Source organism: Pristiophorus japonicus, unplaced genomic scaffold, assembly GCF_044704955.1.
Source record: "Pristiophorus japonicus isolate sPriJap1 unplaced genomic scaffold, sPriJap1.hap1 HAP1_SCAFFOLD_411, whole genome shotgun sequence".
Lineage (NCBI taxonomy): Eukaryota > Metazoa > Chordata > Chondrichthyes > Pristiophoridae > Pristiophorus > Pristiophorus japonicus.
Window position 1 is genome coordinate 475,351 of NW_027253992.1, and position 119,172 is coordinate 594,522.

General features: G+C 54.2%; 2 protein-coding genes across 4 annotated transcripts; both read right to left on the reverse strand.

Moving 5' to 3' along the window:
* Positions 1 to 302: 302 nt before the first annotated feature.
* LOC139250690 (hematopoietic SH2 domain-containing protein homolog) lies at positions 303 to 64,173 on the reverse strand. 2 transcript variants are annotated; one of them, XM_070873066.1, is made up of 6 exons: positions 64,055 to 64,173; positions 51,317 to 51,468; positions 40,139 to 40,228; positions 32,676 to 32,841; positions 3,922 to 4,299; positions 303 to 1,162 (listed from the first exon to the last, which is right to left on the reverse strand). In XM_070873066.1, exons 2-6 carry the CDS (start codon positions 51,439 to 51,441, stop codon positions 710 to 712), a joined length of 1,212 nt encoding a protein of 403 aa, XP_070729167.1. In that variant the 5' UTR covers positions 51,442 to 51,468; positions 64,055 to 64,173; the 3' UTR covers positions 303 to 709. The 2 variants fall into 2 exon arrangements, with proteins under 2 accessions (XP_070729167.1, XP_070729168.1); XM_070873067.1 differs by lacking the exon at positions 64,055 to 64,173 and adding an exon at positions 63,818 to 63,838.
* A 40,790-nt stretch (positions 64,174 to 104,963) lies between these two features.
* rab8a (RAB8A, member RAS oncogene family) lies at positions 104,964 to 118,353 on the reverse strand. Of its 2 annotated transcripts, none has more exons than XM_070873064.1 (8): positions 118,223 to 118,353; positions 117,065 to 117,125; positions 113,605 to 113,665; positions 111,341 to 111,418; positions 110,175 to 110,264; positions 109,733 to 109,798; positions 107,815 to 107,865; positions 104,964 to 106,180 (listed from the first exon to the last, which is right to left on the reverse strand). In XM_070873064.1, exons 1-8 carry the CDS (start codon positions 118,344 to 118,346, stop codon positions 106,088 to 106,090), a joined length of 624 nt encoding a protein of 207 aa, XP_070729165.1. In that variant the 5' UTR covers positions 118,347 to 118,353; the 3' UTR covers positions 104,964 to 106,087. The 2 variants fall into 2 exon arrangements, with proteins under 2 accessions (XP_070729165.1, XP_070729166.1); XM_070873065.1 differs by lacking the exon at positions 118,223 to 118,353 and adding an exon at positions 118,136 to 118,184.
* Between the last annotated feature and the right edge of the window lie 819 nt (positions 118,354 to 119,172).

The following is a 119,172-nucleotide window of genomic DNA, read 5'->3' on the forward strand; positions in this document are numbered from 1 at the left end:
GACTCTCGGGGAATCGAGGGATATGGGGATCGGGCGGGAAAGTGGAGTTGAGGTCGATGATCAGCCATGATCTTATTAAATGGCGGAGCAGGCTCGAAGGGCCGAATGGCCGACTCCTGCTCCTGTTTCTTATGGTCTTACATTCAAACTGCCCAGTTTAAGAGGGGAGACTTAATCTACAACAAAGACTATTGTCAGAGCTTAAAGAACAAGTATTTTTGCTTTTGAAAAGGTTTGATTTTCTTTTGTAACGAAGGCAGCGACACGGGTAACAATTGTTCTCAGTAAATCAGGAGCCTGAGTTCGGTGGAGGCAAAATAATAACTTTATTTTTAAATGAGAAGATTGAGTTGTTAGATTTATCACCATGTTTGGAACTGAAAGCCCAGCATTTGGTTTAGGTTGGACACATGTCCGTTTGAGATTCAAACCCCAACCAGCAGGACATTCACCCACTCCAACTCACCCCCAGCCCTTCCACTTCATCACACCCTATCCCACAGTCATGAAATGATAATCATTGTGTCATTGAATTGAAGCCTGCTTAAATTTCACCAGCCAGAGGGGTAGACCTGTGCCATCAGCTCCTCTTAAAGAGGCATAGCGACCAGGTGTGGTGCTGTGTTTGGGGGAGAGATGGCTTGCTGCACGAATCCATTCTTTGTTTTGGGGACAGACGCAGTTAAATAACGATAAAAGCAGACACACATTATCTCTGGCTGGGCTGGTACCCAGGAGCATACGGAGGGGGGGTCAAATACTCGGTAGGGAGATCGACTCTGCCACTCTCGTGTTCCCTTGGCTCTCCCTCAGCGCAGTCAGTCAGAGGCTGATACCCAGATACAGGCTTGGGGTGCAGAGCGGGGTGGTGCGATACAGCCTGGCTGTGGGCCACCCTGGGAGGAACTGGGGAGAGCTGGGGACAGGCACCCCCTGTACATTTCCGAGCCAAGCTGTTTGTATCTGTCGTGTGCTCTGCGGCCTGCCCCTGGGCAGGTGCGGGTTCGGGGTGTCTGCTGTAGACATTACCAACTGGATTTGCTTTCTGCTTCAGCTCAGATTTTGAATGAGAAACACTGTTGTGTGGATCCCGGATTGCTGATCCTGCACTGCTGGGCTGGTATCTTGGAAGGAGCACACTGTGGGGACCAGAAACAATCGCCTGCAATGAAAATATGGGCAAGTTATTTACTCCGACATTTACTGAACAAAGATTTCTTCCAGTGCAGCTCAGGCCGATAGCCAATGAGAAAGCAGCTCAGTTGGCAATCTATGAGGTTATGTCGGCACGACCTGCATCGATACATTGCACGTGGCCAAATCCTCACACTTTCAGACTTTGATTCTGTTGTTTGGGCACCGGGTTTCACTTTGGCTCTCAGGCCTTGCGATTCTATAGCGCCTTTCACAACCACAGCACGTCCCAAAGTGCTTCAAAGCCAATGAAGTATTTCTGAAGTGTAGTAGGAAATGCGGCAGCCAATGTGCACAAAGCAAGCTCCCACAAAGACATAATGACCAGATAATCTATTTTACTGATGCTAGTTGAGGGATAAATATTGGCCAGGCCACGGAGGATAACTCCCCTGCTCTTCTTCAAAATAGTGCCATGGGATCTTTGACATCCACCTGAGAGAGCAGACGGGGCCTCGGTTTAACGTCTCATCCGACAGTGCAGCGTTCCCTCTGTACTGCCCCTCCGACAGTGCAGCGTTCCCTCTGTACTGCCCCTCCGACAGTGCGGGGCTCCCTCAGTACTGCCCCTCCGACAGTGCGGCGCTCCCTCAGTACTGTCCCTCCAACAGTGCGCTGCTCCCTCAGTACTGCCCCTCCGACAGTGCGGTGCTCCCTCAGTACTGCCCCTCCAACAGTGCAGCGTTCCCTCAGTACTGTTCCTCCGACAGTGCGGGGCTCCCTCAGTACTGCCCCTCCGACAGTGCGGCACTCTCTCAGTACTGCCCCTCCAACAGTGCAGCGTTCCCTCTGTACTGCCCCTCCGACAGTGCGGGGCTCCCTCAGTACTGCCCCTCCAACAGTGCGGCACTCCCTCAGTACTGTCCCTCCAACAGTGCGCCGCTCCCTCAGTACTGCCCCTCCGACAGTGCGGTGCTCCCTCAGTACTGCCCCTCCAACAGTGCGGCGCTCCCTCAGTATCGCCCCTCCGACAGTGCAGCGCTCCCTCAGTACTGCCCCTCCAACAGTGCGGCGCTCCCTCAGTACTCCCCTTCCGACAGTGCGGCACTCTCTCAGTACTGCCCCTCCAACAGTGCAGCGTTCCCTCTGTACTGCCCCTCCGACAGTGCGGGGCTCCCTCAGTACTGCCCCTCCAACAGTGCGGCGCTCCCTCAGTACTGTCCCTCCAACAGTGCGCCGCTCCCTCAGTACTGCCCCTCCGACAGTGCGGTGCTCCCTCAGTACTGCCCCTCCAACAGTGCAGCGTTCCCTCAGTACTGTTCCTCCGACAGTGCGGGGCTCCCTCAGTACTGCCCCTCCGACAGTGCGGCGCTCCCTCAGTACTGTCCCTCCAACAGTGCGCCGCTCCCTCAGTACTGCCCCTCCGACAGTGCGGTGCTCCCTCAGTACTGCCCCTCCAACAGTGCAGCGTTCCCTCAGTACTGTTCCTCTGACAGTGCGGCACTCCCTCAGTACTACCCCTTCAACAGTGCGGCGCTCCCTCAGTACTCCCCCTCCGACAGTGCGGCGTTCCCTCAGTACTGTTCCTCTGACAGTGCGGCACTCCCTCAGTACTGCACTGGAGCAGCCTAGGATTTTGTGCTCAAGTCTCTTGAACTCATGACCTTGTGACTCGGGAGGAGCGAGTGACACCTGTGTCTATTTAGTTATTGATGATGACCTAGAGTTAAAGGTGTGAGTTTGGGTTTGTTTATTCGGGTGCTGTGGTTGGGTTGTGTTGCTGAGACAGTTCAGGGTGGGGTTTATTGCGTCAGCTTTACTTTGGAGTGCCATTTGTTTGAGTGGCCGAGGTTAGGGTGGGTTTGTCATGCTGTGGTTTAGGGTGAGGGATTAGAGTAGAGTTTGCCGTATAGGGTTTACAGGCTCATGGTTGGGTTTGTTGTATACTTTCAGTTCGATGTGTTTCATGGGATGGGATGTGATTTGAAGGGATGAATTACATTTAATTGAGGTCATGTTTGGATATTTTTGCCGACTTAGCCTGGAAGGAATGTGGGTTAATTTATAGATTGCTGGGGTTGGAATCCGATTTGATGGGGTATGAATAATATTGGATTTGGTGAGATGGGAAACAGCCCCTCGGATATTTTGAGTGCTCCGATGATTAATACTCCTCAATGACTCGCCTGTGTCGGCAACCGATCAAGAAAAACTGGTGTAGCACTTTGCAAGGTTTTTTTATTGACCAAAACAGCCTGTGTAACTATTTAGGCAAATCTTCTTTGCTCCCAGTGAACCCCCATTGCCTGGGATCAAGTTCAGGAACAAAGATGTGAACCTTTTTCCCACTCCCTTTCCTCTGTCCCAGAATTCCTGGGGCTTCCTCCCAAGACACAAGACCTGCAAGTAACGCCCCCCACAGCTCACTGAACGTATTCATTGGAGGGGGCATTACTGGCCCTCGAGTCTCAGGCTGTCTGTAACTCTTACAGTGGGGACTTGCACTGGGTCCGTCCTCAGATACGAAGGCCCGAGGGGCTCGGAAGCAAGCTGTGGTCCGGCCGGAAGGTAAAGTGGTATTGTATGGAATCTACATGTCAATCTTCAGGCCCACAGGACACCTGGCAGCTGTTGTCCAACAGGAAGCTGTTGAGGTCTGTGGGCAGGACCCCTCACACCGCCCCAAGTCCCAGGGGAAATAACTGCTCCACACATCTGAAGTGACTGCTCAAGCTCCAATCCAGAATGGTACCAGAAGTGCTAGAATACATTTCAAACAATACTTACTCCTGTAGTGGGTTGCTGCTGCATCGATATTGCTATCGCCTCCATTCTAAGTGATGGGTACAGTCTTTTCACAAGCACTCGACCTGACAACAAGGGAGGTTCATCAGTCATTGCTTTAGGCTTTGGGACTGGTTTCAAGTTGGTTACTCCTCGACGTGGCAGGGTAGGAGGAGACACACTGCTCCATTGTCCTTTCAATGGTATTGGAGGGCAAATGGCCACTTGTTTTGGTAGAGCAGAAGTCGAATTATTAGAAGCAGAGTGTGAAGTGGTTGGACAGGAGTTCCCAGCTGAGGGATATGAATGAGGAGTTGGTGAGTTCTTCCGCGTGGGGACAAAGATACACAACTCTTCATATTCTGCATTCGCCTGAGTCACCTGCAAAAGATCATAAGATTGTAGTCCTTAGAGGAGAACCTCTGCTAATCTCAGATCTACACCATGCACTTTAGACCCTTAGTATGAACTGACAACCGGATAATCAGAGTATTGCACCATTTGGGCCATGCAACGCTGACCCGACCTGGGCGACCACTGGCAGCTGCGGATTAAAAGGAGCCCCCCCCCCAGGGAGGCCCCCCCCCCCCGGCCCCAGGACCTGCGCACCGCAGGGAGCACCCCTCCCCGGGCATTGCAGGGAGTTTCCAGTTCCCCCCCCCAAGGACGCGGGCACCGCAGGGAGCCCCCCCCACCGGGCACCGCGGGGAGCAGTGCGAGACGACCAAAGAGGGGGCCAAAATCAAGGTATGACGTCATCGGAAACCAGATAGCTGATTGGCTGTGTAATTTGCAGTGAGGTCGGGACCCAGGAGCAGAGTGGAGCCGAGCGAGTATGGAAGGTTGGGACCCAGGAGCAGAGTGGAGCCGAGCGAGTATGGAAGGTTGGGACCCAGGAGCGGAGCGAGGTCGCAGGAATATATATAGCTCCATCCATGGACTACTGTGGCATTGCAGCCATTGCCATTTACAATAAAGAGGGAACAAGTCACATGACTGGTTCCTGAAGTGATCAACCATCTTAAGCCTGTGCGTTTGTGAGGTCATACCGAACATATAACATTGGCGATGAGGATGGGATAATCGGATAACCTAGCTGGAATTTTTGTTGGTGGATGATTCAGCCATCTGACAGAGAGCCTTTGAGAGCTTCTCTATTTTGATTAACAGCTAAACATCCAAGGTAAATTACAAGCACACTTGGCTGAACTACCAGAGTCCAGCTGGCCGCATCTATGGAAATAATAGGGCGCTTGCGGGAGTTTCAACACGACCGTGAAAGCTTCGGAGCATATGTGGAGCGGCTAGAAATGTTTTTCACCACAAATAGTATCATCGAAGTCCTCGATGATGAAAACCATAACCAGGCGGTGTTGGAAAGACAACGGGCAATTTTCTTAACTGAAGCAGGACCCGAGGTGTATGAAACCCTGAAAAATTTGCTTGTGCCTGTCAAGCCAAAGGACACATCACTTAAGCAGATTCTAACAGCACTACAGTCCTGAGGCCCTGGAAATTGCTGAAAGTTATCATTTCGGAATACAACATCGGTTAACTGACGGAAGTATCAGTGAGTACATTGTAGCATTAAAAAAGCTATCTATTCACTGTAATTTCGGAAACTTTCAGGACCGAGCATTGCATTTGTTTGTGGGATGAAAAATGATGCGATCAGAAGAAAGTTATTGACAACTCCTAACTTGACTTTTGATTTAGCTTGTCAATGGACATGGCCGACCAATATTCCCGAGAATTTCGTACCATTTCCAGTCGTCAGACAACCGCGGTGAATCGCCTGCAAGTTAAAAGTAAATGGCAGTTGGGCCCCAAGGTCTCAGCAACTGACCAAAGTAAGAGAGCATTGAAGTCATGCTATTGGTGCCTGGGACAACACATTACTCAAAGTTGTCCTTAATGTGAAGGCAGAGTGTTTCTTCTGCAGGAAAACTGGGCATCTTACGAAGGCATGCCGACTGAAGGGTAAACCAACTTTCAAAGCTATGAGTAGAAATCCCCAGAGACTACATAGCATGGAAGAAAAAGAACAGGACGAGGAGGTTTTAGAGCTACACATCATGAGTATCAAACAGCGATTCGAAAAGTATCATCCACGAAGATGTTGTAGGAACCAAGATACCCATGAAAATCGACACTGGTGCATCCGCGAGCATAGGACGGGAATCGCTATACCTCGACAGATTGCGTGATTTCTTACTGGAGAAACTCGAGAGCCGCGAGGCTACTCGGGAGAGAATATTCTTGTGGTAGGTCGCATCACCGTACCGGTGAAATGCAAGGATCAATTTCAGAGCTTGCCTCTCTTAGTAGTGGCAGGAGACAAGTCTGCCTTACTAGGAGGAAATTGGTTGGGATCACTGAAGCTGGATTGGAGTGAGATTTTTTGTGTTGAAACGAGATTTGCATCAAAGGATGAGGTCATCAAGAATTATCCAAAGGTTTTCTGCGAAACAGGCAGTTCGATCCTAGGATTCAAGGTGAGTGTCAGGGTACAGAACGACACTAGGCCAGTTTACTGTAAGCCACGTCTTGTACCATATGCACTCAACAAAGTTGAACAAGAACTCAAAAGACTAGAGACTGAGAACATTATCTCTATGTAATTGGGCTACACCCATTGTTGTTGTACCTAAATCCGATTGTAAGGTAAGGTAAGGTTGTGTGGTGATTATAAAGTAACCGTAAACCAGGTTCTAGAGGGTAATCTCTCCAATACATTGCCAAATGTAGAAGAATTGTTCACAACACTGACAGAAACATAGAAACATAGAAAATAGGTGCAGGAGTAGGCCATTCGGCCCTTCGAGCCTGCACCACCATTCAGTATGATCATGGCTGATCATTCACCTTAGTACTCCTTTCCTGCTTTCTCTCCATACCCCTTGATCCCTTTAGCCGTAAGGGCCATATTTAACTCCCTCTTAAATATATCCAACGAACTGACATCAACACTCTGCGGCAGGGAATTCCACAGGTTAACAACTCTCTGAGTGAAGAAGTTTCTCCTCATCTCAATCCTAAATGGCTTACCACTTATCCTTAGATTTTGTCCCCTGGTTCTGGACTTCCCCAACATCGGGAACATTCTTCCTGCATCTAACCTGGCCAGTCCTGTCAGAATTTTATATGTTTCTATGAGATCCCCTCTCATCCTTCTAAACTCCAGTAAATACAGGCCCAGTAGATCCAGTCTCTCCTCATATGTCAGCCCAGCCATCCCTGGAATCAGTCTGGTGAACCTTCGCTGCACTCCCTCAATAGCAAGAACGTCCTTCCTCAGATCAGGAGACCAAACTGAACACAATATTCCAGGTGAGGCCTCACCAAGGCCCTGTACAACTGCAGTAAGATCTCCCTGCTCCTATACTCAAATCCCCTAGCTTTGAAGGCCAACATACCATTTGCCTTCTTCACTGCCTGTTGTACCTGCATGCCAACTTTCAATGACTGATGTACCATGACACCCAGGTCTCATTGTACTTCCCCTTTTCCCAATCTGCCGCCATTCAGATAATGTTCTGCCATCGTGTTTTTGCCACCAAAGTGGATAACCTCACATTTATCCACATTATACTGCATCTGCCATGCATTTTCCCACTCACCTAACTTGTCCAAGTCACTCTGCAGCCTCTTAGCATCCTCCTCACAGCTCACACAGGTGGTCAGATGTTCTCAAAGTTGCATCTTACGAATGCCTACTTACAACTTGAACTAGATGAGGAGTCCAAGTCATGCTTGACTATAAACACTCATCTAGGCCTATATCAATGTAATAGGCTACCGTTTCGAGTGTCTTCCACCCCTGCCATAATCCAAGGGGTAACGCACCAGATTTTGCAAGGTATTGAAGGGGTAGTATGTTATTGAGATGACATACTAATTTCAGCACCAAACCGGCAAATTCATAACAACATATTGAATGAAGTCCTCAAACAGCTAGAGAAGCACAGAGTACGAGTGACTGCTCGCAAGTGTGAGTTATTTCAAAACTCAGTGGAGTACTTAGGGCACAAAGAAGACAAAGATGGTTTACATCCAACCAAGGGAAAGCTGGATGCAATCAGAAATGCACCCACTCCCAAGAATGTCACGGAACTTCGATCATTTTTGGGTTTTGAACTATTATGGGAAGTTCCTACCAAATTTGACTACAGTGCTACATCCACTGAATGAATTATTGAAAAAACAGGTCCATTGGAAGTGGTCAGAAGAATGCGATACAGCATTCAAGGAGTGTAAAAGCAAATTGGTAGAGAGCACCATGTTAGTTCACTGAGGTATCTCAGGAGATCTGCCGTATCTAAACATGGAGTTGGGGCAGTGATCTCTCATATATTACGTAGTGGGGAGGAGAGACCAATTGATTTTGCTTCACGCACTCTCAAGTGCCAGTGAGAGTAATTATGCGCAAATTGAAAGAGAAGCTTTGGCATTAATTTTTGGGGTCAAGAAGTTCCACAAATACTTGTATGGTCATAAGTTTACCATCGTTACGGACCATAAGCCCCTGACAGCAATACTCCATCCAAAGTCCCCAGTTCCAACATTAGCTGCAGTCCGAATGCAGAGATGGGCTTTGATTTTGTCAGCATAACATATGATATTGAATACAGATGATCAGCTGATCACAGTAATGCTGATGCAATGTCTAGATTGACAGCCCCATCACAAGTTACACCCAATAGGGAAGAAGTGTTCTATTTTTCATAAGTTGATGAACTGCCAGTCACAGCTGAAGAGATTGGTAGAGCAACCAAACGTGACCCAGTTATGACAAAGTTGTATGATTATATTGTGTATATGGACATTCTAAACGTCTTTCGATTGGAGCGTGGGCAGGTACAGCAGGAGTGGTGAAGTCGGGGCGAAGGAGCGGTGAGAGATTGTAGAGGGATGTGATTGGGACCCGGGACCTGGGAGAGGCGTGGGTTCGGGGTCAGATGAGGCAAGGACCATGGGGCAGCACGAGCCAGCCCACACTGCGATATATGCGCATTAGGTCTGTGCAGCAGAGCTGGTCTCCAGTCATCTTGGTTAATCCTTGTCACTGGACCAAGACCTAGCTCTGTCAAGCCCGTGTGGCTGGTGTGCAACGGTCACCACACGTTAAAAAAAATTCCACGCACAGGTATCTTCCACCCTTCAGGATGTAGTTCGGGATTCGGAATATTAGGTCCTTCATTGAAACACCTGTGAACTCATCCTTTTTTGGCGTGGAAGCAAGTCATCCTCGATACAAGGGAGCGCCTATGATGATGATGATTATTATATTGCAAATGGCTGGCCAAACCAGGTACTAGACAAAGATATTTACCATTCTTCATCTGTAGGAATGAATTATCAGTCAATAAAGATTGTATTATGTGGGGTTATTTGGTTATATCAAATAAATTCAGGTCCAAATTATTAGGAGACCTCCATGACCAGCATCTGGGAATGTGCTTGACCAAGAGTTTTGTACGCAGTTACTTACGGTGGCCAGGTCTAGATAAAGATATAGAGTACATCATCAGTCACTGTACGACATGTCAATCGGTAAGCAAGCAATTACCATCAGCCATGGAAATGGCCTCCCAGGGTGTGGCAAAGGCTACATATTGATTTTGCTGAGCTAGAAGGACAACAATTGTTCATTGTGATTGATAGCCATTCGAAGTGGGTCGAGGTGTTTCCAATGCAGAAAATAACAACAAGTAAAACATTAGAGATTTTACGAAGGTAATTTTCTTCATTTGGCCTCCCAGAAGAAATTGTTTCTGATAATGGACCACAATTTTGTTCAGAAGAATTTGCACAGTTCAGAGCAAAGATGGTGTGAAACATACCAAGGTTCCACCTGCTTCAAATGGTGCAGCAGAGTGCACTGTACAAATTGTAAAACGTGCCTTCATCAAACAAATGTTGACTCCAAATCCACAGAAACGATAGTTGTCATTGGACCACAAATTGGCTAACTTTCTAATTACATATCATAATACTTCTCACACAACTACTGGTAGAACATCAGCAGAGTTGTTTCTCAAATGACAGCCACGAACCAGATTCTCGTTGTTAAAACCAAACTTGGCACAGTCCGTAAAAGAGAAACAATTAAGACAGAAAGAGAATCATGATAGAGGTAGAGTAAAAGAGAAAAGTGTGAAATTATATCAGAAGGTGAGAGTGAAGAACCATCACCATAAATGGATAAAGTGGTTACCAGGAAGAGTGGTGAAGATATGTGGTCCTCGCACATATTTGATCAAGATGTTTGATAATGGACAGGTTAGGTTTGTTCACTTTACCCACAGATGTGGAAGGAGTTGAAGGTGGGAATAATTCAATTATTTCTGACTCATCAGATAGTTTTGATATAAGTAAAGTACCAGTAGCATATCCTACATCAAATGTACTGGAAACAAGTCCGAGAGAAAGTCAGAATTTAAGTCTCAGTCCGAGTCAGGCAGACAAACAGTCTGAAGTTGTAGAGAGTTCAACTGTAAGTCAAGGGCATCCCTTGGAGGAAAACTTTCCTCAGGATCAGCCTAGAATGAGTCTAAGTTTGACACCATGTTTGGAAGGTTCTGTTCGAGAGCGAAGGTATCCTCTTTGAAACAGAAAACAAGTGGTTAAGCTTGATTTGTAAATATGGCAAAATAAGTCCATATCTTTTGTTATGTAAAACCATACAAGTTATGTATGATGATTGTTTGTTATAATTACTTCTTCATTAAGGAGGGAGATGTATAATATATATAGCTCCATCCAGTGGACTACTGTGGCACTGCAGCCATTGCTGTCTACAACAATAAAGAGGGAACAGGTCACGTAACCGCTCCCTGAAGTGATCAGCCATCTTACAGCCTGTGTGTTTGTGATGTCCTAACAAAAGACATAACAGTCGGGACCCAGGAACGGAGCGAGGTCGGGATCCGGGAGTGAGGTCGGGACCTGGGAATGGAGCGAAGTCAAGACCCAGGAGCGAGGCGAAGTCAAGACCCAGGAGCGAGGTGAGGTCGGGACCCAGGAGCGAGGCGAGGTCGGGACCCAGGAGCGAGGTGAGGTCAAGACCCTGGAGTGGGGTGAGGTCGGGACCCAGGAGTGGGGCGAAGTCGAGACCCAGGAGCGAGGTGAGGTCGGGACCCAGGAGTGGGGTGAGGTCGGGACCCAGGAGAGGGGCGAAGTCGAGACCCAGGAGCGAGGTGAGGTCGGGACCCAGGAGTGGGGTGAGGTCGGGACCCAGGAGTGAGGTGAGGTCGGGACCCAGGAGCGAGGTGAGGTCAAGACCCTGGAGTGAGGTGAGGTCGGGACCCAGGAGCGAGGTGAGGTCGGGACCCAGGAGCGAGGTGAGGTCAAGACCCTGGAGCGAGGTGAGGTCGGGACCCAGGAGCGAGGTGAGGTCGGGACCCAGGAGCGAGGTGAGGTCGGGACCCAGGAGCGAGGTGAGGTCGGGACCCAGGAGTGAGGTGAGGTCGGGACCCAGGAGCGAGGTGAGGTCGGGACCCAGGAGCGAGGTGAGGTCGGGACCCAGGAGTGGGGTGAGGTCGGGACCCAGGAGTGGGGCGAAGTCGGGACCCAGGAGCGAGGTGAGGTCGGGACCCAGGAGCGAGGTGAGGTCGGGACCCAGGAGCGAGGTGAGGTCGGGACCCAGGAGCGAGGTGAGGTCGGGACCCAGGAGTGGGGTGAGGTCGGGACCCAGGAGTGGGGCGAAGTCGGGACCCAGGAGCGAGGTGAGGTCGGGACCCAGGAGTGGGGTGAGGTCGGGACCCAGGAGCGAGGTGAGGTCGGGACCCAGGAGCGAGGTGAGGTCGGGACCCAGGAGCGGGGTGAGTTCGGGACCCAGGAGCGAGGTGAGGTCAAGACCCAGGAGCGAGGTGAGGTCGGGACCCAGGAGCGAGGTGAGGTCGGGACCCAGGAGTGGGGTGAGGTCGGGACCCAGGAGTGGGGTGAGGTCAGGACCCAGGAGTGAGGTGAGGTCAAGACCCAGGAGCGAGGCGAGGTCGGGACCCAGGAGTGGGGTGAGGTCAGGACCCAGTAGTGAGGTGAGGTCGGGACCCAGGAGCGGGGTGAGGTCAGGACCCAGGAGTGGGGCGAAGTCGGGACCCAGGAGTGAGGTGAGGTCGGGACCCAGGAGCGAGGTGAGGTCGGGACCCAGGAGCGGGGTGAGGTCAGGACCCAGGAGCGAGGCGAGGTCGGGACCCAGGAGCGAGGCGAGGTCAAGACCCAGGAGCGAGGCGAGGTCGGGACCCAGGAGCGGGGTGAGGTCAGGACCCAGGAGCGAGGTGAGGTCGGGACCCAGGAGTGGGGTGAGGTCAAGACCCTGGAGCGAGGTGAGGTCGGGACACAGGAGCGAGGTGAGGTCGGGACCCAGGAGCGAGGTGAGGTCGGGACCCAGGAGTGGGGTGAGGTCAGGACCCAGGAGTGAGGTGAGGTCAAGACCCAGGAGCGAGGCGAGGTCGGGACCCAGGAGTGGGGTGAGGTCAAGACCCAGGAGCGAGGCGAGGTCGGGACCCAGGAGCGGGGTGAGGTCAGGACCCAGGAGCGAGGCGAGGTCGGGACCCAGGAGTGGGGTGAGGTCAAGACCCAGGAGCGAGGTGAGGTCGGGACCCAGGAGCGAGGTGAGGTCGGGACCCAGGAGCGAGGTGAGGTCGGGACCCAGGAGTGGGGTGAGGTCAAGACCCAGGAGCGAGGTGAGGTCGGGACCCAGGAGCGAGGTGAGGTCGGGACCCAGGAGTGAGGTGAGGTCGGGACCCAGGAGCGGGGCGAAGTCGGGACCCAGGAGCGAGGTGAGGTCGGGACCCAGGAGCGAGGTGAGGTCAAGACCCTGGAGCGAGGTGAGGTCGGGACCCTGGAGCGAGGTGAGGTCGGGACCCAGGAGTGGGGCGAAGTCGGGACCCAGGAGCGAGGTGAGGTCAAGACCCTGGAGCGAGGTGAGGTCGGGACCCAGGAGCGAGGTGAGGTCGGGACCCAGGAGAGGGGTGAGGTCAAGACCCAGGAGCGAGGTGAGGTCGGGACCCAGGAGCGAGGTGAGGTCGGGACCCAGGAGCGAGGTGAGGTCGGGACCCAGGAGCGAGGTGAGGTCGGGACCCAGGAGCGAGGTGAGGTCGGGACCCAGGAGCGAGGTGAGGTCGGGACCCAGGAGCGGGGTGAGGTCGGGACCCTGGAGCGAGGTGAGGTCGGGACCCAGGAGCGGGGCGAAGTCGGGACCCAGGAGCGAGGTGAGGTCGGGACCCAGGAGCGAGGTGAGGTCGGGACCCAGGAGCGAGGTGAGGTCGGGACCCAGGAGCGAGGTGAGGTCGGGACCCAGGAGTGGGGTGAGGTCGGGACCCAGGAGCGGGGCGAAGTCGGGACCCAGGAGCGAGGTGAGGTCGGGACCCAGGAGTGGGGTGAGGTCGGGACCCAGGAGCGAGGTGAGGTCGGGACCCAGGAGCGAGGTGAGGTCAGGACCCAGGAGCGAGGTGAGGTCGGGACCCAGGAGTGGGGTGAGGTCGGGACCCAGGAGTGGGGCGAAGTCGGGACCCAGGAGCGAGGTGAGGTCGGGACCCAGGAGTGGGGTGAGGTCGGGACCCAGGAGCGAGGTGAGGTCGGGACCCAGGAGCGAGGTGAGGTCGGGACCCAGGAGCGGGGTGAGTTCGGGACCCAGGAGCGAGGTGAGGTCAAGACCCAGGAGCGAGGTGAGGTCGGGACCCAGGAGCGAGGTGAGGTCGGGACCCAGGAGTGGGGTGAGGTCGGGACCCAGGAGTGGGGTGAGGTCAGGACCCAGGAGTGAGGTGAGGTCAAGACCCAGGAGCGAGGTGAGGTCGGGACCCAGGAGTGGGGTGAGGTCAAGACCCTGGAGCGAGGTGAGGTCGGGACCCAGGAGCGAGGTGAGGTCAGGACCCAGGAGCGAGGTGAGGTCGGGACCCAGGAGCGAGGTGAGGTCAGGACCCAGGAGCGAGGTGAGGTCGGGACCCAGGAGTGGGGTGAGGTCAGGACCCAGGAGTGAGGTGAGGTCAAGACCCAGGAGCGAGGCGAGGTCGGGACCCAGGAGTGGGGTGAGGTCAAGACCCAGGAGCGAGGCGAGGTCGGGACCCAGGAGCGGGGTGAGGTCAAGACCCAGGAGCGAGGCGAGGTCGGGACCCAGGAGTGGGGTGAGGTCAAGACCCAGGAGCGAGGTGAGGTCGGGACCCAGGAGCGAGGTGAGGTCGGGACCCAGGAGCGAGGTGAGGTCGGGACCCAGGAGTGGGGTGAGGTCAAGACCCAGGAGCGAGGTGAGGTCGGGACCCAGGAGCGAGGTGAGGTCGGGACCCAGGAGCGGGGTGAGGTCAGGACCCAGGAGCGGGGCGAAGTCGGGACCCAGGAGGGAGGTGAGGTCGGGACCCAGGAGCGAGGTGAGGTCAAGACCCTGGAGCGAGGTGAGGTCGGGACCCTGGAGCGAGGTGAGGTCGGGACCCAGGAGTGGGGCGAAGTCGGGACCCAGGAGCGAGGTGAGGTCAAGACCCTGGAGCGAGGTGAGGTCGGGACCCAGGAGCGAGGTGAGGTCGGGACCCAGGAGTGGGGCGAAGTCGGGACCCAGGAGCGAGGTGAGGTCAAGACCCTGGAGCGAGGTGAGGTCGGGACCCAGGAGCGAGGTGAGGTCGGGACCCAGGAGAGGGGTGAGGTCAAGACCCAGGAGCGAGGTGAGGTCGGGACCCAGGAGCGAGATGAGGTCGGGACCCAGGAGCGAGGTGAGGTCGAGACCCAGGAGCGAGGTGAGGTCGGGACCCAGGAGCGGGGTGAGGTCGAGACCCAGGAGCGAGGTGAGGTCGGGACCCAGGAGTGGGGCGAAGTCGGGACCCAGGAGCGAGGTGAGGTCGGGACCCAGGAGAGGGGTGAGGTCGGGACCCAGGAGCGAGGTGAGGTCGGGACCCAGGAGCGAGGTGAGGTCGGGACCCAGGAGCGGGGTGAGGTCGAGACCCAGGAGCGAGGTGAGGTCGGGACCCAGGAGAGAGGTGAGGTCAGGACCCAGGAGCGAGGTGAGGTCGGGACCCAGGAGCGAGGTGAGGTCGGGACCCAGGAGCGGGGTGAGGTCGAGACCCAGGAGCGAGGTGAGGTCGGGACCCAGGAGCGAGGTGAGGTCGGGACCCAGGAGCGAGGTGAGGTCGGGACCCAGGAGCGAGGTGAGGTCGGGTCCCAGGAGCGAGGTGAGGTCGGGACCCAGGAGCGAGGTGAGGTCGGGACCCAGGAGCGGGGTGAGGTCGGGACCCAGGAGCGAGGTGAGGTCGGGACCCAGGAGCGGGGTGAGGTCGGGACCCAGGAGCGAGGTGAGGTCGGGACCCAGGAGCGAGGTGAGGTCGGGACCCAGGAGCGAGGTGAGGTCGGGACCCAGGAGCGAGGCGAGGTCGGGACCCAGGAGCGAGGTGAGGTCGGGACCCAGGAGCGAGGTGAGGTCGGGACCCAGGAGCGAGGTGAGGTCGGGACCCAGGAGCGAGGTGAGGTCGGGACCCAGGAGCGAGGCGAGGTCGGGACCCAGGAGAGGGGCGAGGTCGGGACCCAGGAGCGGGGCGAGGTCGGGACCCAGGAGCGAGGTGAGGTCGGGACCCAGGAGCGAGGCGAGGTCGGGACCCAGGAGTGGGGCGAGGTCGGGACCCAGGAGTGGGGCGAGGTCAGGACCCAGGAGTGGGGTGAGGTCGGGACCCAGGAATGGGGTGAGGTCGGGACCCAGGAGCGAGGCGAGGTCGGGACCCAGGAGTGGGGTGAGGTCGGGACCCAGGAGTGGGGCGAAGTCGGGATCCAGGAGTGGGGTGAGGTCAGGACCCAGGAGTGAGGTGAGGTCAAGACCCAGGAGCGAGGCGAGGTCGGGACCCAGGAGTGGGGTGAGGTCAGGACCCAGTAGTGAGGTGAGGTCGGGACCCAGGAGCGGGGTGAGGTCAGGACCCAGGAGTGGGGCGAAGTCGGGACCCAGGAGTGAGGTGAGGTCGGGACCCAGGAGCGAGGTGAGGTCGGGACCCAGGAGCGGGGTGAGGTCAGGACCCAGGAGCGAGGCGAGGTCGGGACCCAGGAGCGAGGCGAGGTCAAGACCCTGGAGCGAGGTGAGGTCGGGACCCAGGAGCGAGGTGAGGTCGGGACCCAGGAGCGAGGTGAGGTCGGGACCCAGGAGTGGGGTGAGGTCAAGACCCTGGAGCGAGGTGAGGTCGGGACCCTGGAGCGAGGTGAGGTCGGGACCCAGGAGTGGGGCGAAGTCGGGACCCAGGAGCGAGGTGAGGTCAAGACCCTGGAGCGAGGTGAGGTCGGGACCCTGGAGCGAGGTGAGGTCGGGACCCAGGAGAGGGGCGAAGTCGGGACCCAGGAGCGAGGTGAGGTCGGGACCCAGGAGCGAGGTGAGGTCGGGACCCAGGAGCGAGGTGAGGTCGGGACCCAGGAGCGGAGTGAGGTCGGGACCCTGGAGCGAGGTGAGGTCGGGACCCAGGAGCGGGGTGAATTCGGGACCCAGGAGCGAGGTGAGGTCGGGACCCAGGAGCGAGGTGAGGTCGGGACACAGGAGCGAGGTGAGGTCGGGACCCAGGAGCGAGGTGAGGTCGGGACCCAGGAGCGAGGTGAGGTCAGGACCCAGGAGCGAGGTGAGGTCGGGACCCAGGAGCGAGGTGAGGTCGGGACCCAGGAGCGAGGTGAGGTCGGGACCCAGGAGCGAGGTGAGGTCAAGAACCTGGAGCGAGGTGAGGTCAAGACCCTGGAGCGAGGTGAGGTCGGGATCCAGGAGCGAGGTGAGGTCGGGACCCAGGAGAGGGGTGAGGTCGGGACCCAGGAGCGAGGTGAGGTCAGGACCCAGGAGCGAGGTGAGGTCGGGACCCAGGAGCGGGGTGAGGTCGAGACCCAGGAGCGAGGTGAGGTCGGGACCCAGGAGCGGGGTGAGGTCGGGACCCAGGAGCGAGGTGAGGTCAAGACCCTGGAGCGAGGTGAGGTCGGGACCCTGGAGCGAGGTGAGGTCGGGACCCAGGAGTGGGGCGAAGTCGGGACCCAGGAGCGAGGTGAGGTCAAGACCCTGGAGCGAGGTGAGGTCGGGACCCAGGAGCGAGGTGAGGTCGGGACCCAGGAGAGGGGTGAGGTCAAGACCCAGGAGCGAGGTGAGGTCGGGACCCTGGAGCGAGGTGAGGTCGGGACCCAGGAGTGGGGCGAAGTCGGGACCCAGGAGCGAGGTGAGGTCAAGACCCTGGAGCGAGGTGAGGTCGGGACCCTGGAGCGAGGTGAGGTCGGGACCCAGGAGAGGGGCGAAGTCGGGACCCAGGAGCGAGGTGAGGTCGGGACCCAGGAGCGAGGTGAGGTCGGGACCCAGGAGCGAGGTGAGGTCGGGACCCAGGAGCGGAGTGAGGTCGGGACCCTGGAGCGAGGTGAGGTCGGGACCCAGGAGCGGGGTGAATTCGGGACCCAGGAGCGAGGTGAGGTCGGGACCCAGGAGCGAGGTGAGGTCGGGACACAGGAGCGAGGTGAGGTCGGGACCCAGGAGCGAGGTGAGGTCGGGACCCAGGAGCGAGGTGAGGTCAGGACCCAGGAGCGAGGTGAGGTCGGGACCCAGGAGCGAGGTGAGGTCGGGACCCAGGAGCGAGGTGAGGTCGGGACCCAGGAGCGAGGTGAGGTCAAGACCCTGGAGCGAGGTGAGGTCAAGACCCTGGAGCGAGGTGAGGTCGGGATCCAGGAGCGAGGTGAGGTCGGGACCCAGGAGAGGGGTGAGGTCGGGACCCAGGAGCGAGGTGAGGTCAGGACCCAGGAGCGAGGTGAGGTCGGGACCCAGGAGCGGGGTGAGGTCGAGACCCAGGAGCGAGGTGAGGTCGGGACCCAGGAGCGGGGTGAGGTCGGGACCCAGGAGCGAGGTGAGGTCAAGACCCTGGAGCGAGGTGAGGTCGGGACCCTGGAGCGAGGTGAGGTCGGGACCCAGGAGCGGGGCGAAGTCGGGACCCAGGAGCGAGGTGAGGTCAAGACCCTGGAGCGAGGTGAGGTCGGGACCCAGGAGCGAGGTGAGGTCGGGACCCAGGAGAGGGGTGAGGTCAAGACCCAGGAGCGAGGTGAGGTCGGGACCCAGGAGCGAGGTGAGGTCGGGACCCAGGAGCGAGGTGAGGTCGGGACCCAGGAGCGAGGTGAGGTCGGGACCCAGGAGCGAGGTGAGGTCGGGACCCAGGAGCGAGGTGAGGTCGGGACCCAGGAGCGGGGTGAGGTCGGGACCCTGGAGCGAGGTGAGGTCGGGACCCAGGAGCGGGGCGAAGTCGGGACCCAGGAGCGAGGTGAGGTCGGGACCCAGGAGCGAGGTGAGGTCGGGACCCAGGAGCGAGGTGAGGTCGGGACCCAGGAGCGAGGTGAGGTCGGGACCCAGGAGTGGGGTGAGGTCGGGACCCAGGAGTGGGGCGAAGTCGGGACCCAGGAGCGAGGTGAGGTCGGGACCCAGGAGTGGGGTGAGGTCGGGACCCAGGAGCGAGGTGAGGTCGGGACCCAGGAGCGAGGTGAGGTCAGGACCCAGGAGCGAGGTGAGGTCGGGACCCAGGAGTGGGGTGAGGTCGGGACCCAGGAGTGGGGCGAAGTCGGGACCCAGGAGCGAGGTGAGGTCGGGACCCAGGAGTGGGGTGAGGTCGGGACCCAGGAGCGAGGTGAGGTCGGGACCCAGGAGCGAGGTGAGGTCGGGACCCAGGAGCGGGGTGAGTTCGGGACCCAGGAGCGAGGTGAGGTCAAGACCCAGGAGCGAGGTGAGGTCGGGACCCAGGAGCGAGGTGAGGTCGGGACCCAGGAGTGGGGTGAGGTCGGGACCCAGGAGTGGGGTGAGGTCAGGACCCAGGAGTGAGGTGAGGTCAAGACCCAGGAGCGAGGTGAGGTCGGGACCCAGGAGTGGGGTGAGGTCAAGACCCTGGAGCGAGGTGAGGTCGGGACCCAGGAGCGAGGTGAGGTCAGGACCCAGGAGCGAGGTGAGGTCGGGACCCAGGAGCGAGGTGAGGTCAGGACCCAGGAGCGAGGTGAGGTCGGGACCCAGGAGTGGGGTGAGGTCAGGACCCAGGAGTGAGGTGAGGTCAAGACCCAGGAGCGAGGCGAGGTCGGGACCCAGGAGTGGGGTGAGGTCAAGACCCAGGAGCGAGGCGAGGTCGGGACCCAGGAGCGGGGTGAGGTCAAGACCCAGGAGCGAGGCGAGGTCGGGACCCAGGAGTGGGGTGAGGTCAAGACCCAGGAGCGAGGTGAGGTCGGGACCCAGGAGCGAGGTGAGGTCGGGACCCAGGAGCGAGGTGAGGTCGGGACCCAGGAGTGGGGTGAGGTCAAGACCCAGGAGCGAGGTGAGGTCGGGACCCAGGAGCGAGGTGAGGTCGGGACCCAGGAGCGGGGTGAGGTCAGGACCCAGGAGCGGGGTGAGGTCAAGACCCAGGAGCGAGGTGAGGTCGGGACCCAGGAGCGAGGTGAGGTCGGGACCCAGGAGCGAGGTGAGGTCAAGACCCTGGAGCGAGGTGAGGTCGGGACCCTGGAGCGAGGTGAGGTCGGGACCCAGGAGTGGGGCGAAGTCGGGACCCAGGAGCGAGGTGAGGTCAAGACCCTGGAGCGAGGTGAGGTCGGGACCCAGGAGCGAGGTGAGGTCGGGACCCAGGAGAGGGGTGAGGTCAAGACCCAGGAGCGAGGTGAGGTCGGGACCCAGGAGCGAGATGAGGTCGGGACCCAGGAGCGAGGTGAGGTCGGGACCCAGGAGCGAGGCGAGGTCGGGACCCAGGAGTGGGGTGAGGTCAAGACCCAGGAGCGAGGTGAGGTCGGGACCCAGGAGCGAGGTGAGGTCAAGACCCAGGAGCGAGGTGAGGTCGGGACCCAGGAGCGAGGTGAGGTCGGGACCCAGGAGTGAGGTGAGGTCGGGACCCAGGAGCGGGGCGAGGTCGGGACCCTGGAGCGAGGTGAGGTCGGGACCCAGGAGCGGGGCGAAGTCGGGACCCAGGAGCGAGGTGAGGTCGGGACCCAGGAGCGAGGTGAGGTCGGGACCCAGGAGCGAGGTGAGGTCGGGACCCAGGAGCGAGGTGAGGTCGGGACCCAGGAGCGAGGTGAGGTCAGGACCCAGGAGCGAGGTGAGGTCGGGACCCAGGAGCGAGGTGAGGTCAGGACCCAGGAGCGAGGTGAGGTCGGGACCCAGGAGCGAGGTGAGGTCGGGACCCAGGAGCGAGGTGAGGTCAAGACCCTGGAGCGAGGTGAGGTCAAGACCCTGGAGCGAGGTGAGGTCGGGATCCAGGAGCGAGGTGAGGTCGGGACCCAGGAGTGGGGTGAGGTCGGGACCCAGGAGCGAGGTGAGGTCAGGACCCAGGAGCGAGGTGAGGTCGGGACCCAGGAGCGGGGTGAGGTCGAGACCCAGGAGCGAGGTGAGGTCGGGACCCAGGAGCGGGGTGAGGTCGAGACCCAGGAGCGAGGTGAGGTCGGGACCCAGGAGTGGGGCGAAGTCGGGACCCAGGAGCGAGGTGAGGTCGGGACCCAGGAGAGGGGTGAGGTCGGGACCCAGGAGCGAGGTGAGGTCGGGACCCAGGAGCGAGGTGAGGTCGGGACCCAGGAGCGGGGTGAGGTCGAGACCCAGGAGCGAGGTGAGGTCGGGACCCAGGAGAGAGGTGAGGTCAGGACCCAGGAGCGAGGTGAGGTCGGGACCCAGGAGCGAGGTGAGGTCGGGACCCAGGAGCGGGGTGAGGTCGAGACCCAGGAGCGAGGTGAGGTCGGGACCCAGGAGCGAGGTGAGGTCGGGACCCAGGAGCGAGGTGAGGTCGGGACCCAGGAGCGAGGTGAGGTCGGGACCCAGGAGCGAGGTGAGGTCAGGACCCAGGAGCGAGGTGAGGTCGGGACCCAGGAGCGAGGTGAGGTCAGGACCCAGGAGCGAGGTGAGGTCGGGACCCAGGAGCGAGGTGAGGTCGGGACCCAGGAGCGAGGTGAGGTCAAGACCCTGGAGCGAGGTGAGGTCAAGACCCTGGAGCGAGGTGAGGTCGGGATCCAGGAGCGAGGTGAGGTCGGGACCCAGGAGTGGGGTGAGGTCGGGACCCAGGAGCGAGGTGAGGTCAGGACCCAGGAGCGAGGTGAGGTCGGGACCCAGGAGCGGGGTGAGGTCGAGACCCAGGAGCGAGGTGAGGTCGGGACCCAGGAGCGGGGTGAGGTCGAGACCCAGGAGCAAGGTGAGGTCGGGACCCAGGAGTGGGGCGAAGTCGGGACCCAGGAGCGAGGTGAGGTCGGGACCCAGGAGAGGGGTGAGGTCGGGACCCAGGAGCGAGGTGAGGTCGGGACCCAGGAGCGGGGTGAGGTCGAGACCCAGGAGCGAGGTGAGGTCGGGACCCAGGAGAGAGGTGAGGTCAGGACCCAGGAGCGAGGTGAGGTCGGGACCCAGGAGCGAGGTGAGGTCGGGACCCAGGAGCGGGGTGAGGTCGAGACCCAGGAGCGAGGTGAGGTCGGGACCCAGGAGCGAGGTGAGGTCGGGACCCAGGAGCGAGGTGAGGTCGGGACCCAGGAGCGAGGTGAGGTCGGGACCCAGGAGCGAGGTGAGGTCGGGACCCAGGAGCGAGGTGAGGTCGGGACCCAGGAGCGGGGTGAGGTCGGGACCCAGGAGCGAGGTGAGGTCGGGACCCAGGAGCGGGGTGAGGTCGGGACCCAGGAGCGAGGTGAGGTCGGGACCCAGGAGCGAGGTGAGGTCGGGACCCAGGAGCGAGGTGAGGTCGGGACCCAGGAGCGAGGCGAGGTCGGGACCCAGGAGCGAGGTGAGGTCGGGACCCAGGAGCGAGGTGAGGTCGGGACCCAGGAGCGAGGTGAGGTCGGGACCCAGGAGCGAGGTGAGGTCGGGACCCAGGAGCGAGGCGAGGTCGGGACCCAGGAGCGAGGTGAGGTCAGGACCCAGGAGCGAGGTGAGGTCGGGACCCAGGAGCGAGGTGAGGTCAGGACCCAGGAGCGAGGTGAGGTCGGGACCCAGGAGCGAGGTGAGGTCGGGACCCAGGAGCGAGGTGAGGTCAAGACCCTGGAGCGAGGTGAGGTCAAGACCCTGGAGCGAGGTGAGGTCGGGATCCAGGAGCGAGGTGAGGTCGGGACCCAGGAGTGGGGTGAGGTCGGGACCCAGGAGCGAGGTGAGGTCAGGACCCAGGAGCGAGGTGAGGTCGGGACCCAGGAGCGGGGTGAGGTCGAGACCCAGGAGCGAGGTGAGGTCGGGACCCAGGAGCGGGGTGAGGTCGAGACCCAGGAGCGAGGTGAGGTCGGGACCCAGGAGTGGGGCGAAGTCGGGACCCAGGAGCGAGGTGAGGTCGGGACCCAGGAGAGGGGTGAGGTCGGGACCCAGGAGCGAGGTGAGGTCGGGACCCAGGAGCGAGGTGAGGTCGGGACCCAGGAGCGGGGTGAGGTCGAGACCCAGGAGCGAGGTGAGGTCGGGACCCAGGAGAGAGGTGAGGTCAGGACCCAGGAGCGAGGTGAGGTCGGGACCCAGGAGCGAGGTGAGGTCGGGACCCAGGAGCGGGGTGAGGTCGAGACCCAGGAGCGAGGTGAGGTCGGGACCCAGGAGCGAGGTGAGGTCGGGACCCAGGAGCGAGGTGAGGTCGGGACCCAGGAGCGAGGTGAGGTCGGGACCCAGGAGCGAGGTGAGGTCGGGACCCAGGAGCGGGGTGAGGTCGGGACCCAGGAGCAAGGTGAGGTCGGGACCCAGGAGCGGGGTGAGGTCGGGACCCAGGAGCGAGGTGAGGTCGGGACCCAGGAGCGAGGTGAGGTCGGGACCCAGGAGCGAGGTGAGGTCGGGACCCAGGAGCGAGGCGAGGTCGGGACCCAGGAGTGAGGTGAGGTCGGGACCCAGGAGCGAGGTGAGGTCGGGACCCAGGAGCGAGGTGAGGTCGGGACCCAGGAGCGAGGTGAGGTCGGGACCCAGGAGCGAGGCGAGGTCGGGACCCAGGAGAGGGGCGAGGTCGGGACCCAGGAGCGGGGCGAGGTCGGGACCCAGGAGCGAGGTGAGGTCGGGACCCAGGAGCGAGGCGAGGTCGGGACCCAGGAGTGGGGCGAGGTCGGGACCCAGGAGTGGGGCGAGGTCAGGACCCAGGAGTGGGGTGAGGTCGGGACCCAGGAATGGGGTGAGGTCGGGACCCAGGAGCGAGGCGAGGTCGGGACCCAGGAGTGGGGTGAGGTCGGGACCCAGGAGTGGGGCGAAGTCGGGATCCAGGAGTGGGGTGAGGTCAGGACCCAGGAGTGAGGTGAGGTCAAGACCCAGGAGCGAGGCGAGGTCGGGACCCAGGAGTGGGGTGAGGTCAGGACCCAGTAGTGAGGTGAGGTCGGGACCCAGGAGCGGGGTGAGGTCAGGACCCAGGAGTGGGGCGAAGTCGGGACCCAGGAGCGAGGTGAGGTCGGGACCCAGGAGCGAGGTGAGGTCGGGACCCAGGAGCGGGGTGAGGTCAGGACCCAGGAGCGAGGCGAGGTCGGGACCCAGGAGCGAGGCGAGGTCAAGACCCTGGAGCGAGGTGAGGTCGGGACCCAGGAGCGAGGTGAGGTCGGGACCCAGGAGCGAGGTGAGGTCGGGACCCAGGAGTGGGGTGAGGTCAAGACCCTGGAGCGAGGTGAGGTCGGGACCCTGGAGCGAGGTGAGGTCGGGACCCAGGAGTGGGGCGAAGTCGGGACCCAGGAGCGAGGTGAGGTCAAGACCCTGGAGCGAGGTGAGGTCGGGACCCTGGAGCGAGGTGAGGTCGGGACCCAGGAGAGGGGCGAAGTCGGGACCCAGGAGCGAGGTGAGGTCGGGACCCAGGAGCGAGGTGAGGTCGGGACCCAGGAGCGAGGTGAGGTCGGGACCCAGGAGCGGGGTGAGGTCGGGACCCTGGAGCGAGGTGAGGTCGGGACCCAGGAGCGGGGTGAAGTCGGGACCCAGGAGCGAGGTGAGGTCGGGACCCAGGAGCGAGGTGAGGTCGGGACCCAGGAGCGAGGTGAGGTCGGGACCCAGGAGCGAGGTGAGGTCGGGACCCAGGAGCGAGGTGAGGTCAGGACCCAGGAGCGAGGTGAGGTCGGGACCCAGGAGCGAGGTGAGGTCGGGACCCAGGAGCGAGGTGAGGTCGGGACCCAGGAGCGAGGTGAGGTCAAGACCCTGGAGCGAGGTGAGGTCAAGACCCTGGAGCGAGGTGAGGTCGGGATCCAGGAGCGAGGTGAGGTCGGGACCCAGGAGAGGGGTGAGGTCGGGACCCAGGAGCGAGGTGAGGTCAGGACCCAGGAGCGAGGTGAGGTCAGGACCCAGGAGCGGGGTGAGGTCGAGACCCAGGAGCGAGGTGAGGTCGGGACCCAGGAGCGGGGTGAGGTCGAGACCCAGGAGCGAGGTGAGGTCGGGACCCAGGAGTGGGGCGAAGTCGGGACCCAGGAGCGAGGTGAGGTCGGGACCCAGGAGCGAGGTGAGGTCGGGACCCAGGAGCGAGGTGAGGTCGGGACGCAGGAGCGGGGTGAGGTCGAGACCCAGGAGCGAGGTGAGGTCGGGACCCAGGAGCGAGGTGAGGTCAGGACCCAGGAGCGAGGTGAGGTCGGGACCCAGGAGCGAGGTGAGGTCGGGACCCAGGAAAGGGGTGAGGTCGAGACCCAGGAGCGAGGTGAGGTCGGGACCCAGGAGCGAGGTGAGGTCGGGACCCAGGAGCGAGGTGAGGTCGGGACCCAGGAGCGAGGTGAGGTCGGGACCCAGGAGCGAGGTGAGGTCGGGACCCAGGAGCGAGGTGAGGTCGGGACCCAGGAGCGGGGTGAGGTCGGGACCCAGGAGCGAGGTGAGGTCGGGACCCAGGAGCGGGGTGAGGTCGGGACCCAGGAGCGAGGTGAGGTCGGGACCCAGGAGCGAGGTGAGGTCGGGACCCAGGAAAGGGGTGAGGTCGGGACCCAGGAGCGAGGTGAGGTCGGGACCCAGGAGCGAGGTGAGGTCGGGACCCAGGAGCGAGGTGAGGTCGGGACCCAGGAGCGAGGCGAGGTCGGGACCCAGGAGCGAGGTGAGGTCGGGACCCAGGAGCGAGGCGAGGTCGGGACCCAGGAGAGGGGCGAGGTCGGGACCCAGGAGCGGGGCGAGGTCGGGACCCAGGAGCGAGGTGAGGTCGGGACCCAGGAGCGAGGCGAGGTCGGGACCCAGGAGTGGGGCGAGGTCGGGACCCAGGAATGGGGCGAGGTCGGGACCCAGGAGTGGGGTGAGGTCGGGACCCAGGAATGGGGTGAGGTCGGGACCCAGGAGCGAGGCGAGGTCGGGACCCAGGAGTGGGGTGAGGTCGGGACCCAGGAGTGGGGTGAGGTCGGGACCCAGGAGCGAGGCGAGGTCGGGACCCAGGAGTGGGGCGAGGTCGAGACCCAGGAGCGGAACGAAGTTGGGTCCGGGGAGCAGGGCGAGGTTGGGACCGGGGAGCGGGGCGAGGTTGGGTCCGGGGAGCAGGGCGAGGTTGGGTCCGGGGAGCGGGGCGAGGTTGGGTCCGGGGAGCAGGGCGAGGTTGGGACCGGGGAGCGGGGCGAGGTTGGGACCGGGGAGCGGGGCGAGGTTGGGACCGGGGAGCAGGGCGAGGTTGGGACCGGGGAGCGGGGCGAGTTGGGGACCGGGGAGCGGGACGAGGTCAGGACCAGGAGCGGGGTCGGGGCCCAGGAGCGGGGTCGGGAGGTGCGAGGTCGGGACCAGGAGCGGGGTCGGGAGGTGCGAGGTCGGGACCGGGAGCGGGGTCGGGAGGTGCGAGGTCGGGACCAGGAGCGGGGTCGGGAGGTGCGAGGTCGGGACCAGGAGCGGGGTCGGGAGGTGCGGGGTCAGGACCAGGAGCGGGGTCGGGATCCGGGAGTGGCGCAGCGTGGACCGGGAGCGGGGTTGGGGCCCAGGGAAGGAGATTATGGCCAACAGTGAGATTGTGAGGCCTACACTGCGTCCTATGAATCCCAGAGAGAGAGGACCTGTGGGAAGGAGAAAGGAAGTCAGTCGGAGTATGCGTGTGTACGTACTAGACCCATGCAGCGGAGCCTGGTCTTCAGTCATCTTGGACCCCCTTGCCACTGGGCCAAGACCTTGCTCTGCCAAACCCTTGTGGTGGCTGGTGTGCAACAGCCACCCCACGTTAAAAGAACTCACACACAGGCATCTTCCACCCTTCAAAATGAAGTTCTGGACCTGAAACATCAGGACCCTCATGGACAACCCCCACAACGACAGATTGTAACGTGACATCGCTTTCGTTGCCCAGGAACTCATACGTTTCGATGTCGACATCGCCGCCCTAAGCGAGAGCCAGCGGACAGGGGAAGGCCAGCTCATGGAACCAGGGGGTGGTTAAACTTCTTCTGTAAAGGTAAACCAGAAGCAGAACGCCGCCTCCATGGGATGGGCATCGGCGTAAAACATGAGATAGTGGGCCGTCTCAGAGACTCCCCCTGCGGGATAAACGAATGCCTCACGACCCTTCGGCTCACCCTAGCCCAGAACCAGTGCGTTGCGTTCATCGGTGCGTACATCCCAACACTGGAAGCTACAGACGAGGCCTAAGAGGAATTCTACTCCAGCCTCGAACAATCCCTGTCCCGAATCCCAGCAAGTGACAAGCTGATCCCCCTTAGCGACTTCAACGCCAGAGTTAGAAAGGGCACAGACCTCTGGGGAGGTGTGATCGGCAGAGAGGGGGCAGGGAAAACCAACTCCAGCGGTGCCCTCCTCCTGACAAAATGCTCAGAACATAGCCTCGCCATAACCAACACCTTGTTCTGTCAGAGAGACAAGTACAAGGCTTCGTGGCAACACCCTCGCCCCAAGCACTGACATCTGCTCAACTACGTCATCGTCCGAGCGAGGGGCCGCAAGGACGTGCCCATCACCCGCGCCATGACAGGAGCCGACGGCTGCTGGACAGACCACCGCCTAATCCTCTCTGTCATTAACATCAATGTTGCCCCAAAACAGTGTCAGCAACAGAAACAATGTCGCAGGAAAATCAACACTGGAGTACTCACAGACCCTGCTAAGAAAGCCCCATTCAGCCAGCGCCTCACTGCCAACCTGTCGACTCCCAGTGACCCAGAGACACAGAGTGTCCACAGTGCCTGGTCTGCCCTCCATAATCAGCACCCGTGAAGAGACACTCAGTCACTCGACCAGGAAACACCAACGACGAGAGTGACCAGGAGATCCAGGAGTTAATAAGCCGCAAACGCAAGGCATTCTTGAACTGGAAACAGCAACACAACTCGAGAGCAAGAAAGCAGCTCGACAGACGGCTGAAGGCCAAGGTCCAACAAAAAACCTCGAGACCTAAAGAACAGATGGTGGGTGGAGAAAGCACAGGAGATCCAGCAACTAACCGACAACCACGACATGCAAGGATTCTTTAGCCCAGTCAAGACCACCTACGGCCCAAACACCTAAGGCCCTACCCTACTGCTGGCTAAGAATGGAGAGGTACTCAACAAGGACAGTGAGGCAGTCATTGGCCGCTGGAAGGAGCACTTCGAAGATCTCCCTAACCGAGGCTCTGTCTTCGACGCGAGGGTCCTCGACTCCATCCCGCAGCATGCCACCCGCCACCATCTCAGCACAACCCCAGCCCGGCACGAGGGAGAAAAGGCCATCCGACAACTGAAGAACAACAAGGCCTCAGGAGCAGATGGAATCCCCACCGAAGCACTAGAACATGGCGGAGAAGCACTATTGACACGAATATATGAACTTATTTCACTTATCTGGAAGGAGGAGAACATGTCAGGGGATCTCAGAGACGCCGTAAACGTGACCATCTTCAAGAAAGGTGACAAGTCCGATTGCGGTGCTTACAGAGCAGTTTTCCTGCTGTCTGCCACAGGGCAAGTCATCGCAAGAATCCTCCTCAATCGCCTTCTCCCTGTGGCTGAAGAGCTCCTCCCAGAGTCGCAGTGCAGATTCCGCCCACTAAGGGGCACAATGGACATGATCGTCACTACACAGCAGAAACAAGAGAAATGCAGGGAACAGCACCAACCCCTGTACATGACCTTCTTTGACCTCACAAAAGCCTTCGACACTGTCAGCCGTGAGGGATTATGGAGCGTCCTCCTCAAATTTGGCTGCCCTTATGATCCACTGCCTGCTTCACGATGACATGCAAGCCATGATCCTGACCAATGGATCCACCACAGACCCAATACACGTGCGGACCAGGGTCAAGCAGGGCTGTGTCATCACACCAACGCTCTTCTCAATCTTCCTTGTTGCAATGCTCCATCTCACCCTCAGTAAGCTCCCCGCTGGAGTGGGGCTAATCTGCAGAACAAACGGGAAACTGTTCAACCTGCTCCGCCTCCAGGCCAGATCCAAGGGCCTCCCATCCTCTGTCATTGAATTACAGTACACGGACGACTCTTGCGTCTGCTCACACTTGGAGGCTGAACTCCAAACTATCGTCAACACCGTCACCGAAGTGTACGAGAGCATGGGTCTTACACTAAACATCCGTAAGACATAGTTCCTCAACCAACCTGCTCCCGCCACACAGCACTGACCCCCGATTACCAAAATCCACGACGCGGCCTTGGACAATGTGGACCATTTTCCATACCTTGGGAGCCTACTGTCAACAAGGGCAGACGTCAATGACAAGGTCCAACACCCACCTCCAGTGCGCCAGTGCAGCCTTCGGTCGCCTGAGGAAGAGAGTGTTTGAAGACCAGGACCTCAAACCCAGCACCAAGCTCATGGTCTACAGACCAGTAATGATACCTGTTCTCCTATATGCTTCAGAGCCATGGACTATGTACAGCAGGCACCTCAAAGCACTGGAGAAGTACCACCAACGCTGCCTCCGCAAGATCCTGAAAATCCACTGGCAGGATAGGTGCACCAACATCAGTGTCCTCGCTCAGGCCCAACATCCCCAGCATCGAAGCACTGATCACACTCGACCAGCTCCGTTATATGGGCCACATCGCCACATGCCCGATACAAGACTCCCAAAACAAGCGCTCTACTCAGAGCTCCAACACGGCAAGCGAGTCCCAGGTGAGCAGAGAAAACATTTCAAGGACACCCTCAAAGCCTCCCTAATAAAGTGCAACATCCCCACCGACACCTGGGAGTCCCTGGCCCAAGACCGCCCTAAGTGGAGGATAAACATCCAGGAAGGCACCGAACACCTCGAGTCTCTTCACCGGGAGCAAATGGAAGCCAAGTACAAACAGCGGAAGGAACGTACGATAACCCAAGCTCTCCCACCCACCCGTCCCTCCAACCATCATCTGCCCCACCTGTGACAGAGACTGTAGGTCCCACATTGGTCTCATCAGTCACCTGAGAACTCATATTAGTGTGGAAGCAAGTCTTCCTCGACTCCGAGGGACTGCCTCAGGAGAAGAGGGTACAAATGTCAGGAGTTTGGTTAAAACGGCAGTGTGAGAAAGAGGGTGTTGTATATGATTAGGATGCTGTATGAACGTGACAGCCCTCACTGTATCAGTGACAGTGTGATCCCTCACTGTATCAGTAACAGTGTGACCCCTCACTGTATCAGTGTGACAGTGTGACCCCTCACTGTATCAGTAACAGTGTGACCCCTCACTGTATCAGTGTGACCCCTCACTGTATCAGTGACAGTGTGACCCCTCACTGTATTAGTGTGACAGTATGACCCCTCACTGTATCAGTGACAGTGTGACCCCTCACTGTATCAGTGTGACCCCTCACTGTATCAGTGACAGTGTGACCCCTCACTGTATTAGTGTGACAGTGTGACCCCTCACTATCAGTGACAGTGTGACCCCTCACTGTATCAGTGTGACCCCTCACTGTATCAGTGACAGTGTGACCCCTCACTGTATTAGTGTGACAGTGTGACCCCTCACTGTATCAGTCACAGTGTGATCCCTCATTGTATCAGTGTGACCCCTCACTGTATCAGTTGAACAGACAGGTAGAATTGTGTAACCTGTGCATTTCAGGGGAGATGGCGATATTGTTGATATCAGTGTGACCTTTCGCTGTATCAGTGACAGTGTGACCCCTCACTGTATTAGTGTGACAGTATGACCCCTCACTGTATCAGTGACAGTGTGACCCCTCACTGTATTAGTGTGACAGTGTGACCCCTCACTGTATCAGTGACAGTGTGACCCCTCACTGTATCAGTGACAGTGTGGCCCCTCACTGTATCAGTGACAGTGTGGCCCCTCACTGTATCAGTGTGACAGTGTGACCCCTCACTGTATCAGTGACAGTGTGGCCCCTCACTGTATCAGTGACAGTGTGGCTCCTCACTGTATCAGTGACAGTGTGACCCCTCACTGTATCAGTGTGATAGTGTGACCCCTCACTGCATCAGTGTGACAGTGTGACCCCTCACTGTATCAGTGACAGTGTGACCCCTCACTGTATCAGTGACAGTGTGACCCATCACTGTATCAGTGACAGTATGACCCATCACTGTATCAGTGTGACCCCTCACTGTATCAGTGACAGTGTGACCCCTCACTGTATCAGTGACAGTGTGACCCCTCACTGTATCAGTGACAGTATGACCCATCACTGTATCAGTGTGACCCCTCACTGTATCAGTGACAGTGTGACCCCTCACTGTATCAGTGACAGTGTGACCCCTCACTGTATCAGTGACAGTATGACCCATCACTGTATCAGTGTGACCCCTCACTGTATCAGTGTGATAGTGTGACCCCTCACTGTATCAGTGTGACAGTGTGACCCCTCACTGTATCAGTGTGACAGTGTGACCCCTCACTGTATCAGTGACAGTGTGACCCCTCACTGTATTAGTGTGACAGTGTGACCCCTCACTGTATCAGTGACAGTGTGACCCCTCATTGTATCAGTGTGACCCCTCACTGTATCAGTTGAACAGACAGGTAGAATTGTGTAACCTGTGCATTTCAGGGGAGATGGCGATATTGTTGATATCAGTGTGACCTTTCACTGTATCAGTGACAGTGTGACCCCCTCACTGTATTAGTGTGACAGTATGACCCATCACTGTATCAGTGTGACCCCTCACTGTATAGTGACAGTGTGACCCCTCACTGTATCAGTGACAGTGTGACCCCTCACTGTATCAGTGACAGTGTGACTCCTCACTGTATAGTGACAGTGTGGCCCCTCAGTGTATCAGTGACAGTGTGACCCCTCACTGTATCAGTGACAGTGTGGCCCCTCACTGTATCAGTGACAGTGTGGCCTCTCACTGTATCAGTGACAGTGTGACCCCTCACTGTATCAGTGTGATAGTGTGACCCCTCACTGTATCAGTGTGATAGTGTGACCCCTCACTGCATCAGTGTGACAGTGTGACCCCTCACTGTATCAGTGACAGTGTGACCCCTCACTGTATCAGTGACAGTGTGACCCATCACTGTATCAGTGACAGTATGACCCATCACTGTATCAGTGTGACCCCTCACTGTATCAGTGACAGTGTGACCCCTCACTGTATCAGTGACAGTGTGACCCATCACTGTATCAGTGTGACCCCTCACTGTATCAGTGTGATAGTGTGACTCCTCACTGTATCAGTGACAGTGTGACCCCTCACTGTATCAGTGTGATAGTGTGACCCCTCACTGTATCAGTGTGATAGTGTGACCCCTCACTGTATCAGTGACAGTGTGGCCCCTCACTGTATCAGTGACAGTGTGGCCCCTCACTGTATCAGTGACAGTATGACCCATCACTGTATCAGTGTGACCCCTCACTGTATCAGTGACAGTGTGACCCATCACTGTATCAGTGACAGTATGACCCATCACTGTATCAGTGTGACCCCTCACTGTATCAGTGACAGTGTGACCCCTCACTGTATCAGTGACAGTGTGACCCATCACTGTATCAGTGTGACCCCTCACTGTATCAGTGTGATAGTGTGACTCCTCACTGTATCAGTGTGATAGTGTGACCCCTCACTGCATCAGTGTGACAGTGTGACCCCTCACTGTATCAGTGACAGTGTGACCCCTCACTGTATCAGTGACAGTGTGACCCATCACTGTATCAGTGACAGTATGACCCATCACTGTATCAGTGTGACCCCTCACTGTATCAGTGACAGTGTGACCCCTCACTGTATCAGTGACAGTGTGACCCATCACTGTATCAGTGTGACCCCTCACTGTATCAGTGACAGTGTGACCCCTCACTGTATCAGTGTGACAGTGTGACCCCTCACTGTATCAGTGTGATAGTGTGACCCTTCACTATCAGTGTGACAGTGTGACCCCTCACTGTATCATTGACAGTGTGACCCCTCACTGTATCAGTGTGATAGTGTGACCCCTCACTGTATCAGTGTGACAGTGTGACCCCCTCACTGTATCAGTGTGACAGTGTGACCCCTCACTGTATCAGTGTGATAGTGTGACCCCTCACTGTATCAGTGTGACAGTGTGACCCCTCACTGTATCATTGACAGTGTGACCCCTCACTGTATCAGTGTGATAGTGTGACCCCTCACTGTATCAGTGTGACAGTGTGACCCCTCACTGTATCAGTGTGACAGTGTGACCCCTCACTGTATCAGTGTGATAGTGTGACCCCTCACTGTATCAGTGTGGCCCCTCACTGTATCAGGGTGACAGTGTGACCCCTCACTGTATAGTGACAGTGTGACCCCTCACTGTATCAGTGACAGTGTGACCCCTCACTGTATCAGTGTGACCCCTCACTGTATCAGTTGAACAGACAGGTAGAATTGTGCAACCTGTGGATTTCAGGGGAGATGGCGATATTGTTGATAACTTGTGGCCAATGGAGCGTTGCTGTGTACGGAACACGGTCACAGGCAGCTTTATAAAACCATGTGATGGCCTTAATGCCAATTCACTAACTCAATGGTAGCGACTGTGTGCCGATGCCAGCCTCCTACCTGTCCACAGGGCACAGTCAGACACTCAGTGAACGGGGCAATGGGAACCCGCCTGTGAAACGTCACCAGGTCCTGCAGTGTGTGGTGGGAGTTCAGCTCTCCGGAGATGTTGTACTCTCCGCCCTCGCTTACATCAATAATGAAATGTCGGCAACGCTCGAACCCTCTGGAAAGGAGAAAAAAGGAAAGAGGTTTAAAGATAGCATTATCCAAAGTGGTTGAGAACAGAGCAAACAGTTAAACCTCAATCAATAATGAGTAACGCTCGGGGCAGGAGTGGGTTGTCATGGTAACAGAGATCAGGGGAGGAGTCAGGCTTTAAGCCAACGACCAAGTCCCGTGGGCTGTCGGCCAACACGTAGCTGTGACGAATCGTCAGATTACTCACACATTCCGGGTGTTTCCCCATTCAGCCCCTGACCTTTGCCCTACTAAAGTATTGCCGCTCTGATCTGAAGACAAGTTGACTCCTTTCCCCAAATAAAGAAATATCAAACTTGTAACGCATTTCACATTCTCAGGATACTCTGACGCTCTGCTTGGAAAGGTGCAGCACCTGAACACGAATTCTCTGCTGGCACAGCGAGTGGCAGAGGGCAGGACGGAGCCCCCTCACCACAGCTTTCCACAACTTCAAAAGCCTAAAAGGAGCAGGAGGAGGTGATTCAGCCGCTCAAACCTGGTCCATCATTCAATCAGATCACGGCTAATTTGTATCTTAACTCCATGTCCCCAATTTGGTTCCATAATCCTTAATCCCCTTACCCAACAAAAATCGATCAATCTCGGTTTTGTCATTTTCATTGCCACCCGAAGCCGAGCAGTTTTTTGGGGAGAGTTCCAGATTCCCACTACCCTCCGTATGAAGAAGTGCTTCCTGACATCATCCCTGGACGGCTCAGCTCTGATATGAAGGTTATTGTTGTGTATTAAATAACTCAATAGACTGAATACTGTAAACTCCGAACAGGTACAAACCTGGATCTGCTTTATTAGGGCCCAAAGTGATTACATTACATGATGGCTGGCCTTTTATACCTGGGCCGCACACACGTGCGTACAGCCCAATAACCTCCGACAGTGGCGCCACCTGGTGGCTAGTAAACCCAAGAATACAGACATGACAATATCCCTCTTTAAGATTTTAGTAATAGTCTTTACACAAATTGAGACGGTCCGGTGCTTTCCGCTCCCGAGTTGAACATCTCAGTTCAACTCCAGCCTTGGGCGAACGTTCTGAGTCAGTTATGACTGGGGGCTGGGTCGCCGATCTGATGGGAGTGGCAATGACCATGTCAGGGATTGAAAGTCCATAGAAACATAGAAAATAGGTACAGGAGGAGGCCATTCAGCCCTTCGAGCCTGCACCACCATTCAATAAGATCATGGCTGATCATTCCCTCAGTACCCCTTTCCTGCTTACTCTCCATACCCCTTGATCCCTTCAGCCGTAAGGGCCATATCTAACTTCCTCTTGAATATATCCAATGAACTGGCATCAACAACTCTCTGCGGCAGGGAATTCCACAGGTTAACAACTCTCTGAGTGAAGAAGTTTCTCCTCATCTCAGTCCTAAATGGCTACCCCTTATCCTAAGACTAAGTCCCCTGGTTCTGGACCTCCCCAACATCGGAAATATTCTTCCCGCATCTAACCTGTCCAGTCCCGTCAGAATGTTATATGTTTCTATGAGATCCCCTCTCATCCTTCTAAACTCCAGTGAATAAAGGCCCAGTTGATCCAGTCTCTCCTCATATGACAGCCCAGCCATCCCTGGAATCAGTCTGGTGAACCTTCGCTGCACTCCCTCAATAGCAAGAACGTCCTTCCTCAGATTAGGAGACCAAAACTGAACACAATATTCCAGGTGAGGTCTCACTAAGGCCCTGTACAACTGCAGTAAGACCACCCTGCTCCTATACTCAAATCCCCTAGCTATGAAGGCCAACATACCATTTGCTGCCTTCACCGCCTGCTGTACCTGCATGCCAACCTTCAATGGCTGATGAACCATGACACCCAGGTCTCGTTGCACCTCCCCTTTTCCTAATCTGCCACCATTCAGATAATATTCTGCCTTCCTGTTTTTGCCCCCAGAATGGATAACCTCACATTTATCCACATTATACTGCATCTGCCATGCATTTGCCCACTCACCTAACCTGTCCAAATCACCCTGCAGCTTCTTAGTGTCCCCCTCACAGCTCACACCGCCACCCAGTTTAGTGTCATCTGCAAACTTGGAGATATTACACTCAATTCCTTCATCCAAATCGTTAATGTATATTGTAAAGAGCTGAGTGGTCCCAGCACTGAGCCCTGCCACACTCCACTAGTCACTGCCTGACATTCTGAAAAGAGCCTGTTTATCCCGACTCTCTGCTTCCTGTCTGCCAACCAGTTCTCTATCCACGCCAGTACATTGCCCCCAATACCATGCGCTTTGACTTTGCACACCAATCTCTTGTGCGGGACCTTGTCAAAAGCCTTTCGAAAGTCCAAATACAATACATCCACTGGTTCTCCCTTGTCCTCAAAAAATTCCAGAAGATTCGTCAAGCTTGATTTCCCTTTCATAAATCCATGCTGACTTGGACCAGATTCATTGATGACAGTGGAGTCCTCTGATGACTGAGGGTAGGTTGGTTGATCACTGATTGTGTCTTCCTCAGACTGTTCCGGTTCATCCGTGTGCTGCAGCTTTACCTGATCGACATGTTTCCTGCATGTTTGCCCATTCTTGAGGCTGACAATAAACACTCTGTTACTCTCCTTGGCCATAACAGTACCGGCGATCCACTTGGGACCTTGACCATAATTCAGTACATGCACAGGATAGTTAACAGAAATGTCACGTGACACAGCAGCGCGATCATGACACCCTTGCTGACTTTGAAGTCTGTATTCGACATGATTATTCAAGTCAGGGTGGACAAGAGAGAGCCTGGTCTTGAGACCTCTCTTCATCAATAGTTCAGCAGGGGAGACCCCTGTAAGTGTGTGGGGTCTTGTCCTGTAACTAAGCAATATGCGCGACAAGCGAGTCTGCAGTGAACCTTGAGTTACACGTTTCATACTCTGCTTGATGGTTTGGACCGCACGCTCTGCTTGACCATTGGATGCGGGTTTGAATGGTGCTGACCTCACATGTTTGATACCATTGAGTTTCATGAACTCTTGAAACTCCAGACTAGTGAAGCAAGATCCGTTGTTGCTTACAATGATGTCGGGCAGACCATGAGTGGCAAACATGACACGAAGGCTCTCAATGGTAGCTGTGGATGTACTGGATGATATGATTGTACACTCTATCCACTTGGAATAAGAACATCTTTCTCAGGAAGGAACCTGCAAAGTCGATGTGGATCCTGGACCATGGTTTAGGTGGCCACGACCACAGACTTAGCGGCGATTCCGTTGGTGCTTTACTAAGCTGCATGCAAGTGTTGCACTGATGCACACATGATTCCAGGTCAGAGTCAATTCCAGGCCACTATACATGAGACCTGGCAATGGCTTTCATCGTGACAATACCGGGGTGCGTGCTATGTAGATCATGCACAAATTTTTTTCTGCCTTTCTTGGGCATAACAACATGATTACGCCACAGTATACAATCGCTTTGCGACGGATGTAAGGTTTGGTCTCCTCACACACTTGCTTGGGTATGGCAGACCAATCACCACTCAGGATACAATGTTTCACAACCAATAAAATCGGGTCCTGGCTGATCCAGGTCTTAACTTGTTGGGCCGGGACAGGGGTTCCTTCACTTTCAAAAGCATCCATGAGTAACAGTAGGTCTGCCGGTTGTGGCGGCAACAGCAAATGGCTCTGTTGGAGTGGATTTTTGGACATATACTGGACTAGTATACGGGACTAAACATTTGTTTTATTTTCCCCTTTAATGAATTTTGTAAGGGACAATACTGATGCATTATGCTCGATATAAAAAAAACAGTTAGGCTTTAAGGTATGCTGGCCTTGAGTTATGGAGATAGGAAAGTGAGATAATGAACACTGGAGAGTTAAGTGCTGGGTATGTTTGTCTATACCGGTGCCAAAAGACCTGCACTTGTTTATACTGCCCTGTCACAATGCAGGATGGTTAATATCAAAAACTTAGCCTTCGATAGTAACAGCTTTGTAGTGCTAAAGCATGTGTTGTAAAGTGACGTAATTTGTAAGATGAAAGAACTTCACTGCAGATACCAATTTGAGAAGATGGTTCAAAGACAGGGGTCTTTAACACTTCTCCCAAAGCTTTGTCTCCAATTTAATAAACCTCTCTTTATATATTATACAGTCTCAGAAATATTTTTCCACAACAGCTCAATGCATCGGCACAATTCTCGGTGCCAGGTCTATGGCGAATGACATAATCATAGGCAGATAATGTCACCGCCCACCTCTGGATGTGGGACGATGCATTGGTATTGATACCTTTGTTTTCCAAAAACAATGAAATGAGTGGCTTGTGATCTGTTTCCAGTTCAAACTGAAGACCAAAACAGGTACTGATGCATCTTTTTAACCCCATACACACAGGTTAGTGCTTCTTTCTCTACCATGCTGTAGGCTCTTTCTGCCTTTGACAAACTTTTTGAAGCATATGCAACAGGTTGTAATTTGCCCGACTCATTAGCTTGTTGGAGCACGCAACCAACTCCATATGACGAAGCATCACAGGCCAATACTAGACGCTTACACGGATCATAATCTGCCAGCAGCTTGTTAGAGTAAAGCAGATTAGCAGCTTTCTCAAAAGCTCTGTCTTGAGATGCACCCCAAACCCAGTTGTCGCCTTTTCTTAGCAGCATGTGCAGTGGTTCTAATAAGGTGCTCAATCTAGGTAAGAAATTACTGAAGTAGTTGAATAGACCAAGGAACGAACGCAGCTCCGTCACATTCTGAGGCTTGGGTGCATTTTTGATGGCCTTGGTTTTCGAGTCCGTGGGCCTGATGCCGTCAGCAGCAATTTTCCTCCCCAGGAATTCGACTTCCGGTGCCATGAAGACGCACATCGAGAATTTCAGTCTGAGTCCCACTTTGTCCAGACGATGTAGAACCTCTTCCAGGTTGTTCAGATGTTCGGCGGAGTCACGACCTGTGACCAGTACGTCATCTTGGAACACGGTAGTTCTGGGGACGGACTTCAGTAAACTCTCCATGTTCCTCTGAAATATGGCTGCAGCCGAGCGAATTCCAAAAGGACACCTGTTGTAGATAAACAGTCCTTTATAAATGTTGATGCACGTAAGTTTCTTCGACGTGTCGACCAGCTCCTGTGTCATGTAGGCCAATGTCAGATCCAGTTTTGTGAACGACTTCCCCCTGGCTAGCATTGCAAACAGGTCATCAGCCTTCGGTAATGGGTATTGATTCTGTTTCGAAACTCGGTTGACCGTAACCTTGTAGTCTACACAAATCCTGACAGTGCCATCACTTTTCAACACAGGAACAATGGGGCTGGCCCATTCATTAAATTCGACCGGTGATATGATCCCTTCACGCTGGAGTCTGTCCAGTTCGATTTTGACCGTCTCCCTCATCATGTACGGAACCCCCCGAGCTTTATGATGGACGGGTCTTGCATCCGAGTCCACGTGGATCTGCACCTTGGCTCCCGTGAAATTGCTGCTGCCTGGTTCAAACAGCGAGGGGAACTTGCTCAATCCTTGAGCACATGGAGTATCATCCTCCGACGACAATGCTTTGATTTTTTCTCACCAGTTCCTGCCGAACAGCGTTGGACCATTGCCTGGAACAATCCATATCGGTAAATCATGAACCGCACCATCATATGACACCTTGATTACTGCACCGCCAATCACCGTTATAAGTTCTTTAGTGTACGTACGCAACTTGGCATTGACTGGACTCAGCTTAGGCCTCACAGTCTTAGTATCCCACAGCCTGTCGAATGTCCTCTGGCTCATTATTGATTGACTCGCACCTGTGTCCAATTCCATCGATACCGGCACACCATTAAGTTTTACATTAATAATTATCGGTTGGCTCTTTGTTAGGAATGAATACAGTCCATACATGTCCTCCTCTGGTATCTCAGATTGCATATCCAGATCCGCGCTAGACTGGTCATCATCCTCCACGTGGTGTGTCGCAGCACGCTTGCTCAGTTGCGGACACATGCGCTGGAGATGCCCCACTCTTGAACAGCCTTTACAAATATACTGTTTAAACCAACACTGATGATGCCGATGATTCCCCACAATGCCAACACGGTGATATCTGATTCATTCCCGTCGGCAGACTTTGGACAGCCACAGGTTTTGCGTACACAGTCGGGTAGGCCCTGCTATATGCAGCTCTGCCAAACGACGATACAATCTTGTTTACAGTACTTGCCGAGTTCCGGTTTTTCAATGATATCTGCTTTAAGCTTTTGTCCGTCGTCATGCATGATTGGGCAATCGTGATGGCCTTGCTCAAATCCAGCGTTTCCGCCGCTAGTAGTTTACACAGGATCACCTCGTGGTTGATGCCAATTACACAGAAGTCCTGCAGCATGTCTCCCAAAGTTTCGAACTTACACGGTCCAGCTAGACGTCTGAGGTCGGCAACGAATTCCGATACATCCTGGCCCTCAGAACGAACGTGCGTATAGAATCGATATATTGAGATGATGATACCTTCATCTGGTTTGAGATGATCACGTACCAGAGCACACAATGTTTCATAGTCCTTGTCTGTTGGACTTGTAGGCGAGAGGAGATTCTTTATGAGTCCATAGATTTTTGGACCTCAAACCGTGAGGAGGACTGCCGGGCGCCGAACTGTGTCTGTCTCTTCCTCCATTTTGCTGGCCATGAAGTACTGGTTCAAGCAGCTACAAAGTCTCCACGAATCGCTCCAGAATTCCAAGGTTCTTGTTACCTCGTCGCCAAATGTTGTGTATGCAATAACTCAATAGACTGAATACTGTACAAACCTGGCTCTGCTTTATTAGGACCCAAAGTGATTACATGACAAGATGGCTGGCCTTTTATACCTGGGCCGCGCACCCGTGCACACAGCCCAATGGCCTCCGACAGTGGGGCCACCTGGTGGCTAGTAAACCCAAGCATACATACATGACACTATCCCCCTTGTTCCGGTTCCCCCACCAGAGAATACAAGCCCAGTCTGTGCAACCTGTCCTCATAATTTAACCCTTTTAGCCCCGATTCTGGTGGCTCCCTTTCTGAGGCCGAGATATCCTCCCAGAGGGGCGGGGCCAGACTGAAGGCAGTGTATATACTGATCAGGTTCAGTCTCACTGATGAACCCAAGGCAGGCTACTTTGTGTCACTGCCTACGATTAGTTATACGGCCCTGACAACGAGGAGCACAGGGGGAGGGGCTAATCCAATCAGTAGGTGTGTCAATGGCTGTGATAAGCTGACGGCCCAAGGAGATGTGTTAATCAGTCTGTGCTTCTCTTCCCACCGTCCTTACTGACCTGTACGACAGGCTAAATCCAATCCGACTCTCACCAACTCGAATGAGGAAACAGCCAGGAGACTTATCCTTCAGTAACTCTTCAGCATCTCTGGCATGGAAAGGAATACATGGTTAGTATTAGTCAGGGACAAACAGACACTGCTGCCAGATGTGCATCCCCACCACACATGCCCTTCGTCAATGACTCAAGGCCCATCCCTGCTCACCTTCTCAGGCTGAACCAGACTGTTTGCAAATCTTGGTAATCTTTTCAAGGGTATATCAGAGTATCACTGCGTGGGGTATATCAGAGTATCACAGTGTGGGGTATATCAGAGTATCACTGTGAGGGGTATATCAGAGTATCACAGTGTGGGGTATATCAGAGTATCACAGTGTGGGGTATATCAGAGTATCACAGTGTGGGGTATATCAGAGTATCACAGTGTGGGGTATATCAGAGTATCACTGCGTGGGGTATATCAGAGTATCACTGTGTGGGGTATATCAGAGTATCACAGTGTGGGGTATATCAGAGTATCACAGTGTGGGGTATATCAGAGTATCACAGTGTGGGGTATATCAGAGTATCACAGTGTGGGGTATATCAGAGTATCACTGTGTGGGGTATATCAGAGTATTACAGTGTGGGGTATATCAGAGTATCACAGTGTGGGGTATATCAGAGTATCACAGTGTGCGGTATATCAGAGTATCACAGTGTGGGGTATATCAGAGTATCACAGTGTGCGGTATATCAGAGCATCACAGTGTGGGGTATATCAGAGTATCACTACGTGGGGTATATCAGAGTATCACTGTGTGGGGTATATCAGAGTATCACTGCGAGGGGTATATCAGAGTATCACAGTGTGGGGTATATCAGAGTATCACTGTGTGGGGTATATCAGAGTATCACTGTGTGGGGTATATCAGAGTATCACAATGTGGGGTATATCAGAGTATCACAGTGTGGGGTATATCTGAGTATCACAGTGTGGTAATATCAGAGTATCATAGTGTGGGGTATATCAGAGTATCACAGTGAGTGTATATCAGAGTAAGACAGTGTGCGGTATATCAGAGTATCACAGTGTGGGGTATATCAGAGTGTCATGAATCTTGATGACTGGGGGACAGTGCTGTGTGGTGAGGACAGGCTGGTGGAGGACCCTTGTCTTACAGATGTTTAGCGTAAGGCCCATGCTTTCATATGCCTCAGTAAATATGTTGACTGTGACTTGGAGTTCAGCCTCTGCATGTGCACAGATGCAGGCGTCGTCCGCGTACCGTAGCTCGACGACAGAGGTTGGGGTGGTCTTGGACCTGGCCTGGAGATGACGAAGATTGAACAAGTTCCCACTGGTTCTGTGGTTTAGTTCCACTCCAGCAGGGAGCTTGTTAACTGTGAGGTGGAGCATGGCAGCGAGGAAGATTGAGAAGAGGGTTGGGGCAATGACGCAGCCCTGTTTGACCCTGGTCTGGACATGGATTGGGTCTGTAATGGATCCGTTGGTAAGAATCATGGTCTGCATGTTGTCATGGAGCAGGCGGAGGATGGTGACAAACTTTTAGGGGCATCCGAAACGGAGGAGGACGCTCCATAGACCCTCGCAGTTGACAGAAAGCACAGGAGATACAACAGCTGGCCGACAGCCATGATGTGCAAGGATTCTTCATCGCAGTCAAGGCCACCTATGGTCCAAACACCCAAGGCCCCACCCTACTGCTGGCCAAGAATAGGGAGACACTCATCAAGGACACCGAGGCTGTCAAGGCCCACTGGAAGGAGCATTTTGAAGATCTCTTCAATCGAGACTCTGCCTTTGACTCGAGTGTTCTCGACTCCATCCCGCAGCATGCAACCCGCCATCAGTAAAACCCGAAACTGCACGAGGTAGAAAAAGCCATAAAACAGCTTAAGAACAAAGCTACGGAGCGGATGGAATCCCTGCTGAGGCACTGAAGTATGGCGGAGAGGCACTGCTGGCCCGAACACATGACCTCATCTCTCTCATCTGGAGGAAAGAGAGCATGCCGGGAGATCTCAGAGATGCAGTGATCGTGACCATCTTTAAAAAGGGGACAAGTCCGACTGCGGCAACTACAGAGGAATCTCCCTGTTATCAGCCACTGGGAAAGTCATTGCTAGAGTCCTCCTCAATTGGCTGGGATAAATTGGCGAATGATACTGAAGGGGTTGACTGTGGATGGGCAATGGCAGACATTTAGAGACCGCATGGATGAACTACAACAATTGTACATTCCTGTCTGGCGTAAAAATAAAAAAGGGAAAGTGGCTCAACCGTGGCTATCAAGGGAAATCAGGGACAGTATTAAAGCCAAGGAAGTGGCATACAAATTGGCCAGAAATAGCAGCGAACCCGGGGACTGGGAGAAATTTAGAACTCAGTAGAGGAGGACAAAGGGTTTGATTAGGGCAGGGAAAATGGAGTACGAGAAGAAGCTTGCAGGGAACATTAAGACGGATTGCAAAAGTTTCTATAGATATGTAAAGAGAAAAAGGTTAGTAAAGACAAACGTAGGTCCCCTGCAGTCAGAATCAGGGGAAGTCATAACGGGGGAACAAAGAAATGGCGGACCAATTGAACAAGTACTTTGGTTCGGTATTCACTGAGGAGGACACAAACAATCTTCCGGATATAAAAGGGGTCGGAGAGTCTAGTAAGGAGGAGGAACTGAGGGAAATCCTTATTAGTCGGGAAATTGTGTTGGGGAAATTGATGGGATTGAAGGCCGATAAATCCCCAGGGCCTGATGGACTGCATCCCAGAGTACTTAAGGAGGTGGCCTTGGAAATAGTGGATGCATTGACAGTCATTTTCCAACATTCCATTGACTCGGGATCAGTTCCTATCGAGTGGAAGGTAGCCAATGTAACCCCACTTTTTAAAAAAGGAGGGCGAGAGATAACAGGGAATTATAGACCAGTCAGTCTGACATCGGTAGTGGGTAAAATTATGTTAAGGATGTCATAGCAGTGCATTTGGAAAGAGGTGATATGATAGGTCCAAGTCAGCATGGATTTGTTTAAGGGAAATCATGCTTGACAAATCTTCTGGAATTTTTTGAGGATGTTTCCAGTAGAGTGGACAAGGGAGAACCAGTTGATGTGGTATATTTGGACTTTCAGAAGGCTTTCGACAAGGTCCCACACAAGAGATTAATGTGCAAAGTTAAAGCACATGGGATTGGGGGTAGTGTGCTGACATGGATTGAGAACTGGTTGTCAGACAGGAAGCAAAGAGTAGGAGTAAATGAGGACTTTTCAGAATGGCAGACAGTGACTAGTGGGGTACCGCAAGGTTCTGTGCTGGGGCCCCAGCTGTTTACACTGTACATTAATGATTTAGACGAGGGGATTAAATGTAGTATCTCCAAATTTGCGGATGACACTAAGTTGGGTGGCAGTGTGAGCTGCGAGGAGGATGCTATGAGGCTGCAGAGCAACTTGGATAGGTTAGGTGAGTGGGCAAATGCATGGCAGATGAAGTATAATGTGGATAAATGTGAGGTTATCCACTTTGGTGGTAAAAACAGAGAGACAGACTATTATCTGAATGGTGACAGATTAGGAAAAGGGCAGGTGCAAAGAGACCTGGGTGTCATGGTACATCAGTCATTGAAGGTTGGCATGCAGGTACAGCAGGCGGTTAAGAAAACAAATGGCATATTGGCCTTCATAGCGAGGGGAATTGAGTACAGGGGCAGGGAGGTGTTGCTACAGTTGTACAGGGCCTTGGTGAGGCCACACTTGGAGTATTGTGTACAGTTTTGGTCTCCTAACCTGAGGAAGGACATTCTTGCTATTGAGGGAGTGCAGCGAAGGTTCACCAGACTGATTCCCGGGATGGCGGGACTGACCTATCAAGAAAGACTGGATCAACTGGGCTTGTATTCACTGGAGTTCAGAAGAATGAGAGGGGACCTCATAGAAACATTTAAAATTCTGACAGGGTTAGACAGGTTAGATGCAGGAAGAATGTTCCTATTGTTGGGGAAGTCCAGAACCAGGGGACACAGTCTAAGGATAAGGGGTAAGCCATTTAGGACCGAGATGAGGAGGAATTTCTTCACCCAGAGAGTGGTGAACCTGTGGAATTCTCTACCACAGAAAGTTGTTGAGGCCAATTCACTAAATATATTCAAAAAGGAGTTAGATGAAGTCCTTACTACTCAGGAGATCAAGGGGTATGGCGATAAAGCAGGAATGGGGTACTGAAATTGCATGATCAGCCATGAACTCATTGAATGGCGGTGCAGGCTAGAAGGGCCGAATGGCCTACTCCTGCACCTATTTTCTATGTTTCTATGTTTCAACTGTCTTCTTCCTGTGGCTGAGGAGCTCCTCCCGGAGTCACAGTGAGGATTTTGTCCACTATGGGGCAAAATGGGCATGAGTTTTGCAGCGCGACAACTGCAGGAAAACTGCAGGGAACAGCACCAGCCCTTATACATGGCCTTCTTCGACCTTGCAAAGGCTTTTGACCGCGAGGGGTATATCAGAGTATCACAGTGTGGAGTATATCATAGTACCACAGCGTGGGGTATATCAGAGTATCACAGTATGGGGTATATCAGAATATCACAGTGTGGGGTATATCAGAGCATCACAGTGTGGGGTATATCAGAGTATCACAGCGTGGGGTATATCAGAGTATCACAGCGTGGGGTATATCAGAGTATCACAGTGTGGGGTATATCAGAGTATCACAGTGTGGGGTATATCAGAGTATCACAGTGTGGGGTATATCAGAGTATCACAATGTGGGGTATATCAGAGTATCACAATGTGGGGTATATCAGAGTATCACAGTGTGGGGTATATCAGAGTATCACAGTGTGGGGTATATCAGAGTATCACAGTGTGGGGTATATCATAGTATCACAGCGTGGGGTATATCAGAGTATTACAGTGTGGGGTATATCAGAGCATCACAGTGTGGGGTATATCAGAGCATCACAGTGTGCGGTATATCAGAGTATCACAGCGTGGGGTATATCAGAGTATCACAGTGTGGGGTATATCAGTGTATCACAGCGTGGGGTATATCAGAGTATCACAGCGTGGGGTATATCAGAGCATCACAGTGTGGGGTATATCAGAGTATCACAGTATGGGGTATAATCAGAGTATTCCAGTGGTCGCTGTTATAATGCAGGAAACATGGTAAACAATTTTGCACAGCAAGATCTCACAGGCAGCACTAATGGGCCACAGAACTACATGCATGCTAAATAGCAGAAGCAGCATGCTATAGACTGAGCTTAACAATCCCACAACCAACGGATCAGATCAAAGCTCTGCAGTCCTGCCACATCCAGTCATGAATGGTGGTGGACCATTAAACAACTAACGGGAGGAGGGGGCTCCATGAATAGCCCCATCCGCAAGGATGGCGGAGCCCAGCACATGAGTGCAAAAGACAAGGGCTGAAGTGTTTGCAACCATCTTCAGCCAGAAGTGCCAAGTGCATGATCCATATCGACCTCCTCCTCAGATCCCCACCATCACAGAAGCCAGTCTTCAGCCAATTGCATTCACTCCTCGTGATATTAAGAAACGACTGAGGGCACTGGTTACAGCAAAGGCTATGGGCCCCGACAACCTCCCGGCTGTCGTGCTGAAGACTTGTGCTCAAGAACTGGCCGTGCTTCTAGCCAAGCTGTTCCAGTACAGCTACAACACTGGCATCTACCCAACAATGTGCAGGACAAATCCAAGCCGGCCAATTACCGCCCCATCAGTCTACTCTCAATTATCAGCAAAGTGATGGAAGGTGTTGTTGACAGTGCTATCAAGCGGCACTTACTCACCAATAACCCGCTCACTGATGCTCAGTTTGGGTTCCACCAGGACCACTCAGCTCCAGACCTCATCACAGCCTTGGTCCTAACATGGACAAAAGAGCTGAATTGCAGAGGTGAGGTGAGAGTGACTGCCCTCGACATCAAGGCAGCATTTGACTGAGCGTGGCATCAAGGAGCCCCAGTAAAACTGGTCAATGGGAATCAGGGGAAAACTCTCCATTGGCTGGAGTCATACCCAGCACAAAGGATGATGGTTATGGTGGTTAGAGGTCAATCAACCATCCTGACTTGTAAATATATCGGCCGTTCCTTCATCGTCGCTGGGTCACAATCCTGGAACTCCCTCCCTAACAGCACTGTGGGAGCACCTTCACCACACGGACTGCAGCGGTTCAAGAAGGCGGCTCACCACCACCTTCTCAAGGGGCAATTAGGGATGGGCAATAAATGCCGGCCTTGCCAGTGACATCCACATCCAATTCACACATTTTTACAAATCTGTTTTAGTGATGTTGGTTGAGGGATAAATATTGGCCAGGACACCGGGGAGAACTCCCCTGCACTTCTCAAATAATACTGTGGAATCTTTTACATCCAACTGAGACATATCATCCAAAAGGTGGCACCTCCAACAGTGCAGCACTCCCTCAGTATCTGGAGTTATTACACAAACTAGGGCTGTATTCCCTAGAATTTAGAAGGATGAGGGGTGATCTGATGGAAGTTTTCAGGATATTACGGGGAACGGAGAGGGTAGATAGAGAGAGACTTTTGCTGCTGGTTGGGGATTCTAGGACTAGGGGGCAGAGTCTAAACATTAGAGCCAGACCGTTCAGGAGTAAAATTAGGAAACAGATCTACACACAGAGGGTAGCAGAAGTTCGGCACTCTCTTCCTCAAACGGCATTTGATACGAGATCAATTGTTAATTTTGAATCTGAGATTGATAGCTTTCTGTTAACCAAAGTTATTAAGCGATATGGACTAAAGGCGGGTATATGGAGTTAGGACCCAGATCAGCCGTGGTAGAATTGAATGGTGGAATAGGCTCGAGGGGCTGACTGGCCTACTCCTGTTCCTATGTTCCTGTGGAGTGTCTTGAACCCATGACTTCCTGACTCAGAGGCGAGATGGCATCGTGTGTGATATTTGCTTTGATGGTAATTGGCTCGTGTTTAATGCCACTTATGTGGAATCCTTTTCTCCAAATTCCCTATTAATTCCAGTTACTTAAATTTTAATTACAGCCACGTTCTCCATGAGCTTTCCCCATCCGCAGCCTGTTTTGGGAAAAATCCACAAGGACATCTCAACCGTTCCTCTTTTCAAACAAGAACCAGCCCAATTTTTAGAGTTGTGAGTTACTGAAGTTGCTGAGACCAATGCCTGGATATGAACGGTTTAAGGACTTATACTGTGCGGACTATGACCCCCAACACGCTGCACACCACTATTGTTACAGCAGATATTGCGGCATCTCATCGTAACGAGGCGGGCCACTTGGTTAACATATTTCTTATTGAAATGTATAAGACTGGTAGATGCAGAGAGGATGTTTCCCCTCGTGGGGGAATTTAAAATTGGGGCATAGTTTCAGAATAAAACTGAGAGGAGGAAGAATTTATTCTCTCAGAGGGTCGTGAATCTTTGGAATTCTCTACCCCAGAGAGCTGTGGAAGATGAGTCAATGAATATATTTAAGGCGGAGACAGCCAGATATTTGAGCGATAGGGAGTAAAGAGTTGTGGGGATCGGGCAGGGAAGTGGAGCTGAGTCCATGATTGGATCAGCCATCATCTTATTGAATGTCGGAGCAGGCTCGAGGGGCCAAGTGGCCCACTCCTGCTCCTAATTCTTATGTTACGTTAAATTGGGAGCAGGATTTGAAATTGAGTGTTGCTGTGCGCATTTCCCAGGTCTCGGGAAACACGGAAGTGCAAGGGAGGCAGGAGCTGCTGGCTCCACAAGGCAAGTGGCTCTTGCAGCACCGTGTGTGGGCCCCGGGGGGGAGCAGGGGGCAGCACTGTTTGTGGGCCCCGGGGGCAGCACTGTGTGTGGGCCCGGGGGGGGGGCAATGTGTGTGGGCCTGGGGGGGCACTGTGTGTGGGCCTGGGGGGGAGCATTGTGTGTGGGCCCGGGGGGGAGCATTGTGTGTGGGCCCAGTGGGGGGAGCACATGTGTGTGGGCCCGGGGGGAGCATTGTGTGTGGGCCCAGGGGGGGGAGCACATGTGTGTGGGCCCCGGGGGCAGCACTGTGTGTGGGCCCAGGGGGCAGCACTGTGTGTGGGCCTGGGGGGCAGCACTATGTGTGGGCCTGGGGGGCAGCACTGTGTGTGGGCCCAAGGAGGGAGCACTGTGTGTGGGCCCAGGGGGGGAGCACTGTGTGTGGGCCTGGTGGGGCAGCACTGTGTGTGGGCCCGAGGGGGGGGGGGCACTGTGTGTGGGCCCAGGGGGGGAGCACTGTGTGTGGGCCCGGGGGGGCACTGTGTGTGGGCCTGGGGGGGAGCATTGTGTGTGGGCCCGGGGGGGGAGCACATGTGTGTGGGCCCCGGGGGCAGCACTGTGTGTGGGCCTGGGGGAGGGGGGCACTGTGTGTGGGCCTGGGGGGGGAGCACTGGGGTGTGGGGTAGCACTGTGTGTTGGCCCCGGGGGCAGCACTGTGTGTGGGCCTGGGGGGGTGGGGTAGCACTCTTGTGTGGGCCCGGGGGGGGGCACTGTGTGTGGGCCCGGGGGGGGGGCACTGTGTGTGGGCCCCGGGGGGGGCACTGTGTGTGGGCCCAGGGGGAGCACTGTGTGTGGGCCCGGGGGGGCACTGTGTGTGGGCCTGGAGGGGGCACTGTGTGTGGGCCCGGGGGGGGAGCTGGGGGCAGCACTGTGTGTGGGCCCAGGGGGGAGCACTGTGTGTGGGCCCGGGGGGGGAGCACTGTGTGTGGGCCCGGGAGGGGAGCACTGTGTGTGGACCTGGGAGGGGAGCACTGTGTGTGGGCCCAGGGGGGGGAGCAGTGTGTGTGGGCCCAGGGGGGAGCTGGGGGCAGCACTGTGTGTGGGCCCAGGGGGGCAGCACTGTGTGTGGGCCCGGGGGGGGGGGTAACACTGTGTGTGGGCCCAGGGGGGGGGCACTGTGTGTGGGCCCGGGGGGGGGGTGGGAACACTGTGTGTGGGCCCGAGGGGGGCACTGTATGTGGGCCCGGGGGGGGCACTGTGTGTGGGCCCCGGGGGGGGCACTGTGTGTGGGCCCAGGGGAGCACTGTGTGTGGGCCCGGGGGGGGCACTGTGTGTGGGCCTGGAGGGGGCACTGTGTGTGGGCCCGGGGGGGGAGCTGGGGGCAGCACTGTGTGTGGGCCCAGGGGGAGCACTGTGTGTGGGCCCGGGGGGGGAGCTGGGGGCAGCACTGTGTGTGGGCCCAGGGGGGGAGCACTGTGTGTGGGCCCGGGGGGGGAGCACTGTGTGTGGGCCCGGGAGGGGAGCACTGTGTGTGGGCCCGGGAGGGGAGCACTGTGTGTGGGCCCAGGGGGGAGCACTGTGTGTGGGCCCAGGGGGGCAGCACTGTGTGTGGGCCCGGGGGGGGGGGGTAACACTGTGTGTGGGCCCAGGGGGGGAGCACTGTGTGTGGGCCCGGGGGGGGAGCACTGTGTGTGGGCCCGGGAGGGGAGCACTGTGTGTGGGCCCGGGAGGGGAGCACTGTGTGTGGGCCCAGGGGGGAGCACTGTGTGTGGGCCCAGGGGGGCAGCACTGTGTGTGGGCCCGGGGGGGGGGGGTAACACTGTGTGTGGGCCCAGGGGGGGGGCACTGTGTGTGGGCCCGGGGGGGGGTGGGAACACTGTGTGTGGGCCCGAGGGGGGCACTGTATGTGGGCCCGGGGGGAAGCACTGTGTGTCGGCCCAGGGGGGGCAGCACTGTGTGTGGGCTTGGGGGGGGGGGGAGCACTGTGTGTGGGCCCAGGGGGGGAGCACTGTGTGTGAGCCCGGGGGGGGGGGAGCACTGTGTGTGGGCCCAGGGGGGGAGCACTGTGTGTGGGCCCAGGGGGGGAGCACTGTATGTGGGCCCGGGGGGGGGGGGAGCACTGTGTGTGGGCCCAGGGGGGGAGCACTGTGTGTGGGCCCGGGGGGGGGGTGCACTGTGTGTGGGCCCGGGGGGGGCACTGTATGTGGGCCCGGGGGGGGCAGCACTGTGTGTGGGCCCAGGGGGGGGGGCAGCACTGTGTGTGGGCCTGGGGGGGGGGGGCAGCACTGTGTGTGGGCCCGGGGGGGGCACTGTATGTGGGCCCGGGGGGGGCAGCACTGTGTGTGGGCCCGGGGGGGGGCAGCACTGTGTGTGGGCCCGGGGGGGGGGCAGCACTGTGTGTGGGCCCGGGGGGGGGGGGCAGCACTGTGTGTGGGCCCGGGGGGGGCACTGTATGTGGGCCCAGGGGGGGAGCACTGTGTGTGGGCCCGGGAGGGGGGGGGGGCAGCAGTGTGTGTGGGCCCGGGAGGGGCACTGTATGTGGGCCCGGGGGGGGCAGCACTGTGTGTGTGCCAGGGGGGGAGCACTGTGTGTGGGCCCGGGGGGGGGGGGGGGGGGCACTGTGTGTGGGCCCGGGGGGGGCACTGTATGTGGGCCCGGGAGGGGCACTGTATGTGGGCCCGGGGGGGGCAGCACTGTGTGTGGGCCCGGGGGGGGGGGGCAGCACTGTGTGTGGGACCTCTCTCTTCCCCAAGCCCCCATGGCTGACTTTCCCCCTCCCGATTGTCATCCCCAAGGGTCCCTGGTTCCAGCCTTCTGCGGCTGGACTTCTCTCCCGGCCTCTGGCCACGATGTCCATTTGTCAATGGGGTGTCACGGTTACGACCGCTCGGAACGCCACATCTCTGGTCTTGCCGGGTTCTTCGCCATTTGCTCGGCCGTGCCCGCCCCTTCCCAGCTTCCTGTAAATATCGTGCCCCAAGAATTTGCAGGGCGACGGGAAAAGCTCAGGGGAGTGGCAATAATTGGATTGCTCTTTCAAAGAGCCGGAGAGGCACGATTGGCCGAATGCTGTGAGACTCTGTGGAGCAGTGGAGTCCTATACCCCACACCGTCTCACGGACTCGAAGCTCCCTCCCACGTCTGGTGCCCAATGATGGGCACGGCCTCCCCCAGCACCCCCACCACCTCAGCTGGCTGGCGGATTGTCAGCTCAGCATTTTATTTGCTCTCTGAATGTGGCCGTACGCTGGACGAATGTTTTGTGAGTTGCCTCTCCCAGCCCGTGACACCACCTGCCGTGGACCATAGCTGTCGGCAGGGAGGGACTCTCACTTCCTGAACCTGGCCCACTTACCCCCCTTCCAGCTGCCGGCCCCGGGACCCCCCAGAATGGTTCAGGAAGTATTGTGGAGAGACTCACCTCCTGGAGATGATGCCGTGAAACCATTCTGGGATGGCGCCGTCTCTGACGATCTTCGAGGCTTGAGTGGCGATGAACCAGCTGATGGCAGCTCTCCGGGTCACAGCCAGATTCGGAGCATCCATTCGGGGCAACCTTTGGTTTAACGGGTCCTGTCGGATCACAATGACAGAGGCAAACATCACTTGTACAGGTTAACCCCGCACCCTACTCCACCAGCCTCATGTCCAGACCAACCTCACCATAGAGCACCCCATTACCCTATCTCACCAGCGTGTCTGTAACACAAACAATCGGTGATAACATTGTGTGGTATACGTCAATGATTTAAATGTAGGGGGCATGATAAAGAAATTTGTGATGTTACATATATCGGCCGTGTGGTTGACAGTGAGGATAAAAGCTCTCGACTGCAGGCTGCTCAGTTCGGCAGAAATGTGGCAAATGGAATTCAATCTGGAAAAGTGTGAGGTAATGCATTTGGGGAGGGGCAACAAAGCAAGGGAATACACATTAAATGGGAGGATACGGAGAGGTGTGGGTGAAACAGAGAGACCTCGGAGTGCATGTCCACAGATCCTTAAAGGTAGCAGGACAGGTAGATAATGTTGTTAAAAAGGCACACAGAATGCTTTTCTTTATTAGCCGATGCATACAATACAAAAACAGGGAAGTATATGCTAGAATTGTATAAAACACTAGGAGCAGAGTGAGATCAGGGCCCAGGAGTGAGGTCGGGGCCCAGGAGGGAGGTCGGGGCCCAGGAGGGAGGTCGGGACCAGGAGCGAGGTCGGGAGGAGCGGAGTTAGGACCCAGGAGCGAGGTCGGGACCAGGAGCGAGGTCTGGGCCCAGGAGCGAGGTCGGGACCAGGAGTGAGGTCTGGGCCCAGGAGCGAGGTCGGGACCAGGAGCGAGGTCGGGACCAGGAGCGAGGTCGGGAGGAGCGCGGTCAGGGCCCAGGAGCGAGGTCGGGACCAGGAGCGAGGTCGGGACCAGGAGTGAGGTCAGGGCCCAGGAGCGAGATCGGGACCAGGAGCGAGGTCAGGGCCCAGGAGCGAGGTCGGGACCAGGAGCGAGGTCGGGACCAGGAGCGAGGTCGGGACCAGGAGTGAGGTCAGGGCCTAGGAGCGAGGTCGGGACCAGGAGTGAGGTCAGGGCCCAGGAGCGAAGTCGGGACCAGGAGTGAGGTCAGGGCCCAGGAGGGAGTTCGGGACCAGGAGCGAGGTCTGGGCCCAGGAGCGAGGTCGGGACCAGGAGCGAGGTCGGGACCAGGAGCGCGGTCTGGGCCCAGGAGTGAGGTCAGGGCCCAGGAGCGAGGTCGGGACCAGGAGTGAAGTCAGGGCCCAGGAGCGAGGTCGGGACCAGGAGTGAGGTCAGGGCCCAGGAGGGAGGTCGGGACCAGGAGCGAGGTCGGGACCAGGAGTGAGGTCAGGGCCCAGGAGCGAGGTCAGGGCCCAGGAGCGAGGTCGGGACCAGGAGCGAGGTCAGGGCCCAAGAGGGTGGTCGGGACCAGGAGTGAGGTCAGGGCCCAGGAGCGAGGTCAGGGCCCAGGAGTGAGGTCGGGACCAGGAGCGAGGTCTGGGCCCAGGAGCGAGGTCGGGACCAGCAGTGGGGTCTGGGCCCAGGAGGGAGGTCGGGGCCAGGAGCGAGATCAGGGCCCAGGAGCGGGGTCGGGACCCAGGAGCGGGGTCAGGAGCAGGAGTGAGGTCGGGAGGAGCGAGGTCGGGACCAGGAGCGAGGTCAGGACCCAGGAGCGGGGTCGGGACCAGGAGCGAGGTCGGGACCCAGGAGCGGGGTCGGGACCCAGGAGCGGGGTCGGGACCAGCAGCGGAGTTGGGACCCAGGAGTGAGGTCAGGGCCCAGGAGCGAGGTCGGGACCAGGAGTGAGGTCAGGGCCCAGGAGCGAGGTCGGGCCCAGGAGCGAGATCGGGACCAGGAGCGAGGTCGGGACCCAGGAGTGAGGTCGGGACCAGGAGCGAGGTCGGGACCCAGGAGCGGGGTCGGGACCCAGGAGGGAGGTCGGGACCAGGAGCGAGGTCGGGACCAGGAGTGAGGTCAGGGCCCAGGAGCGAGGTCAGGGCCCAGGAGTGAGGTCGGGCCCAGGAGCGAGGTCGTGACCCAGGAGTGAGGTCAGGGCCAAGGAGCGCGGTCTGGGCCCAAGAGTGAGGTCAGGGCCCAGGAGCGAGGTCGGGACCAGGAGGGAGGTCGGGACCAGGAGCGAGGTCGGGACCAGGAGTGAGGTCGGGACCAGGAGCGAGGTCTGGGACCAGGAGCGAGGTCGGGACCAGGAGCGAGGTCAGGGCCCAGGAGGGTGGTCGGGACCAGGAGTGAGGTCAGGGCCCAGGAGGGAGGTCGGGACCAGGAGCGAGGCCGGGACCAGGAGCGAGGTCAGGGCCCAGGAGCGAGGTCGGGACCAGGAGCGAGGTCAGGGCCCAGGAGGGAGGTCGGGACCAGGAGCGAGGTCTGGGCCCAGGAGCGAGGTCGGGACCAGCAGTGGGGTCTGGGCCCAGGAGGGAGGTCGGGACCAGGAACGAGGTCAGGGCCCAGGAGCGGGGTCGGGACCAGCAGCGGGGTCGGGACCCAGGAGCGGGGTCAGGAGCAGGAGCGAGGTCGGGAGGAGCGAGGTCGGGACCAGGAGCGAGGTCAGGGCCCAGGAGTAGGGTCGGGACCAGGAGCGGGGTCGGGAGGAGCGAGGTCGGGACCAGGAGCGAGGTCAGGGCCCAGGAGCGGGGTCGGGACCAGGAGCGGGGTCGGGACCAGGAGCGGGGTCGGGACCCAGGAGCGGGGTCGGGACCAGGAGCGGGGTCGGGACCAGGAGCGGGGTCGGGACCCAGGAGCGGGGTCAGGACCAGGAGCGGGGTCGGGACCAGGAGCGGGGTCGGGAGGTGCGAGGTCGGGACCAGAAGCGGGGTCGGGACCAGGAGCGAGGTCGGGAGGAGCGAGGTCGGGACCAGGAGCGAGGTCGGGACCCAGGAGCGGGGTTGGGACCAGCAGCGGGGTCGGGACCCAGGAGCGGGGTCAGGAGCAGGAGTGAGGTCGGGAGGAGCGAGGTCGGGACCAGGAGCGAGGTCGGGAGGAGCGAGGTCGGGACCAGGAGCGGGGTCGGGACCCAGGAGCGGGGTTGGGACCAGCAGCGGGGTCGGGACCCAGGAGCGGGGTCAGGAGCAGGAGTGAGGTCGGGAGGAGCGAGGTCGGGACCAGGAGCGAGGTCGGGAGGAGCATGGTCGGGACCAGGAGCGAGGTCAGGGCCCAGGAGCTGGGTCGGGACCAGGAGCGAGGTCGGGACCCAGGAGCGGGGTCAGGAGCAGGAGCGAGGTCGGGAGGAGCGAGGTCGGGACCAGGAGCGAGGTCAGGGCCCAGGATCGAGGTCGGGACCAGGAGCGAGGTCAGGGCCCAGGAGGGTGGTCGGGACCAGGAGTGAGGTCAGGGCCCAGGAGCGAGGTCAGGGCCCAGGAGGGAGGTCGGGACCAGGAGCGAGGTCTGGGCCCAGGAGCGAGGTCGGGACCAGCAGTGGGGTCTGGGCCCAGGAGGGAGGTCAGGGCCAGGAACGAGGTCAGGGCCCAGGAACGGGGTCGGGACCAGGAGCGGGGTCGGGACCAGGAGCGGGGTCGGGACCAGGAGCGGGGTCGGGAGGAGCTAGGTCGGGACCAGGAGCGAGGTCAGGGCCCAGGAGCGGGGTCGGGACCAGGAGCGGGGTCGGGACCCAGGAGCGGGGTCAGGACCAGGAGCGGGGTCGGGACCAGGAGCGGGGTCGGGAGGTGCGAGGTCGGGACCAGGAGCGGGGTCGGGACCAGGAGCGAGGTCGGGACCAGGAGCGAGGTCGGGAGGAGCGAGGTCGGGACCAGGAGCGAGGTCAGGGCCCAGGAGCGGGGTCGGGACCAGGAGCGGGGTCGGGACCCAGGAGCGGGGTCGGGACCAGCAGCGGGGTCGGGACCCAGGAGCGAGGTCGGGAGGAGCGAGGTCGGGACCAGGAGCGAGGTCAGGGCCCAGGAGCGGGGTCGGGACCAGGAGCAGGGTCGGGACCCAGGAGCGGGGTCGGGACCAGGAGCGGGGTCGGGACCAGGAGCGGGGTCGGGACCCAGGAGCGGGGTCAGGACCAGGAGCGGGGTCGGGACCAGGAGCGGGGTCGGGAGGTGCGAGGTCGGGACCAGGAGCGGGGTCGGGACCAGGAGCGAGGTCGGGAGGAGCGAGGTCGGGACCAGGAGCGAGGTCGGGACCCAGGAGCGGGGTTGGGACCAGCAGCGGGGTCGGGACCCAGGAGCGGGGTCAGGAGCAGGAGTGAGGTCGGGAGGAGCGAGGTCGGGACCAGGAGCGAGGTCGGGAGGAGCGAGGTCGGGACCAGGAGCGGGGTCGGGACCCAGAAGCGGGGTTGGGACCAGCAGCGGGGTCGGGACCCAGGAGCGGGGTCAGGAGCAGGAGTGAGGTCGGGAGGAGCGAGGTCGGGACCAGGAGCGAGGTCGGGAGGAGCATGGTCGGGACCAGGAGCGAGGTCAGGGCCCAGGAGCTGGGTCGGGACCAGGAGCGAGGTCGGGACCCAGGAGCGGGGTCAGGAGCAGGAGCGAGGTCGGGAGGAGCGAGGTCGGGACCAGGAGCGAGGTCAGGGCCCAGGATCGAGGTCGGGACCAGGAGCGAGGTCAGGGCCCAGGAGGGTGGTCGGGACCAGGAGTGAGGTCAGGGCCCAGGAGCGAGGTCAGGGCCCAGGAGGGAGGTCGGGACCAGGAGCGAGGTCTGGGCCCAGGAGCGAGGTCGGGACCAGCAGTGGGGTCTGGGCCCAGGAGGGAGGTCAGGGCCAGGAACGAGGTCAGGGCCCAGGAACGGGGTCGGGACCAGGAGCGGGGTCGGGACCAGGAGCGGGGTCGGGACCAGGAGCGGGGTCGGGAGGAGCGAGGTCGGGACCAGGAGCGAGGTCAGGGCCCAGGAGCGGGGTCGGGACCAGGAGCGGGGTCGGGACCCAGGAGCGGGGTCAGGACCAGGAGCGGGGTCGGGACCAGGAGCGGGGTCGGGAGGTGCGAGGTCGGGACCAGGAGCGGGGTCGGGACCAGGAGCGAGGTCGGGACCAGGAGCGAGGTCGGGAGGAGCGAGGTCGGGACCAGGAGCGAGGTCAGGGCCCAGGAGCGGGGTCGGGACCAGGAGCGGGGTCGGGACCCAGGAGCGGGGTCGGGACCAGCAGCGGGGTCGGGACCCAGGAGCGAGGTCGGGAGGAGCGAGGTCGGGACCAGGAGCGAGGTCAGGGCCCAGGAGCGGGGTCGGGACCAGGAGCGGGGTCGGGACCAGGAGCGAGGTCGGGAGGTGCGAGGTCGGGACCGGGAGCGGGGCGAGTTTGGGACCGGGGAGCGGGGCGAGGTCGGGACCAGGAGCGGGGTCGGGATCCGGGAGTGGCGCAGCGTGGACCGGGAGCGGGGTCGGGAGGTGCGAGGTCGGGACCAGGTGCGAGGTCGGGACCAGGAGCGGGGTCAGGACCAGGAGCGGGATCGGGATCCGGGAGTGGCGCAGCGTGGACCGGGAGCGGGGTCGGGACCGGGAGCGGGGTCGGGGCCCAGGGAAGGAGATTATGGCCAACAGTGAGATTGTGAGGCCTACACTGCGTCCTATGAATCCCAGAGAGAGAGGACCTGTGGGAAGGAGAAAGGAAGTCAGTCGGAGTATGCGTGTGTACGTACTAGACCCATGCAGCGGAGCCTGGTCTTCAGTCGTCTTGGACCCCCTTGCCACTGGGCCAAGACCTTGCTCTGCCAAACCCTTGTGGTGGCTGGTGTGCAACAGCCACCCCACGTTAAAAGAACTCACACACAGGCATCTTCCACCCTTCAAAATGAAGTTCTGGACCTGAAACATCAGGACCCTCATGGACAACCCCAACAACGACAGATTGGAACGTGACATCGCTTTCGCTGCCCAGGAACTCAGACGTTTCGATGTCGACATCGCCGCCCTAAGCGAGAGCCAGCGGGCAGGGGAAGGCCAGCTCATGGAACCAGGGGGTGGTTAAACTTCTTCTGTAAAGGTAAACCAGAAGCAGAACGCCGCCTCCATGGGATGGGCATCGGCGTAAAACATGAGATAGTGGGCCGTCTCAGAGACTCCCCCTGCGGGATAAACGAATGCCTCACGACCTTTCGGCTCACCCTAGCCCAGAACCAGTGCGTTGCGTTCATCGGTGCGTACATCCCAACACTGGAAGCTACAGATGAGGCCTAATAGGAATTCTACTCCAGCCTCGAACAATCCCTGTCCCGAATCCCAGCAAGTGACAAGCTGATCCCCCTTAGCGACTTCAACGCCAGAGTTAGAAAGGGCACAGGCCTCTGGGGAGGTGTGATCGGCAGAGAGGGGGCAGGGAAAACCAACTCCAGCGGTGCCCTCCTCCTGACAAAATGCTCAGAACATAGCCTCGCCATAACCAACACCTTGTTCTGTCAGAGAGACAAGTACAAGGCTTCGTGGCAACACCCTCGCCCCAAGCACTGACATCTGCTCAACTACGTCATCGTCCGAGCGAGGGGCCGCAAGGACGTGCCCATCACCCGCGCCATGACAGGAGCCGACGGCTGCTGGACAGACCACTGCCTAATCCTCTCTGTCATTAACATCAATGTTGCCCCAAAACAGTGTCAGCAACAGAAACAATGTCGCAGGAAAATCAACACTGGAGTACTCACAGACCCTGCTAAGAAAGCCCCATTCAGCCAGCGCCTCACTGCCAACCTGTCGACTCCCAGTGACCCAGAGACACAGAGTGCCCACAGTGCCTGGTCTGCCCTCAAGGCCTCCATAATCAGCACCCGTGAAGAGACACTCAGTCACTCGACCAGGAAACACCAACGACGAGAGTGACCAGGAGATCCAGGAGTTAATAAACCACAAACGCAAGGTATTCTTGGACTGGAAACAGCAACACAACTTGAGAGCAAGAAAGCAGCTCGACAGACGGCTGAAGGCCGACTGGCAACAAGGGCAGACGTCAATGACAAGGTCCAACACCACCGTAGTGTGCCAGCGCAGACTTCGGTCGCCTGAGGAAGACAGTGTTTGAAGACCAGGACCTCAAAGCCAACACCAAGCTCATGGTCTACAGAGCAGTTCTGGTCATCACATGATAGGAAAGATGTGATTGCACTCGAGAGGGTGCAGAGATTTACGAGGATGTTGCCAGGACTGGAAAACTTTAACTATGAGGACAGATTGGAGAGGCTGGGGTTGTTTTCCTGAGAACAGAGGAGGCCGAGAGGAGATTTAATTGAGCTGTGTAAAATTATGAGGGGCCGGGCTAGAGTGGATAGGAAGGACCTATTTAGGGTCGATAACCAGGGGGCATAGATTTAAAGTAATTGATGGAAGGATTGGAGGGGAGAATGAGGAAACATATCTTTACGCAGAGGGTGGTGGGGTCTGGAACTCACGGCCTGAAAGGGAGGTAGAGGCAGAAAACCTCACCACATTTAAAAAATACTCGAATGTGCACTTAAAGTGCCGTAACCTACAGGGCTACGGACCCAGAGCTGGAAAGTGGGATTAGGCTGGGGTGCTCTGTATCGGCCGGTGCGGACACGATGGGCCGAAATGGCCTCCTTCTGTGCTGTAAGTTTCTCTGATTCTATGATCCTGTGCCAAGTGTGAGCTCCATATTTTAGTGGTGATCCCAGGACATCTTGTACTGAGAAAGCACTGAGGGGGCGGGGTGGGAGTTGACAGGGGAGTGTACCCGAAACCCCCCCTCACTCCCAGGGACATGTACCCCAACCCCCACTCCCACCCCCAGGGGCGTGTACCCCAACCCCCACTCCCCCCCCCCAGGGACATGTACCCCAACCCCCACTCCCACCCCCAGGGGTGTGTACCCCAACCCCCACTCCCACCCCCAGGGGCGTGTACCCCAACCCCCACTCCCCCCCCCAGGGACATGTACCCAAACCCCCACTCCCACCCCCAGGGGCGTGTACCCCAACCCCCACTCCCACCCCCAGGGGCGTGTACCCCAACCCCCACTCCCCCCCCCCAGGGACATGTACCCCAACCCCCACTCCCACCCCCAGGGGCGTGTACCCCAACCCCCACTCCCACCCCCAGGGGCGTGTACCCCAACCCCCACTCCCCCCCCAGGGACATGTACCCCAACCCCCACTCCCACCCCCAGGGGCGTGTACCCCAACCCCCACTCCCACCCCCAGGGGCGTGTACCCCAACCCCCACTCCCCCGCCCAGGGACATGTACCCCAACCCCCACTCCCACCCCCAGGGGCGTGTACCCCAACCCCCACTCCCACCCCCAGGGGCGTGTACCCCAACCCCCACTCCCCCCCCAGGGACATGTACCCAAACCCCCACTCCCACCCCCAGGGGCGTGTACCCCAACCCCCACTCCCACTCCCAGGGGCGTGTACCCCAACCCCCACTCCCCCCCCAGGGACATGTACCCCAACCCCCACCCCCCGGGGCGTGTACCCCAACCCCCACTCCCACCCCCAGGGGCGTGTACCCCAACCCCCACTCCTCCCCCAGGGACATGTACCCCAACCCCCACTCCCACCCCCAGGGGTGTGTACCCCAAACTCCACTCCCACCCTCAGGGACGTGTACCCCAACCCCCACTCCCAGGGGAGTGTACCCCCAACCCCGCCACCCCAGCAACATGTACCCCAAACCCCCCACTCCCCCGCAACGTGTACCCCAGCCCCGTCAGGGGAGTATACCCCAAACTCCCCCCCCCCCAGCGACGTGTACCCCAAACCCTTCCCACTCCCAGAGGAGTGTACCCCCCCCCCCACCATAGCCGAGGGACCAGTGCACGTCTCAGGCAATCTAGACGGAACTGGGTGCCAGTCTCATTTGCTTTGCAAATCGAACCTTCGCAGGCTTTGCATACGTTCACTGCACCTGTTCCACAGACCCTGCACACAGACCCTACACACGGGCCCTACACACGGACCCTATACACGGACCCTACACACGGGCCCTACACACGCCCTACACACGGGCCCTACACACGGGCCCTACTCACGGGCCCTACTCACGGTCCCTACTCACGGGCCCTACTCACGGGCCCTACTCACGGGCCCTACTCACGGGCCCTACTCACGGGCCCTACACACGGACCCTACACATGGGCCCTACTCACGGGCCCTACTCACGGGCCCTACACACGGGCCCTACACACGGGCCCTACACACGGGCCCTACTCACGGACCCTACTCACGGGCCCTACTCACGGGCCCTACACACGGACCCTACTCATGGGCCCTACACACGGGCTCTACACATGGGCCCTACACACGGGCCCTACACACGGGCCCTACTCACGGACCCTACTGACGGGCCCTACACACGGGCCATACACACGGGCTCTACATATGGGCCCTACACATGGGCCCTACTCACGGGCCCTACACACGGGTTCTACACACAGACCCTACACACGGGCCCTACACACGGACCCTACTCACGACCCTATACACGGGCTCTACACACGGACCCTACACACGGGCTCTACACACGGACCCTACACACGGGCTCTACACACGGACCCTACACACGGGCCCTACACACGGGCCCTACACATGGGCCCTACACACAGACCGTACACACGGACCCTACACACGGGCCCTACTCACGGACCCTACACACGGGCTCTACACACAGACTCTACACACGGGCTCTACACACGGCCTCTACACACAGACCCTACACATGGGCCCTACACACAGGCTCTACACACATACCCCACACATGGGCCCTACACACGGGTTCTACACACAGACCCTACACACGGGCCATACAGACGGACCCTACACACGGACCCTACACACGGGCCCTACACACGGACCTACACACGGGCTCTACTCACGGGCCCTACACACGGGTTCTACACACAGACCCTGCACACGGGCCCTACACACATACCCTACACATGGGCCCTACTCACGGGCCCTACTCACGGGCCCTACTCACGGGCCCTACTCACGGGCCCTACACACGGGCCCTACACACGGGCCCTACTCACGGGCCCTACTCACGGGCCCTACTCACGGGCCCTACACACAGACCCTACACATGGGCCCTACTCACGGGCCCTACTCACGGGCCCTACACACGGGCCCTACACACGGGCCCTACACACGGGCCCTACACACGGGCCCTACTCACGGACCCTACTCACGGGCCCTACTCACGGGCCCTACACACGGACCCTACTCATCGGCCCTACACACGGGCTCTACACATGGGCCCTACACACGGGCCCTACACACGGGCCCTACTCACGGACCCTACTGATGGGCCCTACACACGGGCCATACACACGGGCTCTACATATGGGCCCTACACATGGGCCCTACTCACGGGCCCTACACACGGGTTCTACACACAGACCCTACACACGGGCCCTACACACGGACCCTACTCACGACCCTATACACGGGCTCTACACACGGACCCTACACACGGGCTCTACACACGGACCCTACACACGGGCTCTACACACGGACCCTACACACGGGCCCTACACACGGGCCCTACACACGGGCCCTACACACAGACCGTACACACGGACCCTACACACGGGCCCTACTCACGGACCCTACACACGGGCTCTACACACAGACTCTACACACGGGCTCTACACACGGCCTCTACACACAGACCCTACACATGGGCCCTACACACAGGCTCTACACACATACCCCACACATGGGCCCTACACACGGGTTCTACACACAGACCCTACACACGGGCCATACACACGGACCCTACACACGGACCCTACACACGGGCCCTACACACGGACCCTACACACATACCCTACACATGGGCCCTACACACGGGTTCTACACACGGGTTCTACACACGGGCCCTACACACGGACCCTACTCACGGACCCTACACACGGGCTCTACACACAGACCCTACACACGGGCTCTACACACAGACCCTACACACGGGCCCTACACGCGGGCCCTACACGCGGACCCTATACACGGGTTCTACACACGGACCCTACACACGGGCTCTACTCACGGGCCCTACACACGGGTTCTACACACAGACCTACACACGGGCCCTACACATGGGCCCTACACACAGACCCTACACATGGGCCCTACACACGGACCCTACACACGGGCCCTACACACGGGCCCTACACACGGGCTCTACACATGGGCCCTACACACGGGCTCTACACACAGTCCCTACACACGGGCCCAACACACAGACCCTACACACAGACCCTACACACGGGCTCTACACACATACCCTACACATGGGCCCTACACACGTGTTCTACACACAGACCCTACACATGGGCCCTACACATGGACCCTACTCACGGGCTCTACTCACGGGCTCTACTCACGGGTTCTACACACAGACCCTACACACGAACCCTACACACGGGCCCTACACACGGACATTACTCACGGACCCTACACATGGGTTCTACACACAGACCCTACACACGGGCCCTACACGCGGACCCTACACGCGGGCCCTACACGCGGGCCCCACACACGGCCCTACACGCGTGCCCTACACATGCCCCTACACGCGGACCCTACACACGGGCCCTACACACGGGCCCTACACGCGGAACTTACACACAGAGGCTGAACTCCAAGTCATAGTCAACACCTTCACTGAGGCGTATGAAAGCATGGGCCTTACACTAAACATCCGTAAGACAAAGATCCTCCACCAACCTGACCCCGTCGCACAGCACTGACCCCCCATCATCAAATCCATAGCGTGGCCATGGACAACGTGGACCACTTTCCATACCTCGGGAGCCTATTATCAGCAAGGGCAGACATTGTCCCCAACACCGCCTCCAGTTCGCCAGCGCAGCCTTCGGCTGCCTGAGGAAGAGAGTGTTCGAAGATCAGGCCCTCAAATCTACCACCAAGCTCATGGTCTACAGGGCTGTAGTAATACCCGCCCTCCTGTATGGCTCAGAGATGTGGACCATATACAGTAGATCCCTCAAATCGCTGGAGAAATACCACCAACGATGTCTCCGCAAGATCCTAGAAATCCCCTGGGAGGACAGACGAACCAACGTTTGTGTCCTCGATCAGGCCAACATCCCCAGCATCGAAGCACTGACCACACTCGAGCAGCTCTGTTGGGCGGGCCACATTGTCCACATGCCCGACATGAGACTCCCAAAGCAAGCGCTCTACTCGGAACTCCTACATGGCAAACGAGCCCCAGGTGAGCAGAGGAAATGTTTCAAGGACACCCTCAAAGCCTCCTTGATAAAATGCAACAACCCCACCAACACCTGGGAGTCCCTGGCCAAAGATCCCCCTAAGTGGAGGAAGTGCATCCGGGAGGGCACTGAGCACCTCGAGTCTTGTCGCCGAGAGCATGCAGAAACCAAGCGCAGGCAGCGGAAGGAGCGTGCGGCAAACCAGACTCCCCACCCACCCTTTCCTTAAACCACTGTCTGTCCCACCTGTGACAGAGACTGTAATTCCCGTATTGGACTGTTCAGTCACCTGAGAACTCAACTTTTAGAGTGGAAGCAAGTCTTCCTCGATTCCGAGGCACTGCCTGTGATGTTCTGTACAGTATACAGACACAGGTACAAGAGGTTCCATTATTTTAAACCGTCTTTAACGCGAGCTGATGGGCCGACAGCCTGAGACCTCAATCAGACGTGGCTCCCTTGTTTAAACACGAGTATTAAGTTTGTTGACTTGCACTGTTAGAAGTGACGGGTGATTTCTCCACAATGACAGCACCAACCTTCGCATTATCGCCCCCAGGCCGAGATCCGCCTGCTCTGGTCCACACAGTTCTGCTCGCTGTGGTTGGATGTGTTTAACTAACACTGTGCACCAAGTCTGATGCTTTTCCTGGCATGTGTGACGTGAAACAGGTTCAGAGTATTTGCTTATCTGTGCAGTGCCAGGAGTCGCTTTGTTCAGATAACGTGACTCACACCAGGAAGTGGCAGCTCCCAGATTTTCCAATCTCCATACAGTCATGAAGCTCCAAAAGAATTAACTGTTTCAGTACCTCATCGTGTGTGCAAAAAAACTGGCCCATGTCTGAACACCAATTTACCATTACCTTTCAGCTGCTCACCTCGAGCTCCACTGTTGCTCCTTCTGCTGAGAAAGACAGCGGCCCAGATTATAGAAACATAGAAAGTTACAGCGCAGAAGGAGGCCATTCCGTCCCATCGAGTCTGCACCAGCCGACAAAGAGCCGCACGGCCCTCAGTCAGCAGCCCTAAAGGTTACATATAAACCTATGAACAATGGCGGAATGGTCAAGAGCACCCAGCCCAACCAGTCCGCCTCACACAACTGCAACACCCCTTATACTGAAACATTCTACACTCCACCCCAACCAGAGCCATGTGATCTCCTGGGAGAGGCAAAAAAACAGATAAAAACCCAGGCCAGTTGGGGAAAAAATCTGGGAAAATTCCTCTCCGATGCATCCAGGTGATCGAAACTAGACGAGGAGATCACCCTGGCCGTATTCGATTCCCTAAAGTGCCATCATATCTGCACCAGCCAACAAGAGGTGAACTTTCAAAGCTGCTAAACCCTTTAATACTTCCTCTCTCACTATGTTTATTTCACCCAGAATATCACACTCCTCCTCGATAGCAGTATCTGCATTGCCCCTTTCCTTTGTGAAAACAGATGCAAAGTATTCGTTAAGAACCTTACCAACATCTTCCGCCTCCACACAAAGATTACCCTCATGGTCTCTAATAGGTCCTACTCTTTCCTTAGTTACCCTCTTACTCTTAATATATTTATAGAACCCTCTTACTCTTAATATATCTTTGGGTTTTCCTTAATTTTACTGGCCAAGAATTTTTCATGCTCTCTCTTAGCACTCCTAATATCCTTTTTAATTTTGCCTTTTATCTTTCTATATTCCTCTAAAGTTTCTATAGTATTTAGCCGTTGATATGTGACATATTCTTCCCTTTTTCCTTAACCTTCCCCTGCAAGTCCCTAGACATCCAGAGGACTCTAGAATTATTTTTCCCAGCCTTTTTCTTTAAGGGCACATGTTTGGCCTGAGCTTTCCGGATCTCCTCCTTAAATGCCTCCCACTGTTCTGACACTGATTTACCCACAAGTAGCTGTTTCCAGTCCACCATGGCCAAATCACTCCTTAACTTAGCAAAATTAGCTTTTCCCCACTTTGGGACGTTTATTCCAGGCCTACCCTTGTCCTTATCCATAACAACTTGAATCTGACTGAATTATGGTCACTGGCACCCAAGTGCTCTCCCACTAATACCCCTTCAACCTGCCCAGCTTCATTCCCCAAAACTAAATCCAATCCCCTCTCGTGTTGGGCTTGCTACATACTGACTAAAAATGTTCTCTTGAATGCTTTTTAGGAATTCTGCACCCTCTATACCCTTCACACTAAATGTGTCCCAATCAATATTTGGATAGTAAAAAAATCCCCTACTATTACTATCCTATGGTTTTTAGACTTCACAGCAATTTGCTGACATATTTGCTCCTCTATCTCCCTCCCACTGTTTGGGGGTCTATAATACATGCCCAGCAGTGTGATCGCCCCTTTTTTATTTTTCAATTCGACCCATGTGGCCTCAGTTAATGATCCCTCTAACATATCATCCCTCCTCACCGCTGTAATAGTTTCTTTAATCAGTACCGCGACCCCCCATCCCCCCTTTACCCCCCTCTCTACCTTGTCTAAAAATCCTGTAGCCAGGAATATTGATCTGCCAGACCTGCCCCTCTTTCAGCCATGTTTCTGTAATGGCTATAATGTCATACTCCCAAGTGTCTACCTGTGCTCTTAGCTCATCCGCCTTATTCACTATACTCCTTGCATTAAAGTATTCAGCACAGGAAGACCTCCTTGCTTACTACATACTGTATCCTCTGTCTTACAGATTCGCTTTCTAGATTCTTGCTATCCAATTTCTGCTTTACTTCCCTCTTGAATTTGTTCTCGGGTTCCCATCCCCCTGCCAAACTAGTTTAAACTCTCCCCAACAACACGAGCAAAACTCCCCGTGAGGATATTGGTCCTGGTGTTGTTGAGGTGCAACCCGTCCGGTTTGTACAGGTCCCATCTCCCCCAGAAGCGGTCCCAATGCCTCAGGAATTTAAAGCCCACCCTCCTGCACCAATTTTCCAGCCACGTGTTCACCCTCTCTATCCTTCTATTCTTATACTCATTAGCACGTGGCACTAGTAGTAACCCGGAGATTACTACCTTTGAGATCCTACCCTTTAATTTTCTTCCTAGCTCCCTGAATTCTTCCTGTAGAACCTCATTCCTCATTTTACCTATGTCGTTGGACCCGATGTGAACCATGACCTCTAGCTGTTTAACCCTCCCCCCCAGAATGCCCTGCGTCCGCTCTGTGACATCCTTGATCCTGGCACCAGGAAGACACAAAACCATTCGGGAGTCACGTCTACGGCCACAAAAACGCCTGTCTGTTCCCTAACTATAGAATCCCCTATCACTAGGGCCCTTTTGTTCTTCGTGTCTCCTCCCTGTGCAGCTGAGCCACCCGTGGTGCCTTGGAATTGGCTCTGGCTGCACTCCCCAGAGGCATCATCGTCCTTACCGATACTCAGAAGTGAATATTGGTTTGAAAGTGAGATGGACTCCCGGGGGTGCTCCTGCCCTACCTGCCGAGCACACTTACTACGTCTGGTGGTCACCCACTTCCCCTCTACCTGCACGCCTTTAAGCTGCAGGGTGACCACCTCCTGAAACGTGCTATCCATGTAATTCTCAGCCTCACGGATGCATCATATTGGTTCTAGCCGCTGTTCCAGCTCCGAAACGCATGGTTGTCTACAGGATTTCCCACATGCCGCAGGATGTGCACTCCACGGGACTGAGCTGCCAGCCATCCCTCTAGTTAAACTTATCTGAGTAAAATCTATTTGCCCGGCTGAGGACTGTGAGCTCCTCGCCAGAAAGGAACACCTCGCCGCCCTCCGGAACTCTCGAACTCTCTGGCCTCTCGAACTCTCTGACCTCTCGAACTCTCTGGCCTCTCGAACTCTCTGACCTCTCGAACTCTCTGACCTCTCGAACTCTCTGGCCTCTCGAACTCTCTGGCCTCTCGAACTCTCTGGCCTCTCGAACTCTCTGGCCTCTCGAACTCTCTGGCCTCTCGAACTCTCTGGCCTCTCGAACTCTCTGACCTCTCGAACTCTCTGGCCTCTCGAACTCTCTGGCCTCTCGAACTCTCTGGCCTCTCGAACTCTCTGGCCTCTCGAACTCTCTGGCCTCTCGAACTCTCTGACCTCTCGAACTCTCTGACCTCTCGAACTCTCTGGCCTCTCGAACTCTCTGGCCTCTCGAACTCTCTGACCTCTCGAACATCTCTGGCCTCTCGAACTCACTGGCCTCTCGAACTCACTGGCCTCTCGAACTCTCTGGCCTCTCGAACTCTCTGGCCTCTCGAACTCTCTGGCCTCTCGAACTCTCTGGCCTCTCGAACTCTCTGGCCTCTCGAACTCTCTGGCCTCTCGAACTCTCTGGCCTCTCGAACTCTCTGGCCTCTCGAACTCTCTGGCCTCTCGAACTCTCTGGCCTCTCGAACTCTCTGACCTCTCGAACTCTCTGACCTCTCGAACTCACTGGCCTCTCGAACTCACTGGCCTCTCGAACTCTCTGACCTCTCGAACTCTCTGACCTCTCGAACTCTCTGGCCTCTCGAACTCTCTGGCCTCTCGAACTCTCTGACCTCTCGAACTCTCTGACCTCTCAAACTCTCTGGCCTCTCGAACTCTCTGACCTCTCGAACTCACCTAACTCTCGAACTCTCTGACCTCTCAAACTCTCTGGCCTCTCGAACTCTCTGACCTCTCGAACTCACCTAACTCTCGAACTCTCTGACCTCTCGAACTCTCTGGCCTCTCGAACTCTCCGGACTCTCGAACTCTCTGACCTCTCGAACTCTCTGACCTCTCGAACTCACCGAACTCTCGAACTCTCTGACCTCTCGAACTCTCTGACCTCTCGAACTCTCTGACCTCTCGAACTCACCGAACTCTCGAACTCTCTGGCCTCTCGAGCTCTCTGACCTCTCGAACTCTCTGGCCTCTCGAACTTTCTGACCTCTCGAACTCTCTGACCTCTCGAACTCACTGGCCTCTCGAACTCTCTGACTTCTCGAACTCTCTGACCTCTCGAACTCTCTGGCCTCTCGAACTCTCTGGCCTCTCGAACTCTCTGACCTCTCGAACTCTCTGGCCTCTCGAACTCTCTGGCCTCTCGAACTCTCTGACCTCTCGAACATCTCTGGCCTCTCGAACTCTCTGGCCTCTCGAACTCTCTGGCCTCTCGAACTCACTGGCCTCTCGAACTCTCTGGCCTCTCGAACTCTCTGGCCTCTCTGGCCTCTCGAACTCTCTGGCCTCTCGAACTCTCTGGCCTCTCGAACTCTCTGGCCTCTCGAACTCTCTGGCCTCTCGAACTCTCTGGCCTCTCGAACTCTCTGGCCTCTCGAACTCTCTGACCTCTCGAACTCTCTGACTTCTCGAACTCTCTGACTTCTCGAACTCTCTGACCTCTCGAACTCACCGAACTCTCGACTCTCTGACCTCTCGAACTCTCTGACCTTTCGAACTCTCTGGCCTCTCGAACTCTCTGGCCTCTCGAACTCTCTGGCCTCTCAAACTCTCTGGCCTCTCAAACTCTCTGACCTCTCGAACTCTCTGACCTCTCGAACTCACCGAACTCTCGAACTCTCTGACCTCTCGAACTCTCTGACCTCCCGAACTCTCTGACCTCTCGAACTCACCGAACTCTCGAACTCTCTGGCCTCTCGAGCTCTCTGACCTCTCGAACTCTCTGGCCTCTCGAACTCTCTGACCTCTAGAACTCTCTGGCCTCTCGAACTCTCTGACCTCTCGAACTCTCTGGCCTCTTGAACTTTCTGACCTCTCGAACTCTCTGACCTCTCGAACTCTCTGACCTCTCGAACTCTCTGACCTCTCAAACTCTCCAGCCTCTTGAACTCTCCGGACTCTCGAACTCTCCGGACTCTCGAACTCTCTGACCTCTCGAACTCACCTAACTCTCGAACTCTCTGACCTCTCGAACTCTCTGGCCTCTCGAACTCTCCGGACTCTCGAACTCTCTGGCCTCTCGAACTCTCTGACCTCTCGAACATCTCTGGCCTCTCGAACTCTCTGGCCTCTCGAACTCTCTGGCCTCTCGAACTCACTGGCCTCTCGAACTCTCTGGCCTCTCGAACTCTCTGGCCTCTCGAACTCTCTGGCCTCTCGAACTCTCTGACCTCTCGAACTCTCTGGCCTCTCGAACTCACTGGCCTCTCGAACTCTCTGGCCTCTCGAACTCTCTGGCCTCTCGAACTCTCCGGACTCTCGAACTCTCTGGCCTCTCGAACTCTCTGACCTCTCGAACATCTCTGGCCTCTCGAACTCTCTGGCCTCTCGAACTCTCTGGCCTCTCGAACTCACTGGCCTCTCGAACTCTCTGGCCTCTCGAACTCTCTGGCCTCTCGAACTCTCTGGCCTCTCGAACTCTCTGGCCTCTCGAACTCTCTGGTCTCTCGAACTCTCTGACCTCTCGAACTCTCTGACTTCTCGAACTCACCGAACTCTCGAACTCTCTGACTTCTCGAACTCTCTGACCTCTCGAACTCACCGAACTCTCGACTCTCTGACCTCTCGAACTCTCTGACCTTTCGAACTCTCTGGCCTCTCGAACTCTCTGGCCTCTCAAACTCTCTGGCCTCTCAAACTCTCTGACCTCTCGAACTCTCTGACCTCTCGAACTCACCGAACTCTCGAACTCTCTGACCTCTCGAACTCTCTGACCTCTCGAACTCTCTGACCTCTCGAACTCTCTGACCTCTCGAACTCACCGAACTCTCGAACTCTCTGGCCTCTCGAGCTCTCTGACCTCTCGAACTCTCTGGCCTCTCGAACTCTCTGACCTCTAGAACTCTCTGGCCTCTCGAACTCTCTGACCTCTCGAACTCTCTGGCCTCTTGAACTTTCTGACCTCTCGAACTCTCTGACCTCTCGAACTCTCTGACCTCTCGAACTCTCTGACCTCTCAAACTCTCCAGCCTCTCGAACTCTCCGGACTCTCGAACTCTCCGGACTCTCGAACTCTCTGACCTCTCGAACTCACCTAACTCTCGAACTCTCTGACCTCTCGAACTCTCTGGCCTCTCGAACTCTCTGGACTCTCGAACTCTCTGACCTCTCGAACTCTCTGACCTCTCGAACTCACCGAACTCTCGAACTCTCTGACCTCTCGAACTCTCTGACCTCTCAAACTCTCTGACCTCTCGAACTCACCGAACTCTCGAACTCTCTGGCCTCTCGAGCTCTCTGACCTCTCGAACTCTCTGGCCTCTCGAACTTTCTGACCTCTCGAACTCTCTGACCTCTCGAACTCTCTGACCTCTCGAACTCTCTGACCTCTCAAACTCTCTGACCTCTCAAACTCTCCAGCCTCTCGAACTCTCCAGCCTCTCGAACTCTCCGGACTCTCGAACTCTCCGGACTCTCGAACTCTCTGACCTCTCGAACTCACCTAACTCTCGAACTCTCTGACCTCTCGAACTCACCGAACTCTCAAACTCTCTGACCTCTCAAAATCTCTGACCTCTCGGACTCCCCGAACTCCCCGAACTCCCCGAACTCTCGGACTCCGAACTCTCGGACTCCCCGAACTCCCGAACTCACTGAACTCCCAAACTCACCGAACCCTCAGACTCCCGGAACTCTCGGACTCCCCGAACTCCCGAACTCCCGAAATCACCGAACTCTCGGACTCACCGAACCCTCGGACTCTCCGAACCCTCGGACCTCTCAGACTCTCCCGGGGACTTGCATCGTTTCCATGGCGCACGTACAGCGCACAGACCCGTGAGTGACGCTAAGGAAAGAGGAAATGATGGAGTCAGTGATTTAACGCCATTAATTATGCCGCTCCGTATTTTCTCCGGCATTTGGCAGGGCTCTGTCATTACCCCCGACAACAGCAAGAAGATGATTAAAGTCAACGCCATTTTCCTGCACTGAAGTGAGTTTTCACACTGCTGCCACTTAGACTGGAAGATAATGGTCCAGTTGGCCGGGCACTGTGGCCATTTGATGCTCCCCGATTGGGAGTAAGTCCTTCGTTGTTGAAGATGTATTACTGTTGTAAAGATTAAACAGCTAGGATCTTTGAATATCCACTTTCTGCGCCTGGGATTTCCAATTGTAATATTGTCACATCACACGACTGGAGCCCATTCAATGCACGAGGTCATTTAGAGAATTGAAATGAGCCCACAGTGCTCGGCCTCTCTAAAGACCCCACGTCTCCCATCTCCCATTTTACTTTCTCTCCCCATTAACCATCGAGCCCATGTGTGCCGTCTCCTCCCCTTCCTGTTACCCGGTCGTTTCTCCGCTCTCGGGGAGTTTGTCCTCGAACATCCCGACCCCAACTACTGCTCGGCCTTCCTACTCTCCTCCCGCAGTCCCAGGCTTGACTCTCTCTTGGATCAGCCTACAGCTTCCCTCGGTGCCTCTCTTGGCATCCTTCGAAGGGCCCATCGGCATCGGCACTGCCTCCGTACAAGCAGCAACCCCGACTGTCCCATCCTACTCTCTCGCCAGCCTTCCCGCCCAGCGCACACACTGGGGGCTAATCTTGCTAGTCTCCTCCCGGTCCCACTCACCCCTCCCATGCTGCCCCTGTGGACTCTGCATGCCAAGACATTGCCTCATGGAGTCATTCATAAGTATATTACAGACGTAATAAATTTCATCTTGTATTTCCTTGGGAACGGCCAACCAGCTCCCATTGAGGATGCAACTCTTTACTAATGATAGCACAGGATCCTAGCTGGTCCAGGTCCTGATCTGGTGAGCAGTGACGGGTGACCCCTCGCTCTCAAAAGCATCCATGACCAGAAGCAAGTCTGCGGGCTGCGCCATTTCCACCCCGGTAGTGGGCAATGGTAGCCGACTGAGGGCATCAGCACAGTTCTCCGTGCCTGGTCTGTGGCGGATAACACAGTCATAGGCGGACAATGTTAGTGCCCATCTTTGGATGCGGGACAAAGCATTGGTGTTTATACCTTTGCTTTCTGAAAACAATGAAATGAGCGGTTTGTGGGTCGATTTCAAGCTCAAACCGAAGTCCAAATAAGTATCGGTGCATTTTCTTAACCCCATATACACATGCTAATGCCTCTTTCTCAACCATACTATAGGCTCTCTCAGCCTTAGACAGACTTCTCGACGCATATGCAACCGATTGGAGTTTGCCCGATACATTGGCTTGCTGTAACACACAGCCGACCCCGTACGAAGATGCATCACAAGCTAGCACTAATCGTTTACACGGGTCATACAGTACAAGTAACTTATTAGAACAAAGTAGGTTTCTGGCCTTCTCAAAGGCTGTCTCTTGAGATTTACCCCAAACCCAGTCATCACCCTTACGTAGCAACATGTGCAACGGTTCCAGCAAAGTGCTCAACGCGGGTAGAAAGTTACCAAAATAGTTGATGGCCATTTTTGATGGCCTCTGTCTTTGAGTCCGTGGGTCTGATGCCGTCTGCCGCAATATTTCTCCCCAAAAATTCAATCTCTGGAGCCAGGAAAACACACTTGAAGCATTTCAGCCTGAGTCCCACTCTGACTGGTCGACTAAAACCTCTTCCAGGTTGTACAGGTGTTCGATGGTGTCACAACCGGTGATCAGGATGTCGTCTTGAAACACAACGGTGCGCGGAACCGATTTCAGCAGACTCTCCATGTTCCTCTGGAAGATGGCAGCAGCCGAGCGAATCCCAAAAGGGCACCTGTGGTATATAAACAGTCATTTGTGCGTGTTGATGCACGTCAATCTTTTTGAAGATTCAGCCAGCTCCTGGATCATGTAAGCAGAGGTTAGCTCCAGCTTGGTGAACGAATTCTCCCCTGCTAACATTGCGAACAGGTCCTCTGCTTTGGGTAGTGGGTACTGGTCCTGTAACGAGACTTGGTTGACCATTACCTTGTAGTCTCCACAGATTCTGACCGTGCCATCGCTTTTCAACACCGAAACAATTGGACTGGCCCGCTCGTTGAACTCAACTGGCGATATAATTCCCTCTCGTTCAAGTCTGTCCAGTTCGATCTCGACTTTCTCCCTCATCATATGTGGAACCGCTCGAGCCTTGTGATGAACGGGCCTTGCATCGGGGACTAGATGGATCTGCACCTTGGCGCCTGTGAAGTTGCCGATGCCTGGTTCAAATCGCGACGGAAACTTGCTCAGCACTTGGGCGCACGAGGCATCATCCACTGAAGATAGTGCCTTGATGTCGTCCCAGTTCCATCGAATCTTTCCCAGCCAGCTTCTACCGAGTAGCGTTGGGCCATCGCCTGGTACAATTCCCAGTGATAAATCATGCACAGCTCCATCGTACGATACCTTCACTGCTGCACTGCCAATGACTGATATGAGCTCTTTGGTGTAAGTGCACAGCTTTGTCTGAATCGGGCTCAGTTTGGGCCTTTGTGCCTTGTTGCCCCACAGTTTCTCAAAAGCTTTCTGGCTCATAATTGACTGACTCACCCCCGTGTCCAACTCCATTGATACCGGAATACCATTCAATTTGACTTTCAGCATGATAGGAGGGCTCTTGGTGGTGAAGGTGTGTACCCCATACACTTCTTCCTCGGGTTGAGTTGCCTCTCTTGTTTGTTCTGTGAGATCCATGCCGGATCGATCATCCTCTGCCGACTCTGCCACGTGGTGGGTCACAGCACTCTTGCACATTTGCTGGAAGTGCCCAATTGTTTCGCAGCCTTAGCACACATAGTGCTTGAATCGACATTGATGGGCTCAATGATTACCCCCGCAGCGCCAACATGGTGTGAATGGATTTGCATTCAAGCCCGATGGCGGACTCTGAGTCATCGCAGGTCTTGCAGCTGCAGACATGTAGGTCCTGCCATATGCAGTTCTGCCTGCCAGCGACATTATTTTATGTACAGTACTTGCCAGTGAGCTTCGATGCTGGGAAGATGTGTGTCTGGTATTATCGCTCATGGATATGAATGCCTGGGCTGTCGTGATGGCCTTGCTCAAGTCTAGGGATTCGGCGGACAGCAGCTTGCGAAGAATGACCTCGTGGCCGATGCCAAGCACAAAAAAGTCCCGCAGCATTTCCCCCAAAATCCAGCAAATTCACAAGTTCCCGCAAGGTGTCTCAGGTCGGCGACATAACTCGCCACGTCCTGGCCCTTGGAGCGGTGGTGCGTGTAGAACCGATACCTGGCCATTAAGATGCTCTCCTTCAGCTTTAGGTGGTTCCGAACCAGCGTACACAACTCTGTATATGTCTTCTCCGCTGGTTTCTCCGGTGCTAGCAGATTCTTGATGAGGCCGTATATTGTGGACCCACACACGGTGAGGAGAATCGCCCTGCGCTTGATCACTTTATCGTCCCCATCCAGCTCGTTGGCATCAAAATACTGGTCGAGACGCTCAACGCCCAATCATCACCCTCTACAAATCTCTCTAAAATACAAACGGCAACCACGACCGGGTGAAAGTTTGTAATCTGTTACTCGTCGCCAATTGTTAGGTATGAAAGAACTCCACAAGACTGAGTACTGTGAGCTAAAACTGATGTGACCTTAGTCTCTTTAATACAACTCCAGAGTGCCTGAGCAGCATGGTAGACAACCCTTTATACTCCCTTGCACGAGGTGTGCAAGTGACCCGTGGGCCTCTAACAGTTGCGCCCTCTGGTGACAAGTTTTACACAGTTACAATGTTTACATACATAACACTTATAACCCCCAGATTCTCTTCTCCACTGCAAACCATTTTCTTAAACCCCTCTTCCCTGCCCCCTCCATCCTCACCAACAATAAGTATGAAGAGCACATGGATTTCTTTGTATCTAAGATTGAGACCCTCCGTTCAGCCGCCTCTGCCACTTCCCTTCCTTCCCCGAGCCCACCGGGCCAAACCTCCTCTGAGGCTCCCCCTGCCCTAGCCCTGACCTCGCATCTTTCTCCAGTTTCCCCCCGATCTCCTGTTATGACCTCTCCAAGTTCATCCTGTCGATGAGATCCACCTCCTGCTCCTTGAACCCTATTCTCACCATACTGCTGACCACCCAACTTCCCCTCCTGGCTCCACGTTAGCTGATATTGTTAATGGATTTCTCTCCTCGGGTACTGTCCCCCTCCTTTTCATGACATTCAGGCTTGGGCTGATAAGTGGCAAATAACATTCTCACCACAAAAGTGCCAAGTAATGATGATCTCCAAAAACAAAGTCTAATCATCTCCCTTTGACATTCAATGGCATTACCATTGTCAAATCCCCCACCATCAACATCCTGGGGGGTCACAATAGACCAGAAACTTAACTAAATGATCCACATAAATACTGTGGCAACAAGAGCAGGTCAGAGGCTGGATATTATGCAGTGAGTGTCTCACCTCCTGACTCCCCAAAGCCTTTCCACCATCTACAAGGCACAAATCAGGAGTGTGATGGATTACTCTTCACTTGCCTGGATGAGTGCAGCTCCAACAACACTCAAGAAGCTCAACACCATCCAGGACAAAGCAACCCACTTGATCGGCATCCCATCCACCACCTTCAACATTCACTCCCTCCACCACCGGCGCACCGTGGCTGCAGTGTGCACCGTTTGCAAGGTGTGTCATGTATCTCACACTTCTGTACATAACTGTACCTTACCATGCTATACATGACTGTAATAAGATATGACCTGTAACCACTAGATTACCTTACCACCAGGGGTGCACTTGCAGGAGACACTGGATACCTGTCCCAGACAGGTATATAAGGACAGGTCTCAGGCAAGTGTGGCATTCGAGAGCTGTGTAATAAAGGTGCACGTCCTGAGTGACCTTGACTTCAGCATGTGCCTGGTGTGAGTCTGTACTGCAGGGACAGGACTTTACAGTGGCGACGAGTTACGGGATTACAGAATCCACAGAATTGCGACCAATGGCTCAGATGAAAAATACAATGCTGGAGATAATTGGGAGGACTTTATAGAAAGGCTCCAGCAAAGCTTTGTGACCAAAGACTGGTTAGACGACGATAAGGCAAACAAGAGAAGAGCCCATCTCTTGACCAGCTGTGGCTCGAAAACATACGCCTTAATGAAGGACCTGCTGGCACCCGAGAAACCAGCAAGCAAGTCATTTGAAGAGTTGAGCACACTGGTAAGAGACCACCTGAAACCAGCGAGCAGCCTAGACATGGCCAGACACAGGTTCTACAACTACAGACGCTGTGTGGGCCAGAGCATACCTGACTTCGTGGCGGAACTTCGGAGGTTGGCTAGCTTATGTGAGTTCTCCGATGAACTAAGGAGAGAAGTACTGAGAGACTTTTTTATTGAAGGAATAGGCCACACAGGCATATTTCGAAAGCTCATAGAGACCAAGAACTTGACCCTAGAGGCAGCAGCACTGGTTGCACAGACATTCTTGGCAGAAGAAGAAGAAACGAGGTTGATCTACACTGCGGGTACGACAACTAACGAAACATCGGAACAAGGGGTTCACAGCGTGAAACAAGCCGCTACCCCCACACACAGACAAAGACAGGAGAGCAGGCCCTCAACAGCAGGCAGTGGTGCCAGAAGCCATCAAGGGCCACATGAACGACCGTTCACACCTCATCAACCCACAATAGCAGTCAACTACAAACTGAGAGAAGCTTAAGAGAGATCAGCCAGATGCAACTCATCCTTTGGAAACAATGGAAGCGGTCTGTGCTGGAGATGTGGGGGAAGGCACTCATCAAGGGGGTGCCGATTTCAGCATGCTGTTTGCAGAAACTGCAACTATACAGGGCATATGGCCCGCATGTGCAGAAAAACGGCAGCTCGGCTGGTATACGAATCGGAAGGGTCGGAAAGCGGACCAGAAGACTGTGGGGACAGTACCCTGGACACCGAGGTACAGCGGGTCAACACGATCAATGGCCACTGCTCTTACAACAAGATACCTCCAATAATGATGAGGGTCCTACTCAACGGGATACCCGTCAACATGTGGCTGGATACGGGAGCGAGTCAATCTCTCATGCGCGCTCAACAATTTGAACAGCTGTGGCCGCACAAAAGATACAGACCAAAGCTCACAAAGATCAACACCAAACTAAGGACCTATACCAAAGAAATCGTTCCAGTCCTTGGCAGCGCCATGCTCTCAGTCACACACAAAGGGACAGTGAACCGACTTCCCCTGTGGATTGTCCCCGGAGATCTCCCAGCACTGCTGGAGAGAAGCTGGCTGGCAAAACTAAACTGGAAATGGGATGATGTTAACACCATGTCATCAGAGGAACGGACCTCCTGCTCAACAGTTCTAAGTCAATTTGAACATCTCTTTCAGCCAGGTGTGGGCACCTTCAAAGGGGCCAAAGTCAAAATCTACATCACACAGGATGCTAGACTGGTCCATCACAAGGCTAGAGCTGTACCCTATGTGATGAGGGAAAAGATTGAACATGAACTGGACAGGCTTCTGCGGGAAAGCATTATCTCACCCATGAATTTAGCGACTGGGCAAGTCCCATCGTCCCAGTCATGAAGCCTGATGGATCCGTATGAATCTGTGTGGACTACAAATCTACCATAAACAGAGTCTCCCTACAGGACCAATACCCGCTGCCCAGAGCGGAGGAATTATTTACCACATTGGCTGGAGGAAAACTTTTCTCAAAACTAGATCTCACATCTACGTATATGACGCAAGAATTGACCGAAGAGTCTAAGCTACTCACCACCATCAACACACATTGAGGCCTTTTCATATACAATCGATGCCCATTCGGCATCAGGTTGGCAGCTGCTATATTCCAGCACAACATGGAGAGTCTGCTCAAGTCTATCCCGGGGACGTTTGTGTTTCAAGACGATATACTCATCACGGGCAGGGACACCAACTTCCATCTCCGCAATTTGGAGGAAGTACAAAAGCGGTTGGATCGGGTTGGCCTAAGAGTTAAGAAATCCAAGTGTCTGTTTCTCGCGCCCGAGGTTGAATTTTTGGGCAGAAGGATTGCCGCTGATGGAATCCGCCCAACAGAGTCCAAAACCGAAGCAATTCGCCTGGCACTCAGGCCCCGGAATGTCTCAGAACTGCGCGGCTTTCTCGGGCTACTCAATTACTTTGGGAACTTTATGCAGAACTTAATCATGCTGCTGGAGCCTCTCCACCTGCTACTCAGAAAGGGGTGCGATTGGTTTTGGGGGGACGCCCAGGAACGTGCCTTCAATAAGGCACTGTGTTCCAACAGTGTTTTGGCTTTCTTTGATCCAGGTAAAAAGCTAGTTCTTTACAACATGTCAATAGTGCGGGTAAATTACAACCCAGAGCTTATGCCTCCAGGTCACTTTCACGAGAAGGAGGCGTTCGCGTGCATGTACGGTGTCAAAAAGATGCACCAATACCTTTTCGGAGCCAAGTTCGCGTAGAAACCGACCACAAGCCCCTCACGTCCCTACTAACCGAGAGCAAGGCAATAAACGGCAACACCTCGGCGTGCATAGAAACATAGAAACATAGAAAATAGGTGCAGGAATAGGCCATTCGGCCCTTCGAGCCTGCACCACCATTCAATAAGATCATGGCTGATCATTCCCTCAGTACCCCTTTCCTACTTTCTCTCCATACCCATTGATCCCTTTAGCCGTAAGGGCCATATCTAACTCCCTCTTGAATATATCCAATGAACTTTCATCAACAACTCTCTGTGGTAGAGAATTCCACAGGTTCACCACTCTCTAGGTGAAGAAGTTTCTCCTCATCTCAGTCCTAAATGGCTTACCCCTTATCCTTAGACTATGTCCCCTGGTTCTGGACTTCCCCAACATCGGGAACATTCTTCCTGCATCTAACCTGTCCAGTCCCGTCAGAATCTTATATGTTTCCTTGAGATCCCCTCTCATCCTTCTAAACTCCAGTGAATACAGGCCCAGTCGATCCAGTCTCTCCTCATATATCAGCCCTGCCATCCCGGGAATCAGTCTGGTGAACCTTCGCTGCACTCTCTCAATAGCAAGAACGTTCTTCCTCCGATTAGGAGACCAAAACTGAACACAATATTCCAGGTGAGGCCTCACCAAGGCCCTGTACAACTGCAGTAAGACCTCCCTGCTCCTATACTCAAATCCCCTAGCTATGAAGGCCAACATACCATTTGTCTTCTTCACCGCCTGCTGGACCTGCATGCCAACTTTCAATGACTAATGAACCATGACTCCCAGGTCTCGTTGCACCTCCCCCTTTCCTAACCTGCCGCCATTCAGATAATATTCTGACTTCATGCTTTTGCCCCCAAAGTGGATAACTTCACATTTATCCACATTATACTGCATCTGCCATGCATTTGCCCACTCACCTAACCTGTAAGTCACCCTGCAGCCTTTTAGTGTCCTCCTCACAGCTCACACCGCCACCCAGTTTAATGTCGTCTGCATACTTGGAGATATTACACTCAATTCTTTACAATATACATCAATGATTTGAATGAAAGAGCTGGGGTCCCAGCACTGAGCCCTGCGGCACCCCACTAGTCACTGCCTGCCATTCTGAAAAGGACCCGTTTATCCTGACTCTCTGCTTCCTGTCTGCCAACCAGTTCTCTATCCACGTCAGTACATTATCCCCAATACCATGTGCTTTGATTTTGCACACCAATCTCTTGTGTGGGACCTTGTCAAAAGCCTTTTCAAAGTCCAAATACACCACATTCACTGGTTCTCCCTTGTCCACTCTACTAGTTACATCCTCAAAAAATTCCAGAATATTTGTCAGCATGATTTCCCTTTCATAAATCCATGCTGACTTGGACCGATCCTGTCACTGCTTTCCAAATGCACTGCTATTTCATCCTTAATAATTGATGCCAACATTTTCCCCACCACTGATGTCAGACTAATCGGTCTATAATTACCCGTTTTCTCTCTCCTTCCTTTTTTCAACAGTGGTGTTACATTAGCTACCCTCCAGTCCATAGGAACTGATCCAGAGTCGATAGACCTTTGGAAAATGATCACCAATGCATTCACTATTTCTATGGCCACTTCCTTAATACTCTGGGATGCAGACTATCAAGCCCCGGAGATTTATTGGCCTTCAATCTCATCAATTTCCCAAACACAATTTCCTGCTTTATAAAGATATCCTTCAGTTCCTCCTTCTCACTAGACCCGCGATCCCCTAGTATTTCCGGAAGGTTATTTGTGTCTTCCTTCGTGAAAACAGAACCAAAGTATTTGTCCAACTGGTCTGCCATTTCTTTGTTCCCCATTATAAATTCACCTGAATCTGACTGCAAGGGACCTACGTTTGTCTTCACTAATCTTTTTCTCTTCACATATCTATAGAAGCTTTTGCAGTCAGTTTTTATGTTCACAGCAAGCTTCCTCTCATACTCTATTTTCCCCCTCCTAATTAAAGCCTTTGTCCTCCTCTGCTGTATTACAAAATTCTCGCAGTCCTCAGGTTTGCTGCTTTTTCTGGCCAATTTATATACCTCGTCCTTGAATTTAACACTATCCTTAATTTCCCTTGTTAGCCACGGTTGATCCACCTTCCCCATTTTATTTTTACTCCAGACAGGGATGTACAATTGTTGAAGTTCATCCATGTGATCTTTAAATGTTTGCCATTGCCTATCCACCGTCAACCCTTTAAGTATCACTTGCACGTCTCATACCATCGAAGTTACCTTTCCCCAAGTTCAGGACCTTAGTCTCTGAATTAACTGTGTCCCTCTCCATCTTAATAAAGAATTCTACCATATTATGGTCACTCTTCCCCAAGGGGCCTCGCACAACAAGATTGTTAATTAGTCCTTTCCCATTACACATTACCCAGTCGAGGATAGCCAGCCCTCTAGTTGGTTCCTCGACATATTGGTCTAGAAAACCATCCCTAATACACTCCAGGAAGTCCTCCTCCACCGCATTGCTACCAGTTTAGTTAGCCCAGTCAATATGTAGATTAAAGTCGCCCATGATAACTGCTGTACCTTTATTGCACGCATCCCTAATTTCTTGTTTGATGCTGTCCCCATCCTCATTACTATCGTTTGGTGGTTTGTACATAACTCCCACTAGCGTTTTCTGCCCTTTGGTATTCCGTAACTCCACCCATACAGATTCCACATCATCCAAACTAATGTCCTTCCTTACTATTGCATTAATTTCCTCTTTAACCAGCAACGCCACCCCGCCTCCTTTTCCTTTCTGTCTATCCTTGCTAAATGTTGAATACCCCTGGATGTTGAGTTCCCAGCCTTGGTCACCCTGGAGCCATGTCTCCGTGATGCCAATTACATCATATCCGTTAACTTTCCTCGCATTGAGGCACAGAGCCTTCAGGCTTGTCTTTTTAACACCCTTTGCCCCTTTAGGATTTTGCTGTAATGTGGCCTTTTTTGCTTTTTGCCTTAGGTTTCTCTGCCCTCCATTTTTACTTTTCTTCTTTCTATCTTTTGCTTCTGTCCCCGTTCTACTGCCCTCTATCTCCCTGCATAGGTTCCCATCCCCCTGCCATATTAGGTTAACCCCTCCCCAACAGCACTAGCAAACACTCCGCCTAGGACATTGGTTCCAGTCCTGCCCAGGTGCAGACCATCTGGTTTGTACTGGTCACACCTCCCCCAGAACCGGTTCCAATGTCCCAGGAATTTGAATCCCTCCCTTCTGCACCACTCCTCAAGCCACGTATTCATCTGAGCTATCCTGCGATTCCTACTCTGTCTAGCACGTGGCACTGGTAGCAATCCTGAGATTATTACTTTTGAGGTCCTACTTTTTAATTTAGCTCCTAGCTCCCTAAATTTCTCTTGTAGGACCTCATCCTGTTTTTTACCAATATCGCTGGTACCTATATGCACTACGACAACTGGCTGTTTACCCTCCCCCTTCAAAATGTCCTGCACCCGCTCCGAGACATCCTTGACCCTTGCACCAGGGAGGCAACATACCATCCTGGAGTCTCGGTTGCGGCCGCAGAAACGTCTATCTATTCCCCTTACAATAGAATCCCCTATCACTATGGCTCTCCCACTCTTTTTCCTGCCCTTCTGTGCAGAAGAGCCACCCACGGTGCCATGGACTTGGCTGCTGCTGCCCTCCCCGATGTTTCATTCCCCTCAACAATACCCAAAGCAGTGTATCTGTTTTTCAGGGGGATGACCGCAGGTGACCCCTGCACTACCTTCCTTCCACTGCTCTTCCTGTTGGTCACCCATCCCATACTGGCTGTCTAACCTTTACCTGCGGTAAGACCAACTCACTAAATGTGCTATTCACATCATTCTCAGCATTATCGATGCTCCAGAGTGAATCCACCTGCAGCTCCAGTGCCGCAATGCGGTTTGTCAGGAGCTGCAGCTGGATACACTTCCCGCACATGTAGTCATCAGGGACACTGGAAGCATCCCTGACTTCTCACATAGTACAGGAGGAGCATAACACGTGTCTGAGCTCTCCTGCCATGACTTAACCCCTAGATGAACTTAATTTGGCAACAATAATGCTAAAGGTTACTTACTGATAAAGAAAAGAAAAAGAAAAAACTATTCACTAATCACCAGCCAATCACTTACCCCCTTGGCTGTGACCAGATAATCTGTTTTTTTAGATGTTGATTGAGGGATAAATATTGGCCCAGGACACTGGGGATAACTACCCTGTTCTTCTTCAAAATAGTGCCATGGGATCTTTTACATCCACCTCGGTTTAACATCTCATCCAAAAAACGGCATCTCCAACAGTGCAGTACTCCCTCAGCACTGTACTGGAGTGTCATCCTAGATTTTTGTGCTCAAGTGTCTAGAGTAGGAGCCGAACCCACGGTATAAACTAAATGGTGTTATTGAACTGGACACAACACAGGAGAGGGATTTGAGGCACTGATGGATAGCTCGTTGAAGCCATCAGCCGCAGTACAGAGAGGAACCAGTGCCCTGAACTGTACAACTAGGACAGAGCCCAGATCTCAGAGCACTGGTCCAGCCCGTGGGGCACCAGCTACGATTCTGGACACTGTGCTATGAGAAAGGTATCGGGGAGGTAGTGTGAAGGACAGCTACACAGAGAGGTGGGACTAGGAACCCGAGTTATGAGAGACGACAGCAACTGAGAATAATGACACCAGGGAAGAGAAGGCTCAGGGTGATCTGAGAGACAGATTGAGCAAAACCTAAATGTCATGTTTAACAAAGATACAGATTCGATAAGAGGAAGGAGGGTGAAAAGACATTTAGAATGAAGTACTTTACATGGAGGATGGTGAAGTGTATGGGATGCATAGTCAAGGGGGAGCTGATTACATCTGCAAATTCAAGAATTGGACATGTAGCTGGGGAAAAATCTGCTCCCTGTACTTACTGTAGCTGTACTTCTTCTCAGGCGCTGCCTCGTATCGAGGATGACTTGCTTCCACGTCAAAAAGGGATGAGTTCACAGGTGTTTCAATGAAGGACCTAATATTCTGGATCCTGAACTACATCCTGAAGGGTGGAAGATGCCTGTGCGTGGATTATTTTAACGTTGCACACCAGCCACCACACGGGTTTGACAGAGCTAGGTCTTGGTCCAGTGGCAAGGGTTAACCAGGACAACTGGAGACCAGCTCTGCTGCACGGACCTAGTGTGCACACAAATCGCAGTGTGGGCTGGCCCGTGCTGCCCCTGGGCCCTGAACTCACGCCTCTCCTGGGCCCCGAACACATCACTCTTGCTGTACCTGCCCACGCTCCAATCACCGACCTCGTCACTCCTGCTGTACCTGCCCACGCTCCAATCACCGACCTCGTCACTCCTGCTGTACCTGCCCACGCTCCAATCACTGACCTCGTCACTCCTGCTGTACCTGCCCACGCTCCAATCACCGACCTCGTCACTCCTGCTGTACCTGCCCACGCTCCAATCACCGACCTCGTCACTCCTGCTGTACCTGCCCACGCTCCAATCACTGACCTCGTCACTCCTGCTGTACCTGCCCACGCTCCAATCACCGACCTCGTCACTCCTGCTGTACCTGCCCACGCTCCAATCACCGACCTCGTCACTCCTGATGTACCTGCCCACGCTCCAATCACTGACCTCGTCACTCCTGCTGTACCTGCCCACGCTCCAATCACCGACCTCGTCACTCCTGCTGTACCTGCCCACGCTCCAATCACCGACCTCGTCACTCCTGCTGTACCTGCCCATGCTCCAATCACCGACCTCGTCACTCCTGCTGTACCTGCCCACGCTCCAATCACTGACCTCGTCACTCGTGCTGTACCTGCCCACGCTCCAATCACCGACCTTGTCACTCCTGCTGTACCTGCCCACGCTCCAATCACCGACCAGGCTCTGACCATCACAACTGTGACAAACACTGGGCTGATGGCTTCCACCAGCTATCTATCCACCAGGGCCACAAATCTCTCTGTTGTCGTGTCCAGTTCAATAACACCATTTTGTTCATACTGCCGCTGGTTATTATTGTTCCCAATCCAAGATGATATTTGTTGAATTCAGTTGCCACTTCCAGGGACTGTGAGCCCAGAGTGAGGGGGATTTGTTGGGAGTGCAGTAGTGGGCGAGTAGAATAGATAGTGTGTGTTTGTCAAACTGAAATTGAACCTGGTTTTCTGACTTTAAAACTGTCAGTCAATGGCAGTGAATGGTTAGCAACCCATCAGCGGTGTGTGGGTCCCGGGCTAGCTGTTCATTACTGTGGCTGGCAGTTCACTGACCAGTTGGAACTAGTGTCTTATAAAAGGCATGTATTACGGGGGACATCTGCTGAAGTACAGAGCAGGGGTATGGGCCGCCCGGGGCGGGCAATGGGAATTTGGTGCAGAGGCGGGAAGAGGTGCAAAATAATTTAAACCAAGGGGCAACATTAAATAAGTAAATATATAAATAACCAGAGCAATTCCTCAGATGGAAGGGGATAACTAAGTAGAGGATACCAGCATTAAAGTGATGTGGATTGCATTATATAAATATCTGGTATACATAAATAATAAATAGGAGTAAGGGAATACAAGACTTTTAAACAAAATGAGGGGACAGCCGATGGGACCCACTGCCTTCAGTTCCTGTGCAGTGTGTCCTGAATAACCGCGTGCCTCCAGTTTCTGAGCTTAAGGAGCGGCTGGAGCCATGACGGGGCATAAGGGAGGCTGAGAATCTTCTGGAGTGCATGTACCACAAGGTGGTCACCCCACAGCCTCAGACAAGGACAGCAAATGAGTGGTCATCCGGCAGGTTAGGAGGAGGGAGACAGTGCAGAAATACTCCGGGAGTGTGGTGTTTTCAGTGCTGGAATGTGAGGGTGATGACACGTAGGGGGAGTGCAGTCTAGGGCACGTCCAACGCACTGTACAGGAGGGCGGTCAGCAAAGAGTAGAAATGCAGTGGTGATAGGGGATTCGATAGTCAGGGATAGACATGTATTTCTGCTGACAGGAATCCCACATGGTGCCAGGGTAAAGAACATCACTGAGAGAACGCGCGGTAGACTAATAGAGAAGGAGAAAAGGCCAGGGTGGCAATATTGATCAAAGATACTGATACAGCACTAGAAAGGGATGATGTACTTGAGGGTTCAAAGACATAATCTATTTGATGAGAATAAACAAATATTATACTACTGGGTATACATATACGCCACCAAATAGTGGGAAGGAGATAGAGGAGCACATTTGTAGGCAATTTGTAAAAAGATGCAAGAACTATAAAGTAGTGATAATGGGGGAATTCAATTATTCAAATATAGTCTGGGAAAATAAGGGTGTAAAGTGCAAAGAGGGGGAGTAATTTATGAAATGTGCAGAAGAGAACTTTCTTGGTCAGTGTGTCTCCAGCCCGAGGAAGGAAGCAGAGCGGGATCGAGTCCTGGGGAATGAAGCTGAGTATGTTTCAGTGGGGAGCATTTGGGGAACAGTGATCACAATATCATCAGGTTTAGAGTAGTTATGGAAAAGTACAAGAAAAACATCAGAAATGAAAATACTCAGCTGGAGGAGGGCTGATTTCAGAAGATCTGGTCCAGGTGGATTAGAATCTGAGATTGATAGGTAAAACAGTAAAAGAGAAATGGGAAATCTTTAAAGAAGAGCTGGTTGTTGTACAGACTAGACACATTCCCACATGGGGGAACGGAAGAGCATCCAAAACCTTGATGACCAACGATATTGAGATTAAAATGAAACAGAAAAAGGAGGCTTATGATAAATGTTGAGTTCATAATTCAGTGGAGAACCAAGCTGAATGGGAGAGAACTGAAAGAGGAAGTAATAGGGGAAAAGAGAATGTATGAGCGGGTAACATGAAAACCTAAAAGTCTTTTATAAAGATATAAACAGTGGGATCAATTAGAGACCAGAAAGGAGATCTTTTTGAGCAGACAGAGGGCTTGGCTGAGGAATTAAATGAATAATTTGCATCTGTCTGCACTAAAGAGGATGCCACTGTCAGTGAAGAAGGCAGGAAGATATTGGATAGGATTAAAATAGATAAAAAAGGAAGTACTTCAAAGGTTGGCAGAGCTCGAAGGAGAAAAGTGACCCTGTCTGGATGCTGAACAACAACCTGTATTTATATAGCACCTTTAACATAGTAAAACATCCCACGGAACTTTACAGGAGTGTTATAGGACACAAATTTGACACCAAGCCGCATAAGGAGAAATTAGGGGAGGCTTGCTCAAAGAAGTAGGTTTTAAGCAGCGCCTTGAAGGAGGTAGCGAGAGATAGAGAGGCCGAGAGGTTTAGGCAGGGAGTTCCAGAGCTTGGCAGATGAAGGCATGGCCACCAATGGTTGAGCGATTATAATTAGATTTGCTCAGGAGAGCAGAATTTGAAGAGTGCAGACATCTCAGGGGGCTGGAGGAGATTACAGAGATAGGAAGGGACGATGCCATGGAGGAATTTGAAAACAAGGATGAGAATTTTGAAATCGAGGCGTTGCTTAACCGGGAGCCAATGTAGGTCAGTGAGCACATGGGTGATGGGTGAGCGGAACTCGATGCGAGTTAGGACACGGGCAGCCAAGTTTTGGATCACCTCTAGTTTACGTTCGGTAGATCATGGGAGGCCAGCCAGGAATGGGTGAGGGTTTCAGCAGCAGATGAGCTGAGGCAGGGGCGGAGACGGGCGATGTTACGAAGGTGTAAATCGGCGGTCTTAGTTATGCCGTGAATGTGTGGTCAGAAGTTCAGGAGCATAACTAAGATGTATGATGAGGGAAGTAAGGGCGAAAATCGCAGAGGCTCTGGCCCCAATCTTCCAATCCTCCTTAGATATGAAAGCAGTGCCAGAGGACTGGAGGATTCCAAATGTTGCACCCTATTTAAAAAAGGGGACAGGGATAACCCAGTCATTTATTTTAATTCATTCATAGAACATGGACATCACTAGCGAGGCCAGCATTTATTGCCCATCCCTAATTGCCCCTTGAGAAGGTGGTGGTGAGCCGCCTTCTTGAACCGCTGCAGTCCGTCTGGTGAAGGTGCTCCCACAGTGCTGTTAGGGAGGGAGTTCCAGGATTGTGACCCAGCGACGATGAAGGAACGGCCGATATATTTCCAAGTCAGGATGGTGTGTGACTGGGAGGGGAACGTGGAGGTGATGGTGTTCCCATGCGCCTGCTGCCCTTGTCCTTCTAGGCGGTAGAGGTCGCGGGTTTGGGAGGTGCTGCCGAAGAAGCCTTGGCGAGTTGCTGCAGTGCATCTTGTAGATGGTACACACTGCAGCCACGGTGCGCTGGTGGTGGAGGGAGTGAATGTTGAAGGTGGTGGATGGGGGGCCAATAAAGTGGCTGCTTTGTCCTGGATGGTGTCAAGCTTTGAGTGCTGTTGGAGCTGCACTCATCCAGGCAAGTGCAGAGTATTCCATCACACTCCTGACTTGTGCCTTGTAGATGGTGGAAAGGCTTTGGGGAGTCTTAAAAAAGGAGGGAGAGAGAAAACAGGGAATTATAGACCAGTCAGCCTGACCTCAGTAGTGGGTAAAATGATGGAATCAATTATTAAGGATGTCATAGCAGTGCATTTGGAAAATGGTTACATGATAGGTCCAAGTCAGCATGGATTTGTGAAAGGGAAATCATGCTTGACAAATCTTCTGGAATTTTTTGAGGATGTTTCCAGTAAAGTGGACAAAGGAGAACCAGTTGATGTGGTATATTTGGACTTTCAGAAGGCTTTCGACAAGGTCCCACACAAGAGATTAATGTGCAAAGTTAAAGCACATGGGATTGGGGGTAGTGTGCTGACGTGGATTGAGAACTGGTTGTCAGACAGGAAGAAAAGAGTAGGAGTAAACGGGTACTTTTCAGAATGGCAGGCAGTGACTAGTGGGGTGCCGCAAGGTTCTGTGCTGGGGCCCCAGTTGTTTACATTGTACATTAATGATTTAGACGAGGGGATTAAATGCAGTATCTCCAAATTTGCGGATGACACTAAGTTGGGTGGCAGTGTGAGCTGCGAGGAGGATGCTATTAGGCTGCAGAGTGACTTGGATAGGTTAGGTGAGTGGGCAAATGCATGGCAGATGAAGTATAACGTGGATAAATGTGAGGTTATCCACTTTGGTGGTAAAAACAGAGAGACAGACTATTATCTGAATGGTGACAGATTAGGAAAAGGGGAGGTGCAACGAGACCTGGGTGTCATGGTACATCAGTCATTGAAGATTAGCATGCAGGTACAGCAGGCGGTTAAGAAAGCAAATGGCATGTTGGCCTTCATAGCGAGGGGATTTGAATACAGGGGCAGGGAGGTGTTGCTACAGTTGTACAGGGACTTGGTGAGGCCACACCTGGAGTATTGTGTACAGTTTTGGTCTCCTAACTTGAGGAAGGACATTCTTGCTATTGAGGGAGTGCAGCGAAGATTCACCAGACTGATTCCCGGGATGGCGGGACTGACCTATCAAGAAAGACTGGATCAACTGGGCTTGTATTCACTGGAGTTCAGAAGAATGAGAGGGGACCTCATAGAAACGTTTAAAATTCTGACGGGTTTAGACAGGTTAAATGCAGGAAGAATGTTCCCAATGTTGGGGAAGTCCAGAACCAGGGGTCACAGTCTGAGGATAAGGGGTAAGCCATTTAGGACCGAGATGAGGAGAAACTTCTTCACCCAGAGAGTGGTGAACCTGTGGAATTCTCTACCACAGAAAGTAGTTGAGGCCAATTCACTAAATATATTCAAAAGGGAGTTAGATGAAGTCCTTACTACTCGGGGGATCAAGGGTTATGGCGAGAAAGCAGGAAGGGGGTACTGAAGTTTCATGTTCAGCCATGAACTCATTGAATGGCGTTGCAGGCTAGAAGGGCTGAATGGCCTGCTCCTGCACCTATTTTCTATGTTTCTATGAGTCAGGAGGTGAGACACTCACCGCAGAATACCCAGCCTCTGACCTGCTCTTGTAGCCACACTATTTATGTGGCTGGTCCAGCAACGATTATGGTCAATGGTAATCCCTAGGATGTTGATGGTGCGACATTTGACAATGGTAATGCCATTGAATGACAAGATATGTGGTTAGACACTTGCTTGTTGATCGTAAATGCCTGGCACTTGTGTGGCACGAATGTTACTTGCACTTACCAGCCCAAGTCTGAATGTTGTCCAGGTCTTGTTGTATGAAGGCACAGACTGTTCCATTATCTGAGGATAATGCATGGAACTGAACACTGTGCAGTCATCAGCGAACATCCCCACGTCTGACCTTATGATGGAGGGAAGGTCATTGATGAAACAGCTGAAGATGGTTGGGCCTAGGACACTGCCCTGAGGAACTCCTGCAGCGATATCCTGGGGCTGGGATGATTGACCTCCAACCACCACAACCATCTTCCTTTGTGCTGGGTATGGCTCCAGCCAGTGGAGAGTTTTCCCCCTGATTCCCATCGACTTCAGTTTTACTGGGGCTCTTTAATGCCACACTCGGTCAAATGCTGCCTTGATGTCGAGGGCAGTCACTCTCACCTCCCCTCTGGAATTCAGTTCTTTTGTCTATGTTTGGACCAAGGCTATAATGAGGTCTGGAGCCGAGTGGTCCTGGTGGAACCCAAACTGAGCATCGGTGAGCGGGTTATTGGTGAGTAAGTGCCGCTTGATAGCACTGTCAACGACACCTTCCATCACTTTGCTACTGTGAGAGTAGACTGATGGGGCGGTAATTGGGCGGCTTGGATTTGGCTAATTACAGGGCAATCAGCCTAATGGTGGTGATGGGGAAACTTTTAAATACATTAATCCAGGACAAAATTGATTTCAACTTGGAAAAACAGGGGATAATAAATGAAAGCCAGCACAGATTTGTTCAAGGCAAATGATGTTTCAGTATTTGATTGCATTCTTTGATGAAGTAAGAGAGAGAATTGTTGAGGGTAGTGCAGTGGATGTTGTGTATAAACTGTAAAAAGCTGTTTGATACAGTACCACATAATAAGTTTATTAGCAAAATAGAAGTCCATGGGATTAAACAGGCAGTGGCTGCATGGATACAACATTAGCTCAGGGACAGAAGGCAGGGAGTGGTGATGAACGTTGTTTCTCAGATGGACGGGAAGGATACAGTGATGTTCCCTAGGGGTCAGTGTTGGGACCACTACTCTTGTTGACGTATATTAATGACCTGGGCATGGGTATACAGGGCACAATTTCAAAGTTTGCAGATGATACAAAACTCGAAAATGTAGTACACAGTGAACAGACTTCAGGACTGAAATGGGCGAATACATGGCAGGTGAAATTTAATGCAGAGAAGTGTGAAGTGATTCATTTTGGTCAGAAAAATGAGAAGGGAATCTAAACTAAATGGTGCAATTTTAAAGGGAATGCAGGGAGAGAGAGATCTGGGGATTTACATACACAAGAGGATATTTGCTAGCTACTGGGAGGAGGTGGATGGGACACACAGGTCCATGTATGTACATTGAAGAGGTTGATACAGCAGCCACATCAACAGCCTCTGATACCAAGGTCTTGACTGACGGGGGCAATATTAGCCAGGCTTTCAATCAAGGCATGCAATCACTCTGAATATCAACATCCACAGACAGGCCCTGATAAATGATATAGGAGTGGCAGACAGCACTCAAAGGGGAGACTGACTTATCGCAGATGCTGGATGCAGAGGACCCTTGGGATTGGACCCTGCTGCCTGCTGTTTTCATGACTGTAGATCATTGCTTCAGCCTTCAACAGGACACTCCCAGCTTCCACCTGAGCCCACTAGTGACCCCACACGCTTGGCTGAGCTTACCCTGAGCCACGGTTGCTGTACCCAAAGAGTCACACCAGATCACTCGAGCTTTCCCGCCTATCACTCAACCATCGCAGGCTCAGTCGCTGAATCTTGTGCAGGCTTTGCTCGGAGAAAAAGACCTGGGTGGTCAGAAAATGTGAAAAGCAGACACTGGCATCAAGTAATGGCCAGGGACGCAAACAGAAATTAGTCAGTAACAACACTGCTCGAATTTTAAACTGAATCGCGCTCGGAGAAAACGACTTCCGGTATCATCTGTGACTCAGTGGGTAGCGCACTCTCACCAGGCAGACCTCCGTGGGTTCAAGTCCCACTCCAAAGCCTTGAGCACGACATCTACACTGACACTCCAGTGCAGTGCTGAGGGAGTGCTACACTGTCAGAGGTGCTGCCTTGCAGCGAACACCTTCACTTAAGACCTGCTCTCTTAGGTGGACGCAAAAGATCCCATGGCACTATTTCGAAGAAGAGCAGGGGAGTTCTCCCCAGTGTCCTGGTCAATATTTATCCTTCAATTAACATCACGAAAACAGATCATCCGGTCACTATCACATCGTGTTTGTGGGAGCTTGCTGTGCACAAATTGGCTAACATTACAACAGTGACTGCACTTCAAAAGTACTTGATTAGCTGCAATTCGCTTTGGGACATCCTGAAGTTGTAAAAAGAGCTGTATAAATGCAAATTTTTTTTTCATTAAAACAAAGTCAGCTGCAGCTCACGAGGGGAAAACACAAGATGTGCCGAGGTAAACTAACTCAGCAGCGGCCGGCGAGTGCTGGCCAACCTGCTGCACTTTACCAGCATGCTTCTACCTGGAGATGTGTGCCAGCCGTACGAGAGGTTAGGACAGGTAATCAAAGAGACAGGTTTTAAGAACATCTTAAAGCATAAGAGGCAGAGAGGTTTAAGGAGTTAATTCCAGAGCCTTGGTCCCTCGCCAGCTGAAGGCACGGCCGCTAGTTGTGGAGCGAAGGAAATTAGGGATGTGCTGGATGGCAAGAGGAGGTTACAGAGATAGGGAAGGGTGTAGGGCTGGAGGAAGTTACAGAGATACGGACGTGTAGGGCTGGAGGAGGTTAGAGATAGGGAGAGGTGTAGGGCTGGAGGAGGTAAAGAGATAGGGAGGGGTGTAGGGCTGGAGGAGGTTGCAGAGATAGGGACGTGTAGGGCTGGTGGAGGTAAGAGAGATAGGGACAGGTGTAGGGCTGGAGGAGGTTACAGAGATAGGGACAGGTGTAGGGCTGGAGGAGGTTACAGAGATAGGGACAGGTGTAGGGTTGGTGGAGGTTACAGAGATAGGGAGGGGTGTAGGGCAGGAGGAGGTTACAGAGATAGGGAGGAGTGTAGGGCAGGAGGAGGTTACAGAGATAGGGAGGGGTGTAGGACTGGAGGAGGTCACAGATATAGGGAGGAGTGTAGGGCTGGAGGAGGTAACAGAGATAGGGAGGGGTGTAGAGGCTGGAGGAGGTTGCAGATTTAGGGAGGGGTGTAGAGGCTGGAGGAGGTTAGAGAGAGGGAGGGGTGTAGGGGCTGGAGGAAGTTACAGAGATAGGGAGGGGCATAGGGCTGGAGGAGGTTGCAGAGATAGGGACGTGTAGGGCTGGAGGAGGTTACAGAGATAGGAAGGGGTGTAGGGCTGGAGGAGTTTACAGAGATAGGGAGGAGTGTAGGGCAGGAGGAGGTTACAGAGATAGGGAGGGGTGTAGGACTGGAGGAGGTCACAGATATAGGGAGGAGTGTAGGGCTGGAGGAGGTTACAGAGATAGGAAGGAGTGTAGGGCTGGAAAAGGTAAGAGATAGGGAGGGGTGTACGGCAGGAGGAGGTTACAGAGATAGGGAGTGGTGTAGGGCTGGAGGAGGTAACAGAGAAAGGGAGGGGTGTAGGGCTGGAGGAGGTAACAGAGATAGGGAGGAGTGTAGGGCTGGAGGAGGTTACAGAGATAGGGAGGGGTGGAGGAGGTTACAGAGATAGGGAGGGGTGTAGGGCAGGAGGAGGTTACAGAGATAGGGAGGGGTGTAGGGCTGGAGGAGGTTACAGAGATAGGGAGAAGTGTAGGGTTGGTGGAGGTTACAGAGATAGGGAGGGGTGTAGGGCAGGAGGAGGTTACAGAGATAGGGAGGAGTGTAGGGCAGGAGGAGGTTAGAGATAGGGAGGGGTGTAGGGCTGGAGGAGGTTACAGAGATAGGGAGGAGTGTAGGGCAGGAGGAGGTTACAGAGATAGGGAGGGGTGTAGGGCTGGAGGAGGTAAAGAGATAGGGAGGGGTGTAGGGCTGGAGGAGGTTGCAGAGATAGGGAGGGGTGTAGGTCTGGAGGAGGTAAAGAGATAGGGAGGGGTGTAGGGCTGGAGGAGGTTGCAGAGATAGGGACGTGTAGGGCTGGAGGAGGTTACAGAGATAGGGACAGGTGTAGGGCTGGAGGAGGTTACAGAGATAGGGAGGGGTGGAGGAGGTTACAGAGATAGGGAGGGGTGTAGGGCTGGAGGAGGTTGCAGAGATAGGGACGTGTAGGGCTGGAGGAGGTAACAGAGATAGGGAGGAGTGTAGGGCTGGAGGAGGTTACAGAGATAGGGAGGGGTGGAGGAGGTTACAGAGATAGGGAGGGGTGTAGGGCAGGAGGAGGTTACAGAGATAGGGAGGGGTGTAGGGCTGGAGGAGGTTACAGAGATAGGGAGAAGTGTAGAGGCTGGAGGAGGTTACAGAGATAGGGAGGGGTTTAGGGCTGGAGGAGTTTACAGAGATAGGGAGGGGTGTAGGGCTGGAGGAGGGTACAGAGATAGGAAGGGGTGCAGGGGCTGGAGGAGGTTACAGAGATAGGGAGGAGTGTAGGGCAGGAGGAGGTTACAGAGATAGGGAGGGGTGTAGGGCTGGAGGAGGTAAAGAGATAGGGAGGGGTGTAGGGCTGGAGGAGGTTGCAGAGATAGGGACGTGTAGGGCTGGAGGAGGTTACAGAGATAGGGACAGGTGTAGGGCTGGAGGAGGTTACAGAGATAGGGACAGGTGTAGGGTTGGTGGAGGTTACAGAGATAGGGAGGGGTGTAGGGCAGGAGGAGGTTAGAGAGATAGGGAGGAGTGTAGGGCTGGAGGAGGTAACAGAGATAGGGAGGGGTGTAGAGGCTGGAGGAGGTTGCAGATTTAGGGAGGGGTGTAGAGGCTGGAGGAGGTTAGAGAGAGGGAGGGGTGTAGGGGCTGGAGGAAGTTACAGAGATAGGGAGGGGCATAGGGCTGGAGGAGGTTGCAGAGATAGGGACGTGTAGGGCTGGAGGAGGTTACAGAGATAGGAAGGGGTGTAGGGCTGGAGGAGTTTACAGAGATAGGGAGGAGTGTAGGGCAGGAGGAGGTTACAGAGATAGGGAGGGGTGTAGGACTGGAGGAGGTCACAGATATAGGGAGGAGTGTAGGGCTGGAGGAGGTTACAGAGATAGGAAGGAGTGTAGGGCTGGAGAAGGTAAGAGATAGGGAGGGGTGTACGGCAGGAGGAGGTTACAGAGATAGGGAGTGGTGTAGGGCTGGAGGAGGTAACAGAGAAAGGGAGGGGTGTAGGGCTGGAGGAGGTAACAGAGATAGGGAGGAGTGTAGGGCTGGAGGAGGTTACAGAGATAGGGAGGGGTGGAGGAGGTTACAGAGATAGGGAGGGGTGTAGGGCAGGAGGAGGTTACAGAGATAGGGAGAAGTGTAGAGGCTGGAGGAGGTTACAGAGATAGGGAGGGGTTTAGGGCTGGAGGAGTTTACAGAGATAGGGAGGGGTGTAGGGGCTGGAGGAGGTTACAAAGATAGGGAGGAGTGTAGGGCAGGAGGAGGTTACAGAGATAGGGAGGGGTGTAGGGCTGGAGGAGGGTACAGAGATAGGAAGGGCTGCAGGGTCTGGAGGAGGTTACAGCGATAGGGAGGAATTTAGGGCAGGAGGAGGTTACAGAGATAGGGAGGGACGTAGGGCTGGAGGAGGTTACAGAGATAGGCAGGAGCATAGGGCTGGAGAAGGTAAGAGATAGGGAGGGGTGTAGCGCAGGAGGAGGTTACAGAGATAGGGAGGAATGTAGGGCTGGAGGAGGTTACAGAGATAGGGAGAAGTGTAGGGCTGGAGGAGTTTACAGAGATAGGGAGGAGTGTAGGGCTGGAGGAAGTTACAGAGATGGGGAGGCGTGTAGGGCTGGAGGAGGTTACAGAGATAGGGAGAAGTGTAGGGCTGGAGGAGTTTAGAGATAGGGAGGAGTGTAGGGCTGGAGGAGGTTATAGAGATGGGGAGGCGTGTAGGGCTGGAGGAGGTTACAGAGATAGGGAGAAGTGTAGGGCTGGAGGAGTTTAGAGATAGGGAGGAGTGTAGGGCTGGAGGAGGTTATAGAGATGGGGAGGCGTGTAGGGCTGGAGGAGGTTACAGAGATAGGGAAGAGTGTAGGGGCTGGTGAAGGTAAGAGATAGGGAGGGGTGTAGGGCTGGAGGAGGTTACAGAGATAGGGAGGGTGTAGGACTGGAGGAGGTTACAGAGATAGGGACAGGCGAGGCCATGGAGGGATTTGAAAGCAAGGATGAGAATTTTAAAATTGCAATGTTGTTGGACCGGACACCAATGTAAGTCAGTGAGCACAGGGCTGATAGGTGAACGATACTTGGTGCGAGTTAAGACACAGGCAGCAGAGTTTTGGATGAGCACAAGCGTTTGTAGGATGGAAGATGGGAGGCTGGCCAGAAAAACATTGGAATAGTCAAGTCTCGAGGTAACAAAGGCAGAGATGAGGGTTTCTGCCTGCAGATGCTGAGTTGGGTGATGGTAGAGGTGGAGGTAGGCAGTCTTGGTGATGGAGCAGATGTGAGGTTGGAAGCTGATCCCGGGGTCAAACACAACACCAAGGTTGTAAACCATCTGGCTCAGGCCCCAGACGGGCCAGGGATGGAAAGGGTGGTCAGAGAACGGAATTTATGGCAGGGACCAAAGACAAAAGCTTCAATCTTCCTAATATTTAGTTGGTGGAAATTTCTGCTCATCCAATATTGGACAAGCAGTGTGAAAAATCAGAGAGTGGCAGGGGCAAGAGAGGTGGTCGTGAGATAGAGCTGAGCGTGATCAGCGTACATATGGAACACGGCAACGTATTTTCAGATGAGGGGCAACATGTACATGAGAAATAGAAGGGGGGCCAATGCTAGGTCCTTGGGGGACATGAGTTAATGGGATGGGGCAGTGGGGAGAGAAGCCATTGCAGGTGATTCTCTGGCTACGATTCGATAGATAAGAATGGAAGCAGGCGAGGGTGGTTTCACAGTTAGATAACAGAAGATAGGTCTTGGAGGAGGAAGGTGTGTTGAAGGCTGCAAATAGGTCAGGAAGGAAAGAGTTTACCATGCTCACTCACAATGTCATTTGTAACTTTGATAAACGTTTTGGGTACTGTGGTGGGGCGGAAACCTGATTGGAGGGATTCAAACGTGGAGTTGCAGGAAATTTGGGCACAGATTTGGGAGGCGACAACACGTTCCAAGGACTTGAGGAAAAAGGGAGGTTGGAGATGGAGTGCTAGTTTGCAAGGACAGAGGGGGGTCAAGGATGGGTTTGTTGAGGAGGGGTGATGACAGCAGATTTGATGGCGCGGGGGGAAGAGCGAGAATCAGTACCTGAGGAGAGGGAACCGTTATTAGTTAACAAGGTACCCAAAAAGGAAAGTTGGGTGGTTAACATTTTGGTCGAAATAGAATCAAGGGAGCAGGTGGTAGGTCTCATGAACAAGATGAGCTTGGAGAGGGCAAGGCCAGAGATGGGATAGAATCTGGAGATTCAGAGCGAGGGGAGAAGGGAGAAGGGAACATTCGGGGAAATGGTGCACGAGGGGACGGAAGGGCAACAGCAGAGGCAGCTGAACGGATGGTCTCAATTTTAATGACAAAGAAGTCCATGAGCTCCTCACACTTGTTGGAGGCGAGGGTGGAGGAGATAGGGGATTGGGTTTTAATATGACAGTTTGTGGTGAAGAGAAGCCAGGTGTTGCCTTTGAATTCCAGGATGACCTTTGAACAGTGAGCAGTTTTAGCAATGGAGAGCAGGACCTGATAGTGCTTTATTAGCTCGAGTCAGATCTGGCAATGGATGGTTGAACCAATTATCCGCCATAGACATTCAAATTTGCGTCCTTTGGACTGAGGGGAGTGGAGATGAAGGGTATAACAGGGGGAAGGACTAGGGTGAGAGTGTGTAATGGATTTAATGGGGGCAAGGGCATTGAAGGTGATGGAGAGAGTGTGATTTAGTAGAAATCTCAGGATGAATAGTGGGCCGAAAGCTACTATTTGGGAATTTGAAAGTGCAGTGGTAAGTGACTTGAGGGAGTGTCCAGGGACAGACACAGAAAGTGGGGTTCAGAGGGGAAGGGAATGTAGGTGGAGCGCAGTACAAGGAAATGATCAGAGATTGACTTATCAGCAATAGTTACGATAGTAGTGATGCTACGTGAGATGGTGAGATCGAGTGTGTGGCCGTGTACATGGGTTTATCTGGAGGTAGAGACTTAGAGAGGAAAGGAGGGCAATTAACTCAGAGAAAAGAGAAAGAGGAGTTGAGCTGGACATTGGGTGAGATGTCGCTCGGTGCAGAGGCTGAGGGAGGAGAGCAGAGATGGGAGAAATCTGGCATGGTACTTGGCTTGGCAACAATCAAATATACATCCTGTCGAAAGACAATGGCCTTGAATGGAGTCAGTCAGCAGGCAATGTCACTCAGATTGGCCAATAGAATTATGGGTTTTTCTGGAAATGAAAGATAAAGATAGTGGATGTGATTTTCGCCAAATACTTTAGGGGCTAAAGAGCCTCCGAGGGGGCCAAGATGGGGTCCAAGCTGAAATGTCGGTTTGGCTCACATTTAGCACAAGCCACCATTTTGAAGGCGGGAATGCTGGGTACGGCCATCTGGAGGCTTGTTAAATGCCTGCTAACGCTCACTAAAGGGGCTGCACAGCATTGTGGTGGCTAATGGTTCAACTAATGCCCTGTAATAGCGATCAGCTGTTTGGGGGTAAACAGAGTTGGTCCATTTCAAGCCCTTATCTGGTTCCATTCTTATCTGATCATAGCCAGAGAATCTCCTCAATGGCTTCTCTTCTCACTCCCGCACCGTGACCTCTGGCGCCCTATCCTTGCTCCCCTCCAGTTTCTCATTTACATGCTGCCCCTCAGCGACATTATCTGAAACACACCTATTTTCACATGTGTTCTGATGACCCCCAGCTCTACCTCACCATCACTTCCCTCAACCCCTCCACTGTACCTAAATTGTCATACTGCTTCTACAACATCAGATAAGCAGAAATTTCCACCAACTAAATATTTAGTAAGATTGAAGCCATTGTCTTCAGTCCCTGCCACAAACTCCGTTCCAAGCCAGCGACTCCCTCTCCCCAGCTACTCACGCTGACTGGTCACACACTTGCTGTCCTATTTGACTCCGAGTTGAGCTTGCAACCCTTTATTCTCCATCACCAAGACAACCATATTACCACCTCCATTTTCATCACCCATCTCAGCCCAGCTGCTGCTGAAACCCTCATCCATGCTCTTGTTACCTTCAGACTCAACTATTCCAATGCTCTCTGGTTAGCCCCCCAACTTGTTGGTAAACTTTAGCTCATCCAAAACTCGGCTGCCCCTAATGTAACTCGCACTGAGTCCCGCTCACCCATAACCCCCTGTGCTCGCTGACCCGTGTCCTAACTCGCACCAAGTCCCACTCACCCATCACTTCCTGTGCCCTAACTCGCACCGTCCCGCTCACCCATCACCCCTGTGCTCGCTGCCCATAATGTAACTCGCACCAAGTCCCGTACCTGGAGTACTGCGTGCAGTTTTGGTCACCTTACTTAAGGAAGGATATACTGGCTTTGGAGGGGGTACAGAGACGATTCACTAGGCTGATTCTGGAGATGAGGGGGTTACCTTATGATGATAGATTGAGAAGACTGGGTCTTTACTTGTTGGGAGTTCAGAAGGATGAGGGGTGATCTTATAGAAACATTTAAAATAATGAAAGGGATAGACAAGATAGAGGCAGAGAGGTTGTTTCCACTGGTCGGGGAGACTAGAACTAGGGGGCACAGCCTCAAAATACGGGGGAGCCAATTTAAAACCGAGTTGAGAAGGAATTTCTTCTCCCAGAGGGTTGTGAATCTGTGCAATTCTCTGCCCAAGGAAGCAGTTGAGGCTAGGTCATTGAATGTATTCAAATCACAGATAGATAAGATTTTTAGCCAATAAGGGAATTAAAGGTTATGGGGAGCGGGCAGGTAAGTGGAGCCGAGTCCACGGCCAGATCAGCCATGATCTTGTTGAATGGCGGAGCAGGCTTGAAGGGCTAGATGGCCTACTCCTGTTCTTAATTCTTAGATCTTATGTTCACCCATCACCCCCTGGGCTCACTGCCCCATGTCCTAACTTGCACCAAGTCCCGCTCACCCATCATTCCATGCCCCGTGTCCTAACTCGCACCAAGTCCAGCTCACCTGTCACCACAGTGTTCGCTGACCTACATTGGCTCCCAGTCTGGCAATGTCTGATGTTGAAAATGTTTAATTTGTGTGTTCAAATCCCTCCATGGCCTCGCCCCTTCTGAGTTGTTGATGTCTCAAAGCTCCTCTGCTCCAGACATCATGCTCCAGAGGAAGGCGAGGCAGGCAGTTCATTCACACCAGCTCAAAAGGATGAGATTGTACAAGTTTCACCGACATTGCTAACAACCAGCATTTGTACTTTAATCTATTCAAGAGTCTTTTTAAAAACGATGTATTCCATCTCAGGATGTGGACTTGCCCAGATTTATTGCCCATCCTTAGTTGCTCAGAGAAGGTGGCGATACAACAGAACGGCTTGCTAGGCTACCTGAGAATTAATTACCTGCAGCCTCAGACCGGGGAAGTACAGCAGGATTCCTTCCCTGAACCAGATGGGGTTTTTTTTAAAACCAAATTAAAATTCTCAAACTATGGTGAGATTTGAACTCTAGCTCTCTGGATTACTGGTCCAATACCAGAACCACTACACTACCAGCTATCTAACGCTGTTTATTGTCAATTTATTAAGGAGTCGAATCCTAAATTTATATCAATCTTAGATACTGACCTCAACTATAAATTTAAAATCAGCAAACTATAATCAGTTAATTTGACAGAACAGAACTGCCTTTATAACCTCTAATTCTACCCTCTTGAGCATCCCTGATTATAATCGCTCAACCATTGGTGGCCATGCCTTCAGCTGCCCAGGCCCTAAACCTCTCCATCTCTCTATTCTCCTTTAAGATGCTCCTTAAAACCAATCTCTTCAACCAAGTTTTTGGTCATCTGCCATAAATTCTTCTTATGTGGCTCGGTGTCACATTTTTGTTTTGTTTTGTTATTCCTGTGAAACACCACGGTGTTCTACGTTAAAGGCGCTATGATAATACAAGGGGTTATCTATTGTCAATTAACCCAATCTATTAATTATTCGCACACATTAGTTCACAAATTTAAACAATTATAAAGTTAATTAACAAACACTAGTTTGTGACTTTGTTGTTTGACCTTGATAACTAGCAAGAAAAACTGGCAGTTAGTATCCCAAAATGGTTAGCTCCATGGACACATTAATTGTGAGTCAGAGACAGGGCGGTAAATCTCAGACCGGTCCTTCGTGACGAGTTAAGGGATTAAGGAGTCACCTGGTGTTTGTGATGAGTATTTTTGTCAGGATCCCGATCCCAGGGTTTATTCCAGCAACATGAAAGTTACATAGCAAAAAATACACATTAATGAGAGTACAGAAGCTGCTTTTTAAAGACTCACATTTTAATCTCATTAAAACTCCACTTGTATCTATAAATCCAGTAACTTCAGGAAGTACAGAACAATTATAAAGTAGCTCATTTTTTTTGTTGAAGTAAAGCTATTTACATGGTCACCTGAAACAATGCAGCCTCCAATCCCTTCGAACCACGTGAATCCTGGAGGCTATTGCAACACAAGGAATGTTTGAAGGACATACAGGGACAATGAGCATGAAACTGAGAAGCCAATGGATTGCACCCAAACCATTGGCATTCTTCCTACAATACTGTGTTTAAATAGCGATGGTTCGAACCGACAACGGGGGCACGCTACAAACCACAGGCCACGTACCGTGGAGCTCGCGGACACTGCTGCACACTGCAGATAGCCCGCTCACCAGGGGCAGCCCGTGCCAAGCGCAGTGGCGTGACCAGCGCCATGCCAGAATGCAAATGCAGCAGGCGGAACATGAGTGCTGAGACTGCCTGTCACACCCGCCACCCAGAGAGGCAGCAGTTGAAGTGAGCACACAGGCCATGCCTTCAGACATCGCCGGCATGACCTAACGCCCGTCTCTCAGGGGGCGGCAGGCGGGTTGGTCCCATGACAATCTGACCCGACAGAAACGCTGCCATTAACAGCAGCATCTGACACCAGCTAATCCGCTGTTGGTAGAGTACAACTCAGTAACTACCCTCCCCTCCCGAATTCAGAGACTGACAGTGGAATGTCCATTTAACACTGGTTATAAAACGCACTCTGCTATCACTTTGTAGATGGAGTAAATCTGGCAGGTTCGTTTCAGTGGGAGTACACGTCGCAAAGAGCAGTTTCATTAGCTTTATGGTTTTAAAACAAGAGATGGGGCAAAGTAACACTGGGGCCACTGGCAAAGCGCGGTCCCCATAACCAGGCGACAATCCGCCCCCTGCCATTGGACACCTGTCAGTATCACCTGCCCTCAGCAACAGCTGGCCACACATCCTACCGTGCAATGGTCAGGGACGGGCAGCACTGTGGGAAATCATTGCTTCATGTATTTGAACCAATTCCCAGTCAGTCAGTGAGCAGGGTGCACCTCAGCAATACTTTCCCTCAATGCTACCCAGTCCGTCTGGTTTATTTTACATGGTTAGGTGATTGTTTATAAGCTCTGCCGACGCAGGTCAGAGACGACACAGAACTCATCGGTCAGGACCGTCCAGTGAACAAACTCCAAACTTTGCACAGAACCCTGGCTCTGCTTCAAAACCACTCCTCAGAATGTAACGCCACCTGTGGCCAAGCCAGACTGGCCTTGAAAGGTGCGTCGTATTCTGGGTGCAGTTGAGGGGAGATGGTGTATTTTGGTGGGGGGTTGCTTTGATTGTCCAGGGTGACTATGGTGTTGAAGCAGTCCATTAACTGCTTCAACACCATAGTCACCCTGGACAATCAAAGCAACTCTGAGCCACAAAGTACCAGGGTCAAGAACACAACACTTTCACACACGTCATTTAACAAAACTAAAACTTATCTTTTTAACACCTTAAAACAAATAGAATAAAATCTGCACTTTGCGAGTGGGAGCGGGCGGTGGGGGATGATGAGTAGCATGGGGGCGAGGCAGTTTGGCGCTTTCTGTCGTGGAACTCAGGGGCATTTCCTGAGGTCAGCACCAGTGCGTTTCTGGAGACTGCGACCATGATCAGCCCGAAAATAGGGTCTCACATCCATGAAGTGAATAAATAATTGTTTCCTTCCAACTAAGGCCCAACACACCCGTGAATCACCCGCCATCACACAGCTGGAAAGTTATTGGGGAAAGATAGTAAAGTGGCAAGCGGCTCATCTGCAAATCGCTGGACAGCTTCAGGGAAGCTTTATTCAGTCCCCACACAGATCAGGAGGATCCGGGGCATGGGCCAGCTACACTTGGTTAGGACATGGTAGGGCTGTTATATAATCACCACAGTACTCCCATTAAAGGAGGAGGAAAAGTGAAAAGTGCATCATTTGATGTCAGCGTGCAGAGCGCTGGGTTAGCCCGGGAATCCCGACAGTGCGCAGCGATCGGGCAGCCCTGACAGTCTGTCTTTGACTGGTGGGAGAGATCGGCCGTGTATTTATAGTACACCCCCACCACCCCACCCCGGCAGGCAATTCTGGTGAGGGAATCAGACTGGGTATTTCAACGGGTGCCATGATTTGCACAAGGCCGACACATTTCAATAATGGTTTGGTTTCTCTGGCAGGGTTTAAGGGGGAGTGTTCTCACTCCTCCTCTCGTCAAGCTACACAAAGTGCTTAGTAAACTTCACAAGCAAAGACATTTGGGTCCGTGTGAGCACGGCACCTGTTAAACTAGCCCACTGTGGATACGGAGAAAGTGCAGCTAACACACAGCCAGTTGTACGCAGCGATATCAATGGTTGGCTGCTGTTGCTCCACCCTCCTTCACTGCTGTCTGTGCAGTAACCACACCACCCACACATCTTCCAACGTGGCGGCAAGGTGGGATTTTAACCTTTAGGATTAGACAACTCCAAGTACTTTGTTCAAAAGGCTCTGAATATCCATCTGTTCCCTTCATTCCTGGTTTTCCTTTCTGGTTTGGGAGCAGTGGTTTGCCACATTGCAATGAGTATTGGGGGACAGTGGGGGGAGGAGATCGGAAGAGAAAGTGTTGCCTTTCATTGCTTTCTTCTAAAACATTCTAGGAACTAAAGACAACTAAAAATTCAAACCCGCTCTCCTTTACCCATCGCCAGCATCACAGCTCCAGTCTGCTCTTATGGGAACGTCAAAACAAATCTTTCCATCAATACCACATTGTAAAGGGCTACCAATAATGGGTTTATCAGCAACAGCTGGTAGTTTACTGCCCGGCTTCGGGTTATACAGCAATAGTTCGAGACTGGCTCAGGAGTTCAAGTGCAGCAAACAAGAAGCAAAGCTGCTATTAGCCCACTCTGAAAATCTCTCCTGGTCCACACTGAACACGACGCAGTTGACAGCTGTCAATCATTGCTGGGCAACTAAAAGTGCATTTCACCTCCCTGAGAGGATTTTACTATTTCAGTACTCGATTCTGAGAATTGTGCATAAGCTGAACTGAATGGGACCTGCATACTATGCATTAAGCCTCAAATCTGTTAAAGGGTGAACACTTGCGGCCTGTGAATTAAAAATGACCCTGCTGTGGTAACTGAACCTTTAGACAGCACAGTGGCTGCAAGCATCCACACTCCAATGGCACTCACAATATGGTTTAGCAGGGTCTCAGTCAGGCATGGTGAGAAACTAAAGACATGGCGGACAAATAGGCTACATCAACAAATTTATGGCTGTTGCACATCAGGAGGGGGGTCACCCATCCTACCCCACTGTCTCCCCACCCCCCTCTCCTGCATGCCCCACCTCCAGTCCATCATCTTCCCCCCCGCATACCCCCAACCCCCACTCCTGCCACCACCCCCCCCCCCAGTCCATCATCTTCCATCCCCCCGCCCCCCCAACCCCCACTTCTGCCCCCCCAACCCCCCACCCTTCCTGCTGCCCCCGCCGTCCCCCCCTCTCCCCCTCCTGTCTTGCTCTCCCCCATCCCAACATCTTGCCCGTCCACCAGTTATCGGGGAAACTCTCACCACAGACAACATGAGGGAACAATGTGAGCCACGACTACACTACACACCTGCTCCAACACGCACACAATCCAGAACAACTAAACCCCAGAAAAGCAACAAGACCACCAATCAACCAATCAAAGAGAAGCTGTGAACCGGGAGTGAGCCGCTGTCAGTGACCTGCAGCACACAGTACCTGGGCAGGGGGGGGGGTCTGTACATGGCCATGGGGAGGGGTGGGAGGTCTGTACATGGCCATGGGGAGGGGTGGGAGGTCTGTACATGGCCATGGGGAGGGGTGAGAGGTCTGTACATGGCCATGGGCGGGGGGGGGGGGGGGGGGGGGTCTGCCCAGGACCGTGAGTGGGAGGGGGCGAGGGGACTGTCCAGGACCGTGGGAGGGAGGGAGGGAGGGGCGAGGGGACTGTCCAGGACCGTGGGAGGGAGGGAGGGGCAAGGGACGGATCTGTCCAGGACTGTGGGAGGGAGGGGCTATGGGTGGGGTCAGTACAGGCACACCGGCCTCGGTTTGAAAATTTACATTGGGGGCTCCTCGATTCTTCTGACGTGCACCGGGACACACGCATGATACACGGCGTCAATCACTGACATAACAGCGAGTACAGGTATCGGCCTCAGCCCATCCAGGACAGTGTGGTGGGTGAAGCCCCGATTGCACCATACTGCAGGCAGAGCACAGGGGTGCAGGAACAGAGGACGTACCCCAATGCAAGGAGCATCTCCTCGACAGGAGATTTGTGGGGAAAAACAAAAAGAGGAAAACCAGAGGGGAACGCAGGAAGTAGGAATGCTAGGATTCCAAACAATTACACCCCAACAGATTGGAAATCAGTAAAATGGAGGGATTCCTATCAGAAGATCCTGATGTATGCATATCCACTCCTGAGGTAATCGTCATCAGACAGGTCCTAAAAGCTAAAAACCTCAGCTGCTTGATCTCCGTAGGCCATGGGCAGCACGACAGGGCTTATCCAGAGGAAGTGTCCATCTGTACAGGAAAAGCACGGCGTGCACATTCACCCAGTCAGCGAGTGCTTGGGTTTGGGGTTTTAATGCCGAGTTCATCACAGGAGAAGACAGCGAAAAAAGCTGCTCTTTTTCTGCTGTTCCGAGGTAATTCGCACGCCTTGACTGCTGCCTTGTGGACTGTTGCCCTCCTGCACACAAGGAAAAGGGGAGTTACACCACATCTCATCAAACCTCAGCCCAACAAACTCACAGTTACCCCATTCCTTTCAACAACTTACGTTTCTGGGCAAGTCATATCCTAGTTTGCAGATGACACTAAGCTGGGTGGCGGTGTGAGCGGTGAGGAGGATGCTAAGAGGCTGCAGGGTGACTTGGACAGGTTAGGTGAGTGGGCAAATACATGGCAGATGCAGTATAATGTGGATAAATGTGAGGTTATCCACTTTGGTGGCAAAAACAGGAAGACAGAATATTACATGAATGGTGATAAATTAGGAAAAGGGGAGGTGCAACGAGACCTAGGTGTCATTGAAGGTTGGCATGCAGGTACAGCAGGCGAAGATGACAAATGGCATGTTGGCCTTCATAGCTAGCGGAATTGAGTATCGGAGCAGGGAGGTCTTACTGCAGTTGTACAGGGCCTTGGTGAGGCCACACCTGGAATATTGTGTACAGTTTTGGTCACCTAATCTGAGGAAAGACATTCTTGCTATTGAGGGAGTGCAACGAAGGTTCACCAGACTGATTCCCGGGATGGCAGGATTGACATAAGAAAGAAAGACTGAATTGACTAGGCTTATATTCATTGGAATTTAGAAGAATGAGAGGGGATCTCAAAGAAACATATAAAATTCTGACGGGATTTGAAAGGTTGGATGCAGGAAGAATGTTCCCGATGTTGGGGGAAGTCCAGAACCAGGGGTCACAGTCTAAGCCATTTAGGACCGAGATGAGGAGAAACTTCTTCACTCAGAGTTGTGAACCTGTGGAATTCTCTACCACAGAAAGTTGTTGAGGCCAGTTCAGTAGATATATTCAAAAGGGAGTTAGATGTGGCCCTTATGGCTAAAAGGGATCAAGGGGTATGGAGAGAAAGCAGGAATGGGGTACTGAAGTTGCATGATCAGGCATGATCATATTGAATGGTGGTGCAGGCTCAAAGGGCCGAATGGCCTACTCCTGCACCTATTTTCTATGTTTCTAACTGGCACCAAGTCCCGTTCACCCATCACCCTACATTGGCTCCCGGTAAGCCCGGACTTACAAATGATCATCCGTGTTCAAATCTCTGCATGGCCTCGGCCCTCCCTACATCTGGAACCTCCCCCAGTCCTACAATCCTCAGAGATCTCCTGCACTCCTGAAATACTGGCCTCTTGTCCACCTCCACTGCCATAGCCCACCATTGACCGCTGTGCCTTCAGCCATCAGGGCCCCACACTCTGGAATTCCCTCCATAAACCTCTCAGCTTCTTTCTCCTCCTTTAAGATGCTCCTAAAACATCCCTCTTTCACCAAGCTTTTGGTCATCTTCCCCTTATGTGGCTGAGTATCAAGTGTTGTCTGATAACGCTCCTGGGAAGCGCCTCAAAATGTTTTACGATGTTAAAGAGGCGATATAAATGCAAGTAGTTGTTGTATCACTGCTTGCTGATATGGATGCTCAGGCTGTGTCCGCTATACACCGAGCCCCAAGCAGCAAGACTCAGTGCCCCACACTCCTGACACCCGCCCACAAGCAGCTGCCTCATTGCTCATGCTTTAGGACGCTCACTCAGTACAAGGGAAGCACATTGGCAGACACAGCAAGGAGGAGACTCACCAGTTTCTTGTCCATTTTTGTTTTTATGTCTCTGGCGAGAGTGAAAAATGCCTGAAAAGGTAAACATCAGAAACATCAACTCTCTGTCCAGAAACAGAACAGAAGTGAGGGAGACCCTAACATGCCAGTTCATGTTACAAGGGCTGTCGGGCAGGCAGCTCCTCCCCACTGCTGCTGCATGTTCATGCAAAGTGCCCCTCCATGGTCATCCCAAGGTACTGCACGTGCACAAATTCATTGCCATCATTCCCCTGCTGCCTGTCCCACAGTCTCGCTCCCACTCTGCTACCCTTGCCTTTCCTTATTGCCAGCATGCAGGATTCATCCCCTTCTCCCTGACCACTCCCAGTGTTTCTCTCGGCCACCTCCACACTCTCGCCAGTTGTCCACCTTACCAACGCCCCTGCACCGATCCAGTTTCCTTCTGCTCCAACATGGCTGGTGCTGACTGAGCGCTTGGCCCAGGCTTTGCGAGTAACCACACCAATCGCCTCAATCCCATCTCCTGGCACATACTGGGTCCATGTGCTCCCTGGGCATCCGACATGGACATTTCCCACTCACTCTCTACAGTTCCTCTTGCCTCTGCTCTAAAATCCTTACTGCCCAACACCCTTCATGGCTAAAGGGATCGGGGGGTATGGAGAGAAAGCAGGAATGGGGTACTGAAGTTGCAGCCATGGTGGTGCAGGTTCGAAGGGCCGAATGGCCTACTCCTGCACCTATTTTCTATGTTTGTATACCCCAGAAATGTCCCACTTACACCAACACCGTCTTTAACTCCCCTTCCTCTGGCCCACCACCCACCCTGGCATCACTGCCTCCAGTGAGCCTTTCAACAAGTCTCGACTCTGCATTCAACACCATTCCCCAGCACATCCAATCCCTCATGGACTTTTCACCAGCTGCCAGATACAACAGTCACCTCTGAGGGCTGTGGGTAATGACCACGCCTGGCGTCACTATCTGAAGCAGTATTGTGACCAAATCCCCACAGACCACAGGAAAAGCTCAAATCGTCTCCTCCACCACAAACAGCCTTTGCCCCCTCCCCTCCCCCAACCATCCTCACCTCTATTGCCAGGTGTCAGCAACTCAGATTCCTTCACCTCCAAACCAGACTTTGCTTCTTCTCGCCCGCGTTCGACAAACTTGGCAGTTCCTTAGAAATCACACCCTTCTCATTCATTTCCTCCGCCAACCCCAGCAGCCGCCCCCAGGGGAAAGCTGGTATCTGACAGGTACAGTAGACCAAATGGGCGCTTTCAATGATCTTCACCCCATTCCAGTGAAACGAAGACAAGTCATTCTGACTGAGCACGTGGGTGCCGCCAGACCAGAACCTCTTCATTTCATCAAAATTGGAAGCCTCCACCAAATGTCAACGTCAATCCTCGGGGCCGGCATAAGCCGTCCCCCCCTCCCCCGATTAACCACAAATACCTCTCGAGGGGTGGGAAAAGAAGAGAATAATCCTGGGTCAGTTAATGATATTTCAGCACTTTGTACATCACCGTGTCTGGAGCACAGTGAACACCAGACACTGACTTTGGCCGGGGGGGGGGGGGAAAAGAGAGAAAGAGACCCAATGGGATCGGCCAGCAGCTCTTGGCCATTTGCCTTGTTGTGCAGGGTGCAGGCCGAGTTCCCAGGCTGGGTCATCCCCACAGTGGGACAAAGGGCAATGGTTGGTGATGGGACTGGGGCCCGAAGGTCAGAGGGGCAGGCAGCACAAAGCAGATGTCACTGAGCCTTGGGCAAGCATCAACCGCAGGGCCACTGCAGCTCATCGCTGTTGACCACGACAGCCAATCAGAGGTGTCGTTAGAAGCAGAGTGTACCAAGCACACTGGATCGGTAACTATCGATAGCGGAATACAGTGAGCACACTGGACCTTCGGTAACAATCGGTACTTACATTCTCCACATTTATATTTGCTTTCGCACTGGTCTCCATGAATTTGATCCCATAGTCACTGGCTAACTGAAAGAGAAAAAAAAACACTGACCCAACAAGATGCGACAATGAATTGGGGACCGGGACGCGGTGACTGGGGGGGGGGGCGGGGAGCAGGACCAGGGGTAGGGAGTGGGCGGGGAGGAGGGACAGGCGGGGACCGGGGGAGGGCGGGGAGGTGGGGACTGGGGGGGGGGGGGGGGGGGGGGGGTGGGTGGGGGGACAGGCGGGGGCGGGAGTGGGACCGGTACACTCCTGGACTGTCGTGTAGTCAGATATTGCTAACCAGATGCTCAAGCTCGCTCCTGGAAGTGATGAGCATTCTGTTCCCGAGAGAATATCTAAACAAGAAGCTAACCTGCTCAAAACCAGTCAGTGGCAGTTAGAGTTCTGGGGCTTATACCTTTTCTCCACGTTCTTTGCTGACTTGTCTTTTCTCATTTACGTCACACTTGTTCCCAAGTATCATTTTCTCGACATCTGCTGAGGCATGCTGAGATAGAAGACAGAGGAAAGCAACTATAGTGAAAAGGTCACAGCTGAATTCAGTGTACATCGGTCGTCCCACATTATCCAACACCCACAACTCCCCCTCACATCACCCCACACTCTCGGTGCTCAAATCCTCTCATCTATCACACTGACAAAAACACTGGGACCAAGTTAAATATAGAGATGCCATGGTGAGAGTTTCCATGCGTTTCAATGAGCCAAATTGCATACATTTTTCAAAATGAGTTGTACTAGAGGATCTTGATGAATGTGTGATCTCCAAGAACCCAATGCTGAGTGTGTAATCCTGAGCAGAACATTGTGAAAATGGGCATAAAACCCAACCACAATCTTCACGCTAGCCCCTCCAAGCTTCTCCCCAGGAGCACTGTTTAATAAAAAACCCTCAAAAGCCCAATCACGCCCAAAATTCCCACATTACACTGCTGCTCCAGCTCCTCATCGGGGACTCCCTTTTCCTGTAAGGGACAAGGACATTACATCAGTCAACACTGGCACGTTCCAAGTCTGATATTTGGACTCTTCTTTTAGAGACGGGGTGGCTGTGTGACAGAATCTGTTCCATCACTCCTCCTAAACATTCTATATACTCCCACTAAAAATGACATCATCTTGTCCAAAACCCTCGGTCAGCCTGCTCCATTTAATTGATCAGGTTAGTTACAGTTCTGTACAGTGTCAGGAAACACGACAACCAATTTGCAGACAGCAAGATCCCACAAACATCAGAGATAAAGTAGTAGATAATGTTTTTAACGGTGCTGGTTGTGGGTTCATTGTTGGCCGGTACATTGGGAAAACGCCCCTACTCTTTTCATATAGTCCCATGGGATCTTTTACGTCCAGCTGTGAGGGCTAGTGCTCTCAGTTTAATGTCTAATCCAAGAGGTGGCACCTCTGCCAGTGCAGCGCTCCCCCAGAACTGCGTTGAAATGCCAGCCTGGATTATGGGTTTAAAACAGGGGGGGTTGGAAGGAGTGTGCAACCACAGAGCCCAGGCTGACACAGCAGGGTCGCATGTCTACTTGGAAAGCCCAATAGGTTTGTAAAACATACCTCCTCAATATTCCTGATCCAGTTCTTGATGTTGTCGAAGGACTTCTCATTAGTGATGTCATACACCAACATGATGCCCTGCCAGAGAGACCAGCAGAAGTTACATTAGTCAGTGCATGAAGGATCTCAAACTTACCTTAAACACCCACCAACCTCAATTAACCGACCATTCAGCTTTGAAAATAGCTGTGGCGACGAGACTTTGAATGATCTCCCGCCCTCACTCTCTCTGTACACACATCACGCAGTGACCCCGCCCTCACTCACTGTACACACCACGCAGTGACCCCGCCCTCACTCACTGTACACACCACGCAGTGACCCCGCCCTCACTCACTGTACACACCACGCAGTGACCCCGCCCTCACTCACTGTACACACCACGCAGTGACCCCGCCCTCACTCACTGTACACACCACGCAGTGACACCGCCCTCACTCACTGTACACACATCACGCAGTGACCCCGCCCTCACTCACTGTACACACCTCACGCAGTGACCCCGCCCTCACTCACTGTACACACCACGCAGTGACCCCGCCCTCACTGACACTACACACATCACGCAGTGACCCCGCCCTCACTCACTGTACACACCACGCAGTGACCCCGCCCTCACTGACTGTACACACACCACGCAGTGACCCCGCCCTCACTCACTGTACACACAACACGCAGTGACCCCACCCTCACTCACTGTACACACATCACGCAGTGACCCCGCCCTCACTCACTGTACACACCACGCAGTGACCCCCGCCCTCACTGACACTGTACACACATCACGCAGTGACCCCGCCCTCACTCACTGTACACACCACGCAGTGACCCCGCCCTCACTCACTGTACACACCACGCAGTGACCCCGCCCTCACTCACTGTACACACCACGCAGTGACCCCGCCCTCACTCACTGTACACACATCACGCAGTGACCCTGCCCTCACTCACTGTACACACCACGCAGTGACCCCGCCCTCACTCACTGTACACACCACGCAGTGACCCCGCCCTCTCACTACACACATCACGCAGTGACCCCGCCCTCACTCACTGTACACACCACGCAGTGACCCCGCCCTCACTCACTGTACACACCACGCAGTGACCCCGCCCTCACTCACTGTACACACATCACGCAGTGACCCTGCCCTCACTCACTGTACACACCACGCAGTGACCCCGCCCTCACTCACTGTACACACCACGCAGTGACCCCGCCCTCACTCACTGTACACCACGCAGTCACCCCGCCCTCACTCACTGTACACACATCACGCAGTGACCCCGCCCTCACTCACTGTACACACCACGTAGTGACCCCGCCCTCACTCACTGTACACACCACGCAGTGACCCCGCCCTCACTCACTGTACACACATCACGCAGTGACCCCGCCCTCACTCACTGTACACACCACGTAGTGACCCCGCCCTCACTCACTGTATACACACCACGCAGTGACCCCGCCCTCACTCACTGTGTACACATCAGTGACCCCGCCCTCACTCACTGTACACACCACGCAGTGACCCCGCACTCACTCACTGTACACACATCACGCAGTGACCCCGCCCTCACTCACTGTACACACCACGTAGTGACCCCGCCCTCACTCACTGTATACACACCACGCAGTGACCCCGCCCTCACTCTGTGTACACATCAGTGACCCCGCCCTCACTCACTGTACACACCACGTAGTGACCCCGCCCTCACTCACTGTGTACACATCAGTGACCCCGCCCTCACTCACTGTACACACCACGTAGTGACCCCGCCCTCACTCACTGTACACACCACGCAGTGACCCCGCCCTCACTCACTGTACACACATCACGCAGTGACCCCGCCCTCACTCACTGTACACACCACGTAGTGACCCCGCCCTCACTCACTGTACACACCACGCAGTGACCCCGCCCTCACTCACTGTACACACCACGCAGTGACCCCGCCCTCACTCACTGTACACACCACGTAGTGACCCCGCCCTCACTCACTGTATACACACCACGCAGTGACCCCGCCCTCACTCACTGTGTACACATCAGTGACCCCGCCCTCACTCACTGTACACACCACGCAGTGACCCCGCCCTCACTCACTGTACACACCACGCAGTGACCCCGCCCTCACTCTCACTGTATACACACCACGCAGTGACCCCCCCCCCCCCCCAAATCACCCAGACTTCGCCATTCTCTGCAGCACCCGCTGATCAGGGTTAATAATGTATGAAGCTGATGTGCCAGACACCTTACCATGGCCCCTCGGTAGTATGCAGTGGTGATTGTCCGAAAGCGCTCCTGCCCAGCTGTGTCCCTAGGAGTTTGGAACAGATTTAGTTACACTCAGTGATGTTACGTCAGTCTTTCTGTTAACTGTTTTGTGACATCACATTTATTTTGCAGTCCTTTCTCTAGTACATCTCTGATGTTCATAAAACTATCGTCCGAGGTAATTAACACGCACTTGGCTGATTAAACTGCTGCTCAGCCCCTTTACTCACACACAGACACACAAGGGGATTAGCTAGAACCAGACTGCTGGGGTGGATGCTTCCTTACCCAGCTTGCTGTAACAATGGCCAGCATACTTCCTACTGGCACCACTCCGAGTCAACCAGCCCCCGGGGGTTCACTGGGCTTTGCCAAGTGCCACCAATCTACACGTGACATTCTACATGTGGCCCTCACCTAAAGGAGGCTCTTCAAATCGAAGATGTCTGTATGGTTAGGTCAAGATTCAGTTTTCAAACCAGGTGATCAGAGATGAAGAGGGTGGGGGTAAAACAGAAAGTAATAGAGTTGTCGACTGTGGCTTAGTGGCACCTCAGTGGCAGTGTCTGAAGTGCCGCACTGTCTTGAGGTGCCGTTAAACCGAAGCCCTGTCTGTTCTCCAAGGTGAATGTTAAAGATCCCATGGCACTATTTCGATGAAGAGCATGGGAGTTATCCCCGGTGTCCTGGCCAATATTTATCCTTCAATCAACATCACAAAGACAGATAATCTGGTCATTGTCACACTGCTGTTGGCGGGATCACCCTACTAGTTCAGGCACTGGGTTACAGGGCTATCTGGAGCAGAGTGCAAGAATTCACCCCCCAGCGACAGGCTCACCATTAGTGAGCCAAGTTAGCTGGACAAACGTCAAGTGCCCTAAAGTCATCAATATGCAGTCAGCCACGAAGGGTTAACTTGGTTCCAATGCTGCTTGTTGTACCATTCTGTTGCTCAGTGTTGGGAGATGCAGTTCTGGACCAAACCAGCAAGATTGGACACCCGAAGCAGGTGACAGATACTGTGCTCTGAACACAAACGGTCCCAGCCTCACTCCGGTGTATGCTTCCAACGTTCTCCCTTACTGCATCTGCTCACAACACACAGGCCTCAATCCACGCTACTCCACAACTCACCACAGCTTTTTCGCTGTCAGCATCTCTCACTATATCGTCAGCTGAGGACATGGAGCAGCAGCAGCTGGGAACACCACACATCTCCAAATAAAACAAGCAGCCCAGTCCCCCCGTGCATGTGAGACAACAGCTCCAAACACAGCCAGGAACTGCCAATTTCACCCAGTTACATCCACCCTACTCACGGCAGACAGCAACATGTTCGTAGAATCATACAAAGAGAGGCCATTCCATCCATCGTGCCTGCTCTTTGAACGAGCTAGCTATCCAGTTAGTGCCAGTCCTCTGCTCGTTACCCACTGCCCTGCAACATTTTCCTTTTTAAGTATTTATCCAATTCCCTTTTGAAGTTACCATTGGATCTGTTTCCACCGCCTGTTTCTAAATCGCAACAGCTCGCTGCGTGATACTGCCCTTGTCTGCCTGTCCAATCGCAGCCAAAGTATCTCGAGCAATGTCTCCTCTTCCTACCTTGACAGCTCATTTCCACATGACCCACCGCTACCGCAGTCCTTCCATCACCAAAATCCTGATCCACATGTATTGCCCTCCCCAGCCTCAATTGCTTGAATGTCCCCTGCATTGGCCTCCCCGCCGTCACAAACTGCAACTGGACCTGCTCACCCACCAAGCCTATGTTCAGCAACGTACACTGGCTCCCCGTCCCCCAAAACATTCCATTTAAAGTTTTCATCCTCGTGTCTCTCCATGATCCTACCCCACCCCATCTGTGCAGCCTTGTAGTCCCACCCCCTACTGTCTCGGGTCTTTTGCGCATCCTTCTCTCCTTCACCTAGAGCCAGCTCGGACCCACTCCCTCCTTAAAACACTGCCACCTCACTCCTTCTCTCTACATAAAGACTTGCATTTATATAGCGCCTTTCACAACCTCAAGACATCCCAAAGCTCTTTACAGTCAATGAAGTACTTTAGAAGTGTAGTCACTATTGTAATAAAGGAAACATCTAAAATCTCACTAAACCCATCTTGTAGACCCAGCCTTGGTGACCCCTCCTATCGTCTCCCTCCATGACACAGCATCATTCCCTTATCTATTTCCAATATTTTTCCTTCCCCCACTCTGAAGCATATTGGGCCATTTTCTACATTAAAAGGAGCTATCCAAATGCAAGCTGTTTTGAAAGAGCTTGCAGTGGCATGCTAGGCCAAGCAACCACCTACTGTGCTGTAATTCGACAACTCAATATTCTAATCTGTCAGGAGCACCAAATATTCACCAAGTTCAAACATTCACCAAGTTCAAACATTCCTTCGGTAAACCCACTTTCCTGATCCTGACCGACCAACGAGTGAACTCACGGACATTTTCAAATTATCTGTGTGCAGTGATGTCACCAAGAGTCAGAAGTTTAAATGTGTTCATTATAAAGAACTCTGATTTCAAGGCAGATGCAGTCAGCGCACTGCAGAGAAAGGCAGGCTAAGTGAGTGGGCAAACATTTGGCAGATGGAGTATAATGTCGGAAAGTGTGAGGTCATGCACTTTGGCAGAAAAAAAAAATCAAAGAGCAAGTTATTATTTAAATGGAGAAAGATTGCAAAGTGCTGCAGTACAGCAGGACCTGGGGGTACTTGTGCATGAAACACAAAAGGATAGTATGCAGATCCAGCAAGTGATCAGGAAGGCCAATGGAATCTTGGCCTTTATTGCAAAGGGGATGGAGTATAAAAGCAGGGCAGTCTTGCTACAGTTATACAGGGTATTAGTGTAGCCACACCTGGAATACTGCGTACAGTTTTGGTTTCCATATTTACGAAAGAATATACTTGCTGTGGAGGCAGTTCAGAGAAGGTTCACTAGGTTGATTCCGGGGATGAAGGGGTTGACTTATGAGGAAAGGTTGAGTAGGTTGGGCCTCTACTCATTGGAATTCAGAAGAATGAGGTGATCTTATCGAAACGTATCAGATTATAAGGGGACTTGAGAAGGTGGACGCAGAGAGAATGTTTCCACTGATAGGAGAGACTATAATTAGAGGGCATGATCTTAGAATAAGGGGCCGCTCATTTAAAATAGAGATGAGGAGAAATTTCTTCTGAGGGTTGTTAATCTGTGGAATTCGCTGCCTCAGAGAGCTGTGGAAGCTGAGACACTGAATAAATTTAAGACAGAAATAGACAGTTTCTTAAACGATAAGGGGATAAGGGGTTATGGGGAGCGGGCGGAGAAGTGGAGCCGAGTCCATGATCGGATCAGCCAGGATCTTATTTAATGGTGGAGCAAGCTCGAGGGGCCATATGGCCTACTCCTGCTCCTATTTCTTATGTTCTTATCATTCCTCACCATATCTGCAGTTTGATTTTCTTTCCATCCAACTCAATTGTTCGGATTTTAAAATCAATACCTGAAAACAAGGGAAACAAGTGTTAGAGGGTTTGGGGTTAAAGGATACTGGTTACAGCATCACCAGGACACAACCTCCTATCCAAACCTTCCTATGGCAGAAAACTTGATCTAAATATGCATTCGTGAACTTAAGTATGAATTCTTATTCTTTCCCCCTTCAGGTTCCATGTGCCTGGTGTGAGGCATTATACAACAGTCTGTTCTTACTAAGCTGTCGTGTGTCCTTAACCAACCATGAACACATAAAATAATGAGCTGACAACACAGGAACACAGCAACTTATTCAGCCCGAAGCCACGAGCCTCTTACACAGTTCCCACCCAGGTACCATCTCCTTTCTATTCGATAAACTGCAATGAATCTCAACAGGGTCTTTAAGCAGGCTGCCCACACAGCATCTCTCAAAGACAATATTCCTGAACCAACCCAGCTCTCCCTCAGCAAATGGAAAATGCATGTAAATGGCAGGAACCAGACCCGCAAATATCCAATAAAGCCCATCCAGAAACTAAACACACCGAATGACTACTATATGCATTAAAAAGGCACTTCATGACACCACTACTCAGTTGATAATGTCTAGTGTGGTGTGGTCCCAGGGCAGATTGGTCAGGCGCCCAAACTAGGAGGGTAAAAATTCATAAAGTTAAAACACTTTAAGTATGGTAAATTTAAAAAAAAGCTTTTAAAATCATGAGACCAAATAATGTGCAGGGTAATCAGTGTGTGTAAAATATACAATATACAATGTTTGGTGAGACAGCACGGTCCTGTCCTGGGCACGGAGCTCCCCGGCAGCGCTGCTGGTCAGCTCAGGGGATGGGGTCCCACAGACCGGGGCCCCCAGACCGGCTCGGATTGAGCAGTCAGGAGCCCGGGAGCCCAGCGACCAGAGCCTGCGGGGTTTGGGGCATAGGGCAGGGCGCAGCGGCTGGAGTGCGCGGCCCATCCCCCGGGGCCCGACCTTCGCTCGCTCGCTCGCTCCCTCCCTCCCTCGCTCGCTCGCACCCCGGAACCAGGCCCAGGCCCGGAACCAGGCCCAAGGCCGGGGCGGCCGCCGCCTCCTCGCCGCCGCCGGGCCGCACAGCACCGCACCGATGGTGGAGATGAAGGTGGTGTTGAAGGCATCCTCGGAGAAGCGGAACAACACGCAGGTTTTGCCCACGCCGCTGTCGCCGATCAGCAGCAGCTTGAACAGATAGTCGTAGGTCTTCGCCATGGCCGCCCGCTCCGCACCGCCTCCCGCCTCCCGCCCGCTCATTGGTCGGCGCCCGCCGCGCTCCGCCGCCCATTGGTCCGCCCAGCCCGGCACGCCCTCTCGTTCGCAGCAGATTGGATGCGCCTGACTGTCAATCAGCGGCGTCACAAGCGGGCGGCACGCCCTTTTGCTTTGACAACCGTTTCCGCCGGGAACCATACGGTGGCGGCAGAGGGACGGCGGCGACGCAGGCGCAGCGACTCCCGGCCCCGGTCCAGGCCCCCGCCCCCCCCCGAGCGCTGGCGGTGAATGGGAGCGGGCGAGCGGTCCTGGAGGACCGGACCGGGCCTGGCCTCCGGCAGCGGCGCCCTGCGCCCTGCGCCCCTTCGCGCTTCCGGAAGTGAGGTCACAGCGAGGTGAGAGTCGGGCTGTTTGTGAGAAGCGAAGCGGGCCCTGTGGGTGGGGGGGTCGGGACGGGAGAGAGAATACCCTAGGCCGGGGCTTGGGCCTACACGAGCAACCGCACCCGCACTCACCGCGGCCCGATCGCCCCGGGTCTCGGTACCTGGGAGATCCTGTACACCACCGGCCCGTCATTGCAGTCATTGAGGCCCCCCCCCCCCCCCAGGAGTGAGCCCCCCCCCCCCCAGGAGTGAGGATCCCCCCCCCCTCCAGGAGTGAAGATCCCCCCCCCCCCCCCCCAGGAGTGAGGATCCCCCTCCCCCACCCCAGGAGTGAGGATCCCCTCCCCCCCCCCAGGATGTGAGGATCCCCCTCCCCCCCAGGAGTGAGGATCCCCCTCCCCCCCCCCCAGGAGTGAGGATCCCCTCCCCCCCCCCCAGGAGTG

Coding starts and splice junctions, on each gene's coding strand:
- rab8a (XM_070873064.1), bottom strand. CDS start 118,346: ATGGCGAAGACCTACGACTATCTGTTCAAGCTGCTGCTGATCGGCGAC. Junction 110,265..111,340: donor GGATCAGGAATATTGAGGAG/GTATGTTTTACA, acceptor CTTCTATCTCAG/CATGCCTCAGCAGATGTCGA. Junction 107,866..109,732: donor CAAATATAAATGTGGAGAAT/GTAAGTACCGAT, acceptor TTACCTTTTCAG/GCATTTTTCACTCTCGCCAG.
- LOC139250690 (XM_070873066.1), bottom strand. CDS start 51,441: ATGGATGCTCCGAATCTGGCTGTGACCCGGAGAGCTGCCATCAGCTGG. Junction 40,229..51,316: donor CACGGCATCATCTCCAGGAG/GTGAGTCTCTCC, acceptor TTTCCATGCCAG/AGATGCTGAAGAGTTACTGA. Junction 1,163..3,921: donor AGCAGCAACCCACTACAGGA/GTAAGTATTGTT, acceptor TTTTCATTGCAG/GCGATTGTTTCTGGTCCCCA.